This window comes from Trichomycterus rosablanca, chromosome 13 (genome assembly GCF_030014385.1).
Source record: "Trichomycterus rosablanca isolate fTriRos1 chromosome 13, fTriRos1.hap1, whole genome shotgun sequence".
NCBI lineage: Eukaryota > Metazoa > Chordata > Actinopteri > Siluriformes > Trichomycteridae > Trichomycterus > Trichomycterus rosablanca.
Window position 1 is genome coordinate 24,761,827 of NC_086000.1, and position 126,503 is coordinate 24,888,329.

Here is a 126,503-nt window from a genome sequence, read left to right on the forward strand (position 1 = left end):
ATTGGATGATGGGTGGTAATAACAGCTTTAAGATTAAAAATGTAATTAAGTTTTTACAGCATTGTGGTTCAATTTTTTTTCAGGTCAGAAGATTGACTGGGCCATACAAGCAACTTTACCTTCTTTTGAGGAAGCTAGTTTTTTTCTTAATGTTAAGAGTCAAATGTATTTATTTATTTTTTTGACTGGATGGACTAAACTACCCTGTAGAACGCTCCATTTATGTCTACATCCCCCAATACCTGTTAGCTGAGAAACTTCTCTGAAATCCACTAGAGGAATAGTGTTTTTGAAATTAATCTAGGGTCAGTTTTATCAAACCATTGTTTTAATTTGTCCGTATGCCTGTGTGGAGATGATTGTCATTTTTTATTGTTTACTGTTGGTTCTGCTGTTTTTAGATCCAAATGAAACTGGAAACTAGAGTTGGACTTTTATTACAAAACAAAAGTGGATAAAACTAGTTTTTTCTACTGTCTGAATATTTAAAAAGTATTATGTTACTATTTTTATTTATTATAAAACATTCAGCCATTAATATTTAAAAGTATGCTGCGTAACTCTGAGTAAAGCATGTGTATGTTAAGTCTTTAGATGCTTTCTCTGATTTCTCATGACTGATTTCTCAGCTATAATATAAGCGTATGTGGCCTGTGTTTCCTGTTTACAATGCACTTCAGCAGTAAAGAGTTCATGGATAATGGAATGTTGTACACACAGGCTGGAACTCTTCAGACTGTTTGACCTTCCAAACCTGCTCTTCTTTTTTTAGGAATTCAACCAATATAATTATTTTACCGCTGATACTGGTACCAGTAATAGATACAACATAGGCCGATAATAATAATTAAGCAAACATTAAGTTGTTTTGGATGAAGAGGGTCAGCGGAACTTATATTATTGATGTTATTGCCAGTGTGAACAGCAAAAACACAAAAGTTTTATTTTTAATGCAGTTATATAATGAACTATAACTGGGAAACACTGGGCGCAAGGCAGGAATACTCTGGATAGGACGCCAATCCATTGCAGAGCTTTGGTCACCCTCCCCTCAGACATAGCCAACCATGTGATTTTCAGGCTCTGTAAAATCTATTTAAACTGTGTGAGGAGGGCTTTTATTTACCTCTTGCATTGTTAGGTATTAAAGTCGTGGATGTTGGTTTTAACTTTGAAGACTTAATTCTGCCTGATATACATTAACTGTTAACATTCATTCATTGTCTGTTTTACCACCGCTTTATCTTGGTCACAGTCTGAAAGATGTTTTATTTTGAAAAAAACAGATTCTCCTTTAATAACATCTGTCTGTTCCTCTTGACGAATTTGACACGTACCTATTTCAGTCACGTCGTATAATTTTACTTTAAATCCTCCCACCCCCGTCGGTGAAATTATAACTTACATGAAACCGGTCCTTGGTGCAAAAAAGGTTTGGGGACTGCTGCTCTAGTGTTTAGACTGGTTGACAGACACATGTTGGCATTGTTGGACATTTCATTAAAACATTTTGTTAAAACATACTTTTAAAAAAGGTTTGCTAAGTAGCTGTACATAGCTTGTTTCATTTGGCCTGCTCCCAACAACAGGCAACCGTAAAGCTAGCCCTAGAACAGAACTGTAAAAGAGATATTTGGAACCCAAAGAGTTAAAGACATCTGCCAACATCTGCAGTTGCATGGCTAGCTTGTAATTGTGAGGCCCAGAAAGTAAGCAGCTTGTTGGAGGGGGAGCTGGCAGGCAGCATAATTCAGCCAAGTGTTCACAGAGGTGCTTTCCGGCTTACCATGTGGAGTAAATGATGGCATCCAGGGTGTGCTGCGTTCCTATGAAATATTAAATCTTCTCATGGCCTTCAAGCACAGGACAGACCACCTCCATGTAAGCGTGGCAGGCAGCGAGCATGAGATCAGATGTCCCATCGCACACCCAGGCACCCCCACATGTGCACATATATACATAATCCCAAAGCTATATGAAATATACACGCTGACCTGGTTACGAGACATCACTGACATTACACATAAATGGGCGCTATATTAGATTTACATAAGTTCACATTATCCAACCAGTGCCTTATGGAATCAGGACACATAGGATTTGCTATGGTTTTGAATCTGAACTGAAGCTTTAGATGTGTGCCATAAATCAATCAGTACAGATTTTCTTGTTTAGAAGGATTATGAGATATTTCAGTGTGACTGCAGTTGATTAAGTTGATCCATTGTTTTACCCCATAATCACTGTAAGTTGCTCCACTGTTATTGTATTGATGATGGATGGGTATAAATACTCCGGTGGTCTGATTCTACATGTGGAGAGAGGTTGCGGGCTGGACGCACAGCCTCTTCAGCCCACCCCGAGCCTTTAGATCATGTAAACATTCTAACCACACACATCCGTTTGTTTCTTTGCTTGCAAGCCACAAAAATCCGTGACAAACTAGGATGCATAAGCCTGTGTGTGCCTGCATGCACCTCAAATCGAGTACAATAGATGCTCAAAGATAGTGTAAAAACATCAAAATCTGTTCTCATTGTTACTGATCCCCAGACGAAACATTTTGTACTTTCTGTTAATCATAGTCAGGAGGACTGTGTGTGTTTGTAAATGACATTCTGGCACATCTGTGGTCGACATGTTGTGCCCGGAGGTGTGCCTGTTTATGCTGTGGCCTACAGCAAGGAGACCATATCTCATACAACAACCCTCAACTCAACAGTCTAGAAAATGCGCTGCCCAAAAAAAAGAGCTTTCTGAGACGTACATGCATTGGGAAATTCCAAATGAAACTATTTTTAGAAGAGGTGAATGTAAATGGGTCATTATGACACACCCAGCTGTGTCCAGTTCAATTATCGTTCATTAAAATGATGTAAAACATGCATGACATGTATGATTGTTCTACTGTAATCCTTTATGTAAACACATTTCAACTCATCAGAATGTAATTGTTCTGATCTAAACATTGGTACAGAAATGTTGGGACATGGTGTAAAATGTAATTAGGGGTAAAAGAATTAGTAAAATAATTTTTTTTATCCTTTATTTAAATAAAAAAGTTAAAAAAAAAAATACTTTCAATGTTTTGGTTGACCAACAGGTGCGGGTTTAATAATGGGGTATAAAAAGATCCACTGAAGAGTAAGGTTTTGCAACCAAATCGTATCGTGTATCGTGACTCACCACTTTGTGCCGAACTTCATGAGATAACGGTCAATCAGTTCAATGGTCAAGAACATTTCTAATTTTAATTTTATATTATTTATGCATTTTCTCCCCCTTTTACTACCTTTTAGCGCGTCCAATTGCCCGATTGCGTCATTCATCCCTCTCCACCAATGCCGATCCCTGCTCTGATGGAGGAGAACGAAGCTAACCCATGCCCCCTCCGACACGTGGGCAGCATGCCGTATGCATCTTATCACCTACACTTTGATGAGTGCAGTGCAGCTCAACACTGTGTACAGAGAGACACACCCTGAGAGCACTCTTTTCTTATCTCTGTGCATCACAATTGTAATTGCATTAGTTATGAGAGAGAGACCCCATCCGGCTTAATCACGCCCATATCTGAACAACAGGCCAATCGTTGTTCAAGTGGCCACTCAGCCTAGCCGGCAGGCAGAGCTGGGATTCGATACGATGTATTTAAGATCCCAGTTCTGGTTCCAGCGTGTGTTTTCACCGCTGCGCCACCTGAGCGGCAGTCAAGAACATTTCTAAATGCAAGATTTCAAATAAGGTTAACCTTTCACAATCTATTGTACATAATACTGTGAAAAGATTTAGGGAATCTGGAGGAACCTTAGTTGGTGAAAGGCAAGACTGGAAACAACTCTTGAATGTGCGTGATGATCAAGTTCTCAAAAAGTATTGCATAAAAACAACCACGCTACTGTAGTAAATATAGCCACATGGGCCCTGGAGTACCTAAAAAAGTAACCTAACACATTCCCCAGCAGTTTCAAGAAATGCAATCTAAAATTTTATAACGCAAACAGAAAGCCAGGAGTTCTCTGTGCCAAAAATGAAAAGGACCATCCAGAGTGTTATCAGATGCCAACATCTCTTATGACCTACAGCATGGATCTGTACATGTGTGTGACCATCACTATTGGCATATACGTAGATTGATATTAGGATTTTAGCAAGACAAATGCTGCCATCAGTGCAACAATACCAGGCCTCATTCTGCAGGCACTACAACAGTGTGGCTCCTTTGGCGCATTTACAGAGGAAAATCAGACAACAGTGAGCATGTTGGGTTTACCATTAAAACATTGTAAATCTTTTTTTGTTATAAAAAGTTATAAAAAGTTTGAGGAGAAATAACAAATTCTTATTTCTTTTGCATTTAATTAAATGTCCCAACTTTTCTGGAAATAAGGCTTGTACAGAAAGTCAGGTGCGACTTTATGTTTTTATGTCAGTGTCATTTTGTTTGTAATAAACTGGGTGGGAAGCTAGTATGTTTATAATATACTAGCCCACCAATGCTGAGATCTGGGTTTAAATCTATGTGGTGCTATCAGCACTGTTACGTTTTAAATTGTGGGCTGGCAATTTCATTCTATAGAAAACTGTATGTGACATTTGTGGTGCAGTGGCAAGATCAGTAGCTCAGGAATGCTGTGCCTTAAATATTCTCCAAATAGTCAATACATCCTTATTTTGCCCAGTCTTAACCTTTTTGGAGTGTGTTGCAGGCTTTACATTTTAATGTGTTTATATTTACAAAACAATGTTGTATCAGTTAAATAAAGACTTAAGAGAATTAACTAATCACAGATTTTTCATTTTACTGCACTACAAAACATTCAAACTTTTCTGTTTGTATAAACTGCCATTTATGACTCATGGTTTGGTTGACTTTTACCTTAATGTGTGATGTGTATAAAATATAACATTGTTTACAGTGTCTTATGCAATGTAGCAGTTATGTGTTTGTATCATATAGGGGTGGTAAAACTGACTATTTATTTTAGACTTTTAGAATAGTTTTAGAGAATTTTAGAAGTTTTGAGGATAGATAATTATTAATACAGAGCAAAGATATATAACTTCTTCTGCTTAGTATAATATATCATTGGTACATACCGCATATCTCATTTGTTCATAATTTCCATCTATACTGTATACATCTGTTTACTATGTTTTATATATACATTCCTCTATTATGTTCATAGCACCTTAATCTGTATCACTTTAATCTGCATAGCACCTTAATCTTAATCTGCACCTTAATCTGTATATTATGTCTTTAGCTATATATCTTGTTTATTGTACATTCAATAATATATTCACCTATATATCTTGTTCATACCACTGCCCATATCCTGTATATAATGTACAGTATATCGTAGATACCGTTTATCCTGCACTTACTGCTTATTGCACTTCTGGTTAGATGCTAAACTGCATTTTGTTGCCTTGTACTTGTACATGTGTAATGACAATAAAGTTGAATCTAATCTAATCTAAAAGGTGCTTGCAGATCAAAACATTTACAGTATTATGTACCTTTTTTTTAACAATGCCATTAATACATGCCATTAATAAATACAGTTTCGAAACCCCTAATGAAATAGAAAAAGGAAACAGAAGAATGAAATTATTGATGCCACAAAAACAGAACTCATGTCTGGCCCAGGTTTAAGACCAAATGCATTGAGCTGCAATGCTTCGCCCGACTGCGAGCTTGTTATTAAAACAAGTCAACACCGCCACCATGTGGCCAAATAAAGTGTAACTACATGAATATGGCACAGCAGGTAGTGATGGTGCTGCACAGATCAGGGACACTGGTTGCTGCTAGATTCTTTTTGTGGAGTGTGGAGTGTGAAATGTGGGTTTTATTTGGAATCTTGGGTTTTTTCTGACCCCTAAGAACATGCAAGTAAGTGAGCTGACTATTCCCTAACTTGATTACTAAGTGTCAGTGAGTGTCAGGCCCTGCTCAAGATGTAATCCAGGCCTTTGCTCAATGTTTGCAGGGTAGTCTCTTGGTCCACTTTGAACAGTGTGAAGCAGATGCAAAGATGGATAAAATTGATTGAGAGAGGCATCAGGTTTTGGGGGGTGCCATACAGCAACAGTGGACTGGAGACCTGAGTTTAAACTTGTCTGTAAGGAGTTTATTATGTTCTCTTCATTTAAATTTGGGTATTATTTGGGTACTCCGGTTTCCTTCCTCCATTGAACATGCAGAAGGTGGACAAAACATGACTGACACATTCTGACTAATATGACTCCAGGATTTACATCAATGAGCCAAAACATTATAACCACCAGTCTACTAAGCTATTAAACACCTCTGAGCCAACAAGACAAGGACTTTACAAGACCTCTCAATGTATCCTGTGTTATTTGGTACCAGAAAATTACCCGCACATCCTTTAAATCATGTTCAGTGCAAAGTAGGTGATTCTTCAGTGCATCCTGGTGTTATTGTTTCCCACGGTAAATAATGCACACGTGCCAGGGTATCTACATGATCTAGGAGAAAACAGGATTTGATCCTCTTCCATTGCTCAAATGTTTAGTTCTGATGCTCGTGTGCCTATTTTAAGTGCTTTCAACAGTGGACATGGAATAACATGGGTGACTATGCAGCCCCATACAAAAAGGCTTTGATGCACTGTGTTGTGACACATTGCCACCATCACCAGTATTTAAAACATTTGTTAATATTTAATGTCTGTGACCATAAGATGTCTGGTTACCTTGCACATTATAATGAAAGGTCATATTTTTTTGGCTTATAAATGCAACAGTTCTATGGTAGGAATTTTATTGCCCAATAACCAATCAACCCATTTCTATGGTGACATTCAAAATGTTCATAAATACCTGTTGGTGGACATTTTTAATTTATTAATTCGGTTTAATGTATTACCACTGCTTTATCCTGGTCAGGGTTGTGTTGGCTTCGGTTTCCCTGGAATCACTGAGTGAAATGCAATAACACACCCTGGACAAGATGCCGATCCTTTGCAGGGCCTCAGCCAACCCCCCTAAAACATAGCCAATCGTATCTATATGTAGAAACCTAACCGGCCAATGGCATCACTGCGTATTTGAACCTTGCATTCCAGTGGTAGTGGACTAATGCAATTTTAAATATAACTATGTGCAAGTAATGTATCCTCGGTTACACAGTCACAGTTCTAACAGTCTACAGTGTAGTATTGTATGGCAGCGCTGTTCAGGAATTCTGACTATGCCAGTCTGCTTGGCATGCTGATAGAGCTCTCTAATATTATACTTCATCATCTTTGGCTCTCGGAGGAAGCCCACGCCGTTCTGTAGATCAGTCTGAAATGTGAAACACCTCGTCTCACACACACACACACACACACACACACACACAAACACTCATTTAGACAATTTTAAACCAGACAAAAAAAAAAAATTGCTTTGGGAACACAGATGTGCATGTGTGGATATGAAATGTTGGTGTTGCTTTTTTGCAAATGGTACTAGGACAATACATGTCATTTAAGGAAACATATAAATTGATAAACCAAGAATAAGATTGAATGAGCAAGATTTTTTTTTTCATTGGTTTCTAAAAAAAGTGTCCATCAGTTGGTCCTTTGTGACTTTGGGAAATCGAAGGCAGTTTGAGAAATGGGCCATTATATAACCACAAGTCTGCAAAAAGCTGATCATTTCAGGCACCTATGGTTAATAATTATCTGCTTTTTGCAATATTGTGGTCAAATTTTGACATGGTTAAAGGGTTTCTCCAATAGAGTTGCAATATTACAATCCTTTATAATAATTTTTTACTGCAGTTTAAGCTTGAAGAAGACCAGTCAGGGGTTATATCTATTATATTATATCAATTATATTGATTGTATATTTATTCATTTTGTCATTGATTTGTTTGGCCAATAAGACGTTATACTTCATACTAGAAAATTCTACTTGTACTGTTAAACTAGCCCTTTTTGTAAGAACAAAGTAATAATTCCATTTGCTGTATGTACGTCTATATTTTTCCAGTATTTTATTCAGGCAAACACACAGTTGCCGGAATCTTTTAATCTTTTAAATTTTAAAACTACTATGACATACGTGCCTATTAAAAGTGTATAATTTTTAATTGTATATATTGAATGATAGCCATACTATACAATACTGTCAGTACTGTATGCTGGTATGCTGTGTATGTCTGTCATAATTAAATAAAGTCTAGCTTTGATTAATCTACAGGGCTGTTTTTTTTTTTTGCAAGAAACACTAAATCTCTATTAAAAATACATATTTACAAAATTGTTTTCAGATATATTGTGTAAAACAGCTGTTGTTGAAAAAAAGACGTATAATGTTTTTTCTTTACTTATCTTTAAGGTGTAGCCACATAGTCATAAAGCCTTAAAAAGACCAGTTTTGCTGCATTCTGAAACAATTACAGTTCAGCTGTTTGTTTGTTTATTAGGATTTTAACATCATATTTTACACTTTTGGTTACATTCATGACAGGAACACAAGGTTTATCAGTTCACAAGGTCATATCGAACACAGTCATGGACAATTTAGTGTCTCCAGTTCACCTCACTTGCATGTCTTTGGACTGTGGGAGGAAACCGGAGCACCCGGAGGAAACCCACGCAGACACAGGGAGAACATGCAAACTCCACACAGAAAGGACCCACACCGCCCCACCTGGGGATCGAACCCAGGACCTCCCTGCTGTGAGGCAACAGTGCTACCCACTTAGCCACTGTGCCGCCCTTTTTACATCAGCTAATGTAGATTTAGGTTAGATTTGTTAAAACAAATTAAAGTTAAAAATGCTACAAATGCTACTAGTCTCCAGGACTAGGGATTGTATACGTCTTTTTTAAACATTGCACATTGCTTAATTAGTATTATTTTAACATTTGTTTGTTAAAAATGCTACAAATGCTACTAGTCTCCAGGACTAGGGATTGTATACGTCTTTTTTAAACATTGCACATTGCTTAATTAGTATTATTTTAACATTTGTTTGTTAAAAATGCTACAAATGCTACTAGTCTCCAGGACTAGGGATTGTATACATCTTTTTTAAACATTGCTTAATTAGTATTATTTTAACATTTGTTTGTATACAGTTTAATGAAACACAGACTGTCTACAATGCTGACAGTGGGTGGCACGATGGCTCAGTGGGTAGCACTATCGCCTCACAGCACGAAGGTCCTGGGTTTCGATCCCTAGGTGGGGCGGTCCAGGTTCTGTGTGGAGTTTGCATGTTCTCCCCGTGTCTGCGTGGGTTTCCTCCGGGAGCTCCGGTTTCCTCCGACAGTCCAAAAACATGCAATCAGGTTAATCACCCTATAGGTGAATGGGTGTGTGTGTGTGTGTATGTATGTATGTGTGTCTGCCCTGCGATGGACTGGTGCCCTATTCAGGGTGTTACTGTGTGCCTTGCGCCCATTGAAAAGCTGGAATAGGCTCCAGTACCCTGCAACCCTAACTGGATAAGCGGTTAAGAAAGTGAGCGAGTGTGTTTGACATTAAACTTGTGAACTGATGAATCTTGTGTAACGAGTAACCACCGTTTCTGTCATGAATGTAACCAAAGTGTAAAACATGACATTAAAAACATGACATTAAAATCCTAATAAATAAATAATGCGTACAGTTACAACATTTCTGTCACATATTTATTCATTGAACTATTTATTCCAACGTTGTTTACTATTAACCATTTACACATTTACTGGTGCATCTTTTTATCTGTATATTATACAGATATATTTGTTTTATTTATTTATTTATTTTAATTTAGTCGTGTTTACCGTTTGTTATTTACAACCCGGGCTGGGAGAGCGTGCGCGGCCTTGTTGCTCATTCTTTGTCTCTGCGTAACTTCGTCACCAGCCGTGCGCGCTCACGCAACTCTCAGCTTGCGCGTGCTGTATACGTAGGAGTGTGAATTACGCAGTTGTCATCACGCCGCGCGCCGCTGCTGAGTTGTTTAGAAACGAACGAACGAATTAGCTTGTGTGGATTTTAGCCGAGTGTGAGAACAGTGAATTTACCTCAGCGAAGGTTAAACAGAGCCTGGATCTGAGGGAAGTCGGGAAAGTTCGATGACAGCGGGTAATGGAGACGGTTGTGGTGTTGGAACGGTAGTTGGAGGTGGTGGCTGGGGTAGAGAGTGAATGACGGCAGGATTTTTAGAGCCACAATGCGGCGGTTTTTCGGTCAGGTCGAAGATTTAGCCTGCTAGCATGGCAAGTTTATGTTGACATTGAACGTTCTGGACTGTAGACGTGTTTATTATGTAGTGCATGTTGTTGAGGTGTGCTAGTCAGTGCTTATGTGGACTTACTTGATCATTTCCAGTATAAGACTGGCTGTGTAAAATGAGCTTTACAAATAAGACAGCGTTTATTAGTCCAACCAGTCCTGAAAATGGAGCCTCCGCTATAGACAGCGCTCATTGGGACCTGAATACCGACGTGTTTCCGTGCTGCTACGATGGATCCCTGTCAGAGAGACACCTGGCGCTTCTCCACAGCCAGCAAGAGGCTATGGAGCTGCGCCTGGATCAGCCCTACCTCGATAGAGGGCAGTTGGATTACAGTGAGAACGACGGCAACGTGAGTCCACTTGAGAGCAGAAGAAAACTCCGTTCAGCTGTTCCCCGAACACGTTTTGAGATCGTCTCAGAACTGGGCCCAGAGGAAGTACGTTGGTTTTATAAAGAGGACAAGAAGACGTGGAAACCCTTCGTGGGGCATGATTCACTTCGAATCGAGCTCATGTACCGCCAGCTGTGCGAGCTGAACCCCAACTCGAGCTCTGCGGTACCGGACGGAGGGGAAACATGTGACCATGCTCCAGCTGTGTCATCAGAAGTAACATCCGAACCGGCCGAGCAGGTAGACCTGGACATCAACGCCAGCATCGAGGCTGTGTGTGTCCGAGGAGGACTTTATGAGGTGGACGTCAGAGACAGAGAGTGCTACCCTGTGTACTGGAACCGTGAGTCTTGCTGATCCTTGATTTCTCTTTGTTTGTTTAAATGATTAATAAGGCTTGTATAAGTAAGAAGATGGGTATTCACTGCCTGTAGATCCTAGCTTGCTCTGGTAAGATGCACATCTGCCAGATGTTCTAGACAGGGGGCCAAACTCAAGTTCAGAAGGACAGACTAGTATAATTTGACTTTCCTGGGCAAGCCGTAGCCTAGTGGTTAAGGCACAGGACTAGTAATCCAAAGGTTGCTGGTTCAAGCCCCACCGCTGCTAGGTTGCTGCTGTTGGGCCCTTGAGCAAGGCCCTTAACCCTCAGTTGCTCAGACTGTATACTGTAACAGTACTGTAAGTCGCTTTGGATAAAGGCTGAAATAAGACAGCAATAATGCTGAAAATGTAAATGTAATGCTCAAACATTTTATAATTACTTTAGATGAGTTAATAAAGAACCAAAAGTCACATACAGTACTCTGCTGGGTGTTGTCCTTGTTGTGAACCTCTGTTTTAAGCTTTTATAATCTCTGGGTTTAAAAACTGACCCCAACTGATTTACTGACCATTATGATTAGTTGGCAGTCCCAGAATTTGGTTTGAAAATCATTCTCATTCCTGTTGTTCATAAATACTGTTTAATCAGAAGGTATCTTGTGTTATAACTTCATGATACAAATTAAATCTCTAAAATATTCCCAACTTTTCCTTTATTAAAGCATTTTCAATATTATTGTTTTTCCTAACATGGCTTCCCAATGTTGTTGGTGCTTTAAAAGCAAAATGTAATACTTTAACATCATGCATATTATGACCGTTGTTGCTCTATTCTTGGTCTACCAAAATGATTAATGAGCTGAGTATATGTAGTGTGAACATGTGCTTTATCTGTATTCGGGTAAAAAAATATAGCAGATGTCATTCTGGCAAGATGTTTTTCTGCCAGATGTTTCACAGCCTCTGTAATCACTGGATTTAAAAGCTCGGCTTCACTGACATACTGATTGGTAAGATTAATGGATACTCAGAGGACTGAGTTTAAAAGCTCATATATTCATTGATTGCATTCATATAGGGGATGTTAATGGATAATACTTAAGATTAACCATTTTTACTTCTACTGTGATATACAGTATAATCACATGTAATGCATATTAATTTGTATATATTTTCCCGTTCTGAAAATTTACCTGGAAACCTGGTTACACAAAACGTGCATAAAAGTTGATATTCTAGGACAAAATAGCCAGAAGTGATATATTTTCAGTACCCTGCAATCTTTTGGCAACAGGATGATAAATAACCAAAGGCAATGCAAAGTCTAACACAAACTACTAATACAACCCCTGGCAAAAATTATGTAATCACCACTCTTGGAAGATGTTCTGTCAATTGTTTAATTTTGTAGAAAAAAAATAAATCATCATTTTTCAAAATGTCAACCTTCTGGCATTAAGAAACAATAAAAAAAAGAAACAAATATAATAGTTGTGGTCAGTCACAATTGCTTTTTTTAGATCAAGTAGAGGAAAAAAATATGGAATCACTCAAATCTGAGGAAAAAATTATGGAATCACTCTGTAATTTGCAGTTTAATAACAAAACATCTGCAGCAGATTAGATTTGCTAATTATTCTTCAGTTTAAAAAGAGTGCTCACACCTCGGAGAGCTGTTGCACAAAGCAGATTGTCATGAATCATGGTTCCAACACAAGATATGTCAGTTGAAACAAATGAGAGGATTATAAAACTCCTTCAAGAAGATAAATCATTGTGGAATGTCGCAAAAGATGTTGGTTGTTCCCAGTAAGCTGTGTTTAAAATCTGGACCAAGTACAAACAAAATGGGAAGGTTGTAAAAGGGAAGCATACTGGTAGACCAAGTAAGACATCAAAGCATCAAGATAGAAAACAAAGCAATATGTCTTGAAAACAGAAAATGCACAACAAAACAAATGAGAAACAAGTGGCCGGAAAGTGGAGTCAATGTCTGTGACTGAACTGTAAGAAATCACCTAAAAGAAATGGGATTTACATACAGAAAAGCCAAACAAAAGCCATCATTAACACCTAAAAAGAAAATAACAAGGTTAAAGTAGGCTAAAGAAAAGCAATCGTGGACTGTGGGTGACTGGATAAAAGTGATCTTCAGTGATGAATCGCGAATCTGCATTGGGCAAGGTGATGATGCTGGAACTTTTGTTTGGTGTCTGTCCAATGAAATTTATAAAGATAACTGCCTAAAGAAAACATGTTAATTTCCACAGTTGTTGATGATATGGGCCTGCATGTCGGGTAAAGGCACAGGGGAGATGGTCTTCAATCCATTTGAAAATCTCTGGTGGAAATTGAAGAAAATGGTCAATGACAAGGTTCCAACCTGCAAAGCTGATCTGGCAACAGCAAGAGACAGTTGAAGGCAGATTGATGAAGAATACTGTTTGTCATTAGTTAACTCCATGCCTCATAGAGTTTAAACCATTATAAAAGCCAGAGGTGGTGCAACAAAGTAATAATGGTGCAGTGTTTTCTAATGATTCCATAATTTTTTCCTCAGATTTGAGTGATTCCATATTTTTTTCCTCTACTTGATCTAAAAAAAAGCAATTGTGACTGACCACAACTATTATATTTGTTTCTTTTTTTATTGTTTCTTAATGCCAGAGGGTTGACAGTTTGAGAAATGATAGTTTTGTGGCATGTCTGTGATTTCTTTTTTTTCTACAAAATTAAACAATTGACAGAACATCTTCCAAGAGTGGTGATTCCATAATTTTTGCCAGGGGTTGTATAAACACACACTGAACAGTGCACCAATCTATTGCAGAGTTCCAAACACTTTTTCTCACTTACTGCCAAAGGGCAATGAAGAGCATCCAATTAATCTTCTGTATGGTTTTGGGACCACATTACTTGATGCTGTACCCCCTGTCCCTTAACAGTTATTCATAACTGTTAGTTAATCATAATTAGATATAAAATGAAATGGCATTAACTGATTTGAGCTCAGCATGCTGGGATTATTAAATTTCCACTAACTCTATTTGTGCACTCTACCAAAAAGTTGTTTATGGTTGAGGCTGAGGACAAGCATGACTGATGTGATTTACTACACCAAATACACTGGGAATGCACAGTAAAATGAGTGCCTAAAAATGGTCTTTAAAATGGCATGAATCCTGGTTTGGTTTTATTAGTACAATAAAACTTAATACTATATCCTGGCAGCATCTTAAATATGCATCTTGCAAATTAAAAACAGCCTTCATTGGTTTGAACACCTAATTTTATTGTTGTGCAGCTAATAATTTATATCATAGGTCAAATGGGGTGCACCTGTGTACATTTAAGGTGCCTCAGTATTTTAATATACATAAACCTTGTTCTGAAAGGCACCCATAAATTGGTAGGGATCATTCTTAAACAAAGAACATCTTGAAAACCAAGGACCTGTAGAAACAGGTCATTGCGTATCAGTCAGGGTTTACCTTAAAAATAGCTTAAACATCACTGTTGATAAATAATTAAAAATGAATAAAATACAGCACAAATGCAGCTTAGGCTAAAACAGGCAGTAGGGCATTAGTCAGAGAAAAGCAAACAAGGGGTAAAAGGTAATTCTGAAGGAGCTGAAGAAATCAAGATGACCTTTGCCTGGACATTCCACAAAACCAAGCCTAAAAGAAAACCTGTCAGGCTTGAGCTGTTGCTGCAAGGTTGGAAGCATGGTATTTCCTCTCTGTAATTGACTTATTACACCTGTTAGCAATTGTTGGTGTCTGAAGCACATGAATTGAAAAAAAATGAAGGGGTGTCCTAATACTTTTGTCCATATAATGGAACCTGCCATACATTTAATGTAGTTAACACTGAGCTACACAGGTCTGCCACAGTATTCTGAGCCAGTGATGAATTATCAATAGATTCTCAGACCTTCTTTTTGTGTTATCCGTCCTTAAAGGTCAATGAGACGTCTTTGCTAGTGATGGGAGAATAAAACCACTGTTTCCAAAAGGTCACGTCAGGCTTAGAAACTTTTTAGCATGCTGTCGAACAAAACAGTTTAAACATAACTTGAGGTGTTTTAAAAACATTTAATGAATTTCCAAGATTTTTGTGTTGACAATCATAACTAAATAAAGCTGCTTTGATCTCCTTGTCCTTACAGAGCAGGACCGCATCCCGGTGATGAGGGGACAGTGGTTTATAGATGGTACCTGGATGCCCATGGAGGAGGACGAGGGAGACCTAATAGAAAAAGAACACCTGACCTGCTTCCGGGGCCAACAGATGCAGGACACTTTTGAAAGCGATGTAGTAGCCAAGACGGTGGATAGCAAAGATGGTAAGCATTTGCTTTAGCCTCCTGTAAGATATAGAGAAAACAACAGCATTTAATTTTGTGTGTATGTTAACTGGAAGAATTTTATCTCCTCAGCTCTCACATAGCTCAGCCTCCTACTTGATTATATTCATAGCTAGATAATAATAATATGCAAGCAAATGGTGCTTGGTGCTATTTGAATGATAAGATAACATTTAAATGCAGTCATTAGTTTCTTAATCAGACTTATCTTCATGACAAAAGAAGGAGTGTCCAAAGCTATTTTTGTTTGCTGTGGATTTGTGAGAAATACTTACCTCTCAGTCGGTTTTATTAGGCCTGTGTATCTTATATTATGGCAGAGCTCAAACAGTTAATGAGTGAGCTTATTTTCTGTTATAGGCCTCTTTAAGTGGGGGCAGAATTGCTCACTATGAAGACACTTGATTCATTTAGATGGTGTATTTGAGCTCAAGTGTCAAATTTAAAGCTGCAGCTCATAATGCCATTCAGATACAGGGGTTGGACAAAATAACTGAAACACCTGTAATTTTAGTGTGGGAGGTTTCATGGCTAAATTGGACCAGTCTGGTGGCCAATCTTCATTAATTGCACATTCACCAGTAAGAGCAGAGTGTGAAGGTTCAATTAGCAGGGTAAGAGCACAGTTTTGCTCAAAATATTGCAATGCGCACAACATTATGGGTGACATACCAGAGTTCAAAAGAGGACAAATTGTTGGTGCACGTCTTGCTGGCGCATCTGTGACCAAGACAGCAAGTCTTTGTGATGTATCAAGAGCCACGGTATCCAGGGTAATGTCAGCATACCACCAAGAAGGACAAACCACATCCAACAGGATTAACTGTGGACGCAAGAGGAAGCTGTCTGAAAGGGATGTTCGGGTGCTAACCCGGATTGTATCCAAAAAACATAAAACCACGGCTGCCCAAATCACGGCAGAATTAAATGTGCACCTCAACTCTCCTGTTTCCACCAGAACTGTCCGTCGGGAGCTCCACAGGGTCAATATACACGGCCGGGCTGCTATAGCCAAACCTTTGGTCACTCGTGCCAATGCCAAACGTCGGTTTAAATGGTGCAAGGAGCGCAAATCTTGTGCTGTGGACAATGTGAAACATGTATTGTTCTCTGATGAGTCCACCTTTACTGTTTTCCCCACATCCGGGAGAGTTACGGTGTGGAGAAGCCCCAAAGAAGCGTACCACCCAGACTGTTGCATGCCCAGAGTGAAGCATGGGGGTGGATCAGTGATGGTTTGGGCTGCCATATCATGGCATTCCCTTGGCCCAATACTTGTGCTAGATGGGCGCGTCACTGCCAAGGACTACCGAACCATTCTGGAGGACCATGTGCATCCAATGGCGGTGCCGTGTATCAGGATGACAATGCACCAATACACACAGCAAGACTGGTGAAAGATTGGTTTGATGAACATGAAAGTGAAGTTGAACATCTCCCATGGCCTGCACAGTCACCAGATCTAAATATTATTGAGCCACTTTGGGGTGTTTTGGAAAAGCGAGTCAGGAAACGTTTTCCTCCACCAGCATCACGTAGTGACCTGGCCACTATCCTGCAAGAAGAATGGCTTAAAATCCCTCTGACCACTGTGCAGGACTTGTATATGTCATTTCCAAGACGAATTGACGCTGTATTGCCCGCAAAAGGAGGCCCTACACCATACTAATAAATTATTGTGGTCTAAAACCAGGTGTTTCAGTTATTTTGTCCAACCCCTGTACATCTAACAGAATGACAATTTTAGGCAGCTAATTAAATAGGTACATTATTGTGTAACAAATTTTTTGGAGTTTGGGCACTTTTTTTCTTCTTTTTTGTCTGTTGACTCAAGATCTGATTGGATTTATTTTTCCATTTGATCCACTGATACACTATATGTCAAAAACACAGGGGGTTGCCTTTCACTGGTTATACACCTGAGCTTAATGATTAGGAGTGGTTGTACATTTACATTTTCAGCATTTAGCAGACGCTTTTATCCAAAGCGACTTACACAATGAGCTGAACACGATGAGCAATTGAGGGTTTAGGGCCTTGCTCAGGGACCCAACAGTGGCAACTTGGTGGTGGCGGGGCTTGAACCGGCAACCTTCTGTTTACTAGTCCAGTACCTTAACCACTGAGCCATCACTGCAATGTTGTACATTAACTGCTTGACAGATTGTTCATGTTTAAACGCAGCAAACTGTCTTAAAATGCACCACTTATCACATCTTTTATGTTTTGCTCTTTTTGTTGCAAGTCAGCTTGGTAACTAGGATGTAAGTGTTGTATTGGCGTGGTTATTGGTTACTCCTGAAAATACAAAGTTAGACTGAAAATTAGTTGCATTGGGGAGGTGTGGTGATTTTGTAATCTGTGGTGTGACATAAGGAACCACTCTTAGTTTTTTTTGTCCACTAGACTGCAGTGTACCACAACTAGGGAGGTCAATAAATAATTGGTTAACCTATAACTTAAATATGCTCCAGTTTCTTTCAATGTGTGCTGCCGCTCTAAACTGAGCAGAAAAACGTTTTTATGCACTTATCATTGAAATCATAAACAACAGTGCTATTACGCACTAAAATCACAAATTATGTCATTTTGTGTCATTATTGAGTCAGACTGCATGTTTTTTACATAAATAATTTGGAGATTTGCATCATGTCCCTGTATAAAAGTAAAACTCTGGTTTCCATCTTATAGTACACTACACTCCACTCTTATACTACACTAATGTTGTCAGGAAGAGCTTTAATGTACCGACTGTGTCTTTATTAATTGATTAGCATATTTAATAAGCACCCTTAATGCTACTGACTGTAAAAAGAAAAATACCAGGTATGATACTGAACTGGTTCTGCTCACAGTGTTTTTGATCATCTTACTAATGTACATTACTGTCACCCTCACAATACTCTGGTTTTCATTAAATGAAGTTTGAAGACTTGTCGATATAAAACTTTATGATGTGTTTTATACTTTAAGCCGAGGCTATAAGCTTGTTGGTTATCAGTTAAAAGAAATGGGCAAAATTTGCATCCCTGACAACTGTGGGCAATGGCTGGTCTTGCAGGTTGCACAAGTACATTATTGTATAGTAACAATAGATTAATAGTGCAGATGTGTAGGCAACACTTACATGTGCTGCTGGTTCCAGGTTAAGAATCCTTGGTTTAGCATAGTGTAATGGCAAATTCTAGGTGTTTGAACCTATGTTGAAACGGTTTATGTGTTGTGGATTCTCATAAAACAACTAGTATGCATTGTCAGGCCTCTGCAGTACAAGGTCATTCCTATTTTTCTGCAGCTGTAGTGTGCTTAAAATGAGGCAGTGTGTGCGAAAAGTGTATGTGTCCCAGAGTGAGATTGCAGGGAATGTTTATGACTCTGTTCATGTTTATGTTCCTTTTCTAGTCATGTCACTGGTGAGGGTATTTTTGTGTCGCTGCTATTATTGTAGGCATAAATGCATACATAATTTATTTCCAAACTTTGATTTACTTTTACTCAAAAGGGTTTAGCCCCTTAAAGAATTCCTCCTCATTGGTGAACAGGCCACAGGTGTCTTTTTGCTGATGTATCACTGCTAAAGGACAGACAGTAGAACCAGTTTGGTGAGCCACCCCTCTGCCCTAGATATTTTACAGTTGGCTATGCAAAGGCAAGATGTAGGAGCAGGGTTAAATCACTGGAACTAGACAAACGTGGCTCCATTTATGGTTAATCCACAGTGTCATGAAAGTCATATATTTAATTAATGTGTAAAGGTATCAGGGGATCTTTTCTGGTAATTCTTGTTCACCTAATTTGATGGCAGTAATTGCTTCTGATGTCAGTAATCTTAATCACATGGAAGAATCTGTCAAGGGTTCTTTGTCTCTCTCAGGGAATTGTATCTGTTTGTCAGATTGCTCTAGCATTGGTGCAGAGCTGTAACTTGAGATCATTACGTTAGAGATAAATGCAAACTATGTACAGTGTATCACAAAAGTGAGTACACTCCTCACATTTCTGCAAATATTTCATTATATCTTTTCATGGGACAACACTATAGACATGAAACTTGGATATAACTTAGAGTAGTCAGTGTACAACTTGTATAGCAGTGTAGATTTACTGTCTTCTGAAAATAACTCAACACACAGCCATTAATGTCTAAATAGCTGGCAACATAAGTGAGTACACCCCACAGTGAACATGTCCAAATTGTGCCCAAATGTGTCGTTGTCCCTCCCTGGTGTCATGTGTCAAGGTCCCAGGTGTAAATGGGGAGCAGGGCTGTTAAATTTGGTGTTTTGGGTACAATTCTCTCATACTGGCCACTGGATATTCAACATGGCACCTCATGGCAAAGAACTCTCTGAGGATGTGAGAAATAGAATTGTTGCTCTCCACAAAGATGGCCTGGGCTATAAGAAGATTGCTAACACCCTGAAACTGAGCTACAGCATGGTGGCCAAGGTCATACAGCGGTTTTCCAGGACAGGTTCCACTCGGAACAGGCTTCGCCAGGGTCGACCAAAGAAGTTGAGTCCACGTGTTCGGCGTCATATCCAGAGGTTGGCTTTAAAAAAATAGACACATGAGTGCTGCCAGCATTGCTGCAGAGGTTGAAGACGTGGGAGGTCAGCCTGTCAGTGCTCAGACCATACGCCGCACACTGCATCAACTCGGTCTGCATGGTCGTCATCCCAGAAGGAAGCTGACGCACAAGAAAGCCCGCAAACAGTTTGCTGAAGACAAGCAGTCCAAGAACATGGATTACTGGAATGCCCTGTGGTCTGACGAGACCAAGATAAACTTGTTTGGCTCAGATGGTGTCCAGCATGTGTGGCGGCGCCCTGGTGAGAAGTACCAAGACAACTGTATCTTGCCTACAGTCAAGCATGGTGGTGGTAGCATCATGGTCTTGGGCTGCATGAGTGTTGCTGGCACTGGGGAGCTGCAGTTCATTGAGGGAAACATGAATTCCAACATGTACTGTGACATTCTGAAACAGAGCATGATCCCCTCCCTTCGAAAACTGGGCCTCATGGCAGTTTTCCAACAGGATAACGACCCCAAACACAACCTCCAAGATGACAACTGCCTTGCTGAGGAAGCTGAAGGTAAAGGTGATGGACTAAACCCAATTGAGCACCTGTGGCGCATCCTCAAGTGGAAGGTGGAGGAGTTCAAGGTGTCTAACATCCACCAGCTCCGTGATGTCATCATGGAGGAGTGGAAGAGAATTCCAGTAGCAACCTGTGCAGCGCTGGTGAATTCCATGCCCAGGAGGGTTAAGGCAGTGCTGGATAATAATGGTGGTCACACAAAATATTGACACTTTGGGCACAATTTGGACATGTTCACTGTGGGGTGTACTCACTTATGTTGCCAGCCATTTAGACATTAATGGCTGTGTGTTGAGTTATTTTCAGAAGACAGTAAATCTACACTGCTATACAAGCTGTACACTGACTACTCTAAGTTATATCCAAGTTTTATTTCTATAGTGTTGTCCCATGAAAAGATATAATAAAATATTTGCAGAAATGTGAGGGGTGTACTCACTTTTGTGATACACTGTAAGTGTCAAGCAGTCAGCAGGTTTACTTTAAATCATTTGGTTGTTCATTGTGACTATGTAGAATGCAAACCTATCCTCAGGTTAACAAACGAGATATTTTTATCTATTTTTTTTATTCATTTACTGATTTGAAGTTCAGAATAACAGTGTGGCAATCAGTTATTTAATTCTGTCCTCTGTAACTCAGATTTATTTTCCTCTAAAACTCTAACTGACCAAAGGCATGTGGACACCTTCTTGATCTGGACACCCATTACCAATATACAGCCATACCTATGGGCAGACAGTTTCAGTAAAATAGGCTGTTCAGTGAAAAAAAGCTGAGTAATTGTCAATGTGGCACTGTCACAGAATTACAAGTCAGCTTAGCTGTAAAAAGGAAGGAAGTACAAGCTGTCTGGTGAATTGTGTAATAGCACTCAATACCAAGTTCCAAGTTGTACGTCAGCATTTTGTTTATTTGATGCTCTATGGCTTAGGTTTCCATAGCAAGCAGATTCACAGAAGTGTCAAGTGTTGTCTCAAGGGGTATAAAGAACACCATCATGGGACTAAAACTGCATTCTGCAAAGTGATGATAAATTTGAGTTGCTCTTATATGGATCTGGTGTTATTACACTTAGAATTTAATGTCTCACATTACAGGGCAATCGATGTATTTATTGTGTTCTATCTAGGACAATTAAATTATTTACTTTTGATCTTGCAAGTTGCATTTCTTTACAAGAGTCACATTGAGATATCTCAGGCCTGTGATGGTGCAATCAGTAGTTACTTATTTATTCTGTAGTATGTAGATTATTACACACTCCCTCTAACAAGCACAGTCACTGACCACTTCTTTTCACTTTTCCATCAAGTTCCCATCATGACAATGGCATAGCCAAGAGCTCAAGAAATCAGGGCTAGCACATTAGACCACTGGAGCACCCAAAACAGTACCTAATATGTAAGATTTATTATACAAGGGTTAATATATACAAGATTAGACCTAAAAAAAATACTTTAATTGATGATTTTGATTACAGGAATTATTCGGTACTCACAATACAAAGCAATGTCTGAAAGTGCTCATACAAACGATGAACTAATAATTTAGACAGATAGTCACACATTTGAAATGTTTCTGCATTTGTATTGGCACTGTAACAAAGTGACCATTTTGGAATAATGCCACTACTACATCATAGCCTATCAGTCTGTGGCACAACCAAATACTGAACAGTATAATAACTGATATTACCATATTCTTTTTTTTATCAAACTAAAAATGCAAAACATATTTCCAACAAATCAGGAATGTCCTTACACTGACAACCGACATTGGGTCTGTGTGGTCATTATTTGCATATCGAAAAACCAAATCCATTATTATCTAATGTTGGTTTGTGTTTTGAATTCCATATATCAAACTGTCAGTGGTCTACACTGTGGAGCAAGTTTTATTTAAGCCCTGTTTGGACATGAATATTTAAAATGTGCCCTCTTTTGTTTTAGTTCTATTTAAGGCATTTTAAATCCTTTATTATTTAGTATGGTAAATGTTATATGCTTAATTATTTTGTAAAACATACACTGTATGGCCATGACCATGAGTTTGTTGGATATTCTACTTCAAGACCTAAGGCAATTCATTGGCTCTCTTAGGAAGCTATAGCAGTCTCCACTAATTCTGGGAATGTTTTCACCCCGGTTCTGGAGTGGATCTGTGGGATTATATGAGCACAGTTTAAAGACCATTTGTGATGTTAGACAGTGATAATTTGTGTATAAAGTGTTCAGTGAGGTTAAAGTCAGGAGTTTCTCAACACCAAATTTGGTTTGTGCACAGGGGCACAGTCATGCTGGAAAAGGAAAGGGCCTTTGTTAGGCTCAGTACTAGAGATGCAAATTTTACCAGTTTCTTTTAATCCATAACTGATCGTCATTAGGCGTTGACTGTTAACTGACAGGTTTCTGCATTTTGTTAACACATCACTAAGCTTCATTTAACAGGGCTTTATACTTTATTTAATGAAAAACAGTGTAATGTAGCTAAAGTGGCTGTAGTGTAGGACAGCAGGGTAAACTGTTTGTTAGTGACTGGTCTATATTTTTTGTTTATGTTTATTACAAGCTCTAACTATACATGCTAGCCAAAGAATAAATATGTAGTCTGTATATTCAAGTTCTTTCTGACAACAGTAGTGTAATGATTATAAGATGGTAAGTCGAATTTTGCCTTTATACTGGGACATGATGCAATATACGCACATCATTTATATAAACATGAATTAATAAATAACTGTACACACAGATCCACGTATGTAGAATTTAACATGTAGTCAGACCCTATACTGACACAAACTGGCTTCGTTGTTGGTGATTTTAATGCACAATAGTTATGTCGTTTATGATTTTAATAATATAAATGCATTGAAAAAGCTTTTGTTTTCATGTTACAACTGTAAAGCTTTATTTGTTTTTGTAATCAAAAGTAGGACATATTCAGTGATTGTGTGTGAAGGTGAGTCTCTCTCATCTACGCTTTCATGCTGCCTCTGTGGGTACATTTGGCAAGGCAGAACAACATGATTTCCATATGCGAACCCCCCAGCTGATCTCCACGGTCGCTGGCCCTATTACAACATTTGATTGAAATGTGTCCTTTGTTTTAAATAGACAAGCTACCAAAACTAAATTGCAGAATTTTAGGGAATAAAACGAGTGTCGCTATTATGATTACTTAATGTTTTTGATTTGTTAGTTCTTCCCCACGTCCCTCCTTTCAACCCCCTCTTTCTGTTCAAATGGAGTGGATATGAGACGAGTGCTAAAAGCCACAAGCGAAAGCGTTGCCAAGGTATTGTATTTTCAGCATTTTTGTGTTCCTTTGATTTGGATCAAATCTTTGGACTTTCTCCTTTTCCCTAGGTGAGCCCTAGCTTTAGAACAAGGCCTAGATCATTTTATATATCCAAAAGTTCTACTGCTTTTTATATTTATTAAAAAATATCAAATCTTTAATTTAAGTAAGGAATCAATTTTTATGTAGTACTGCACTCAGTTTCAATTCTTTTTAAACATCAGGTTTCACTTCTTAGTAAAATTCCGAATGTACTGATTGCTTTTTATAAATCTGGCCTTGTTCTTACTCGTTTGGCCTAGTTGTAGAGCCAAGACCAAGAATTTTGTTCCAATAGATTTAGTAGCTCCTTCTGATTAGTTTGATAGTACGCTTGGTTTCTTTTGTCTTGGGTTTATGAGGAAGCAATGATGCTTTGCTCAAATCATTTTTGGAGTTGCTCTTTTGCGATGGCACCATGTTAAATTGACTTTTTTTCTGTCTCATAGCATGGTCAATTTGACTAATAAATCCCAGCACCACATTTTACAATGTGCTTCTCTGCACTGTAATACCACTGTCATACTTATAGCCTAGATGGTTCAACAACATTTTCTGTTGCATACACATTAATTGGTGTCAATGCACTTGGCCTTTATCTAACAATAATTATTTCAGTATTCATTAGGAACAAAGCTTTATTGATCATTCTGTCCTTTTTGGGAAACTCTTGCTAAACCTCTGGTTTGCTTTGATCTTCTAGTCTACATTGACTTTTCTCACTGGCACCTTACAAGAGTCAAACATGATGTCAGGAATACAGCAGAACAATTTATCTATATATAATTATATATTTGATAAACCAGATAATTCTTTGTATTCTGAAGACCATTTCAGATTGACAGTCACATGTTTGACCTTGGTGTGCCCCTTTGTGCTGTAAAATAGGATTTGTTCTGCCCTCATAATTCTGGTGTTTATACAGAAGCAAATAATAAGTAATAAGCAATTTGGTGCCAGTATTTGGTAGAACATCCTGTTTTACAGTGTATTTGTGTGGGTGATGAGGTGTTTGGGGCCCTCATAATTCTCTTGTTTCTTAAGTTTGCTTTGAAATACATGGAATTTATTTAAGAATGTATAGAGACTTATTTGTTTGTTGTCTTTTAACTGATTCTAAGGTGACAAACGTGCTTAATCATGAAATTGTATCTTCTCTAAACACCTATGGATTTATGAAATTATGATGTTTGTACTATGAATCCATAATGATATATCTACAAACCTGGTGTTATTTACACCCATTCAGGTGTAACTTCAGGTGTACATTCATTAATTATTTAAGAAACTAGACCTACCATACAGATGGAGTTTTTACCCCCAGTACCCCGTTTTTAAATCATAATGGCCCCCATAAGACCCCCACTGACCGGATGTTATTTGGGTAATTAACTGTTTTCAGCACTGCAGTGAAAGCAAGATGATAATGACACAGTAGAGTGTGTTGTACTTGTATAAGTGTAGCAGGAGCAGCAGTGTTGTACTAAATGCTCCAGTCAAAAATATAAAGCCTTCTGTAATTAGGTACAGGGGGTGACAAATTGTACAGAGCAAAATATGGGATACAGTCAGTAATTGTATACCCTCAAAGATCATCTGTACAGTTGGTGTAACTTACAAAATAATTAATGAATTGTACCTAATAAACATGCTCTGAAAGTATGTCTATTTTAATGTCAATTTTGATTTAAAGCCAACAAGTTAGTGGGATATACACCGACAAGGCATAACATTATGACCACCTTCCTAATATTGTGTTAGTCCCCCTTTTGCTGCCAAAACAGCCCTGCAACTGCAATGCACTGTGTATTCTGACACCTTTCTATCAGAACCAGCATTAACTTCTTCAGCAATTTGAGCTACAGTAGCTCGACTGTTGGATCGGACCACACGGGCCAGTCTTTGCTCCCTACGTGCATCAATGAGTTTTGGCCGCCCATCACCCTGTCGCCGGTTTACCACTGTTTTTTCCTTTTGATAGATAATGATCACTGCAGACCGGGAACACCACACAAGAGCTGCAGTTTTGGAGATGCTCTGACCCAATCATCTAGCCATCACAATTTGGCCCTTGTCAAACTCGCTCAAATCCTCACGCTTGCTCATTTTTCCTGCTTCTAACACATTACCTTTGAGAATAAAATGTTCACTTGCTGCCTATTATATCCCACCCATTAACAGGTGCCGTGATGAAGAGATAATCAGTGTTATTCACTTCACATTTTAAATATATTTTCATGTTTGGAAGGTTCAGCCCATCACAGCATTATCCGCATCCGAGTCCTGTTTAAATAATTCCCAAGATTTTTTTTTCAGTTTGTGAATTGCTTAACAATTTTTATGAAGTAAAATTGGTTCTTTAATGGATGATACTGCTTTGCTTGCATTCAATAGAGGGGTTTGTTTATTAAGTAGGTGAAATTGGCATGTAAAATATGATTTATTTTGAGATAAGGATTTAACATGGCCTTTTCAAATAATGTGGTTATTTAAGGTAAAACTATTGTATCGATTTTCACATTGTATTTCAAAAAGCATACAACTGTTGCTTTATTGTGCAGAAGCAGCACACAGATGCCCACTATCCACTAACCATGTGATTTCCCCATGATGCACAGCATTCTTAGTCTCACATGCTATTAGTTTAATCTGCAGCCCTCATTCTTCCTGCTCCTGACCTTCACTTAACAGTCCTTATAGCTAATTCCTAAATCAAGAACAGCAGAGTCCCTGGCATTGTGATGACTTGATTTATTTCCTTCTATCCTTAGATCAACAAAGAGAACAGCTAAGATTTAACTCTTTAACTAACACACCGGATTTTTTGAGCACAGTTGGAACTAATTCCCCTATGAATGCTGATGTGCAAAATCATCATGATACAGAAATAGTGTTGCTTGCTCTGTTATCTGTAGCTCAGTGCAGCTGCAGTATTTTTATTTCATTATGCTAAATGCAATAGGCTCTTACACGGTGTAACAGTAAAACAGTTCGACATCACTTCGGTCTAGGTCCTTTCTGTGTGGAGTTTGCATGTTCTCCCTGTTTCTGTGTGGGTTTCCTCCAGGAGTTCCGGTTCCTCCCACAGTCCAAAGACATGCAAGTGAGGTAAATTGGAGATACAAAATTGTCCATGACTGTGTTTGTTATTAAACCTGTGAACTGATGAATCTTGGGTAACGAGTAACTACCTGTCCTGTCATGAATTTAACCAAAATGTGTAAAACATGACGTTAAAATCTTAATAAATAAATAACGGGGCGCCCAGGTGGCGTGTACAGCGACGTGCTCTCCTTGGATGCAATCTGGTATCTCTGGTAGCAGCGGAAGACAAAATTGAGTGCGCTAAATCGGGAGAAAAATGGGGAGAAAATGCATTAAAATAAATAAATAACTATCCATCACTCTGTTAGTTTACTGAAAATGGATGTTTAGAAGTCCAAGACTGCATACCTGGCCCTGACATTTCCCTCGTCATCACTGTCAAGGTAACACAAGTATTCCATGAGCACATTTGCATAGTTAGAAGCTATGAAAGCTCTGCTCAAAGCATGTTCAATTGGTCTGTGTAGTAAGCAGCAGTTTACAGACAAATAAGCCAATAAAACTAGCATTAAATGCTGATTCCGTGAATGTCATAAATGTGATAGCATGGTATTATAAAAACAAACAGACACATTAGGTGGCTTTACAGGTCAAAGACACGCCAGAGTAATGTCTTCGTCCCAAGATCTAGTGATCTTGTTTAATTCCAGTTAACAGACTCAGCCTGACTGATGACTGCACTTTCTGATTGTTGTAAGCTGATAACCAAGAGTTAGTATAACACCTCTCCAAAGCCTCACTAATTCAGTTATTTATTATTCATGCATTTGTGTTTTCTAAGAAAGATTAGAACACTCCTTTTGAGGTCCCCCACGTGTAATATTTCACTTATTCCACTAAGAATGAAATTGGATCTGCCGTTGAATCAGCATGTCATATTAATTGATGTTGGGTTTTTTTTTAATCAAAGCTATATAAGAAGTCATCCATTAAAAATTATTCAGCATTTATTTTAGATTCATGAATTGCATGTTAGTCCATGAAATAAACCATTTGATGTCAAAGCACATAGCCTTAAACAAAGCCACTGAATTACATTAGGTTTGGTTAATTGGGTTAATAATATATTTAAAAAAGGACAGACTCTTCCTGTAACATCCTATCTTAAAAAATGTAGTAGAATACACAGGGCTGCAGGGCGGCTCACTGGGTAGCACTATCACCTCCTATTGAGAAGGTTGTTGATTGGTCCAGGTCCCCATGTCTGCGAGGGTTTTTTTCGTGAGCTCCATGTTCCTCCCACAGTCCACCCTGCAAAAAAACTAATTTAAGAGAGGTAGCATTACGACCCCAGCCCTGAATAAAAAATGTGGTTAAATATTCGGACAATACTAGGTAAGAATTGAGTCAATGACTTGCAATAACAACTGTTGCTGTGCTTTGTCCTGTTCTTTATTCACTATTTAGTAAGTTCTGTGACCATTTGTCACCTTCTATTTGCCTTTTCTCCCTTATCTTTTTCAACATATTTCCTTGCAGCTATCCACAGCTTGAAGCTAAGTCGCACTCATGTTGACTGGCACAGTGTTGATGAAGTGTACCTTTACAGCGATGCCACAACCTCCAAGATTGCCCGCACTGTCACGCAGAAGCTCGGCTTCTCGAAAGGTCAGTATTTACACATCAGCTCAGATTTAATACAAACTTAAGGGCACAAAAACTCTCTTATCCGCCTGATAAACTATACACCTCTTTCAACTGGATAATAAAATAACATTGTCAGAGTGAATTGCTTATTTTATCACCCAAAAAAAGCCATTTTAGATTAACTAAAAACTGCTTTGTTAGTGTTTTAGTCCCTTTTATGATGACTTTAATTCTTATATAAAACTTTGGCACATTTAAGTATGTTGAGGAGTAAGAGTAAAGAGTAATTTCAAATTAATTGTGTTGTGGATTTCACTTTGAAGGAATGTTATTGCCATTTTTTCATTAATCTGCACTTAAACGTCCATAATAAAGAAGTGAAAACAGTTTTAGAGTTTTTATAAAAGATAATCAGAAGTGGAAAACTGGAGTGCACAGTTGGCCTTGCAGTGTAATGTTCTAGCCCATTGGTGCAGACGTCTCAGCCGTATTGTCAGCCAGTGGTCATCCATACAAGACATGGTTGGCTGTGTTTTAGGGAGTAAATAGTCAAACTGGGACAGGATACAAAATATCCTTATTATTTTTTTTTACATGTTTGTAATATAAACTTGTATTTGATTAGCGTCAGTAATTTCTGTTGCATGATATTGTTGCTCATTCATCTGCTGTCTCTCCTTTACCTGCTTTTGTGCTCATAATCGTACAGTTTACATCATGTAACCTAGTTTTTGTCATCATCAGTGATTACAGACTAACGCACACCATGCCTTTTATTCTTCCCTGAGTAATCAGACTGTTCAGATGGACCATGGAATGGAATGACCAAAATAAATAAATAAATAAAACAACAAACTGTATGAGTTAAACTTGGACATATAAGATTTAGGACATATACGACTTACAGGGGTTGGACAATGAAACTGAAACACCTGTCATTTTAGTGTGGGAGGTTTCATGGCTAAATTGGACCAGTCTGGTGGCCAATCTTCATTAATTGCACATTGCACCAGTAAGAGCAGAGTGTGAAGGTTCAATTAGCAGGGTAAGAGCACAGTTTTGCTCAAAATATTGCAATGCACACAACATTATGGGTGACATACCAGAGTTTAAAAGAGGACAAATTGTTGGTGCACGTCTTGCTGGCGCATCTGTGACCAAGACAGCAAGTCTTTGTGATGTATCAAGAGCCACGGTATCCAGGGTAATGTCAGCATACCACCAAGAAGGACAAACCACATCCAACAGGATTAACTGTGGACGCAAGAGGAAGCTGTCTGAAAGGGATGTTCGGGTGCTAACCCGGATTGTATCCAAAAAACATAAAATCACGGCAGAATTAAATGTGCACCTCAACTCTCCTGTTTCCACCAGAACTGTCCGTCGGGAGCTCCACAGGGTCAATATACACGGCCGGGCTGCTATAGCCAAACCTTTGGTCACTCGTGCCAATGCCAAACGTCGGTTTCAATGGTGCAAGGAGCGCAAATCTTGGGCTGTGGACAATGTGAAACATGTATTGTTCTCTGATGAGTCCACCTTTACTGTTTTCCCCACATCCGGGAGAGTTACGGTGTGGAGAAGCCCCAAAGAAGCGTACCACCCAGACTGTTGCATGCCCAGAGTGAAGCATGGGGGTGGATCAGTGATGGTTTGGGCTGCCATATCATGGCATTCCCTTGGCCCAATACTTGTGCTAGATGGGCGCGTCACTGCCAAAGACTACCGAACCATTCTGGAGGACCATGTGCATCCAATGGTTCAAACATTGTATCCTGAAGGCGGTGCCGTGTATCAGGATGACAATGCACCAATACACACAGCAAGACTGGTGAAAGATTGGTTTGATGAACATGAAAGTGAAGTTGAACATCTCCCATGGCCTGCACAGTCACCAGATCTAAATATTATTGAGCCACTTTGGGGTGTTTTGGAGAAGCGAGTCAGGAAACGTTTTCCTCCACCAGCATCACGTAGTGACCTGGCCACTATCCTGCAAGAAGAATGGCTTAAAATCCCTCTGACCACTGTGCAGGACTTGTATATGTCATTTCCAAGACGAATTGACGCTGTATTGGCCGCAAAAGGAGGCCCTACACCATACTAATAAATTATTGTGGTCTAAAACCAGGTGTTTCAGTTTGATTGTCCAACCCCTGTACACATACACTCTAACCATAAACCTCATATTTATGGAATGCCCCACACACGACAATACAAGAACAAAATCCTTTACAGCAGCAACCATGGCAGAATTTTTAATTACAAGGCACCAGGAAAAGTCCTGAAATTTTCAAAACAAATAGGACAGAAAGCACAAATAAAACATGTACTACCCAGGAAATATGCAAGTACACAGTCAAATGAGCTGACCTGGCTGTAAAACAAACAAACACAAATCAGGCTGTTCCTAGAACTGTATTAGAGTTGCTGCTTAACTTCAAATGTTGCAAAAACTAAATATATTAATGCAAAACACGATTAGCAAGTTTATTGATAGACTTTTTGTGTTATTCTAGAAACTACTCACTACACTCTAGTTTGTAACATTGACCCAGATATTCCTGTGGTATTTTTGTAAGATTCAAGCCCATTGGTTGCAAAGTGCAGATAAAACAAACAGACATCACAACAGACAAATTACACTCAATTTTAAACATGCTGAAAAGCATCAGGGGTTTAATTGCAAGTAATGATTGCTGATTTAAAAATGAAACTTGATGAGCCACACTATATGAACAGTTATGGTAAGCACATGCCAGACGTTTGGACACTTTTGCAGTGAGTGGAATATCAGAATGTTTTTTTAAATCAGTTAATACAGACTGGACATCTAGTGCATTTAATGTAATTCATGTGTACAGTAGTTTAGAAACGTAACTAGGTTTTTCCTGCTACCTCATCACCTTCATTTTAATGCTTTTTAATCTCACTGTTGATTATAGCCTCCAGCAGTGGCACCAGGCTTCATCGGGGCTACGTAGAGGAGGCCTCTGTGGAAGATAAGCCTCCTCAGACAACCCACATTGTTTTTGTGGTGCATGGCATTGGACAGAAAATGGACAAAGATCGTATTATCAAGAACACAGGGATGTAAGTAAGCTAGACTCACATGATGTCAGATTTATGCCACTCATGAAAGTGTATATATTTATATGTAAACAGTACTGTTTCATTTTTAAGCCAGAAGAGTTAAATTTAGATTGCTCCAAGGACAAAAGGTGTCTTCTCGACTTCAGATCTCACCTGTGCTATTTACCCTTTATATACATATTTAGTTTGGTCTGGAAGAACTCCGGTGCTCTGTTTGCAACCTCATTAAATTCTTTGGAAAAACTGTGTCATTTAAATGTGCACCACTGAGAATACACTGTTTATATATTATATTATTACTCTAGTGGTTAAATAGGAAAAGGTCGCCGCTCAGGTGGCGCAGCGGTAAAGTACACTAGCGCACCAGAGTTGGGTTTCTAGATACATCGTATCGAAACTCAGCTCTACCTTTCCGACTGGGTTGGGTGGCAGTATGAACAAAGTTTGGCTGTTGTTCAGGGGTCAGAGTCGGAGCATAGGTCCTCATAACTGGTACAACTGCGGCCCCTGCTGGTTGACTGACGGCGCCTGCACAGGGCTGAGGAATAACATTGAGGGGGTGTGACCCTCCATGCCCGCAGTGTCTCTCGGTGTATGAACTCGGCTCGTGCAGGTGAAAAATGCAGGCTGTACTGATTGCGTGCAGTTGAGTGGCGTCCTCAGTCAGCGGCAAAAGGGTAGAATCAGTATAGAGGACACAATCAGGGTAATTGGACACGTTTAGAATGGGGATAGAAGTTGGGGGAAAAAGTGGGAAAAAATAGATAATTAAAAAAGTTCTATGATGCAGTTAGAGAATGAAGGACATACAGTAAGCACCTGTTGGAAATGACATGCTAAAATCAAATGTCATTACATGTACATAATTAAAAGTACTTCTCCCTGTAAGAATCATTGGGCCAAAAAATGCACTTTCATACATGTTTATTTAGTGAGTAGAATATAGTAGAACTAAGAATATTCAAGATTTTAAAATGTACTTAAATAATATTTAAACATTGACATTTCTGACTGACATGATGAGAATTAATCCAAAGTTTTAGATAAATCCTTGGTAGAGTGATAATCTGAGCATGATCTGTTTAGATTAGTGTTGGATACAAAGCACATTAAAATGCTAATTTCTATAACCAGAAAACAAAAAGATTTGACCAGAAAATTGTGCCCTGATTTCTGTGTTTGCATTGCAGAAGATGATAATGCAAAATATGGTGGATTTGTGTGTTTTTTTTGTTTGCTTCCACTAGTTGTTAGGAAAAGGGCAGCACGGTGGCTCAGTGGCTAGCACTGTAGCCTCATAGCAAGAAGATCATGGGTTCAATTCCCAAATGGGGCAGTCCGAGTCCTCTCTATGTGAAGTTTGCTTGTTCTCACTGTGTCGGCTTGGGTTTCCTTCTGGAGCTCTGGTTTCCTCCCACAGTCCAATGACATGCAAGTAAGATGAATTGGAGATACAAAATTGACCGTGACTGTGTTTGACGTCAAAGACTTGGAAGTGATGAATATTGGGTAACCAGTAATTACCTGTCCTGTCATGAATGTACTCAAAACATGACGTTAAAATCCTAATAAATAAATAAAATAAATTGTCAGAAAAAGTTCTTTGCTGTTGGACAGTAGACACTCATATGCACTGATTTCAATCATTCTGTTGTTGAAACCAAATCAGTAACAGCAAGGCACCCTTCACCTTGTGGTGCGTATACAAATCCTGGCTGTTTATGCAAAGGATTTGTCAAACCACACAGCAAGCAGATTTTCAGGCAGCTTAGTAGTTTTTGTTACTCATTTTTGTTACTAATTTCTAGCTATGTACTTTGTAACCAAACTTTATTCAATACTTACACTGGCCTTTATCTAAGGCTGCTGCTTGTTTAGTCATTCTGAACATTTCTCTTCTGTGTGCACTTTGTTCTATCCCCCTGTAGCTCTGCTTTGTGTCTTTAGTTCTTTTGTTTTAATGTGTTTTTTTTTTTTTTTTTTTTTTTTCAAAACTGACCTTTGATTTGAAACGTTTGAGTTAGGGATAATTGGCATGTTTGCCAGGATGAGTCCAGATGGTTCTAATCAGCCTATAATAACAGACCTCTTCTCTAAGACTGCTTTACTATAGTCTTTGAACAAGTGATAACGCTATGTTGGCTGCATTTAACCATTACTTTACATTTACAATAATAACATTGAAACATATCATAATAAATGTCACCCAAAAGTTTTATTGTAAAAAGTGTAAGTGTACAGATGGGACTTTTGGTTTAATAGTTTGGTGCACAACTTTGCAAACCTTTCTCTGCTTCCTCAAATTGATTTTTTTAAGCAAAGTGGTTTATTTCTAGCTGAGGCTAACAGTTTGTAGTATCCAAAACCAAATTCAGTTGCATAAACCATGGTTACAGTTGATGCATGCGAATGAGTGTGTGTGCTTGCAGCTTTGTGTTGAGAAGCACTTGCATGTGCACCTCCATTACACACATAAGATAAAAATAAAACATTCACTACATGTGTTTTCAACAGTGAATGATGTGTCAATTTAGTACTACCAGTGATCCATTGGTACTTCACTCATTTGAAGTTTGACATGCTCTCCAAGCAAATAACATACCAAACAGACAACTAGGTGGAATAGCTATCTTAAATTGCAGCTAAATTTAAATAAGTAGGATGACAATGTTTTTAGCTGTTCTCCCAGTGTCTGCGTGGGTTTCCTCCGGGAGCTCAGGTTTCCTCCCACAGTCCAAAAACATGCAAGTGAGGTGAATTGGAGATACAAAATGGTCTATTACTGTGTTTGACATTAAACTTGTGAACTGATGAACCTTGTGTAACGAGTAACTACCTGTCCTGTCATGAATGTAACCAAAGTGTGTAAAACATGACGTTAAAATCCATAAATAAATTATTTTAAATTTATTAACCAATTGCTATTCTCTAGTTCTCAGGTGAACAATATATTTTCTTGTCCGTTGCTTTTGGTTTAAGTACACAAATGTGTATGCAAGATGGCTGTTTTGAGTTTCCTGATTTAATTTGCAACGTGCTTGTGCGGATCCTCAGAAATAAATGCAACTGGTGCATGTGCTGCAGAACTTGCATTTATAATAGCAGTGGTATGTCAGCCGCAGCCTTAAAAAACTACTGCATCATCTAACAACTGCAAGGCCACACACACATTTGTATTTAGCAGTAAAACAACATTCCTCCAGGAGCAGGGTGCAACACAGAGCACAAGAGCAAACAATACAATATACACAGTGCAGTTAAAAGCAGTACAATAAATACAAAAAACTACAGTAATAGGCACATTTTCGAACCTAAAAAAAAGTGAAGGTGACTGGATCAAAAAGACAAGTGTGTTGTTGGTAATAGTTGATAATACAGTATACACTGTTTAATGTAAACCATGAGAATTTATGTAGCAGTATAAAAGCTAAAGCTATGCGGTAAACTCTTAGAAAGCATGGTGGTGCTTATTTTAAATTCAATTAGCAGTGTTGCGTTAGAAGGGAAATAAGGCCAGAGGAAACAAAGCTTCATATATACAACCCCCACTGTGAACAGTGGCTTTATTCATTTTTAAATATTTCTAAACATGACCAGCCCATTAGAAAATTGTGTACTGTTTATTATTCAACAGTGGTGCTGTGTATTGCTATGCAGACTGCTATGTGGATCTCCCGTTCCCTTAGATTAGCTGGCTAGGCCATGATGTTTGCTAGAGTGTTTTAGCATCTGCTCTCTACCTGAAGCTTAGTGTGTTAAGAAGCTAAAGCGATTCAATCCAGGCACTAAGCCGTTTGTCTGTTGGAAGAACTTTGTAAGAGCTGGATCACACTCATTTTCTTTTCTTTCTCACTGATTTCTTTTTTTTTGTTTCACCCTTTGCCCCTCTGATTTGCTTCTTCACTTCTTTTTCTGTAATGGTTTTCTCTCTGTGTCAAGTGACTGATATGTGGCTGTTAAATGTACTGCAGGAGATTACCAAAAACCTCTCATTGTGGCATGATTTTTATAGATGTGACTCAGAATTTATTCTTGTAACCTTTAACTTGTGTAGAGTGAAAACATATTATTCTAATAAGTCAATCGACTTATAAGGCAGGTTATTAGAACGCACCACTTAGACAGCGATTTCATCATTTTTTGCTTACTAAACTAACACAGTTAGCCTCATGCCATTCAAACCAATTGAATGGGGTGGCACAATGCGACACTTTTTTGCAAGTTTATACAAATCAATAATAACTTATTTTTATTTTTCTGTGAGAAAAGTTGTGCCGCACTGAATGCTGGGATTGCCTTCACCGTTAGGGCAGCATCGGATGCTCCCTCGTTATTCTGTCAAAGTAGCGTTCAGATTTAAGGTGCCTTACTAGACAGCATTTTAAGGCATCTAGGAATTCGAACAGCCTCCTTCTCAGGAGCGCACGTAGGATGACGTGAAATGCTGTCTATGTAGAGAGCTCCCTAGGTTTTTGAACACACCCATTATTTGAGATTTTGAATCATATAATCGCATTCCAATTTGCTATTACATGAACAGAACCAATCAGCTTAGAGCTTTAAGATTTTCATTTCATTCTCATGTTTTACCACCACTTTATCCTGGTCATGGTTGTGGTAGATCCGGTTTCCCCAGCATCACCAGGGACACAGACACCCCCCAGTCATAGGCAGTCATGTGTGTATGTAGAAGCCTGAGTGACTGATAGCACTGTTGGGGATTCAAAACCTGGATCCTTGTGGTAGTAGACTGGTTCAGGATTTTTCAAGTGACCCACATTTTGTCCATGAATTTTTACCAGGCAACACAAACAATGCATCAAATCAAAACAATTCATGAAATGGTGGCAATCTGGTCCCACTGTGGTTTACAAGATGTAGCATTAAGCCTCCGCAAGGGGGCATTTGTGTACAGGTTGATTTCATGTTTGTGCTTGTTAAAATTAGTTTATTTAATCGTTAATATTTTTCTCTGCGACCCATTTTTTTTGGCCGTGTCACCGAAGCCTGTTGACATTATAATGTGATTGTTGTAGGCAGTTCTGACACCAGCCAGGGTTACAGTACACTGTAGTCTTAGAAGAGCAGGGCCCCTCTTACAGCCACATTCCTCATCATGTATAAGTGTTTGTATTTACGTAGGACCACAGAGCATTAAAATCCTTTTTAAATGAAGGATCTCTTATCATTTACTCTGATATCTGTAGAGCTAACAAGTCCAAGCAGAGAGCATGCTGAGTAGCTGGATCAGATATTGGTATTGATTGTTCAAAAATGCTCTGCAGCAAGTATGTCTGTGTCTACTGCTTCTGTGTCTAAACTGATTGCTTAATTTGCATAGAGGACTTATTAAATGATCCAATTATCCAATAGACTTATTTCCAAGTATTATATGAATGAACAAATTAATTGTTGGAGCATTTAAATGCATAAATTAAAATGCAGCAAATGATGGATTATAAATATGGGGTAAAAACAACCAGCCCTGTACAGTACTGTTTATGTACCACATCCCTTATGGTGAATTGACACCCATTGTGTTTTTAGGAGCCCATAATTGGAATGAGGCGGTTACTAGATAATTGATTGTATAAATGAGCTTAAAGCACAGAGTCAAAATGTATACTGTGTGTGTGTGTGTGTGTGTGTGTGTGTGTGTGTGTGTGTGTGTACTCATATGGTCCTGTTTAGGCTCCGAGAGGCTGCCAGGAAGATGGAGGAAAAACACTTTGCTGAGCACACTGAAGAACACGTGGAGTTCCTGCCAGTGGAATGGCGCTCTAAGCTGGCCCTCGATGGAGGTACTAACCCTTATACTGCACAAACATGCTGTCCTCACTGCTTTCATAGCACTTTCACAGCAGCTGAACCCACCTGTCTAACACTGACGCCTGAGTACACACACAGAAGCAAACACACGAATGTTCTCATTTGTAATCAGCTGCTCTTCGTCTGCGGTGATACATTAGTTTAAAATGGAACAGGAAGTATTTCCATTGCATGCTCAACGCTTACTCGGCTGTTTCTGTAGACACAGTCGACTCCATCACGCCTGATAAGGTGCGAGGGCTGAGAGACCTACTTAACAGCAGTGCCATGGACATCATGTACTACACTAGTCCTCTTTACAGAGATGAGGTAATTCAAATACATTATTCTATACAAAAATATAAATACAGTTAGATTTTATTCAAATAAATGAGTAACCCAAATTTAAGGTCCTGACCAATAAACATTAATTGGCCACTTTATAGAAACACCATTGGGTAGAAACATGCCAATTCCATAAGGTTTTTGAAACATACCTTAAGTATGCTTCTGGTCCATGTTGACATGATTGCATCATATAATTGCTTTAGGTTTGTCACTTGCACATTCATCAGGTATCCTTTTCTTAAATTGTGTCCAGATCTAGCAGCATTACTCGGCATTGGTATCATTAGTGAAAAAAAATTTGCGTTTTCCCCTCAATTTACTCCCAACGTAGTCGTGTCCAATTACCCGATTGCATTACGCTTCCTCTTTACTGATGCTGACTTCCACTCCTGACTGAGAAGAGCTGTGACTAACACACGCCCCCTCTGACACGTGTGCAGTTGCCGACTGCATCTTTTTATTGCATGAGGCGAGTTCACGTGTGGATCAGAGGTCAGAATTGCATCAGTTATGAGGAATCCCCTCTGGCACCCTTCCTACAAATAAGCCAATCATTGTTCGTGTTAGGCACCCAGCCTGCCGGTAGCAGAGCTGAGAGTCTGCGTGGGTTTACTCCGGGTTCTCCGGTTTCCTCCCACAGTCCAAAGACATGCAAGTCTGGTAAATTGGAGACACAAAATTGTCCATGACTTTGTTTGACATTAAAACTTGTGAACTGATTTATCTTGTGTAACGAATAATTGCCGTTTCTGTCATGAACGTAACCAAAGTATAAAACATGACATTAAAATCCTAATAAACAAACAAACACCACAACCACCACACCAAGCAGGTTGGGACTATGGATTCATGCTTTATGCCAGATTCCTTAAAATCCCTGTAATCATCAGACCAATCTTCAACTGACTGTTTTCCTTATGACTATGCCTACTGCAGCCTCAGATTCGTGTTAACTGCCGACAGGCATGCAACCTATTGTTTACTTTATCTGTTGTAGCCCATGTTTTGTGCTACTGTTGTAACAAGTGGTCGTTTGCGTTACTGCTGCCTACCTGTGCTTATACCTCTGCTTGTTCTCTGTAGATCACTAAAGGGCTTACCCAGGAACTCAACCGCCTCTACACTCTGTTCTGCACTCGGAACCCAGAGTTTGAGCAAAATGGGGGGAAAGTCTCCATCATTTCCCACTCTTTGGGCTGCGTAATTGCATATGACATCATGATTGGCTGGGACCCCATGCGCTTCCGCCTACAGGATCTGCAGGTCCTCGATGAGTATGAGTCACGCTGGATGAGCCAAGAGGAAAGCCATCTGCTGGAGCAAGTGCAGCTCACCCGACACAGGTGCCTGTCAGATTTTCTTTTTAATTGTCCAGCTTGTCTGTAATGTTTGGGAAGTCTTATTGTGTTCCCGGTGGTCCCCCATAGGTACTCTGGTTTCTTTCCACGTACTGAAAGCTTTTAATCACTCCTAGGTGTCAGTAGGGCTGTTAAAATCAAAATGAGATTTTCTGGGGTAAATAAAATAAGAAACATGTCAATTCAAACGGCTGCAATCTAAACCCTAGCTGGCGGTGATAACCGTATTTACACTTCCCCTTCTTTTATGCTTGACTTTTCAAAACATGGCTGGTCAACGAGAAGTAAACTAAGCAATCTAACAATTTAAAGTGTTGTGAAGTGCTTTTTGGGGATTTAAAGCCCCAAAAGGAAAAAGAAAAGAAAAATAACAGCAATAAGAATAAAAGAAATAAAGTAACAAATGAAAGGCACAAGAACATTTGGCTTCCCAGGAAAAGATACAAAGAGCATTTTCACCAGCACAACGAAGCATGCTGATGTCTTTTGCAGGGCATCACACACTTATTAATCCACTGACTCCCATCTTAGGTGCAGACAGTCCACCTTCAGCATGTTTTGGAGGCGAAAGAAAACCAAACTAACCATATATAGAGAGTAGGTCAGTTGTAGCCTAGTGGTTAAGGTACTGTACTAGTTCAAGCCCCACCACTGCCAGGTTGCCTCTGTTGTCTGAAAGTCACTTTGGCCATAAATGTAACCAGAGGAAAACGTTGATTGTATTTGCTGTCTTTGACAGGTTGAGAGAACTGGAGGATCGACTTTACAGCCTGGAAGCCACTAAACCTCTAGCTCCTGCTGCATTAAAGTTTAAGGTAGGCTAGAAAACTTACTTACACAGGCATTTTTTCTAAGAGGAAATGTTAATTTTACTAAAAGAACATGGACTTTATGTATTTAGGGGATGTACAGTATCACTAGTTGGATACATAATAATGGATACATGATTTTGTTGGATGCACAAGTATTATAGAATAAGAATGGTTGTAAACTTGTTACAGCCCTTAACTGCTGATAATCACATTGTATGGGATATTGAGAACTAGGAACTATCATAGGTGTACAGTCCCTGACTGCTCTTTTTCTCAAAATGTTAGTGTGTAGAAAACACAAATGTGTATATTACTGAATAAAATAGGCCTGTTGTCTAGCTCTTCTGTTGGCCCCCTTGTGGACAAGAATAAGAATACATGTAGCTGAGGACGCTCAGGAGTCTCATACACTAGCCCACCACTGTAGCCCACCTGTGTCATTAGTTTATCATTTGGCCAGTGGCACTGTTCTGGCTGTTCTGCCACTGTTCAAACCTTCTGTCTGAGGAGTGGAATGCTGAATGGGGAATTACCTTGTCGCTGCTGGAACAGTGACTCCGCCTGTCTGTTCAAGCTACTTTGTAATCAAGCCCTATGTCAAAATCAGCTGCTTTCCAGTGTAAAGATGTGACCGGCACATTCACACAGATGAGGCAGTGGATAATAGACACAGTTGTTATACAGCTAAATACGTTACAGACACATCCATGTCCTACAGCCGCCTGGTCTAGTGCAAACAGGCATAGGCAATGTGAAAATACCATAGTCTGTAAAGAACTGTAAGCGAAATTTATTGATATTTAGTGATCATACCAGCAACAAACCTGTCATGAACGACTCATGAGTAGATGTATTCTAAAACACAATAAAAACAGTAAGTACAAGCAATCATATTAAACTTGTAACTAGGGCTAAATGACATACATAAGCGTACATAAATGTTAAGGTGTTACTTGACCTTCATCCTACAGGTTGAGAATTACTTTTGCATGGGCTCTCCTCTGGCTGTGTTCTTGGCCTTAAGAGGCATTCGACCAGGTAACACAGGATACCAGGATCACATCATGCCCAAATCCATCTGCCAGCGCCTGTTTAACATCTTCCACCCCACAGACCCAGTGGTAAGAGAATATGGAAAATCTGAAATCACTGCTGTTCTTTAACACATACTATTTGTTGCAGCTGTGTTGCAGCATTTATAAATATGCTTATTTTTTTGGCAGGCTTATAGACTAGAACCTCTTGTCTTAAAGCACTACAGCAATGTTGCGCCTGTCCAGATACACTGGTGAGTGCTGTCAGTCTGCTTAAAATGATCATAAATCAAAGCTTTTGTCGTTGTATATCAGTTTGAGAGCCAGATTTGACTAATTAGAGCTTTCTATTAGGGTTCCTTTTTTGTGTTACTCTGTTGCAGCTGATGCTGCTTTGTACTCTGTACATTTATGTATATATTTCCATTTATTGTGCACCCGGAAAATTAGAGTCTGTTGACAGGTCACTTTGCATGCATGATTCCATATAAAAACAGTATGTTGCTCGGTCATTTCCTGCTCTCCATGGATGGTCTCTAGTAACTTTTTAGTGAGCTTTTAGATCTGCAAGATAAACTTGATTTCTGTTTTTATATTTTCTGTTTTATATATTTTTATATTATGTTTTGTGACATGCAAATAAGGATGTACAATGTATGCATTCGTCATTGCTGTGCAATTAAAGCAATAACAGAAATTAATGTATTTAAGTAATGGTTATTACATATTTAAAGTGAAGCGATACGTATAGTAAAAGGTCCCTGTGCTGTTATACTGTATATCAGCGCTCCTTGGGGCTCACAGATGGTGACATAATTTGCCATGTCATAGGGGGAAGGAGGGTTATGGCCAAAGCCCCAGGATGCTTTTGCTGCCTGTCCTGGGTGTACTCCTGCCTTGCTACGTGAATGCCACTTGTTCAGTCAGATTACTTAGTCAGACCTAATGTTTTTGTAAATACATATAAAGAAGTTAATTGTATGTTTGGGACCTTTTTAATCTAATTTGAAATTATAATTTAAATGTTTTTTACTGTATTTGTAGGTGTAACACGGTTAACCCTACTCCATATGATGAAATGAAACCTACGTTTATAAACCCAGTCAAGGATCCAACTTCAGACACCGAGAGTCTACCCAGCCCCAGCACCTCACCTGTAATGGCACGCAGACACTACGGAGAGTCCATCACCAATTTGGGCAAAGCCAGCATACTAGGTACCACATGCCTGAACCACTTCCAGTTCAATGACCCTTTCTGAGAACAAGACCCAGCACATAAAAACAGATACTGACAGACGTTCTACTGGTCAGATAATTATAAAGCCACTGTTACTACAGCCATTTGTAGACAATCCACATTGTCGTTTTAGTTCGTCTAGCGTTCCCATTAGCTTTGCTGCCATTGTTTGGTGAATATTGGACCGACCATTCTCTTTTAGCTCTCATTGTTTTCATTTCCATTCAATGATATAAAGTGACGTTGTACTGTATGAGAAAATAAGAAGACTGCCATCTAGTGGTTAATAGTAAGCATTGCGTAGGAACCGTGGAATGACAGGTGGCTTTAATTATATTATGTGGCAAGCATGGTACATGCATTAGTTGATTTTTTTAGTTACTGTATCATCGTGGTCACAGTAGGTCTGTAGCCCCCTACATGCACACACAATAGTTGGGCACAGGGTGCAAAATATTTTAATAATTTATGTGGATTGTGTATAACAATTAGTGCTCTGTGTTGTGTTCAGGTGCAGCCAGCATTGGAAAAGGCATAGGAGGAATGTTGTTCTCTCGTTTCTCACGCTCTAGTAGTCAGCCATCAGGAGTGGATTCTGCAGCGTTGGAGAATGAAGAGAAGAGCCAGTCAGTAGATGGCCTGTCTACCCTGTCCCAATCTACCTCCACCATCATTGACACTGCAGGTGTGTAGACGTCATTTAGTTGTGGTATTTAGGTCATGATACAGAATCGATCTTCACATCATACAGTTGTGGTCCTTTATTGTTTAGTAAAAAAATGCCCATGTCTAAAGAACTGAGTGGATATGTAATTTGTGTCTTGGGAGTATTTTAATAGCATGTACAGATTTATTCAACATACATACATGAAGTCATTTAAAAGAAAAATAAAGATATAAGAAAAATATTATTTATATACAATAAAAAGGTTGTATATGACAACCTTTAAAAAATAAATAAATATGTCTAATGTAATGTTGTTGGGCAGAAGCCAGAACTGCTCCTTTAAATATCAGCTTGCTGAGGTTTATATTCCTGTGGAATAATGCCAAGGGATTCTGTTTTCGCAGATGAGATGGAGCACCGCATTGATTTTGAGCTGCGAGAGGGCTTGGTTGAGAGTCGCTACTGGTCAGCGGTCACTTCTCACACATCCTACTGGACCTCTCACGATGTGGCCCTGTTTCTGCTGACATTCATTTATAAATCCCAAAACTCATCAGAGACCTGCCAAGACAGTCCTGACCCTGAATAACTACAAGATAAAAGAAAAGGAGAAGAAAAACAAACATCTCACAGTGATACAAATGCACTAAAGCACACCTCCCCCTCATACTTTGCCTTTCGAATGCTTTCAGAGCAAACGCTTCTTTGTCATACGAAGACTGACTGCCGTTTTTGTTTTGCTTGTGTAGTAAATTTTCCCATCAAGCCAGTAAGTAGTGACTTTTACTTGAGAATCACTAAAATCATAGAGTATTCCCTTATCACTCGTAACATTCATTTGGTGGCTTTGGTGCTGTTAAGTCCACTACAATTAGTCCAGTTCCATGATATGTTTAGTATCAGGAACACCAGTCTCTGAAGGCCAGTTTTTTTTGTTTTTTTGCTAGTGTGTCCAATTCTTTGACCAGTTCACACATCTTATGTAGCAACACTGGTAAGCTTTACCCAAAGCTCTCATACCTACCAAACTAACCTGGACCAATTTATCCAGTCAATGTTTATTCATTGTTTCTGTTTCATTTTATTTGCACAAGCATAAGAATCTTAAGATTCTGGCTACAGAGGAGAGAGTTCATTTATTAACATAGAGATTTACTTAGCAGATGTTCAATGCAACGTTTGGATTGGGTCACAGATGGGTTTATTTATTGATATAGTAATATATCTCCTTCAAAAGACTTTGCATACTTGCCTATTTAATTTTTTTAAATATTTAATGAATAAGAAGTTGATTTTGTCTTGATTATTCCCGATGAATACTTCTAATACTACTACTTAACCTCTTTAATTACTAACTCTGAGACATGTATGGCTTCTCAAACTGGAGAACCAGCAAAAAAGCAATTTCTTATTAATTACATGGAGATGAATAATAATGAGCTTTTACCATTATCCATTGATTTTACAACCACATGGTGCTGTCATGTAATGAATCAGTTAAACTTTTTTTCTTTAGTCAGAATAGGTGTAAGCAGACATGCCTATTTTTGCTTTGCATGAAGATTGAGGAAAAATTGCTGCTGTGCTTGTACTGTGGTCAAACCTAAACTTTTACCTTTCTGCCTACAGTAGGCTGAGTGATGAGTCAGGCCATGTGTTGTTGAAAAACGTGTGTATGTGCTAATTATTTGGAGTGTTAGAGCTACTGTGTAGCTTTGATTAGTGTCCCCTTTATCACTGAAAATGACCCTTTTAACCCATGCAGAGATGCAGTATAGTAGGTTAAAAGACATTTAAGGCAGGATCATATATATATACATATATACTGGGTCAAAATTATGTTAACACTTGAATGGCGGAAACCATTTATTCACAAAACGTACTTCATATGTGCAAGATGATTTACAGGACAGTCTCAACCTGTTCACCATCATGTTCAACACACAAAAACCAGCGAGCAACAGTACCATTTAAAGCCCGGACACACATTTTGTGGGGAATAGATCCTTTAGTGTTAATATAATTTTGACTCATTCGGTGTGTGTGTATATGTATGTATATATATATATATATATATATATATACAGTGTATCACAAAAGTGAGTACACCCCTCACATTTCTGCAAATATTTCATTATATCTTTTCATGGGACAACACTATAGACATGAAACTTGGATATAACTTAGAGTAGTCAGTGTACAACTTGTATAGCAGTGTAGATTTACTGTCTTCTGAAAATAACTCAACACACAGCCATTAATGTCTAAATGGCTGGCAACATAAGTGAGTACACCTCACAGTGAACATGTCCAAATTGTGCCCAAAGTGTCAATATTTTGTGTGACCACCATTATTATCCAGCACTGCCTTAACCCTCCTGGGCATGGAATTCACCAGAGCTGCACAGGTTGCTACTGGAATCCTCTTCCACTCCTCCATGATGACATCACGGAGCTGGTGGATGTTAGACACCTTGAACTCCTCCACCTTCCACTTGAGGATGTGCCACAGGTGCTCAATTGGGTTTAGTCCATCACCTTTACCTTCAGCTTCCTCAGCAAGGCAGTTGTCATCTTGGAGGTTGTGTTTGGGGTCGTTATCCTGTTTGAAAACTGCCATGAGGCCCAGTTTTCGAAGGGAGGGGATCATGCTCTGTTTCAGAATGTCACAGTACATGTTGGAATTCATGTTTCCCTCAATGAACTGCAGCTCCCCAGTGCCAGCAACACTCATGCAGCCCAAGACCATGATGCTACCACCACCATGCTTGACTGTAGGCAAGATACAGTTGTCTTGGTACTTCTCACCAGGGCACCGCCACACATGCTGGACACCATCTGAGCCAAACAAGTTTATCTTGGTCTCGTCAGACCACAGGGCATTCCAGTAATCCATGTTCTTGGACTGCTTGTCTTCAGCAAACTGTTTGCGGGCTTTCTTGTGCATCAGCTTCCTTCTGGGATGACGACCATGCAGACCGAGTTGATGCAGTGTGCGGCGTATGGTCTGAGCACTGACAGGCTGACCTCCCACGTCTTCAACCTCTGCAGCAATGCTGGCAGCACTCATGTGTCTATTTTTTAAAGCCAACCTCTGGATATGATGCCGAACACGTGGACTCAACTTCTTTGGTCGACCCTGGCGAAGCCTGTTCCGAGTGGAACCTGTCCTGGAAAACCGCTGTATGACCTTGGCCACCATGCTGTAGCTCAGTTTCAGGGTGTTAGCAATCTTCTTATAGCCCAGGCCATCTTTGTGGAGAGCAACAATTCTATTTCTCACATCCTCAGAGAGTTCTTTGCCATGAGGTGCCATGTTGAATATCCAGTGGCCAGTATGAGAGAATTGTACCCAAAACACCCAATTTAACAGCCCTGCTCCCCATTTACACCTGGGACCTTGACACATGACACCAGGGAGGGACAACGACACATTTGGGCACAATTTGGACATATTCACTGTGGGGTGTACTCACTTATGTTGCCAGCTATTTAGACATTAATGGCTGTGTGTTGAGTTATTTTCAGAAGACAGTAAATCTACACTGCTATACAAGTTGTACACTGACTACTCTAAGTTATATCCAAGTTTCATGTCTATAGTGTTGTCCCGTGAAAAGATATAATGAAATATTTGCAGAAATGTGAGGGGTGTACTCACTTTTGTTATACACTGTGTATATATATATATATATATATATATATATATATAGATAGAGAGATAGAGAGAGAGAGAGAGAGAGAGAGAGACTATACTAAAACTGTGTTTTGGGGGTTTATTTTATATTTTATTTATTTACACATCATGCAGTACAGGTTTGATACAATTCAAAACTGAATACAACCCCAGTTTCTGGCAAACAGTTTGTCAAATGATGTGATTTGTTAATTCTCTTGAACCATTATGTAACTGAAAAAAGTACAGAGATTTTTTAATGTTTTCACTGACCAACCTTATTGGATTTTATAACTATAAACAAATTTGGAATTTAATGCCTGACACACACTCAAAAAACTAGCACAGAGGCATATTTATCACTGTTTCATCACATTTCCTTTTAATGACACTTATTATTTGTAACTAAGGACACTCCCTAACTAAGGACACTTAATTGTGGTATTTTTTCCTGTATACAAGATTTTAGCTGCTCAGCAGTCAGATTAAACTTTTTACTCTTTTTTTGCCCTGTGTCAACTTTTTTGAGTGTTTTGCAGGCATCACACTTACATTTTGTATTCACAAAATACATACACTCAGCCAAAACATGAAAAGTCATTTCTTTGTACAGTACTTTTATCAGAGAATGAACAAATCACAGATTTTTGTTTTTAACGTTTTACAAAATGTCCCAACTTCTCTGCAGATACGGTTTGTAGACAAACATTATCCCCTAACATAAAAAAGTGTAAAACCTACCTATGTAATGTTTTTAAAAATAACAGTGTCTCCATATGAAATAGCTGAAATAGTTGCAGTATGGAAATAGGTTCTCAAAGACTCCCAACAAACTACAGAGTATCAACTCTCAACATCATTATACTGTGCTGTACAAAAACTAATGTTTTTAAAAAGCTTTTAGCTCTTAGTGCTAAAATTGGATAGATCTTGTACTGAGGACAAACAATTCAATATGATGTGTACATACAATATACTTACTGTATGTAGTAATCAAATAAGCCATTTAATTTACTCTGAGGCTGTTTGGAAAAGTATGTGTATGGTTACACCCCTAATAGAGAGAAATATATTTTATAAATACCAGAATAGTTCATTCTCTAAAGCCCTTAATTGACACTTAATTGAGATTTTATGTGTATTTACACAATATGTCAAATGTTAAAACTTCTAACATACAAAATGTGTAAGCTCTATATATATATATATATATATATATATATATATATATATATATATATATATATATATATATATATATATATATATATATATATATATATATATATATATGACCTACCCACTCCAACCCATGTATTCTAACACGCTACTGTTTTAATCTGTTTCAGTCTACAGTTGTAGGCTTGGGGTCATCCTTTTAAAAGGTAAACCTTGCTCCAGTTTAAAGTTCGGCCCCAGTTCTGTTGCAGACCAGAACATATTTTATTTAGAATTAACCTGTTTTGGTTCCATCCATCCTGTCTTTAACCATGAGCAATTTTCCAGTGCCTGCTGATGATAAACAACACCACAACTGCTTCATTTTGGCAAATGTGTTTTCAGGATAATAAGTAGAATTAGATCTATGCCTAACTTAGCACTTTGTAGAAAGGCCCTAAAGTTTAATTTTGCTCTTATCAGACCAGAGAATAATTTGCTAAGTCTCAAACAAACTCCAGAATTATTTTTCCAATAATTACTTTGATCTTACTATTTTTCCTTAAGGTCCTGTAAGCAGCTTCTCTTATCAGAGCTGTGAATTTCTCCAGCTCATTTATAGGTACTTTAAGCGTAATAATTGCTTCTCTGACTAATTCCCGTCCTATTCAGCTTTTGTGGACAGCCTCCTCTAAGCAGATTCATGGTTGTGCCATATACTTTGGGGTTTTTTTAATACTGGACTAAATGGTGGCTTGTTTGATGTTCAAAGTTTCAAAAATTCTTTACAACCAAATATTGATTAATACTTTTTAGGACTTTATTTGACACTCATTGGTCTTCATTGTGTTTAAGTATGTTCTTTAACAAATTCTGTGAGCAGTTATACTTATAGAGAATCTTACACTTGATTAAATTTGTGAACTTTATACTGGTTGCACCAGCACTAAGAAGGTTTGTTTTTTTACAGCAATAGGGCTAAACACTTGACATAATCACAACTTGTACATTTTGATTCCCCAGCACACAGTTTTTGGCCTATTTTTGTGTAGATTCATGACTTTCCAGTTTATTTCAATTCCATTAAAGCACTGCAAGAAGTTGGAAGGTAAAAATACTTTTGCAATACATTGTATCTTTTTAGTTAATTGTGAGATTTGACTGAGAGAACCCTTTGTCATAGTGATGTTCCACTAGAAGACTGAACTGTCTTAACCTGCTTCTATAAAAGTAGTAGTATTTCTTTTTAAGCTTTTGGTTTTGCGTCTTGACGGCACTTTTTCTGATGTTGCAATTAGATATGGCTAAGATTGGAAATGACTGTGGTGATAGAACTTCAAACAGAATAGAGCGTCTCTGTTTAATGTCTGCATTGATGGAAATTCCAGAAAGCAAAGAAATTAGCTCTCCTCACGGCTGTTACAGTTTTAGCAGTACATTAACACTGAAATGCAAGGTCTGTCTGCATTACATTGATTACCATAACGTCCATTTTGCTTTAATTACTGTGTGCATGAGCATGTGCAGTTAGCGTGAGTAAGCATTTTAAGATAATTCAGAATCACCAGGCTGCCATTAAGGATCATAGATCCACTCCTATATTGCGAGTCCGACGTGGCTTTTTCCTCCCACTGAAGGAGGAACCGGAGCTTTTCATGACTCACTTGTGGTTGTTGGTAATATGAGGCAGAAAATAATGAAGAAGCAGACCTTGTGCATTACACATGGCTATACATCGTACAGAAGTGAATAACAGACCCCCGGACATTTGTTTCTGATTTTGCTAGAGCATATATTGCATTATAGAGGAGAATGAACTTTTCCTTAGATGCTCGTATTTAAATTACATTATCTGCTGAAACCATGGCTCGCTAACGTCAGAGGTTCCTACTCCGTCATGGAGAGACATATTTTTGTAATTATCCAGCAGGCCATGCCTCAGAATCACTGCATGCTTCAGGCTAAAGGAATCGTTAAAAACTATTTAGTTCTGAGCAAACCAAGCAGTACACTTTCTGTACGGGATAGAAATGCCTACTTCTTCCAGCTTCCAGTGATAAACAGTTCAGATTAAGACCTCATGAAATATCCAAACACTTATTATTGTCACAGAAAGTGTGTTTGGGCATTATAATACGGTTAACAAGCTGCAGATTATGGATCAACATGAGCACTTGCTCAAATGCATGCTTATCAATCTTGAATGCCATGGGATTTTAGCTATGGACTTTTTTTAATTTAATTTTTATTCATTATTTACTTTTAAGTTAAGATTTAGACATTTTGTTACTTACGTATGTTGTTTCAGGCATGCTAGAATAATGAATATTCTGTTCTCCACACTGTGCTGTAATATTTAGTTAAATGCCAGCTCACATTGTCTACTACAGGTTATCGATGAACCAGAAATATGAAAATTGTTCCACACGACTGTTATTGTAAATGTAATTAAGGCATTGTGCTTGGAAAAGAGATCTGTGCAATAACCGTATGCCAGTAATGGATCCAACTGCCATCTAAATACCATTGTATTTATTTCAGTTTATTAAAGCATCATTTTTGCATACAACACTTTCTCTTTCTGTATACAGTTACAGTTATGCATCTACTTTATTTTAGTGGTGATTATCTACTAAATATAGTTGTTTAAACAGTGTGGCTCTGATGAAGTGCAGATATGGGTGTTGGCTGGAACAGAATTCCATGTGAGAGCTACTTAGAACACGGTGTATTTAGAAAACGGTCTAAATGAGTTGCCTGCACATTGATGCTGCCTGTTCCAATTTTTTTGTTAAAATCACATGATCATATTTGTTATAATACTGCTAAAGCTTCTAACAGAACCTATGGAATGCTTATTGTTTAAGGTTTGATGTGTGAACCTGAAGTACAGACAACGTTCATCTAGGTGCCATTGAGATCAGCACTTATCATATTTAAAATACATTTGCAAAAGTTATAAAAGTAAAAAACATTTTTTTAGATTTGTTTAACAGTGCAGTCAAAGTCAAAGTTTCTTTATTGTCAAAACTGCAATATGTACAGGACATACAGAGGATTTAAATTGCATTACTCTCTGACCCATGGTGCAACAATAAACATTAATTAACAATAAACCTAGAATAAAAGAAGAATATAAAAATAGAATAAACACACTAAAGTGCAAATATATATACACTGACACATGAAAATATAGAAGTAAAATGACCATTTGAAAATTATAAAATTAGAGGTCCGATTATTAAAATCTTAGGCATTTAAAGTGGCAATGCAGATTTTGAAGTCTTTGTTAAAACCAGTGTAATTCCAACGGCAGTGCAAAATTATCTGAATCAAAATCGATTATCTATAGCTAGAATAAAGTGATGTGTGCGTTGAAAAGATAATGGGGATGTAAGTTTACAAAGTGCAAGAATTTATTAACTTATCCGTGCGTTACAAATTAAATGTATTATTATTATTATTATTATTATCCGTTGCTATATCATAGTTATGGTTGTGGTTGGTCCTGTGCCACCTGTAGACACTAAGCCCAAGACAGAAATGTTTTTCTCCTAATTTAGTCATATCCAATTACCTGATAGTATTTCGCCTCCTCTGCTGCTGCAGACCTCCACTCCTGACCGAGGGCTGTGTTTAGTATCCCGCCACTTCTTTTTACCTGCATAAGGCTGGTTCATATAACCAAGCATATCTGTGAAGTTGAGGCTTTCTTGACATTTACATTTTCTGCATTTAGCAGACGCTCTTATCCAGAGTGATGTACAAAAGTGCTTCCATAGTCAACATTACCTTACTGTAGGGCCGCTCAGGTGGCGCAGCGGTAAAAACACACGCTGGAACCAGAGCTGGGATCTTGAATACATCGTATCGAATCTCAGCTCTGTCTACCGGCTAAGGCTGAGCGGCCACATGAACAACGATTGGCCTGTTGTTCGGATATGGGCGGGACTAAGCCGGATGGGGTTTCTCTCCCATGACTGGTGCAATTACATCCTCTGCTGGCTGATTGATAGTGCGTGCACAGAGATGAGAAAAGAGTGCTCTCAGGGTGTGTCTCTCCGTACACAACGCTGAGCTGCACTGCACTCGTCAAAGTGTAGGTGAGAAAATGCATACGGCTGCTGCCCACGTGTCGGAGGGGGCGTGGGTTAGCTTCGTTTTCCTCAATCAGAGCAGGGATCGGCATTGGTGGAGAGGAAGCATGATGCAATCGGGCAATTGGACGTACTGAAAGGGAGAAAAAGGAGAGAAAATGCATAAAGAAAATATAAATTAAAAAAAAAACATTACCTTACTGTAGTTTAAGTAGACAACAGTCCAAGAATACAAATCTGCTGAAACCCTTTTAGAACCAAAGGTTAGAGTGTTAGTAAGTACATGTCAGCTTAAGTTGACCAATATCAGTGCCCAGCCACACAACTGCTTACTTGGCTGAATGGGCACAAATTACCACAGACATACTTCAACGTCTTGTGATTAGCGTTCTCAGAAAAATTACTGATCACATAGAGGTCACTTTATTTGAATACAATTTGTTTTTTAAGTGGGATATCCAACAAGCTCATGGTAAGGTGTTCAAGTACTTTTGGTTGTATAGTGTATTTATTGTAGAAATTATTGCATTTAGATATTTTTTCTCCAACATCCAATAGAATCATTGTCCCATTTCATTGTGCATGCGCCATCGATCAGCCAGCAGAGGTCGTAATTCCAGCAGTTGTGAGGAATCTTCTTAGGCATTCCCACCCTCAGACGAGCCAGTTGTGGAGTTTCTTTAAATGTATGTATTTTTAATAACTGTTTAATCCTGTATAACATCATGGTAAGTATGGTGCCATTGGACATAGAATAAAACACACCCTAGATTGGGCATCAATCCACCTCTTGGCGACACCCATGTACACATTCTCATTCACTTGTACTGTTTTCGATGAGGTTAAAAAAAAAAACGAGAAAATGTATGCTGTAGCAGAGAGAACATGCAAACCTTCTCAAGACAGTAAACACAATATGCGGCACCTACTCTACCAGCTTGAAATACTCACTCCATAGGCATTCCAGTGTAACTAACTATAACCATACTTTTTAGTTGGCATAAATGTTAAATAAATGCAGTTAGTGATTTGGCCACCAGATGGCAGTGCACTCCATAGCTCTGTCTGGTTTCATTACAGATAATAAGTCTTACAGTTTTTCTCAGTCGATTTGGTACATTTCTCACATCATGATTTACATTGGCATCACAACAAGTGCATTTCTCAAAACAGTTAGTACAAACAGCAAAACTCAATGAAATACCTGCAAAAGCACGTACCTCACTCAGAATTCTTTGTTTTTGCCTCAAAAGCAAATTTTTATGTCAATCAACTTGTCAGTGCCATCAGAATGTCTAGTCTGTGTGTCATTGCCTATGAACAAGGCAGTAAAAATACTTAGTCATGTTGTCAGTGCAACAGTGTACACTGTAAGTATATTCTGATGGAAACTAACTTAGCTTTTGATTACAAGAACGCTGCACATTTTGTGGCTTATCAATTGAAACGGTACGTGTTACACACAAAATACAAACTTACACAGAAAACAAAGTTACACATGACTGTATGTGGGAGACTGACAGCAAGAAATTGGACTGGAATCAAATTTATACAGTAATATTCTTTTACTGTATTGTTCGCACTGCAGTTTGTTGACAAAAAAAATCAGATAGAAATTCAGGAAAGACAGACAACTGTTTGGCAGCACTCTATAACACAAAGGAAAAACTACAAAATTAGAAACTTACTCTAAACATTCAAAACAACCTGAGACAACAACTTAAGGAATTATAGTGCTTTCTTTTTTATAAATCCTGATGCTCCTCTCTTTTGGGCCACATGTTTTCATCCACGTCACACTGGATATCTTCCCTTGCAATGCAGCGTGGAAAGAATCTCCTGGAGTGCCTAATCCAGCCTCTGCAGGCATCTGCTGTGATATCCTCACAAGCTGCATCCATGGCAGTCAGCAGGTTCATCTGGGTGTGCGGCTGGTGATTGTACACCTTTTATCTCCAGGCTGAGAAGAACTCCTCAATTGGGTTCAGGAATGGGGAGTAGGGTGGGAGGAATTCCACCAGCATTCTATGATAAATGGCAAACCATTGCCTGATGGTGTTAGAGTGGCATGGACTCTCCTACCTCTTCCTCTGTTTTGTCCCCTCAGTCTTCCACCACACAGCCTTACCCCTCTTCTTGGCTGTTCACCCTGTACACAGCCTTGTCTTTCTATTGTGAGACTTTGTGACACTGCAATGTTTTGTGTCTCTATATGTTTGTCAATTGAAGGTTCATGAGATGCACCTCTGACCTATGGTCGAGAGCTGTTTGACCATTGGTTGATCTAAACCTTCACAAATTCCCCCTCTTAACTGAAAGCCAAGATTCACCTGAGAACAATTTTATCAATTTAGGATAAATTACCAAAATTTACCAAAAAACTTTCATAGAAATGTAAAAATTATGCCTGAGAGATTATGACTTCATGTTCAGCACTTTTGCATGTAATGACCTAGGCAATGACCCGAAGCCTAAATGTTTTGGAGGGTGAGACAATTCAACAGACAATCAGTAGAACACATTTTGATAAACATGACATAAGCAATTGATAATGCAAAAAACAGCAGACAATCGTACATGACCATTTGCATGAATGTACAGAAGCATTTGCAAAATGAGAAACACAATGAGAAATGCTATTATGATGTGCATAAGTGACAAGGAGATGTGGATATTGAACAAACAGTTTTGAGAATTTCAATTCTGATCTGAGAAATGAACCAAAGCGACTGAGAAAAACTGTAACATTAACTCAGACCTAAATCCACACAGGTGAAGTTCTCTGTAATGCTGAAACACTACAACCTTATTTAGCCTCAAAGGCTTGTGTGTGTGTTTCATCACTTTTCAGTTCCACAGTACAGTTTATGACTTCACCGGTCCTCTATGTGGCGGTCTCTCTGTGCCAGTGTGACTCCTACTGCAATCCTCTCCCCGTCCACCCATTTTACTTTCCTGCATGCTGTCTCACTCTCTGTTTACACCATAATTAAAACACAGCCTATAAAAGGCAATGGCTGTGTTGCCAGACGCCGTGGTGGGGGTCAGAGCAGAAGGGATAGAAGGGTAATAAATTGCTTTGATGCTGTCCAACACTACAGCCCACATTCTTGAACTGAAGCGGCCCTGCACTGGAGCAGTCAGGAGCCCTTAATCCACCCTGCACTGTTCCAGCTGAGAGAATGTCAAACAAAAGTGACAGACACTCATGAGAAAGTGTCCAGTGTGTTACTAAAATTCATACAGATTTAAGTATGTGTGATTTAATGTATTTATTGTAATGGATTTGTTTTGCCCCTCAAAATACAAATAATATAATAATTGACTGAATTATTGAAGCATTTTTACCTTTATTATTATTGAATTTTATACTATAATAATGGGTTAATATTTAATCTTTCCTGAAAGATGAGCCACTCCAGGATATTCCAGTACTGATTTTGTAACCAAGCTTTGCTTGACTTGGAGATGTGCTTGGGATCACATCATCCAATCATCACCAAGGTTGAGTCTCAACACAGGAGGCATAAAAATACCTTGGTATCTCTGTGAATACATGATGCCAGTGGATAATGATGCCTCAGAGGTTAAGGTACAAGATTAATAATCAGAAGGTTGCAGGTTTGAGTCCCACATCTGCCAGGTTGCCATTGTTGGGTCGTTGAGCAAGGCTCTTAACCCTTATTTGTTTGCAACGAATATGGTCACAATGGTAAGTCACTTTGGATAAATGGCGTAAATGTAAATGATGTTGATCACATGGTCAAAAGAGACATCAGAAAAGCATCCCTACATCATTACTGGCCAACCTCCATGTTTCATCGTGGAGAAAGTATTCTTCTGATTCCTTCTGATTTGTCTTTGTCGGGTCGCTGTACAGTTCACACTACACGACTGAATCTTTTGCACTTGGGAGTCTTTCAGTCGGTGTATATTTCACACTACACGACTGATCGGCGATAGGGGGTTTCACACTACACGATCCATCACCAACTGGAATCACAGGCGAGCTTCTCTGGTCTCCCAAACTACGCTTTGTCACGAAAACAAACGCGAGAAGTGACGAGGGGTTTAATGATACCACGTCCAAAAATGCACGTCAACAAGTAGCGAGTGATCAAAGTGTTTCTGCGCTGATGTGCAGCGTAAATGAATCTGAGTGGATTTGGCAACACAAACAGTATAGATTCTTCTATAGTAAGTTGGAGGTTAATAAATATTTTTGCAATGCAACGTTGGTGTTTTGTAGAGAACGATCAAGTCAGAAATACTGTAAAATGTGTGTGTGTGCCGGTGTATTCTGATATAAACTATATTATCCCCCTCTCCCACCTGTTTACACTCTTCTCTTGCGTTTCCACTCACACTGTATCTTGCGTTCTCATTGGCTGTTCGACACAGCACTCATTGCCAGACGTGCAACTAAGATCAGATATCTGACATGTTAGAAATCTCGATCTGGTCGCCAAGCGCTCGGCGAGCCGGTCGGATGGAGTTGTTGGATAGTTCACACATAGCGACTGAGTGCCGAGTTTTGATCGCTGAGCGAATGCCGAGTTGCTCCCGAGCCGGCAAATCTAGCGCCGACCAGTCGCCGAGCGAAATCTGGCCAAAAATCGTGTAGTGTGAACCAGGCATAAAGTGAACTGGAGATACAAAATTGCCTGTGACTGTGTTTGACATTTAACTCGAACTGATGAATCATCTGTAACCTGTAACTAACAATCATGTCATTAATGTTAAACATGACATTAAAATCCTACTAAACAAACAATATTAAGATAAGATAAGATTCCTTTATTGATCCCCATGGGGTATATTCGAGTATTACAGCAGCTCCAGTACAGAGTAAGTACAGTAAATAGAGTATATAGAACTAGAGTACTGTAGAATAAAATATAAATAAATAATAAATAAAATAATAATAAAAATTATTCTGATCAGAGGCCTCACCTTTTTTGTGCCAAACAAACCGCTGATCCACATGGAAGATCCAGTTCCAGTTTTGATTTGTCACTCCATAGAACTGTCCTTGAACTACCAAGTCTATCTAAATTACTTCTGGTGTATTCCAGTAGATCATTCCTGTGCCTCTTGGTCAAGACTGGGGCACGTTTTGGAATCTAGCACTAAAGGTTTCCACTAATACATCTGTCCCAACCTTCATCATGTCTGAAGTAAATTAAGGGTGATTATTGAGTTCCTTATGGTTTAATCATGTTGTAAGTCAACTTTAGGTTATAAAGACCTAGAAGTAAATTTGCGTGTTCTCCCCGTGTCTGTGTGGGTTTACTCCGGGTGCTCCGGTTTCCTCCCACAGTCCAAATACATGCAAGTGAGGTAAATTGGAGATACAAAATTGTCCATGACTGTGTTTGATATAACCTTGTGAACTGATGAATCTTGTGTAATGAGTAACTATCATTCCTGTCATGAATGTAACCAAAGTGTAAAACATGGCGTTAAAATCCTAATGAAGAAACAAACAAACAAAGTTGTGACATAGCTGTATCAACAAAATATCCTGCTACTCTTTACTTTGTTCATTTGCTGCATCTTTCAATTGATAAATAATTTTAAAGCAAATCTAGCTCTGCAGTTTAGAGTTATAAGTCCTTATTTTCTTTTAATTGTTGAATAGCAGCTATACAGTCAGTAAGCAAGTAAACATTTACTGTTTTATTACATTAAAAGTATGAAAATCTAGTGCTTGCTTTTGAAAAGGATGTTGGCCAAGGATAGTTGGAGTACCACATGGGGGAGCTTCATGTACCACCAGTGCTACTTCTGCCACAGTTTAGAAACCGTTTATATTAACAATGGACGATATAGAAACTGCATCCCCGTGGAAAATGCGTTGCACAGTTTGGACAAGGGTTCTGTCCAAATCCGCAATCACATGGCTGAATAGTGCTAACATTAGGTTAAAACGTTACCCCGATAACAGGGGACTAATGATGTAGGACGGATGCGTAGTGAGGAGGGGGCTAGGGAAAGTGAGCGTGCTGTGATAATGAACAATCCCGCTGGAGAGGAAAAAGCGGGATTGGAGCAGTGAGTGACGTTTACTGGTGGGTGGAAGGAAGGAAGGAGGGAGAGAGAGACGGAGCCTCACTTACTCTCTCACACAGCTACCAGCACTGTTGCTGCTGCTGCTGCTGCTGCTGCTAGACTCCATTAGCTTCAGCCCTCAGGACGCGCTTCCCTGGGACTAAAGTTGGACCAAATTTGGTTGTAAATGTTCTCCATGAGAGAATTAAAAACGCATTTCGGAAAGGAAAGTGGTTTAACCGGAGCTCTCGCTCAGCTGGAAGTTTAAAGCGACACTTTGGGATTCGAGTGAACGTTAAAGCGAACTCGCCAAGGTGAGTGCACTTCATTGTAATGTTGTCTCTCTCACAGGACTTTCACTTTATAGCTGTCTGGGTGATAAATGAACAGATTAGCGTTGGTCAGTTTGAAACAGTGTGCTTATATGTAGTGTTAAAGTGTATTTTATTTAACATAAACGCGCTTTACCGAGTTCAGCAGAGTTTTCATTAGACTGCTTACGTAAGCAGCCATACTCCCAGAATTAGCGTTACCGTTACACATAACCTAAGTTCACAGTGTTCCGCACAGCTCAAATTTATCGTCGAGTTTTGTTATAAATATATCACATAAAGGTCAGTGAAACAACACATTAAAATTGTCATTACTTTAGCTTGTCTGTAAAAGTAATGTTTAAAACAACCGATTTTACTAATTTGGCCATACACGCCTGGATGAAACTGGGCTATTCAGTTCATCATACTTCATTTCTAATCACGATTTTTGGATCCATGTATGTATAAACCCAAACTCACTTGTGGTCAGACACAACCATCTAATTAAAATAATGTTTAAAAATCGTTAAATTGCATTGATCTGATGGAATATAAAGTTTTCTACATGACATGACCAGACTTTTAAGGGCTAAAATCATCATTGAAACTCTCAATGAGTCTCTCATCATGTGGATAAACAGTAAAAACACATTTAGTAGCTTATTTAATTATTTTTTATTAAATGTTAAGAAATAAATTGTCAGCACTATGTCAACTTTTAAAATACATTTTTTTCAATTTATTTATTTTTACTATATGCTTCATTCTGGGCAGAGTTAAGGTGGGTCTGAACATATTGGGTGGAATACACCCGGGACATAGAAGTAATTTACTAAAGGGTGACAGACTCACTTATCCACCCAGGAGCAATTTAGAGTAGCCAATCCATTTTCTGCATGGGTTGACCAGAGTACTTGGAGAAAACCCCAGTAGACATGGCATGAACCAGTGGGTGTCCACTTAACCTGCTGCACTGTATCCAGATAAAAGACCCTTTAATTAATATTAACACATTTTCCTTAAAATGTCTGAATTCATCAGATATATTGAGCATTTAATCACCACCTTTCCATTGAAGTTTTAGCCATTTAAAGTTAAATAAATTGAAGGATGATTCGTATTGGTTTGGAAAATCAAAGATTTTTATTTAAAGCCAATAACTGTTGATTGGATGGATTTTTTGCTGAGAATAATTTTTTTACTCATATAATTATTCAGATTAATTAATGACAGACCCCTGATGGAAGGTCTCCAGGTTACATGTAGATTTGAATATATGTCTGATTTTGTTTTGTGACTAGGAGTCAGTTGTATGTTGATAAATATATCAATATACACCGACCAGGCATAACATTATGACCACTGACAGGTGAAGTGAATAACACTGATTATCTCTTCATCACGGCACATGTTAGTGGGTGGGATGTATTAGGACGCAAGTGAACATTTTATCCTTAAAGCTGATGTGTTAGAAGCAGAAAAATGAGGATTTGAGTGAGTTTGACAAGGGCCAAATCGTGATGGCAAGACGACTGGGTCGGAGCATCTCCAAAACTGCAGCTCTTGTGGGGTGTTCCCGGTCTGCAGTGATCATTATCTATCAAAAGTGGTCCAAAGAAGGAACAGTGGTAAACTGGCGACAGGGTCATGGGCAGCCAAGGCTCATTGATGCACATAGGGAGTGAAGGCTGGCATGTGTGGCATCCAACAGACGAGCTACTGTAGCTCAAATTGCTGAAGAAGTTAATGCTGGTTCTGATTGAAAGGTGTCAGAATACACAGTGCATCACAGTTTGTTGTGTATGGGGCAGCAAAAGGGGGACCAACACAGTATTAGGAAGGTGGCTATAATGTTATGCTTGATCGGTGTAAATGTGCAATAATGTCTTGATCAGAGGCGAAATAAGTGCTGTATTTTGTTGCTAAATTGACCCAAGGATTGCTCACTTTCACCTATTGACAATAGCAGCCCATCCAACTTCTGTGTGTTTTTTAAGACATGAAAAGTTGTTACCTGGAGGAAACAAATCATGGGTAGCATGTGCCCCACTGGTACACCACTGGGTGGTAAAGTCAGTCTAACAAACAAGTTTTCAGTCTGTGGACCAGTTGTGGACTGTGGCACGTGTACGTGCATCACATAGGCCCAGTATTTCTATAGATTTTAACTGATAACTGTTTCTAATTAATAGTAAACTGTCAAGCTTAATTATTCATTATACTCAGTGCCGTCAAGACGATTCTGACTCCTGGCGACCACGAGGATAGCATTTCTCCAGAATATCATGTCTTCTGTTTGGGTCTTCAGGCTTCTAGCATGAGTAACAGATTAGCAGTCTTAACTCTGTGCGTTCATGTTTGTGGAGAGATTTGCAGCTTTGCTCTAAATTCAGTTCAAGCATCAGCTGTTGGAAAGGAATTTAAATGGAATTTTGACTAAGCAATGACTTATTTGTTGGTTTTTGTTATTTCGGTTTCGGTTATTTATTAACATTGCTAGTTGTAACACAGCTGATCAAAATGTTAAGTATTACAGACACTTCTCATTATTGCTAAAGCCTTTCTTTGTTGTTCATTAATCAAAGTTTACCTAACTGATTGTACTCTCTGAGAAGCTCTGACAAGTCAATTTGACATTGTGACATTGTTCAGATTTATTTATCAATTTTTACAACTTAGAAATGTACACAGTCAAACAGTCATGTGATAAATTGTTTACCCCACTAAACGAAAAATCCATATTGCAGTAATGATAAACATACTGGAATGTTCTAATACATGATACAATGTATGACTACCTGCATTTCCCAGGTTCCTTTTTGCTGACGTTGTGTGTAGTTTATGCTACCACATAATGTTTGGGAGATTCAAATGATGATTTCATTTAATACAATTTAAATCTATTAGGCAATTATTTTTTACTAGCTTTGGTTCTTATGCCATAATAGTAGCTTACATAGTAGCCTGCATATTTTGTGTACTTTCTTAGGCTTCTCTACCTCTAGAGCCTTTAACATCACATGAACTAAGCGACTTGACAATAGCTTTAATTATTTTTTAAGGATATGGCCCTGGACGGTATACGGATGCCTGACGGCTGCTATGCCGATGGCACATGGGAACTGAAGATGCATGTGACCGATCTAAACAAGGACGTCTCTCTGAGAGTCACTGGAGAAATCCACATTGGTGGAGTCATGCTGAAGCTTGTAGAGAAACTTGGTAAGTACGCAGAGTTACTGGTATAGGCCACCACAGGGCTGGTCATATGGCTTTATGAATGCTATGCTATGGAGTGCTATGACTTCAGCACTGTATTACTCATATGTGTATTTGTGTATTACATATGATATTTTGCTGATTAATGACATTGGAATGTTACAGTTGGCATCCGACACAAATGTGTTAAACATGGCGTTAAAATCCAAACAAACAAACGAATAGTTGGCATCCTATGGGACCAGAAAACAAATTTAAGGATTTCTATTGGTAATGTGTTTGTTCTGTCACAACTGAATACAGTTTTTGACTGTGGTGTGTTTGTGCCAATTCGTGGCGGATGATTTGCCAACCAACAACCTGGCAGTGTTTGTATCAGTAAGGTCAGGATGGAAGCTTTGTCAATTATTAATCCTTCAGAGGAAGAATTTGTAGAGAGAACATTTGTGTGGAACTGACTTTTCTTCTCTGTTTTATACCTCATGGTTTTTAACTTTAAATTCAGAAGAGGGTTATCATATTGACCACTGCTGTTCTGTACTTTTATATTAGCTTTATATTAGTTTTGAGCCAACACAACTAATGGCTGTGGGTAAACTAATGGTTGTCAACTTTGACAAAACCTTTGAGAGCAGAATATCTTTTTGATTTAACTGTATTTACATGAACCTAAGCAAATCAAGTGTTTGGATCCATCAAGTAAGACTGAACTATATAATTGCATATCTAAATTGTGCTAAATATTGTTAAACTTTTAAATATGTTACCATGCTTTACCAATACTTTTTTTTTTTATTTACAGTGTTTTTTTTTTTTTTTTTATATATTTTATTTGGATAGAGAAAAACAATATAAGACCAAGGAACCCGGTAAAATAGAACTAATGACATACAGCTGTTTTATTCTTTGAGTTGGTGCTTGGACAATGTTCGAGGCAGCTGAATGTGTTTAAATGTGGGCACTAACTGGGCACTTTTGTAAAGATACGCTCATAGACACTCATGACTAGTGTTGCTTTGACTAATAGTGACATTAACTCCTTCCAGCCAGACAGCAGAGCTAGTTTTGCTCTCTTGGTATTGGGGCAACATTTGAATACAGATTTTTTTTATAGGGAGCACCAAACTGAAGGATGGTGGCCTGGTGGTAAAGTTTTGCTGGCACTTTGCTAGCAAAACTAAATATGATATTTATTGCATATTCTGTAACACACTTGGCTTTTAAGCTTTGTGATGTGATGTTTGTAGCATATTGTTAATTAAGTTAATTAGATTATTACTTGGTGCATGGCAACTTAATTGAAATCTGTGTAATATGTTGGAGCAAGTTAGAATAGGAAGTTTTTCATCCACCAGTACATTACATAGTGATTTGTTGCACACTCTAGTGGCGCAGTGGTACAATATGCAACCTGCAACTGCCGAGATCCAGTGTTCGAATTGCAGTGGTTCTGTGGGTTGGTTGAGCAGAAGGGGTCTAAAGGGGTGGACTGTCCAACAGCCCTGCAATGGGAGGTTTATCTGTCAGTGTGCTCTCCCCAAACCCGGGTAAAAATAAGAAGAGTTGCGGCGTCTGGTGTAAAACTACGCCAAATCACATATGCACACCAGAATGCTTCTCTCTGGCCACCCAGTAAGTAAGAAGGATATTTAATACTTAATTGTAAGATTTGAGAAAATCTCCCAGTAAAAGAACCATGGTCATGTGTAAGAGGGTCAATGACTTAATGAGGTTCTCGATGAGTAGAAGTGCTGGTAAGTAATGGGAAGTCCTTTTTTGTTCCCCCATCTTCCAGTTTATTACTTTCTTTTAATCTTTCCCTCTTCTAACGTTGCAGTCTTGTGCCCTTGTGATGTTCCTTTGATAGCTTTGTCCACTCAGTCAGGCTCTGACACACACAGCATGTCTAATCTCTGTCTGTGGTATTGTGTTCTGTCCCATTGATACTTTCAACATGTGCGTAAGGTTATAAAGAATTGTAATGAAACGTTGCTGATCTAGCTGTATGTTGTTTTTGGTTTATACTGTTTTTTTGCTTCATGCTTTTAAGAGACCATGTGTGAACATGGTAAATCTATTCACGTAACATCTTTGATCTTCCCTTCCCCCACTATATTTCTCAGCAATGCTACAGAAGGTCTTAATGGATTAAAATGCCAGGAAAGTGCTTTATTGATTATACTGGTCATTTCCGCCAGTTCTTTTTAGAGGAGCGTTATTTAAGATTTAATGATGAGCAAGAAGCACCTGCAGTGCAGTCAAAACATTTCCATCAAGAACATCACCATATATTATTTTCTGGTAATATTCTGATCTTGTCATGATACAGCTATAAATTTTGCTAGCCTGGTGTCATACATACAGATGTGAAATTTTTTTTAAATCTTATGCCGGTTTTAGAATGTAATTGTAATGAAAGTCTTATTTTTACCCAGGCATGTAGATCGATCATTATAAATAAAATTAACAGATATACAATCTCAAATCGAAAAGTATGTGGAAAGTAGAAAAATGTCAATAAAACGGACTATTCTGACCAGACAAGATATATAATCTTTCAACTATGGATGCAAATTGATTCTTTTGTTAGTCTTCATTAATCCATGGTTACCAGGTCCTGGGTTCGATCCCCAGGTGGAGCGGTCCGGGTCCTTTCTGTGTGGAGTTTGCATGGTTTCTCTGTGTCTGCCTGGGTTTACTTCGGGTACTCTGGTTTCCTCCCACAGTCCAAAGACATGCAAGTGAGGTAAATTGGAGATACTAAATTGTCCATGACTGTGTTCGATATGACCTTGTGTGAAGTGATGAACCTTGTGTAACAAGTAACTACTGTTCCTGTCATGAATGTAACCAAAAGTGTAAAACATGATGTTAAAATCCTAATAAACAAATAATCCATGGTTACCTTCTAACCAACTAGCTTAGTGTTCCATCAAAATATAGTTTTCTTATCAACAAGCCTTTAGTTGTGTAGAACAGTAGTATGAACATTTGTGTAGTTGTAATATAAATGAGTTCTACCTTTATACCTCATCTAAAATAATTTTAACATTGACTTTTTTGTCAATTATCAGTTGATCATTAACAAGTCAACTTTATTCTTATTTTTTTATATACGCTTTAACAATCTGATAACACTGAACCCCTGAACTTATGGTAGACTGGTCTACACTGCAGACAGGCCAGTCTAGCATCCAGTCTTTTACTATCTCTCTTGTCTCTTACTCATCTCTTGTCTGCCAAGCTTGCTCTTTACAGTGACATGGAAACTGTGTCTTGCAGGTTTGCCTATGATTTACAATAAACGTGATCTGGCCAGATCAGTACTTGAAAACATCTTCTGTTCTAGCCTTTCTAACTTGACATGATGTGCTTACGTTTTCTTTTCTTTTTTTTGAAGCTCTGTCATCTCCTACTTACAGAGTGTAATAAATAGAAACCTGATGATTTTTGATGACTGATTTGAGACATCATTAAATGAAGCAGGCTTATATTTATTGATTGATTTTAACAACTAATAGTAACTGACTAAACAGTTCCCACCCCCTCATCCTCCCTTCTATTCTTTTTTCATTCAAAGATGTTGCCAAACTCAGTAACCAGAAGGAAAACATTCGGATCGTTTTCTGGAGTTGATATTGAGTCTGCATCAGATAGTTCTGATTATTTGCCAAGTATTGTTTTGGGCAAAGTTATGTGTTAGCTCTCTGTTTCCGTTGAACTTCTATACAAAGAGCTATAAGGAAACAGCCTTGAGAGGAGGAGCTGATGTGTTGGGCCCCCAGCATGTGACGTGAGAAGAATTCCAGAACTCCATAAAAGTTTTCTGTTGAACAGGAAGTGACTTTCAGAGTTTGGCATGTTCCCTAGATAATGCTGTCATTACAGTATTTTCTGCTGCCTGCCTCACTCACTCTCTCTTTTTTGGCATCTGGTGAATTATTCCTTTTTTAGACCTGAATTCTATTTTTCCAGATGTTGCATAACAGTTGCCTTAAAGGGCCTGAACAGAAGTATAATCTAGTGTTATGAGTGAACATGGCTACCTAAAGATCCCTAGCACGAAAAAAAAAATGAAATAGCTAAAAAAAAATAGCGAATAGTTTTGATTACTTTTTTACTATCTGTAATTGAACAGCTTGCTTTTTTGGCTCTGTAAAAGCAGGGGAAGATTGCCCACTGTTGACAATGGAGCAGGAGTTTTCAAGGAAACCAATGCTATTGTACACAGGAAACTGCAGTTCCTGTTTAATTTTTTGTCCAGGCTTTGCATTGGGGTGTTTTTGAGCCTGTAAGCTTTTACAGAATTTCTGAGTTTAGAGTAACTGTATACATGTCCAGAAGACGATGATGAAAACCGAAGGTGTGCTATGTGTTTTTCTTTTGATGTAGAGAAGCAATGTGTGTTGAATGTGACATGGGGTATTATCTTTATTATTTTTACTGCCATGCATAAATCCTATAAAGCTTCCCTGAATCATTTAAATTTATAATAATTGTATTGGTATAGTTGACCAGCATTTTAGTTTATAATAACTTTATTTTTGATGTGGTCAATAAATAACAATAATAAAATGCTGTGGTCACGTTCGTACAGCAGAATAATGTGGTTGTCACACCCGTTTGAAGTGCTAAAACCAGATTTGTCCATATGCAGATTGCTTATACAAAGAGTGACAACTGTTCCTCAGCTTTTGGCATTTAGCTGGTCACTCACAAAGTTGAGATGTGAGTGCTTGATATTGCTGTGCGTACAAGAACCACAGTGTACTACTAACTATTTGATAACGTCACTGTACACACAACATACGCTTCTGCTGTACTGCTGTAAGTCCTGACACTTTAGTCAACTTTATGAAAGTTGGTAATTTGTCAGGATGATGCATTGATCTCTTGTTTATTCTCACTTTCAATGTAGTCACGGTCATGCCAGTGGAGTTATTAACAGTTTGTTTTTTGTGTATTAGGATTTTAACGTCATGTTTTACACTTTTTGGTTACATTCATGACAGGACAGGTAGTTACTCATTACACAAGGTTCATCAGTTCACAAACTTAATATCAAACACAGTCATGGACAATTTAGTGTCTCCAGTTCACCTCACTTGCATGTCTTTGGACTGTGAGAGGAAACCGGAGCACCCGGAGTAAACCCACGCAGAGGGTTAATAACAGTAGTTTTGTTGTCTGGATGTGTTTTAAATGCTGTGCTCTTCACTAAACACTTCATGAAAAAATCTAAACTACCAACGGGGGCTACTGTTTGTGTTGTTTGCTTATTAAACTCATGCTTTTATTTGTGTGTCGTATTTTATAATGTATTTTTAAGGCTCCATAACATTACACAGTGAACTGATTTTGGTTACATGCTCATGCAGATAGATCTTGTTTCACTCACAGGTTACTTGTAAACAGCTGTACAGTCACCTGATGGCACGGTGGCGCAGTGGGTAGCACTGGTCACCTCACAGCAAGAAGGTTGCTGGTCTGGGTCTCTGGTCCTGCCAGGGTCCTTTCTGTGTGGAGTTGGCGTGTTATTTTTGTATTCTCTCTGTCTTCTCCCTGTGTCTGTGTGGGTTTCCTCCGACTCCTCCAGGTTTCCTTCCTCAAGTCCAAAGGCATGCAGTCAGGCTAATTGGAGCTACTAAAAGTGTGTGTGTGTGTGTGTGTCTCTGGAGAACAGTCTAAGTGACTTTGACCATGTCATGGTTGTTGGTACCTGAAAGACTGGATTAAATGTAATAAATATGATACATGACAGGCATAAAATCCATAAATTCATGGACCCAACCTGTCTTGTTTCAAAAGATTAGGCTGGTGATTGTGTTTGTGTGGTACAGTGGTAAAACATGCTAGTGAAACCACTTTTGAGCTCTCGAATTTGAATCTCAGTTCTACTAGCCAGGCGCCTACACAGACATGATTGGCTATGTCTGAGGGAGGGCGGGACAAAGGGATTCCTCTTTGTTGCTGGTCAATGGCGCCGGCACACAATACTGATCCTTATGTGAACTCACCTCAGGCAGGTGGAGGAAAAAAGCAATTGACTACTGCACACATTGTCGAAGGGGGCATGCGTTGTTACGACACTCCTTAGTCAGAATAGGGGTCTGTAGCAGTAGAGATACAAATGGGTAATTAGAAATGACTAGCTAAGGCGATAAGGGGAAAAATGCATGAATAAAATAATAAAGAAAAAGTCCAGGTGGGTGGTAATGGTGTGGGGAATGTTTTCCTGGCACACATTAGGCCTCCTAATACTAATCAAGAATTGTTTGAATGCCACAGCTTATGTCATTATTGTTGCTGGCCATATGCGGCCCTGTACCAATTTTCGCTTCATGAATTTGCTGCTAACAAATCCTAAACTGATGAAATCTTGCGAACATAGAATCCAAACCATATGGAACAAAGATGTTCTGAAGCAAAAGTGGTCTAACCCAGGAATTGCACAAGTTTACCAAATATTTAGTTCATAATGCTATAAAAATAAAAGTCTGTGATATTCTTACTATTTTAGTGTCTATTTACTTGTGACTGAACCTTGTTAAGCACTTGCCGAGACATCTGTAAAATCACTCCACAACAGGAAGACATCGCGAAAAACTTAAAAGCATCCATATGCACATATAAAGAGGATTTTGATATTAAGTGTTTAATTTCTATAAGAAGCTGCGTGTTAAAGAAAATATCATTAATTGTGACCATTGTCATGGTTTATGCTGAGTCTTGTCTTGTTTGTTTTTTTGTTCTGTAATCACTTATGAATCCATGTACTGGACTGCATTTTTGGTGGGCAGTTACTGGTCCTAAAATGTTATGGATATGGCAGTGTGCTATTGCTGTGCTTCAGGACTCTCTAATCTATTCTACAGGAAGTAGTTAGGCTAAGTAGGGGCCCTTCCCAGTGCAGATCTTTCCTGTTGCACTGATTAAATCCGGCTGTGATTTAGCATTTTCCTGCAGCTCTGTGGCTCCAGAGTTAAGACTGAACCAAGCTGCATGTAAAAATGACAATAGGAGCTTTACATTTCTTATAGGTTTTAGACTTCTTAGACTAAACCTTCATTCTTCTACCAAATGTGTAGACATTTTGTGCATCTCAGTATTTGCAAAGATAATGCTGTCTATAAAACAGTGTAGTGAGTCCCAGTATTTTACTCTGATGTTTGAAGTTAAGACTTGACCTATTTATGGCTCATAGTTTTCAAATAACTGACTGAAGCAAATTACAGCTTCTGTCTGGACAACCGCTATATTTCACAGAAGTCTTCAACCAGAGTAGAACATGGTTGGATGAGACTGGTTGGATGAGACTGGTGTGGAGACACTTCGATAGCTGTCTGTGTAAGACATTTCGTGTTAGAACTGGGTAATATGGTTAAGAGAAAACGGTGGCCTCAACACCTTATCAGACATTAATCTACACAACATGGCCAAAAGTATGTAGACACCTGACCATGAATTTGTTGGATATCCCATTCTGAAACCATGGCCACAACAGCCTGTACTGTTTTAAGATGTATTTTAAGTGTGTCTAGTGTGATTGGTGCCCGTTTAAAGAGCTTTTAGAATGTCAGTCACAAATGTTGGATGACAAGGCCTGCCATGCAATCAGTGTTTCAATTCATCCTGAATGTGTTTAATGGGGTTGAGATAAGTACTCTGTGAAAGCTATCATAGTGTCTCCACAACAGTCTCGTCCAACCACGTCTTTACGGACTTTATTTGTGCATTGTGGCACAGCCATGCTGAAACGGTAAACGGCCTTGATCATACTATTGTCAAAGTTAAAACATTTAAGACTCATTTTAGCCTTTTTTTGTTTTGGGACATGTTTTTGGATTTCTTGGTTTTTGAACAGTATGCTCAGTATTCTGCTGACATGTTAGCTGCTTATTTCCATGTACAAAAATGACAAATTATCCAGTTGAAAATGAATCAGTAATGTATAGTAGGTCTGCGTAATCAATGATACTTTGGATTTTAATTATTTCTGCAGCTAACATTTTTCTTTACGTTTATTGTGGGTTTTCTTTTTGGCCCCTGAGCAAAGCCCTTAAGCCTCAATTGCTTGCATCTTATTCAATCCTAATTGTAAGATGTTTTGGATTAAAAAAAAGAGTTGACTAAATGGCATACAGTTAAGGGATTTAGGTTTAATACCATGTTGCTTGTTGTTCTTGGCTTGTTCATCTTATGTCTGTGTGGGGTTTGTTAGGTTTCTTTTTTTATTTACCAAATACATGCAAAGATGAATTGACTGATCCAGATTAGGTTTAAGCAAGTGGAATATGTGTGATCAGGAGAAGCAGCTGGAAAGCCAGGGCTACTCATCTGGTTTTGGGATGTAAATCCTTTGTATCCAAAAGGCTCGGCAGCTAATCCGCAGGCAGCAGCACTTTCATGCAGGACCTGTGGTGAGTTTTCCTCAGTGCCTTTAGCTTGCTATACCGAAGGCAGTGTTCTTCTAACTGCTTTGTGATCTGAGATTATTTTACATTTATCAAGTTAGGGGAAATATGGCTTGTGTCCTCTGGGAGGTTTAAGTGTCTCAAAACAAGATCAGAGGGACCGATATTGATTAAGACTGCTCTTTAAATGGCCATGAACCCCCTGCTGGACCTTCATGTGTCCTTGAAGATGAGCTGTAGAAAAACACGTTTGTTTAATTAAAATATTTATTATTTGAGTATTATACATTTAAAATAAAAGTGTTTAATAGGCTTTGTAGTGCAGCATTTGAGAGAGTGACTTGGAGTTTTGCTGTATCATAATAATTCATAATGGTTTTTAAATCAACTGGCTTTTTATTGGTGAGCTGACTAGACAGAAAGGAAATATCATTTCCATAAGTTGTACTGTAATTAAACTCAGCATAGGCAGAACTTGTGTTTAGGGCTAAACATATGGTGGTTGGATGATGTAGGTGTTTGATGTGGGAAGAAAAGAAACTTGATCTCTAAAGTGTCTGCTGATGTTTTGACCTGAGGAATTGAAGTCTCTTGTAAAAGCTTCATTCTTTTGTAGTTTTATGTAGCTGGGGGAACTAAAATTTGACTTGTGACTGGAATGTTTTCCTAAGTAACAGGTAATTCTTGTTAGGTCATCCATGTCTGCTTCTGGATTTTATACTCCTAACCATATAAAAATGTCAGCTATGATGTTGGTTGATGCTTTTGCGTTTTAAATGCATCATAGTTCTGTTGAAGTCACTTCGATTAAACCCAGAGGCGAGTAAAGTTGCCTGTCGCATGTCATTTGTATAACTGATATGGAAATGAAACCTTGTGTCTAGTCTAGCAGCATGAGAGATTTGGGTTTGTGTTTTTTCAACCAATTGTATTTGGTAGGAAAACAGATTTTGCTGATTTCAACTTTTACCCCCCACTGCATGCATGTATGCGCACACGTACTTGTGTGTGCGCCTGTGTGTGTGCGCGCATTCATTTCTGACTAATGCACATGACCAAGTAAAATAAATCCATTAGGCTTGACATTATTATAAAAAAAGTAATGATTAATAGAATGGAGAATGGCACATGATCCAATCATGGATATGCAATGTCAATGGTGCCTGTCCCCTGTGTATTTCATCCTAATCCATCAGTGCTCCATGCTCACATTTGCCTGGTATTATAAAAAGCAACACATCATGCATTCTAAAAGGCATCAGAAGTGCAACAATGGTGCTTTCAATTGATTACTCTGTGGTTAATCGATACATGCAGGTGTCTTTTTAAAGATATTAGCCTTTTTGTAATATCGAACACTTTTCTGTACTTCTATACTGCTGGTGTGGGCTTTAAAGCAAATGGTGTCAAAGGTCTAAGGAGAATAATTTATAGCTCGGCACTAAGGTTTAAGTATATAAGTTATTGCTCTTTTTACAGCCCTGCTTTTTTAAGCAAACCTGTTTTCCAGAGGATGAAACAGGATCAATAGCAGAACAGTGGTAGACTGTGCTCATCGCAAAGATTAAACAGGTTTTTTCAGTAAGACGCCTGACTCCTCACTGATAAACGTCTTTGTTTGTGATTTTTAATGTGTGATTTTGATGAGTACATAATATAGTTTTCTGCATTCTCTGAAAGAAACTGCCACATGCACGCTAAAGGTAAGCCCAAAACTAGCTGTCTCTGTAGAGATCTGTTGGTCTGCTGTCAGTACACATCAGGTACTGGTTATTGGTTAAGTGATTAATCCTTGACACACATTTTGAATAAAATTTTAAATGACCTACAAATCATACATATATAGCCTACCCAAAACCAAGCATGTCATGTTTTAACTAGTATGTTAACTATTTTATTTGTCAAATGTTCTACATGTAATCTGCTTTTATTAGTGTGTTAAGTTTCTATTTTTAGCCAAGCACTTTGTGATGGCTTATGCGATATTGACTTCTCAATGTCATATTTTCAGCCATTCTAATCAGGTTGCAAGTCAAAAGCATTAAAGTGTAAGTTAAGTGTGCTTTGTTTGGATCATTAGCACTTGTAGATTAAATTGACTGGTCATTGCTTAAACAGCAGATCTGATGAATGGCAGTGCATTTTTCTACCTATGAACCATGCTGCCCATGCTCTTCAGAGAGCCCCTGCTCTGCATTCTGCGCACCCAATTACTTAGCCTTGCTTTCATTTAGCTACAACATTACATCATCCCCTGGCAGACTATATTTTTAGCTCGCAGAAACCATTGGCCAGGAGCAGATCGAATTACCAGCCTTTATACAGGCAGTGTGATGGATGACTGTTGGACCACCCCCTCCATGCACTCCTAATACTGTCAGAGCTCAGACTTGGAGTGTAGACCAGTGAAGAATGGGCCACAGGCCAGAGGCTGAATGCATACTTTGTGTGTCCATTTTGTACTCTTGTTCAAGCACTAGACATTTTAAAGGGTGCTGCCAAGAACCCCTAACAGTGTTTTTTTAAGCTGAAGGCATGTCTCTCTTATGAGCCCTGCTAGGTTTAAGGTTTTGTGGCAAAAAAGAGGTTGCTAGATCACTGTCTGGTGCATTTGAGGCTATGCAGAGATGAGCCAGCTACACCCACACTAGTGGTATCCATGTTTTTAGCTCTTGTATTTATATTCTGATCTGTTTTGTGTTTTTAGGTCATCAGTAAAGTTCAGTGCTGTCGTTGTTTGTGCACTGTGTAAGTTGGGTCTGCTTTATTCTTTGTCTGGTGATTTTTCAGAAGTCCTTCCAAAACAATCAAAACAGGTGGCATTAAGTTGTTCATCAGGCAAGGTTAGGTAGTTTACAAGCAGTAAGTCAAAACCTGTTGTTCTGTCTTTAAACATAACATTCTACAAAAGTAAAGAAAAAACATATCAATGTAACCCCAAAAACACCAGAATTCCATTTAACTGCTAAGCATAAAACCCTACACACTCACATTCCAAGTTTATAGTTTATTCATGTTCAAGTCTGCTGCTGCTTTTTCTCTTGACTGCTCCCATCAGGGGTCACCACAGCAGATCATTCATCTCCATTTTGCCCTGTCCTGACCATCCTCCTCTTTCACACAAACCACCTGCATGTCCTCCCTTATCACACTCATAAAGCTCCTCTTTGGCCTTCTTATCCTCCTCCTGCCTGGCAGATCCATCCTCAGCACCCTTCTCCCTATATACCGCTCGTCCCTCCTCTGCACATGCCCAAACAATCTCTCCTCCCTAACTTTGTCTCCAAAACATCCTATCTGCACTGTTCTTCTCGTAAACTAGTTCTTATCATCCAGCTCACACCCATTTTTTGTTAGTGCCACTACCTCCAAGCCATATTCAATATATATGGATATCTACTTGTTATACAATTGACTGTCTACCACAAATTTTGACTTTACACATTGAATTCATCTGATCATTTTATTTTCCACTTTGCTTCATAGGCTATTTTGAATGACACATTCATTGATTCCTCCTACAAAGTTAAAAGAATTGATTGGCTTGCTTGGCGACACGGTGGCTCGATAGGTAGCACTGTCTCCTCACAGCAAGAAGGTCCTGGTTTCGATCCCCAGGTGGAGCAGTCCAGGCCCTTTCTGTGTGGAATTTATGTTCTCCCCGTGTCTGTGTGGGTTTCCTCTGGGAGCTCCGGTTTCCTCCCACAGTACAAAGACGTGCAAGTGAAGTGAATCGGACGCACGAAATTGTCCATGACTGCTTGACATTAAAAACTTAAACTGATGAACCTTGTGTGACCAGTAACTACAGGGGTTGGACAATGAAACTGAAACACCTGTCATTTTAGTGTGGGAGGTTTCATGGCTAAATTGGACCAGTCTGGTGGCCAATCTTCATTAATTGCACATTGCACATTGCACCAGTAAGAGCAGAGTGTGAAGGTTCAATTAGCAGGGTAAGAGCACAGTTTTGCTCAAAATATTGCAATGCGCACAACATTATGGGTGACATACCAGAGTTCAAAAGAGGACAAATTGTTGGTGCACGTCTTGCTGGCGCATCTGTGACCAAGACAGCAAGTCTTTGTGATGTATCAAGAGCCACGGTATCCAGGGTAATGTCAGCATACCACCAAGAAGGACAAACCACATCCAACAGGATTAACTGTGGACGCAAGAGGAAGCTGTCTGAAAGGGATGTTCGGGTGCTAACCCGGATTGTATCCAAAAAACATAAAACCACGGCTGCCCAAATCACGGCAGAATTAAATGTGCACCTCAACTCTCCTGTTTCCACCAGAACTGTCCGTCGGGAGCTCCACAGGGTCAATATACACGGCCGGGCTGCTATAGCCAAACCTTTGGTCACTCGTGCCAATGCCAAACGTCGGTTTCAATGGTGCAAGGAGCGCAAATCTTGGGCTGTGGACAATGTGAAACATGTATTGTTCTCTGATGAGTCCACCTTTACTGTTTTCCCCACATCCGGGAGAGTTACGGTGTGGAGAAGCCCCAAAGAAGCGTACCACCCAGACTGTTGCATGCCCAGAGTGAAGCATGGGGGTGGATCAGTGATGGTTTGGGCTGCCATATCATGGCATTCCCTTGGCCCAATACTTGTGCTAGATGGGCGCGTCACTGCCAAGGACTACCGAACCATTCTGGAGGACCATGTGCATCCAATGGTTCAAACATTGTATCCTGAAGGCGGTGCCGTGTATCAGGATGACAATGCACCAATACACACAGCAAGACTGGTGAAAGATTGGTTTGATGAACATGAAAGTGAAGTTAAACATCTCCCATGGCCTGCACAGTCACCAGATCTAAATATTATTGAGCCACTTTGGGGTGTTTTGGAGAAGCGAGTCAGGAAACGTTTTCCTCCACCAGCATCACGTAGTGACCTGGCCACTATCCTGCAAGAAGAATGGCTTAAAATCCCTCTGACCACTGTGCAGGACTTGTGTATGTCATTTCCAAGACGAATTGACGCTGTATTGGCCGCAAAAGGAGGCCCTACACCATACTAATAAATTATTGTGGTCTAAAACCAGGTGTTTCAGTTTCATTGTCCAACCCCTGTACCTGTCCTGGCATCAATGTAACCAAAGTGTGTAAAACATGACAATAAATTCTAATAAATAAATACATTTTACAAGCTACACCTGCCATGCAAAAGTTGGTCCACCACCCAAACAACATCTGGGCTGTGGGATTCTTTTGGCGCTCTCTTTTTATAAATGGGATCCAGGGGCTGGGAAAGTGTACAGAGCCACAGAACAGTAATTGTATACCCATAAATGTATGGTATGTGTAGCTTAGAAAGTAAACAAAAATTGTACAGACAAGATAGATGCACCTAATGTATATGTGCTGTTTTCCGTAGCAGTTCGCAAAAACACGCAAGCAGTTTCTGCCACCACAAATTGCCTAGAGAGAAGGGCCCTGTACTTTAATTGGAAACAGTGTGGTTTGGGGAGCCCCAACTTGGAATGGAGAAACTCCAGTGGAGTGGAAGAGAAATTCTGAGTCAGTGCATTTGAGTCAGTAGCTAGTATAGTTCAGAGCAGTGGAACCAGGAAATAAAGAGGGAGGAGAGGCGATGAGAAGAAGCGGCGAGGAAACTAGACACTGCTAAGGGAAATGCAAGTCCCTGTGCTTGGCTGGAAGCATGCCTGAGTACTGACATCACCACTGGAGCAGGAACATCCGCACTTTCCCGCTCCATTCAGTTATCACAGACCAGTGTCACATTTACTGGCCCACAGACACATTTAAACTCATTGTCTAGTTTTTTCAAAGTTTACTGCACTGGTTGCTATAAGTAAACACATTTATTTTTGTTGGTATAAAGTTACTATATTAATGCGAATGACTCAAGTGCTTGTAAAAATCTCACTATCCACCCACAATCTACCCATGACTCAAGTCTTTCAGCTGGGAGAAAAGAGGGGGGATTTGTCAGACGGGAAGCCCCAGAGCTTAACTCGGGGACCAGTAACTCTTTATAGCAGATGTCTCTGGGTTGGGAAGGATGATGTGACAAGATCAGTTTTGTTATTCTGGATGACTTTTTCTTAATCCGTTATATATGCAGGTAGCAGGTAGTGTTGGTGTACAGGTCTTGGGTTTGATCCATGTCTCTGGATAGTGTGTGAGGAGTTTGGCATGCTTTATTCTTATTCACATAGGTTCCCTTCAGCCCTTCAGTCACTGCAGTGCTGTACACACAAAGCCTTGCTTCTCTATTGTTAGTCCACAGCTGCGGGTCAAACAGGTTTCAGGTAGTTACTGACGTTACAGTCGGCCTTTAGAACAAAGGGGACAGCTTGAATCTGATCTACTCGCGGTGTCACGTGAGCAACAGTTTATTTATCCTCAAACAAAGCTCAACTCGGGTCTGCCCAGCCCCCCCCCCTGACATAATTGCCTGTCTCTTCAATTATTGGCAAACTGTTTTTGGGCAGTTGTCTACCATAAATACAGTTCTCTGCTGCAGTATTGCTTCCATGTCATTAAAATGATACATTTGTGTGCTATCACAATGATCCATTAAACCATGAATCACACTGATTGTTAGGCTTGTTGGCTTTTCTTTCATCATGCTGTTGCTTATAGATTTCTTTATATCTCACAAAGCTAAACAAAGTATGATACAATGATAACATCAATTAATTTTGTTTTTTTGAATTTACAATTGTGTATCATAACTATTCAACCGTTTATGGAACAAATGGCCGAACATGTTTGCTTCCTTTTAAATTAGACAACAGGCTTTTTTCACAGTGTACATTATAAACTCATATAATCCTTGTTCAGCAAAACACCTGAGCATTAAAATGTATTATTTATATATTATTTTTGTATTAATCAATTGGATTGTCAGTTTAAAATACTGCTTTACATTTACATTTTCAGCATTTAGCAGACGCTCTTATCCAGAGCGACTTACAGAAGTGCTTCTATAGTAAACATTTCATTTCTCAAGTTTAGGAAAACAACAGTCGAAGAACACAAATCTGCTAAAACCTGTTAGAACCAAAGTGGCTTTTTTTTTTTTTTTTTTATAAATGGAAAAGATTGTTAGTAAATAAGTACAAGTCAGCCTAAGTGTTTAGTAAAAAGGTGGGTTTTTAATCGTTTTTTAAAGACAGTGAGTTCTGTAAAATTGTAGGTTTTCTCTATTCTGATTAGTTAATAGTTGAGGGTTAATTTCTTTTACGTTAGTGCTCTTGAATTTTTAAATATGATTGGTCCATCATTACCAAGTATGACTGACTACAGGGCAAATGTTCTTTTTGGTCAGTTGCATCTAATTAACATAGCCTTCTAATGAATAGATTAAAATGTGTTCATATTGATTAGAAGTAATGCTCTTCATTGGCATTCACTGAAAGAAAAAAATATGTTAAAGTATCTCTTAACTGATAACTGACAAGTCTATAGATTTGTCATTGATTATTTAAATAATATAAATGCATAATATACTTATCCTTTTGCATTTAGAATCCCCAAATGTGTCTGTAAGCAGAACTGCTGTATATTCACTGATGGTGGGTGAGGGTGTGTTTCAAATCAGCATTTTGAACTCTGTAGAGATCTGCAGCTTTGCTCTCAATTCAAACCAAGCATCAGCTTTTGGAAATGAATTGAAATAATATTTTATAACTGACAGCATTAATCGTACAATGACTTCTTTGTCGGTTAATTGAGTAATCATTAATATCGCTAACATGAAACCACCTGATGGACATCTCACAACATTAAATATAAAAATAATAGAGGGCCAAGACATTCTATAAGAGTAAGAGAATTGTCTGCAGTTTGTGGGCCTCAATGGTCACACCACCGCATTGTTAATTATTTTCCTTTAGCAGCACATTTGTTGTGCTTTGTTTCTTTAGTTATTGAATTGGGAAATGCAAATGATTTCTAGCTTCTAAAATTTCTTACTGGATTTTTTGTGTATGTTTGCAGATGTAAAAAAGGACTGGTCAGATCACGCACTGTGGTGGGAGAAGAAGAAGACATGGCTGCTGAAAACCCACTGGACGTTGGATAAGTATGGGATCCAGGCCGATGCCAGGCTACTCTTCACGCCCCAGCACAAGCTGCTGCGCCTGCAGCTGCCCAACATGAAACACATGAAGGTCAAGGTGAACTTCTCTGATCGTGTCTTTAAGGCTGTGTCAGACATCTGCAAAACATTCAGTAAGTACAGCTCCAGGTGACTTTTTTTTTTTTTTTAATGCAATGGTAGGAACTAATGTAGAGAATTTGAATCAACTGCACATGTTGAACTTTTCCATTATTACCTGCTCATTGCACTTGTATTTATTTTGGAGGGCTTTTGTTTTGAAAGTGCTCCAAGTTCTATTTAGTGAAGAATGTTTGCTTATCAATACAGCACGCTATTGATATCTAGAGCTGTGTTTATATTTAGCTCATGTGACCCTGACTAGTGGTTAGAGGGTGAGTGCAGTTTATGTCAATATCTGGCTGCGTCAGTTCTCTGGTCTCACTAAGCTTGGGTTAGAACAGACCTGGGCATTGTACGACCCGCATGAGGTCAGTGGCGATTAAAAATCAGACGTAAATAAATGTACGTCACACATGCGATTGACGGGACCGCTATTTCTTTACATTTACTTAATTTTCAGTTTATGTGTGTGCAATATATCTAGCTTCACCGTAATGTGTTGGCGAACAGAGCTGGGTGCGATTGATGGATATGATAGAGTTTTTAACACGACATGGACTTCTAAGTATTTACTAACTTAATGATCACAATTTAAATTAGGGTTTAAATCGATGTAGTAGTACTTAACACAAAGAAATCTGAAGCTTCATTAGCTAAACTGCAAAAGCAGCATGGACTTTTCATTAAGTTCTACACATTCAGGACTGGAGCAGTCAAGACCAGCTTTGTGAATTCCAAAAACGAATATCCAACAAGAACAAAGGACTGAGAAACAGACTCCAAACAAAATAGCATTAACATTTTGTGCAAAGTTAATTTAAAAACCTGCACATTTTGTTCACAATTGTTTTCAAGGAATTTGCTTAAATAATAAAATAAAATAATGATATACTGTTGATGTTTTTATTCTGCCTGCTTCTCATTTTCATTGCCTGATTGTAACATCTATTCTTAACAATTACAGCTTATCAAAACTGTACAATTTACAATTTATTATTATTGAGCAGAATTAAGTTCCCCCAATAGTGTGGGAGTGCCCTCCACAACAGTCCCAGTTTCTCATGTGGCCCCCTGGAAAATGTAATTGCCCACCCCTGGGTTAGAAGTTACTACAAATTACTGATTGATATCTTTTAAATCCCCTGCAGTTTTCAATTTGCCTCTAGTTCCAGCAGTAGAAGCTACAGTTTCTGATTTAACATTCTTTTTGATTGGTTTGGAAATGCTTTTGGGGGTGGGACTATAAAGGTATTGGAACGATTGTTACTTTCTGTATGTCTTGGCAGTGCAGAGTATGAAAGATAGATAAGATAATGTTTGTGTTTCATCAGCTGTGTAGGATATCTGTGCAGATTTTTGCAATAAGAGACGATCTTGGCTGATAAATGCTGGTGCTGGTGTTGTGTATGCAGTACTACTCATAGACCACAAAAATATCTTTGTTCTTTTCCAAGTTTGGCATGCCTCTGTCTCTGCCATAATAAATCTATTTTAGCCTCAGCATGACTTAAGGCAAATTGCTCTTGGCTGATTTTACGCATGGCTGAGTGACATGTAGTAACTTACGGAGGCTGTAGAGGTTCATTTTGTGCATCTGGGTTAGGCAGCTGGCAGGTGTTATGCATTTTAAATAAATCAAAACTTGAAGAATAATTTCTTAGCCCAAACTAAAACCGCACTGAAAAAGGGAAGTTGTAGTTGGGTCATTCATTCATTGTCTGTTTTAACACTGCTTTATCCTGGTCAGGGTCACGTGTGTATGATTAAATTGGGCAAAATGCAGGAAACATCCTGGACAGGTCAATAGTCCATCACAGGATACACACACACATTCATATCTGGGCAAATTTTAGTAGCTCCAATTGGCCTGACTGCATGTCTTGAGGGGTGAACCCGGAGGACCTGAAGGAAGCCCACACAGACACATGGAAAACATGCAAACTCCACACAGAAAGGACTCTGGATGCCTGGCCATAGAACCAAACCAAGGCTCTTCTTGCTGTAAGGCAACAGCTCTACCCACAGCACCATTGTGTCGCCCCAGTCAGTGGTTAATGTTTTAGACTGGTAATCATAAGATTGCCAGTTCAAGTCCCTTCACCAGTAAGTTTCCACTGTTAAGTCCCTGACCCCTTTACCTTCAGTTGCTCTACTTGAATTTACTTTGAATAAAATGAACTTCTAAATGCCATAAATGTAAATGAAGCGTGTGCTCTAGATATTGATGGAAGTCTTTTTCCATGAGTCATGTGACTCAGTTTGACCGTTTCCTGTCCTTATGGCTCTTGCTTGCTGTGCTATGCAGCTTTATGAATAGGATAGGGACAGACAGGAAGTTTACAGCCATCCAACTGGCTGCAGTTCCAGACAGTCAGTCAGAGCTCTTGGATGCTTCCTACAGCTGTGAAAGACACAGACAGGGATCATTCAGATCTCAATTTTGATACAGGAATCTGGCCTTCTGTGCCTTGCATCTAGTGCTTGACTTTCCTCCAAAATCTCTATTCCTTTAATCAGTTTGTCATGCAGTAGCAGTTTCCCACAGCTGATGGAGTCCAAGGGTTCAGTTTACTGCTGCGTTGGCTAATCGAGTGCTTGTAAGTGTCTTGCACCCTTGGAACGCAACCAATTTAAAAAGTAACAGTTTAATGGTGCTTGCTAATATTTGCCATGAGTTCACTACATGTATTTTAATGTCCATTTAAAGCAGAAGAGGTGAGCTCCTATTAACATTTAGGCTTGTCATGACAAGTTCAGTTTTTGGAATACCCCGAGTTTGGCTCTAGCTATTACCCCCTGAGACATAGACAATTATGTTGGTGTAGACAACCGACCAGCCGATAACGCCACGAGAGTGGTGTAATTGGATAAAAGACCTTCTTCTTGATATTCTCCTTCAGTTCTCATTGGTCTGTAAATTTGCTATATCTTTAAAAAAAATCCACCTTTTATGTTTTGTGTGTTTTTAAAAATGTCATTCTTATCATAACTGTATTTGAGTTCTAAGGTGGAATGTAGTGTTTAGTTGCTATACTTTTCTCCAAATGTGTGTCCATTTGAATCTAGTACGTCTCTGTGCTCAGTAACAGGTGCTCTGGGCTGGGATTTGAGACAGGCTCTATTACATTCTGCATTCTTCTCATTACTGTTGCTTTCTTTTTTTCCTTTCATGTGATGGATGAAAAGAATATCTGTCTGTGTATTATTGACCCCCTCCTACGCTCTTCCAGGAGGGTGTGGAGAAAACTACTCCTATCAAACTTCTGCCCAAACAGATGCCTTTGCTTTCTAGCACCTTCATGCACCACAGTTTTATTACAAAGTAGTCATCCAGTTTACCTTAATTAATTTTTTATGATGGCATCTTATCTTCGTTTTGGTAAAGTTAAGCAGCGACTGTATTTATATACAGTTTATTACAGTTTTAGATTTTGAATAAGTACAATGAATCCTGGTGAAATTGACCATTTACATAACTGGGAGGTCTAGGTCCACTGTTGTGTACATAAAAGGAATGGCATTGAATGTTATTTTTATAACTACAAGGAGCCGCAGTCCTAACAGAGTATAACAATAACTTACTAATTCTAGCCAAGCATGTGTCACCTTTTTTGTGTCAGTCTTATTTCTTTTGGTTTTGCAAATATTCTTGGTAATTATCAGCTCATAAATTGCTCCCATTCACCCTATCACCCTATTTTAAAATTATTTAAAGATTTATATCTGCTAGAAAGATGTACTGGCTAAAATTTATACCCATCTGTTAGCAAAAAGTTATTGTGAAGAACTTAAATTGGGCTGTGGTCTATTTCTCAATTCGGATTAATCACATATTCCTGTCTGTGGATGGAAGGTAAACAGGACCGTTCAGACTGTTCAGACTGTCATCGGTCATGAGATGGGGGTTTGTCAGTGCCCACGGCATGAGTAACCTGCATATGTGTAAAGGTGCCAGTAACGTGGGGGCGTATGTTTTGATTTTAGAGACACATGCTGCCCTCAAGGCGATGTCTTTTCCTTCGAAATTCGTGGTTATTTCGGCAAAGCAATGTCAGTCCTTATTCCGCACACAGTTATTTTTTATGAACGGAATTAATAGGAAAGGCATTATAACACAGTGGTAAATGTACTTCTGTACCAACTTATTTGAATGTGTTGCAGGTAGGGCTGGGCGATTTTCACGATTAATTCAGTTAATTCGCATGAACGTTTTCACCCGATGTTAGAATGTGATTGTTTACATACTTTATATTTTAATTAAAATACCAACATGTCATGAAGCAGAAACTGACCAGACGCTCGCGGAATATAAATCAGGGAAAGTTTAATGTAAAAAGGATGAAAACAGTGTACAAAATCAGGTAGAGTCCAAAACCAGCGAAAACCAAAACAGTAAACGGAAGACAACAAGGATTATACACGGTAACGGTTAGATTCAGTAATAAGGAGCGCAAACACGATCGGCAAAACGAGACACAAACAGAAGAGTTTAATTAAGATTCACTGAATCAAACACAGCTGAACTGAATCAAAATACGGAGCCGATGAGCGCGATCAGGATTGCCTGGAAAGTAACGAATTACATTTACTCGCGCTACTGTAATTGAGTCGTTTTTTTTGTGTACTTGTACTTTTTAAAGTAGATTTTACAGCCTGTAATTTTACTTTTACTTAAGTAAGTTTTGTACTAAGAATTGTAATTCGCTACATTTTAAATCACATCCGTTACTGAGTAAAAAAAATCGCGTCTGGGAAACTGCTGCAGTGAATTCTGCGATAGGGAGTCGGATCTTTTTTCTCGGTTCCTTTTAAAGAGCCGTATGTATGTAACGACTCCCAAATGCACGAATCGGTTCCTTTATTTTGGCTTAAAGGGCCGTTCAATAGAATCGAATCATTCTACGACACATAATAGTGGTTAATACAGTTTGAAAGTTTTATGGGACTAAAATGACACATTACACATCCTTAAATGTTTAAAATGTTGTATCCACCCCCCAAATCACAAGAGGACAAAATCAAAGCTGAGCTGAGTGATCACTTGATGCCCCCCCATGTAGATACTGATACAGACTCACTCAGTGATGGAAACAGCACAGTACAGGCTCGTGTTCCTTTTAAGAAACCTGTAAAGAACTTTTTGTAGTTTTTTTCCTAATGTAAGGAGGTTCTGCTGAACATTATTTAAAATAAAAGTTGTTTGTGAGCTATTCTTAGATATAGATAGATAAGGATATAGATAATTTAGATCTGTTTTGTTTTAATTATTGTTAATTATTGGGATATCGTTATTGTTATAAAGTTTGAGTCCGTTACAAGGATAATTATAGGTGGTGCTGTTACTATTTTTGCACTTCTGCAGCCTTTAATTACAATGCAAAAAAAGACATTTGAGTCTTATTTTAATTGCATTATACAAGAACAAAAAAAAAAATAGAAATCGTAATCGACAATCGGGTGTAATTTTAAAATAATCGAGATTTTTTTTTTTTTTTTTGCAAAATCGCCCAGCCCTAGTTGCAGGCATCAAATACTATATTTGTTTAAATATAGTACCAACAGTATATATTGTTGGTCGGTGAAAAGATTGAAAATCTTTTTTACTTGTGTATAATTTATTGGTTTAATACAGGTTCAAGAGATTTTACAAATCACAGATTTTTGTTTTATTGCAAGTTTCAAAATGTCCCAACTTTTCTGGAAATGGGGTTTGTAAATGTTCCACACTGCAGCTTTAATATACTTTTGTTTTCTGTGCCCAACATGCGCTGTGATACATAGGCATTCTTCAAACCATATTTCAATTGTAAAAAAGTGAAATAAAGTCTACATCAATTATCTTCTGAACCATTTAATAATGTTACAGATTTTTATTAAGATATGACTTAATCATGATCTATTGTATTGGGATTTCTCAACTGACATTACAAGGCCCCACTCAGAGCTCTGACCACATTTCTTACACTTAGCCTGTCACAGCACTCATCTGCTCCTGGTTGCTCACATATGGCTGTATAAGGCCAGAGTCAGTACTCAGCGGAGTGAGAGAGGGAACATTACCATCTGGTAGTTCTTAAAACCTCTGGAATGCTTTTGCTTTAGTAACACAAACTAAACAAGCATTTCTCACCAAGCCAAGAAGTCTCTCTCCTCCCCTGACACATACTCATTCCCCTCCCTGGCTGTCTGAATGTGGAAATGTGGGGGAAGTTCAGGCTGACTTGCAACAAGACTTTTAATACCATCTAATGAAGAACCAGAGGGTTTAAAGCATGACCGTGACTTTCATTCAGTACAGTTACTCCTGAAGTGGTCAGATAATTTATTCAAAGATTAACTAGATCATCAGATAGTTAAGATGTATTACTTGTTTCCTAAAAAGCATTTTCATCTTAAAGCATTCGGTTGTTCTATAATTGGTTGTTGATATTAAATGTAAGATCACACTGGTAACAGGTGATGGAATCATGATTCTAATATTAAATATCAAAAGGATCCACCAAAGGCTCAGGCTTTGCAAGCGATGATGGGTCGTGGCTCACAACTGTGTGTCAGATTCTATAAGAGAATTGTATTTTGTACAATATAAATTTACTTCAATTAAATTTCTCTCATTTTTCCTTATTTTTTTCTATTTGAGGTGATTTTCTTATAATTTAAAACTTTCTTTTATCCTTCTCTACCAGGGGTGGCAATAATTGTTTAGTGAAGGATATTTACAAAACTCAGTTATATTGGTCAGTGAAAACATAGCAAATCTTTTCTTTCTACTTTTCAGTTAAATAAAGGTTTAGGAGAATTGACGTCATAGATTCTTTTTATTGCATTTTACAAAATGTCATGACTTTGATCAGGATGAAGCGCTTAGTAAAATCGATTAATCAATATTTGATGATGTTTATTGTTCTGAATATTTTGGTAAAGTATTTATTTTAATGCTCTCAATGTGCGCATAATATTGCTGCAGTTCTAAGCGTACAGCTGGCCGACTTTATATGTCAGACTGTAGGACTTCGATGACAATAACGCCTATTGTCTTGCAGATATTCGCCACCCGGAGGAGCTTTCTCTGCTGCGCAAACCTCGTGACCCCAAAAAGAAGAAGAAAAAACTAGAGGAGAGTGAGGAGGAGGCTCTGGAGCTGGAAGGCCCTCTGCTCACCCCTGGATCAGGTAATTCTGACAGCCATAGATAACTATACGATTAGTGAGTCATGGTGAAATAGAGGCTGTTGTACTGATCAGTGTTTGCATGTTTGTCCTGAGATCATACGAAATTCTAGCGTTCAAATGACTCCATCAGAGAGCTAGTGTGTTATTCAGATGAAAGAAGCATCACGAGAAGAGCGCTCGTAAAATAGGATCACATGCTGTATACTTGCCACTTATTACAATTTGCTCATTTGTACCCTGCACAATTATTTTTATTCATTTATTTTTTGCTTTTTCCACTAAGTGGGCTGCTGCTCAAGAAATGTCAGCATTCAACTTTCTGACTCCCTATTAAAAAGCATGTGTGTGAAGCTTTGCAGAGATGCCAAATAGTGTAGGTAGTGCTATTTTGGATCATCAGCAATACCGCTGAAAGTCATGATGGACAAAGGGAGCTATTCATTAGTGAATAATGAACGACTTCTCACTGTTCTCCTACCAAACATTTAAATCTGATTTATGCAGCTATCTTGGCCCTTTTAAAAGTCTTACGGATTACTTGATGGTTGCTTCAGATTGTGGGAAAACATTCACTTCTGAAGTGGTTGGCCAGTGCAAATGGGTGTGGCTGGCACTTTCACGTACCTGCTCTAAGATTAGTAAATAAATAGTGTATTTGGAGCATATTCAGTGCCCAATCTGCACGCCACCATGCTAAATACTGTGCCAAAATAGTACACCACAAATAGTGTTGCAACTATTTAAAAATTGTTTGGGATGGAGATGAGACTGTTTGATGCAGTGTTTTACAACAGTGAAGCTTTGTATTAAAGTAATTAAATTAAAGTATTCAGTATTAAAGTAATTGTCAGTTTGTTGATTTTTTTTAATAACTCATATACGATTAAAACATGGTACATATACAGCACATGATACAAGACAAATAAAACTAGCATAAAACACTAATTCCTGCTGTCAATATCATAAATGTGACAACATGGTGTTATGAAAACAAACAAACATTTCTATTGGCTAAAGTACAGTCAACTCCAGAATTATTGGCATCCCTGGTGAAGATGAGTAAAAAAAGAATTAGCTTAATATAACACTAAAAAGCTAAAACAGTCTCATCTTGACACACTCATCAAAGTAAAGGTATTTTAAACAATTAATTATTTTAAACAAATGTATTGCCCAGGTGGCACAGCGGGATAATCCACTAGCACACCAGCACCGAGATTCTGAACTCCCCGGTTCGAAACTCGGTGTTGCCACCGGTTGGCTGGGTGCCATCTGGCGGGCATAATTGAAAGAAAAAAAAACAATAAACAAAAAAACTAATGTATTGTTATTACATAGTTCTTGGTCTTTTTTCTAACAGTATGCAAACTATATGTGAACTCAGAACACTCAAATTCATATTCAGTGCTACGTTGTCATGCACTGGGCATTTCCCATGCTCCTGAATGGGTTTCCTCATTTCCCACTGCCGTTCACTAGGAAATGAGTCTTTTGAAATTTACACAACACTACAGTTCCATGTACTGAAAGCAATGGGTCAGCAGACCCACAGGCTACATTTATGGTCTGGTTTAACCATCTTTGTCTAGCCCCGTTGCCCAAGATTCTCCCTTTGGTAACCCGTTTCAGTGTGTGGTTAAACACTAAAACAAAAGCCATTGTGTTATTTTGAGAAGGATCTGAAATAAAACATGTGGTTTTGGAAAGGGCATATGATTTCAAAATTTAAAGCGATAATGCTTGCTCTTTGCTTTTTAGTACCCAATGCTTAAGATTCCACACATACTTGGTCACAGTGCCATTTTGAAACCGACTGGGCATCCATCATGCTGTGCCTCACAGTGATGAAGTGAACCCGCTTTAAGAGGCAACATGGAAAGTCACTATCTCTAGACACTGTGCTGCCAAAGATCCATGAATGGTGCTTATTGTCCCACCCATGCTTCACCCTGGGGCCTCAGAACAGGCATCATACATGCAGATACAACCCACAAGACTAGAACCCAAAGCAGAGGGGCCTCCACTGTCAATCGTGCTCTTGTTCCTTATTTATTAGCATTTAACCCAAGACTGCCCCTTATTAGAATAGATCAGGGGTCTTGCATGGTGTGCAGAAGATATAAGAGCTCACCATGTTTGACTTAACAAAAGCTCTTTATATAGATGGAGTAGATGTAATTGGAGCTTTTCATATACAAGCTGCTGTGGGCCATTGCTCCTCAACAGGAAGCACGTTCACTACTGTTTACTCCAACTGGGGAAGGACTTGAATAGATAAGGATCCATGCAATACAGTCAAGGGAAAAGATTTCTGCTCTGGTTGCTATATCTTACCCATACATCCTTCAGATGTTTGTGTAATCTTTTTCCTTGCAAATTTTTTACTTTTATATGGCCACAGCAATATTTACATGTCACTAATATTTAAAGACATTTCACTTACATTTACATTTTCGGCTTTTAGCAGACGCTTTTATCCAAAGCGACTTACAGTTATGACTGAACACAATTTTGAGCAGTTGAGGGTTAAGGGCCTTGCTCAGGGGCCCAACAGTGGCAGTGGTGGGGCTTGAACCGGCAACCTTCTGATTACTAGTCCAGTACCCTAACCACTGAGCTATTACTTCTCATTTATGTAAATTGCTTTCTGTGTATTGTAAGCTGACTACACTGAGGATTGTACGTAATGCACTATACGTCTAATTAAGAACCATTTGAGATACTGCCCAAAAATGTTATATACTGATATACACTAGAGCCAATAGTTGTTGTTTTTTGTATTGTATTCTGTCATCTATTATAAATATTGGCTTACTAAACACTTTACATAAAACATGTTATGATGTGTAATTTATAGAGATGTAACGATTCACCACAATACAGTTAATAACCGATTCAAAAATTCCACGATTCAAATTAATTTGACATGTAAAATTAATCGATATTCACTTTAAACAGCATAGGGAATTGGCGCTATACACCTCGCCTTGTTGACGTCACTGGCGCTATACGCCTGGTTGCCAAATTCGGGGTTTTTCAGATAAATTGGCCTTAATTCTAAATTGTTTTGCATAGTTTGTACTTACCTCAAAAAATAAAAGGGCATTCATTATTTAGGTAAATAAAAGATAATCACAAATACAGTATTTTAATATCTTTTTTTAAGAGAAATAATAAAAGGAAACTTCATCATAATTTGCTTCAATTTCAGTTTAAAAAAATTAGGAAAAAATTGTATCATGAACCCAGAATCGTGAATCGCATCGTGGGTAGAGTGTATCATTATATCCCTAGTATTTAAAACAGCATGAAATTCAAGGAAATTGTCCCAGATTCTGGTCCTGGATTGGCTTATAAATGTTAAAATGAATTTAGTCAGCCGGTAAAACACACGCTGTTCACCAGAGCTGAGATCTCGAATACATCGTATCGAATCTCGGCTCTGCCTTGCCGGCTGAGGCTGAGTGGCTACACGAACAACGATTGACCTGTTGTTCAGATAAGGGGTGGGACTAAAGCCGGATGGGGACTCTCTCTCAGACTAGTGCGATTACGACCTTTGCTGGCTTGTTGGTGGTGCCTGCACGGAGATGGGGAGGGAGTGCGGTAGGGGGTTTGGCCCTCCGTGCACAGCGCTGTACCGCACTGCGCTCGTCAAGTGTAGGTGATAAGATGTTCGATTGCTGTGCACGTTTCGGAAGGGGCGTGGAGCAGCCTCGTTCTCCCCGATCAGGAGCAGGGGAGCATTAGTGAGAGGATGATTGATGGTAGAACTTGGACGCGCTAAAGTGGGAGAACAAAAAGGAATTTCGTCCCATTATAATGTTACTTAGTTCCAAACTGCTTTCATCTTAAAAACTCTCACGTTTCTTGGAGAAAGGGGTTTCCACTTCCACAATCTCTGGTTTTTCAGTTTCACAGCCAATGTTACACGACGAGCAGTGGTAGCTCATCGGTTAAGGACTGGCCTAGTAATCAGAAGGTTGCCATTTCAAGCCCCACAACCATCAAGTTGCTGCTGTTGGGCTCCAGTGTAAGACCTTTAACCCTAAATCGCTTGAATTGTATTCAGTCATAATTCTAAGTCGCTTTGGATAATAGCATCTGCAAAATGACTGACAACACAGTAACACTGTAACCCTACCTTGGTGTACCGTGTTTCATTGTGGAGATGCAGTATGATTTTACAGCAGTCTTATCTATGTTGGTAGAAGAAACCTGGGAGTTGAGCACTACCACATTGCTAAGTGTGCAGGGCACGATGACTAGAATGCCCAGCTACTCTGATGTACTCATCAGGGTGAATCATGAACTTTTTAGAGGCTAGCCTAACTATGTGTTTATACCACATCCTGGCCATGTCTGTACACACAGGCAAGGGCAAACTGAGTCACACTCCGACATTTGAGACTGGTTTTAATCAGTGGGATTTCCAATTTTCTTTCTCTATGTTCTTTAACTTTTCCTTGTTCTCTTGCCTGTTAACCTCTTTAATCTGTCCATTTCTGTTTCTTTTCTTCTGCGTTTCCTCCTTTCTGTCTCCTCCAGCCTCTGAGGTAATATACATCGGACCTGTGAAAGGTAAGGCTTTCTGTTTCTGCTTCTTTCATGTCCCTTCACTGTTTCACTGCAGCACTTGCCTGCCGGCTAGCGAACAAAGAAATGCCTGCCTGGTTGTGTATGATCTCAGCTGATCAATATCATGTGGTAGATCATGACCATGCAAGGAAATGGGAATGTCGCACAAAGTCCTTTAATTTCCCCTAAAAAAATCCAATAAAGTTTAAGAGGGAGTTTCAAGAAATCATGGGAGGTCCTGAATTAGCTTAAATATTAGGTTATTTCTCAGTTCTTCCTTAGTTTGAAAGGGACTTTTCTACACAAGTACTCATATTTAACACAGTGTTTAGTTTATAATTAGTTTGCAGTGTAAATAAAACGAAAACAAAGTTTATCAAACAAAATGATAAGATAATTAACAAATACTGTTTTTATTAGATTGCTTTTTTTTGTGCAAATATCAATATAATCTTTGTTTGAGTTTGTGTATGCTTATTCAGGGTTTTTTTTTTTTTGGTCCGGTTGTAGGATGTGAACATTCCTACTGCACGTGTTTGTAGACTATCTCCAAACAGTAAACTGGGTAGAATAAACATGCTGACCTCCTGCTCTGTCCAGCAGGCCTGCAGTGCTTATCAGCTTTCTTTGCGAGTTTAACATTCCTTTAGGGAGAGGAAAACCTCCTCTGACCTTCCCTTAAGTTTATGAGAACCTCCACAAGCTCTCCCCAAAGGCCTAAAGATGCACTTCTCCTCTTGGTCTACCTCTTTTCTCATGACCTCTACCCCTCCACAAGCCATTTCCTGTGCTGCTCAATTACTGTGGCTTCACACTGCTATGCTGGTGTGCCTGCTATTCAGTTGTGGCCTACAATGGGCCTGCTGGTTCAAGCATTGAACAACATTAAAAAGCAGAATTGTCATTTGTAATGCTATTTATAGCTATCTAGTTTAAAGATTTGGATTGATTTTGATGAAATGAAAATTGTGTCGTGTATTAGCTTGGTGCTTTTATATTTCTGGCTTTGAAAATCATTTGGTTTCAGGCATTTTAGTTGTAGGTATATTGGTAATTTTTTAAAGTTCTGTTTGGGGCATTTTCTCACCGTCACACAATCAGAAAGTCTTTAAGTTTGTTTACATGTAGACTACTGCATGAAATCAGAATCTGAGTACCGGTTATTGGGTTTACATGAACTTTAGCTGTCAGTTTCCCTGAGATGATCTGTAATCTAGTAAATCCATAAGTACATAAACAAATGAAACCAGAAACAAGACAGCCACTCTGTAGGCTAGAAATAAAAGTAAATAAATAAAATAGTATTGTGTATGTAATTATGGTGTCAATTTAGTTTCCATCCTTCCTTTATTGATCTATAGTTTAACCAGAAGGTGAGCTTTAATAGAATGACACATTGCTCTTGAACCTGGGATCCTTTTTCCCATCACTTTTAACTGAAACCTGTGTCTGCTGTATGCTTGTTTAAAATAGAGACTGGTGGGCGAGAGATATTACATGGGGAGAATTTAAGCATAGGCCAGAGAGCATTCATGAAGCTCTGAACTCTAATGAAGGATCTCGTAAATCTGTCATTAACTGCACATTTATGCTAATGCATGGTCTATTATGTTGTATGGATGTACTGACTGCATGTACTCCAGCAACATTTGAATGCAAACACTGTCCCATCAACATGCAGTGTATGTGGCTGTGTTGACTTCCTCACCTTATATAGTGTTCACTGTTTTTGGGGATCCATCTCTCCAGCCGCACATGTGCAAACGCAAGAATCATAGCCGATAGAAATCCAGGTAGTGCAATCTAATGACTCATAATCCAAATAAAGCCTTAATTGAATTACACAACTATCTGAATCATCAGATTACAGCCAAAACCTGATTTGTATCATTTATTATGTTTTATCCACCGTTCACAGTGGCCTGTTTCTTGGGGCTGTAAAATGTATAACCGGTTCAAACAGCTTTCACAACTGTCCAAACATTAAACCCATGCTCTGAACAGACTCTGTTCCAGAGTGAAAGCATAAGTGTGAAATTGTGTTAAAACAAGACCAATTACACACCGGCTTGGAATAAAGAAAATAGGAGTAACAACACTTAAGTAGAAATGGGCATGAAAATTGGGTTTATTCATTAACCTAAATAGACACAAAAATCAATTTATGTTAAGCAAAAAAATTGACTTCAGTCAGTTTGTTAAAGCCATATTTGTTTTTTAATTGCTTTTAATGGAGCCAAGACAATGTATCCACATTCTGAAATATTATAGGCTCTAAATTGCTCTCAGCCACTTAGTAGTGGGAGAGGGTTGTGTAGTATCATTTAATTTGAAGCATGAATCCTAGTTGTTGCTCTGATTTGGGACTATTACAGCCACATGGATGTTTAGGCAAAATTGATTTGTATTTAAATAAGCCTTATATCTATAAGCACGCCTTGCTGTGTCTATGAAACTTCTAGCTAGTCGTATAGTATTACGATTTGTCTCAAAAATCAAAATCACCTAGGTCTTTATGCTCATATGCTGCTACATTCTGCTGTGTACTAGGAGTAACTACCATCAGCAAGACATTTAATGTGTTCTTGACTGTGACACACAATAATTAGGTAAATATGGTCGCCTTTCTCTAATTAAGCTTATCCATGCTTATAATTTATGTTTAAGAAGGATGGGAAGTCGTGTATAATTTCTATTTGCTCTTTTGGGTAATGTTTCTGTAGGGTAATGTGGTTGAGTAAAATTACATTTGAAAGAAGTTACATAGACTTTTCTTTAAAAAATTGTAATGCCTGTGGAAAAATAGCTTTACCACTGTCCAGCAGGCTGATGATTTAGCTTTTGATGTGAAGATATTCCTCTTTACTTTGTTGTAAGCTATACTGACTGTCATGGTGCTACAGCCTGAGCTCAAGAACCTCTTATGCTTTTGGTTTTGCTGTTTGCAGTGTGCACACTTGATATTTAAAATGCACTAATGTGTAACTGCATGTTGCATCAGATAGAGTATTACTGCTTAGTTATCACATTTGATGCTGATTATGTAAGTGATTTTTTTTTTTTTTTTTGTTCAAAGGCCTGCATTGTAGTGTTTTTGCTTTCCTCTGTGTCATGATATTTATTCATGCTAATTGCAAAGTAAATAGAACCTTGAGCTTTTTCAGCATTCATATAATATATTTTATATTATTTTACGTGGATATGTTTTATTATAAGCACCAAAAGTTTTAAATACCTTTGAAATTTGAAGTAGAATGCTAATGTGCATGTTTAATTTCAGGGAGCATCTACTCCAGTCCCGGCCTCTACAGTAAGACCATGACTCCCACATATGACTCTCGTGATGGCAGTCCACTTTCCCCCACCTCCGCCTGGTTTGGAGACAGCCCGTTGTCTGAGGGCAATCCTGGCATCCTTGCTGTCAGTCAGCCCATCTCCTCACCTGACATACTGGTCAAACTCTACAAACCTCCATCTCTCCTAGATAAGGCCAAAATCAATCAGGGGTAAGTCCAGGGCACAGTTTTACAGTTTGGTTGCAATATCCTGCTTTCTAATAATATGGCTGTAACACAATAATTATTCAAATAAATAAACTACACACTTTTATTACCCCATAACTATAATTGTTGTGACAAGAATTGTACAGCTAAGCATATATAATTAATTTCTTTATTTGAAACTTACTTTTGCCATTATAAGTAGCCTAACTAATAAATAAAAAATAGTCATTTAGGTTTTATTTGAGCAACACCTTGGAGTGTGCACAGCCTCAGTAATTTAACAAATAACAGCTATCTACTCTGCATTTGGAACAAGTCAGCTAAGTTCCACAGGCCTTGTTACCAAACATCACCAGAAAAAAAGTGAAAATAAAATAGTGGAGTAAAGTTAATTGTCAGTAGCATAAATATTACAAACATTATTATACAAAAATGATTACATGCCTTTATAATAAATTGGCTTAAAATGGGGTGCCTGAGTGGCTTAGCAGTAACTTACGATAGACGATAATGACTGTATGTAGACAGTCATTGACAGTGGGCTGTGTTTGTGGGCTGGGTGCATTGCACCCATTAATTTGGGAAAAACCAGACCCACCGTAACCCTGATCAGGACAAAGCGGTGATTAAAATATTTTTATAAATGTTTTCACAATTACTTCACTGATTTCTAATTTTCTTAATTTATTTTATTTTTATTTTTTAAGTACATAATTAATATGTGGGTTATATTAGTAACACTAGTTATAATGCTAATAATAATTGCCGTTACTAATTCAGACAATAATTATTATTAATTCAACAATAATAATAGCCACCGCTGTTGAAATAATTACTATTTATTTAACAGTAGTAGTAGTAGTAAAATGTAGTTTTATGGATACTATTGCATTTTTTTTATTAAATTTTAATTATTTAATACATTTCATTTTTAGGTCACCCATGAGCTAAAAAAATTAATGTTGAAGTAATATAGCTTCATTTTTAAAGATCTCCTTAACCTTCTTCCCAGAAATGCTGTATTTGCTTTCATTATGTTGCAGATCAAATATTGAATTAAGCAACCGCCATTTAGTTTAATCCGCTAGTCAACTAGCCTAGCCTCTTTCTAAAATGGTTCAAATGTTAGAGATGAATTTAAGGCGTAGACCTTGGCTTAATCTATTTATCTAATGTGTGTTGTCAAGGTGGCTGGACTCCTCAAGGTCTCTGATGGAACAGGACGTAAAGGAGAATGAGGTTCTTCTCTTGCGGTTTAAATACCATAGCTTTTTCGACCTTAACCCAAAGGTTTGAATCTCTTTTTTGTTGTAATTGTGTTATCAGTTTTGTCTGTAGGGCTGTGAGAAATGTTTAAATTGTAGTTAATTGTATTGAATTGCCTCTCAGAACATGGTAAAAGCTGTAAGACAATTTTGACACCTTAGCTTTTGCTATTTATCTACACTAAGCCTAGCGGTCAGGTAGTTGTTGCAGCTGGCACAGCAGGTGTGAAATGAAGGAAGTGGCTTTCAAACATGTCCTGTTTGCTCAGCTGGAATAAACAGGCCTTGGTGTTTCTTGCCCCCTGCAGTATGATGCCATCAGAGTAAACCAGCTGTACGAGCAGGCCAAATGGGCCATCCTGCTGGAGGAAATCGAGTGCACTGAGGAAGAGATGATGATGTTCGCGGCCCTTCAGGTAAAGAGTGAATGCTCTTGGTGTAGTTCTGTGTGTATTTATTTGTCTGCACAAAGGTGTTTACCTTTTTAGACAGATGTCCCCCTGCTAATAAATGGCATGTTCATTTTGTCCAACTACAGTCAGCAATCACACTATTGTAATCTGCAGTTTTTGACATATCGATGCCGTTTCAACTCTAAATCGTCCGTCCTGTTGATGACACTGCCTGTTTATATACAGCTTTTAAATATGCGCACCCGTTCTGACACCACCAAACGCAAGACCAAAATTATTTGGACGCCTACCATTGCTGAGCTGCAATCACACTTACAGGGGTTGGACAATAAAACTGAAACACCTGTCATTTTAGTGTGGGAGGTTTCATGGCTAAATTGGACCAGTCTGGTGGCCAATCTTCATTAATTGCACATTGCACCAGTAAGAGCAGAGTGTGAAGGTTCAATTAGCAGGGTAAGAGCACAGTTTTGCTCAAAATATTGCAATGCACACAACATTATGGGTGACATACCAGAGTTCAAAAGAGGACAAATTGTTGGTGCACGTCTTGCTGGCGCATCTGTGACCAAGACAGCAAGTCTTTGTGATGTATCAAGAGCCACGGTATCCAGGGTAATGTCAGCATACCACCAAGAAGGACAAACCACATCCAACAGGATTAACTGTGGACGCAAGAGGAAGCTGTCTGAAAGGGATGTTCGGGTGCTAACCCGGATTGTATCCAAAAAACATAAAACCACGGCTGCCCAAATCACGGCAGAATGAAATGTGCACCTCAACTCTCCTGTTTCCACCAGAACTGTCCGTCGGGAGCTCCACAGGGTCAATATACACGGCTGGGCTGCTATAGCCAAACCTTTGGTCACTCGTGCCAATGCCAAACGTCGGTTTCAATGGTGCAAGGAGCGCAAATCTTGGGCTGTGGACAATGTGAAACATGTATTGTTCTCTGATGAGTCCACCTTTACTGTTTTCCCCACATCCGGGAGAGTTACGGTGTGGAGAAGCCCCAAAGAAGCGTACCACCCAGACTGTTGCATGCCCAGAGTGAAGCATGGGGGTGGATCAGTGATGGTTTGGGCTGCCATATCATGGCATTCCCTTGGCCCAATACTTGTGCTAGATGGGCGCGTCACTGCCAAGGACTACCGAACCATTCTGGAGGACCATGTGCATCCAATGGCGGTGCTGTGTATCAGGATGACAATGCACCAATACACACAGCAAGACTGGTGAAAGATTGGTTTGATGAACATGAAAGTGAAGTTGAACATCTCCCATGGCCTGCACAGTGACCAGATCTAAATATTATTGAGCCACTTTGGGGTGTTTTGGAGAAGCGAGTCAGGAAACGTTTTCCTCCACCAGCATCACGTAGTGACCTGGCCACTATCCTGCAAGAAGAATGGCTTAAAATCCCTCTGACCACTGTGCAGAACTTGTATATGTCATTTCCAAGACGAATTGACGCTGTATTGGCCGCAAAAGGAGGCCCTACACCATACTAATAAATTATTGTGGTCTAAAACCAGGTGTTTCAGTTATTTTGTCCAACCCCTGTACATTTTCTTCAGGAAATGCACCTCTCTAGTTCCATATTATTATTTATGAGCTCTCATGGTGCCGAACAGCCTAGCTATTGCGAGGTGCACTTGTCAGGGAGCTCTCACTGCTGATCCCAAGCCCAGGGTTGTGTCAGGAAGGGCAGTAAGTCACTGTGATGATCCCAAAACAGGAGCAGCTGAAGGAAATAAAAATCTGCCATTAGTTATGTCAGCATCTTCTGATTAGCATTTTTAATTCTTAACTGCTGAACTCTAACCTGTCACCTTAAATGGTTCTCTAAAATTAAAAAAAATCATTAATTTCTTACTGGTTTAGCTAGAGTAATACTATACTAATCTTAATAGAGATACCAATATAGAGATAGAGATAATAATAATAATAATAATAATAATAGAGATGCAAGTCAGTAATCCAAGCATGTGTGTGGATGTGTGTGCGTCATTTAGGATGCCAGAGGGTGGGAGGTGCATATCCAAAGCCATATTAGGAAGTTGGAATTGCTTAGTAAGACACTGATGAGCGAGAGTATGTTTGCAGTGTTTATGCTGGGCTCCCTGCCCTGCTGCACTGTTAGTGGATTATAAAGGCTTGTAGTGTCTGTAGTTTAGCTTAAAACACGGTTGAACTTTGATGTCCACAACGTGTTGCTACAGTCTCTCTTTTATACAAGACATGCTGTATTACAGAATGTGTTAACAGTTTTTGAGTGGTTTTAGTTGATAGTGTTTTATTTTTTTTTGTTATTAACTTTTTATTAAGACACATGTCACATAATACACACATGCACATTTACTAATACAATTTCTTCCAAATGAAAGGAACGGAGAGAGAAGGGTCCCAAAAAGCAGGTATAAGAAAAAAAATTCAGTCATGAAATATCACAAATAACAAAAAATGCACAATAAACATACACACACACACACATACAGGGGTTGGACAAAATAACTGAAACACCTGGTTTTAGACCACAATAATTTATTAGTATGGTGTAGGGCCTCCTTTTGCGGCCAATACAGCGTCAGTTCGTCTTGGAAATGACATATACAAGTCCTGCACAGTGGTCAGAGGGATTTTAAGCCATTCTTCTTGCAGGATAGTGGCCAGGTCACTACGTGATGCTGGTGGAGGAAAACGTTTCCTGACTCGCTTCTCCAAAACACCCCAAAGTGGCTCAATAATATTTAGATCTGGTGACTGTGCAGGCCATGGGAGATGTTCAACTTCACTTTCATGTTCATCAAACCAATCTTTCACCAGTCTTGCTGTGTGTATTGGTGCATTGTCATCCTGATACACGGCACCGCCATTGGATGCAAATGGTCCTCCAGAATGGTTCGGTAGTCCTTGGCAGTGACGCGCCCATCTAGCACAAGTATTGGGCCAAGGGAATGCCATGATATGGCAGCCCAAACCATCACTGATCCACCCCCATGCTTCACTCTGGGCATGCAACAGTCTGGGTGGTACGCTTCTTTGGGGCTTCTCCACACCGTAACTCTCCCGGATGTGGGGAAAACAGTAAAGGTGGACTCATCAGAGAACAATACATGTTTCACATTGTCCACAGCCCAAGATTTGCGCTCCTTGCACCATTGAAACCGACGTTTGGCATTGGCACGAGTGACCAAAGGTTTGGCTATAGCAGCCCGGCCGTGTATATTGACCCTGTGGAGCTCCCGACGGACAGTTCTGGTGGAAACAGGAGAGTTGAGGTGCACATTTAATTCTGCCGTGATTTGGGCAGCCGTGGTTTTATGTTTTTTGGATACAATCCGGGTTAGCACCCGAACATCCCTTTCAGACAGCTTCCTCTTGCGTCCACAGTTAATCCTGTTGGATGTGGTTTGTCCTTCTTGGTGGTATGCTGACATTACCCTGGATACCGTGGCTCTTGATACATCACAAAGACTTGCTGTCTTGGTCACAGATGCGCCAGCAAGACGTGCACCAACAATTTGTCCTCTTTTGAACTCTGCTATGTCACCCATAATGTTGTGTGCATTGCAATATTTTGAGCAAAACTGTGCTCTTACCCTGCTAATTGAACCTTCACACTCTGCTCTTACTGGTGCAATGTGCAAATAATGAAGATTGGCCACCAGACTGGTCCAATTTAGCCATGAAACCTACCACACTAAAATGACAGGTGTTTTAGTTATTTTGTCCAACCCCTGTACATTATATATATATATATATATATATATATATATATATATATATATATACAGTGTATCACAAAAGTGAGTACACCCCTCACATTTCTGCAAATATTTCATTATATCTTTTCATGGGACAACACTATAGACATGAAACTTGGATATAACTTAGAGTAGTCAGTGTACAACTTGTATAGCAGTGTAGATTTACTGTCTTCTGAAAATAACTCAACACACAGCCATTAATGTCTAAATAGCTGGCAACATAAGTGAGTACACCCCACAGTGAACATGTCCAAATTGTGCCCAAAGTGTCAATATTTTGTGTGACCACCATTATTATCCAGCACTGCCTTAACCCTCCTGGGCATGGAATTCACCAGAGCTGCACAGGTTGCTACTGGAATCCTCTTCCACTCCTCCATGATGACATCACGGAGCTGGTGGATGTTAGACACCTTGAACTCCTCCACCTTCCACTTGAGGATGCGCCACAGGTGCTCAATTGGGTTTAGTCCATCACCTTTACCTTCAGCTTCCTCAGCAAGGCAGTTGTCATCTTGGAGGTTGTGTTTGGGGTCGTTATCCTGTTGGAAAACTGCCATGAGGCCCAGTTTTCGAAGGGAGGGGATCATGCTCTGTTTCAGAATGTCACAGTACATGTTGGAATTCATGTTTCCCTCAATGAACTGCAGCTCCCCAGTGCCAGCAACACTCATGCAGCCCAAGACCATGATGCTACCACCACCATGCTTGACTGTAGGCAAGATACAGTTGTCTTGGTACTTCTCACCAGGGCGCCACCACACATGCTGGACACCATCTGAGCCAAACAAGTTTATCTTGGTCTCGTCAGACCACAGGGCATTCCAGTAATCCATGTTCTTGGACTGCTTGTCTTCAGCAAACTGTTTGCTGGCTTTCTTGTGCGTCAGCTTCCTTCTGGGATGACGACCATGCAGACCGAGTTGATGCAGTGTGCAGCGTATGGTCTGAGCACTGACAGGCTGACCTCCCACGTCTTCAACCTCTGCAGCAATGCTGGCAGCACTCATGTGTCTATTTTTTAAAGCCAACCTCTGGATATGACGCCGAACACGTGGACTCAACTTCTTTGGTCGACCCTGGCGAAGCCTGTTCCGAGTGGAACCTGTCCTGGAAAACCGCTGTATGACCTTGGCCACCATGCTGTAGCTCAGTTTCAGGGTGTTAGCAATCTTCTTATAGCCCAGGCCATCTTTGTGGAGAGCAACAATTCTATTTCTCACATCCTCAGAGAGTTCTTTGCCATGAGGTGCCATGTTGAATATCCAGTGGCCAGTATGACAGAATTGTACCCAAAACACCAAATTTAACAGCCCTGCTCCCCATTTACACCTGGGACCTTGACACATGACACCAGGGAGGGACAACGACACATTTGGGCACAATTTGGACATGTTCACTGTGGGGTGTACTCACTTATGTTGCCAGCTATTTAGACATTAATGGCTGTGTGTTGAGTTATTTTCAGAAGACAGTAAATCTACACTGCTATACAAGTTGTACACTGACTACTCTAAGTTATATCCAAGTTTCATGTCTATAGTGTTGTCCCATGAAAAGATATAATGAAATATTTGCAGAAATGTTAGGGGTGTACTCACTTTTGTGATACACTGTATATACACACACACATACTGTATATACATACAGTAGTGTTAAAAAAAATAGCAGTGATTTTAAAAAAGAGAATAAAGCACAAAATCATTATAATAACTTTTATTTCCATAAATGCAAATGCACTGAAAATACTACACTTTCAATTCTAAATCAAAACATTAACAAAATTTAGCCAGTTTGTGTTAATCCTTTACAGAAAGTTAAGAAAAATGAATATTAGGCTGTTCAAAATAATAGCAGTGCCAGCATTTTTCTTTAAAAACTCAAAAAATGTATCTATAACATGAAAATGTTTGAGGTTTCACTTTACTTTAAATTACTGAACTAATATTTAGTGGCATAACAATTGTTTCCGAGATCTGTGTTGCATGCAGTCGACCAACTTCTGGCACCTCTGAACAGGTATTCCAGTCCAGGATGATTAGACTACATTCCACAGTTCTTCTGCAATTTTGGGTTTTGCCTCAAAAGAACGCATTTCAGATATCAGAACACAAGTTCTCTCTGGGATTGAAGTCAGGGGATTGGGCTGGTCACTCTATTACCTCAATCTTGTTTGTCTGTAATCAAGATGTTTTGGGTCATTGTCATGTTGAAACACCCATTTTAAGGACATTTCTTTTTTGACATAGGGCAACATGATCTCCTCAAGTATTCTGATATATTTAAACTGATCCATGATCCCTCGTATGTGATAAATAGGCGTAACACCCCCCACATCCCCATATCATCTTTTTGTACCACCATGCTTTACTGACTTCACAGTGAACTTTGGCTTGAATTCAGTGCTCGGGGGTCGTCTGACATACTGTCTACGGCCACTAGACCGAAATAGAACAATTTTGCTTTCACCAGTGCACAAAATGTTGAGCCATTTCTCTTGAGCAAATTTGAACCCATTCAGGATGTCTTTTTCTTAACAACGGGACTTTGCAGGAGTTCTTGCTGGTAAATTGGCTTCATTTAATCATCTTCTGTACTCACTGGTAACTTCAGATGTTCCTTGATCTTTCTGGTGGTGATCATTGGCTGAGTATTTGCCATTTTGGCTATTCTTCGATCCTTTCGAACAGTAGTTCCACGCTTCCTTCCGTATCTTTCAGGTTTTGGTTGTCACTTCAAGGCATTTGAGATAATTTTAGCTGAGCAGGCTATAATTTGCTGCACTTCTCTGTATGTTTTTTCCCTCTACAATCAACTTTTTAATCAAAGTACGCTGTTCATCAGAACAATGTCTGGAACAACCCATTTTACCCAGTATTTCAAAAGGAAATGCGCTATGACCAACCTGTGCAACATTTGCCACCCTCCTACCTTAAATAAGGGACAAAATTTACACCCGTTCTTCTGCAGCATAAATGACTTTACCAACTGAACTCCTCACTGCTATTATTTTGAACAACCCCCTTTCAATCAATGCTTCGATTACTCAGAATGAGCGGCATGCATGTCCTAATTGTTGGGTTTGTTTTGTTTTCATTACTCTACTACACTTTCAAGTAAATTATTTGCTATGTAGAAATATCACTTCTACTAAAAACAGTGATTCATCAGGTTAATGGTGTTGGACTGCTATTTTTTGAACACCACTGTATAAACATATAAAGGAAAAACAAGAAAGGACAAGGACCCCCCCCCCCCCAAAAAAAAAGTTTTCCGATGCAAATCAAAGGTTAGTTTCTCAAGAGGGAGAAAAGATGCTATCTGAGACAGCAATAAATTTTCTGATGGGATCTGAGGGGTAGACCAAATCAGTAAAGTAAATTTTTTTGCAATGAAGACTAATAGGGTTGATAGTGTTTTAAATCGTGTTTCTTAAGATTTGCTTGTCCAAGTTTAGAAGGAATGGCATGTTTGACATTGTTAAACAATAAAACAAAAACATTTGATTTGAGAATATTTATTAATGTTGCTGTATATTTGCAACAGTTTAATTCAAACAGAAAGTTGAAATATAATGAATCATTAAGCCTGCAGATAAATACAAAAGCTGTGAAAGAACTAATCCTGTATATCAGAGTTGTATAAGACGTTTCTTCCAGAAGGTGTAAAGAGGCCTTAAGGTTTTAGGTGTGACATGAACCCCCAACACCCCCTTAGGAAGTGTCCTTGGTCTTGGAGGGGCCTGCTATTTTAGACCATCATATAAGCTGAGTGACCTGGGGACGCCACACTGTCTTTACCCCATGTATATATAGAGTAGGTTTCCGATGAATGGGTTGTGGGACCACCCAGCCAAACGCTCATCTATCTCCAGCAGTCGTGCTGAAGAGGTGTTAGTTTTTCAGCATGGGATTTATCATGTTGTATCCAGAGTGTAATATTTCTTGCCTCCCATTTGATGGCTGTATAAAGTTTAAATTAGACCTGCCTGTCTCTACACATCAGTGCTCACTGAGTTTTGGCTAGATGAGTGATTAAGGTTGGGGTAGGGTTACAGACTGTCTGGAGGAATCTCTGGGTAGATTAAGGCTCTGAGTGTCTTCATCTGAAGTCATAACACTGACCTAGCTTAGTGGAATCTTGTCATCTCACACAGAAGAGTGAAAGGTGTATGAAAAGTAGTAGGTGATTAAAAGTAGATGTGGAAGAAATGCAAACATGCAGTTCAGTGTATAATTAAATTAGCCAGATGTTTTGGAGAATGCTGTGAGCTGAGCAGACCTAATAAGAGTAATGATTTTTATTTTAAGTTTTAATGTGTAATGTGTAATTATACAAATGTAACCAAAACACATGGCTGTAAATATGTTCCAGATGGATTTGAGATCATTTAAAATTGTTAGAGCCTTACTGCTGTAACAAAACACTGGCCCTGTGAGACATTGTGAGAACCAGTGTTTGAAAATACAGGTTTTGTAAGATTATCTCTCTGCTTACATGCAATATAAACATTGGCTGTTTCATTTTAGAAATACCTTTTTTTAACGAGTTGTATTTAGGATTTTTTTTCCCTATACCAGAAAGCTTTTGACTCATCGGCAAGATGAACGCATTGTGGAAAATAATGGAGGTGGAAATTTTGATCAGTTATTATTGAAGCACTATCTATTAGGAAAAAAGATAGAAACAAATATAAGATTTTTAAATATTAGATGTAAAAAAACAAAGGGTTTTATTAGATTTGTCTACAAAGTTGATGTGTTTAGATTTAGATTATTAGAAAATGACATGGAAGTCAAAAATGTTGGATTTAGCTTTGTATTAACGGCTAGTTATCTACCTGCCTGTTGACTAGGTGCTGATGGTTCCTACATTAACCTGTAGTTATTATGATTTTATTATTTTTTTTAAGGGGTTGCTATTGTTAAATAAATTGGTGAGTATAACATGATATATGTATATATATATAAATATATATTTTTCTATTTTCTATAGTTTTTATATTGCACAAAACTGCACCTTCTTAAACCCACAATGTGAATTGCACATGCTGATGTTTACAATGTTTTGGTATGAATGTGTGTGTTAGAGAGAGTAAGCTGTGTGAATAAGATTGTCTGTATTGTATTTTTCGTGCACTGCAAGCCAGTGGTGGCTGCTGGTCTTTCAAAGAGGGGAAGCTCATTGTCGGCTTACATCATAAAATTTATACATAAATTCTGCCCTCCGTTCCTTTTCAAGAAAATGGCCTGAAATGGGTGGCAGTTCTTTCGACTTCACTCGCAAAATCCGCGATGGGACTGAAGCTCCCAGTGATTAAGTGACGTGTAGATCTCAAAATAGCTGTCAATCAAAACGGGATTCAGCCTTTCGACTGATCCTCCAAACATCTTGCAGAAGCTCCGCGTCCAGACCCGCCCACAGCTCCGTTCACCCCCAGAGACGCTCAGCGTCCGGGGCGGGACAAAATCGTGGCATTTATCCAATGACCGGTGAGTTTCGAAGCAGTGAAAAAAACCGTTCCATGCAGTCCCGTTGAAGTGAATAGACGCTCAGCTTCTGCGGGCAAATGCATTGACACTACGGGAATGTATGAGAAGTTCGATTTTCTGTGACAAGTGTGATTTAGTATAATGCTTTTGGCTATGATTTAAGGCATAAACCAATAGCATACTATGTACTAAGTCATAATACACACCCTATTTCCATAAAAGCTGGGACATGTTGTAAATGCAAATAAAAGGTTTTTATTTTTTTCACTGACCAATTTAATTGCATTTTGTTCATACAAATACATTTGGAATTGAATGCCTTAGAATGCCTGCAACACACTAAAAAGTGTGAATATGAATGTCTTTTTAGTCTCTTATTAATTACACTTTAATTATTTAAGAGCTGAGCTTACTAATTGTTGCATTTTTGCCAGTTCATGCTTGATAGAAGACCTCAGCTGCTAAACAGTCTGTGGTCACTGTTATGCGATACATTTTCAATTGGAGACAGTTCTGGACTGCATCCAGGTCAGTTAAGCACACTCTCTCTGTGTGTCCAAGAAGCCACTCTGTTGTAATGCATGCCGAATGAGGCCTGGCATTGACTCGCTGAAATTACCCTGGACCCTCTGGGAAAAGACTTTAGTTTTATGGCAGCATATGTTTTTTTTTTTAAATACTAATATACTCAGCATCAATGGGTACCTTCACACACATGTAAGTCACCCATTCACCCTATACCATGAAAGATGCTGGCTTTTTCACCTTTTGCTGATCAGGGTTCAGATTCCTTTTTGTCTTTGACACTGAGAACTCAGCTTCTGTTTTTGACAGTAACAAACTGAAACATGGACACATCTGACCACTGCACACGTATCAACAGTCTTTTAGTCCTGAGATGAGTACCGTCCCAGAGAAGATTACATTACTTTGTAGAAATGGCGAATGCCTTTTCACAAACTCCACATTGACTCACATGATTTTAAAATGGGATGTCCAACAAGCTTATCGATGGGTGTCTAGTTTAGGCCATATGGTGTATGATCAGTTAGCTAGCCAGCTTGCTGTTATATATTGGCGTGGGAACCTGGGGTGTTATAATTTGGGTGTTTGTGGCACTTTTGTTAGATTTTGTTAATAAGAATAAAAATGTTGATACATTTTCTAGGCTGTTAGTTTCTTAAAAATACTAGTAATATTATGTATTATTTGACATACAGTAGATTAATACTTTAAACCATTTTGGGACAAATTCAGTTTTTCTTTATAATGTGATCGCACACTGATTTTGCTCACTTAGTATTACTCTTTATTTGCAGTATCATATCAACAAGCTGTCCATCATGTCTTCAGACAATCATATGAATAACAGTGAAAAGGAGGTGGATGAGGTGGATGCTGCACTGTCAGATCTGGAAATCACCCTGGAGGGAGGAAAGACCTCCAACACACTGGTAACTTTCACACGTTTACTGACTAAGATGTTTGCATTCACATCAGTAGTCTGGTTATCTGATTGATTCCAGTTTGCTATTCATAAAAGCACTTCATTAGAGTATCAGTGTTTTCAGCCATTGTGTAGGACACTGGTGTCCCTGTGCTGTTACTTATTATTACGCTGGTCAGTGTCATAGTGGGTCCAGGTTCCCCAGAATCACATTGTGCAATGCAGGAACACCCTGTAGGTGCCAAAATGCCCCTAGATAATTTAATCATTTAAGTTTTTATGTTTGTTATATCCTTATGTGGGTATGTTTGCATTTAAATAGTCCACATTTGGTAATATTAAGCTTTAACATGTTAATTGATAACTGTCACTTTAAGAATGGCTGGTGGATTTTGCTATACTCAGTGCGAGTGTGCACGTTAGTGAGATTTAAAATGATTCAGGATGGAGCCTGACTGTATTCTGACTGTGTCTCTTAGGATACACATATCCATCCCCCACTGGACATATGTATATACTGGCCAATTGCACTGCTGGGAATTTAAACTCTGTATCCCTGTGTTGGTGGGCTAGCATAAGTTAGATTTGCTAATATCTACTGGAAAGCTTCATTACAGATTGCTGTACAAAGACCAGCTAACTAGTGTAAACTCTGATAAACTTATTAGATCAATAAACTCATTCCTGGAATGTCTATCTTTATTTACAGGGTGACATTACATCCATCCCTGAACTGGCTGACTTTGTGAGAGTTTTCAAGTAAGTTTAATAGCAGTTATTGTCTACTTTTTGTTTGTTTTTTTATTATTTATGAGCCTGAATATTTTTAAACACTTTGTGTGTATAGTAAACTCTTTAAAGAGCAGAAGTTCAATAGTCTTAAGGAGCAAATAAATAAAAGAAAAAAAAGAAAGAAAAATATGCTTGCGCCCTTGTAGTCTGTTGCATTTTACATTTGTTTTTCCTGGAGGCAATACTTTGGACTATTTATGTTTCATGCTGTGCTAGAAACGTTTTTCTGGTGTAGATCATCTATGGCATTCTTTTCAGGCCCAAGAAACTAACACTAAAAGGACCCAAGCAATACTGGTGCACATTTAAGGACATCACAATCTCCTGTTACAAGAGTCGTGAGGAGGCCCATGGCATACCAGCCCATCAAATGAACCTGAGAGGTGAGGGCAAAAATATCACAGAACAACATTTTTACAATATTTGATTGTAGAATTTACCCTGGACCTTTATATGAAGACTGCTGTGGAAAATAAAATAACAGAGTTAAAAACATATCAGTTTCTGATTAAAGTTCACTCTTTTACTTTTTTAGGCTGTGAGGTGACCCCAGATGTCAACATTTCTGGTCAGAAATTCAATATCAAGTTGCTCATTCCAGTGGCAGACGGCATGAATGAGATCTGGCTTCGATGTGAAACTGTGAGCAAGACCCTGTTTCTCCACACATGCTATTAACAGCCATACTAATGAACTTGATGAGTGTGTGTGTGTGTGTCTTTATAGTTTAAACGAACAGGACTTTACTTTCTCCTGTGTTTCTCATGTTTAGGAAAAGCAGTATGCCCAGTGGATGGCTGCTTGCCGTCTGGCCTCTAAAGGAAAGACAATGGCGGATAGCTCCTATAACCTGGAGGTCCAGAACATCCTGTCTTTCTTAAAGATGCAACACATGAATCCAGACCCACAAATCATTGAGCCAATCACAACCGATATCAACCCAGAGTGTCTGGTCTCACCACGGTACCTGAAGAAGTACAAGAGCAAACAGGTAAGTGAGAGAAGATATGAGGCTACAGTATTACTGTAGAAAATGCTTATTGTGGGGTGCAGCTGTCTAATGCGCTAGCAAACCACTGTGAACCACTTGGCAAACTCACCAAGGCATTCAATTCTTCTTTTTTTTTTTATATGCATTTTCTCCCAATTTTCCTCCTGATTTATTGCACTCAATTTGTCTTCCGCTGCTGAGGGATACCCGATTGCCTCCCAGGAAAGCAGGTCCCTCCTCTTCTCGCCCCTGCATTCTGCACAGGCGTCTCTTCCGCCAATCAGGGTCCTTGTGTATGAAGAACACACTTTCCACACTTTCCAATTCGACTGGTGGCAATACTGAGTTTCGAACTGAGGAGTTCAGATTCTCGGTGCTGGTGTGCTAGCGAAATATCCCGCTGGCATTCAATTCTAAATGTATGTGTATTAACAAAATACAATTAGCGTAGCTCTCTGAATGCAATTAAGGGCTTTGAAGGAACCCAAAGCTGGTAGATGATGAGAAGCAGCCACAGAATCGACATGTCAGAGAGGCCATGTGTTGATCCGTCTGTCCTTGATCAGATCAGGGGTTGTGCAAGCGGCAGCAGATTCACAAAGGTGAATTGGAAGAGACTAGATTGAGGGAAAGTGGAAAAAATCCATTAAAAGTTTTTATAGTGTGTTAATTGAGGCTGTAGATCATTAAATGTAAAGTCTGATTTCCTAAGTGGAGAGATTTAAGATTAAAGTGTCATGAAACTAATTCTTTTTGTTGACTAAACAATACTGTTTTATAAATCAGAGAAAATATGTAAAATGTACAATCAACACATTTAAAAGACTTCTTTATCATCATAAATTTGTCTAAATAAAAAAAAAAAAGCTGAGAATCTACTTCGAATAGCTGTCTGGTATCAGACTGCCCTTTAGAGGAATGCAGTTACACCATAACTCTCAGCCGCATTTTTTTTAAACCAACTGTCCTGCTGCTAAATCAGCAAAGACATATTTGGGTAAAAACTACAGTGATGACAGGAATTAATGCTGTGGGTCATTAGGGTGTCCTGTACATGTAATACACGCACTTCTGCAGTTGTTGTGGTCACTCAATATTCCAGTGACTGACAATATAGAGAATTTGGAACTCTGTACTGTTTAGTTTGGACTGCACTACTAGTATTTCATGCACTGACCATGACCGTGAGTTCGTTCACATGCACAGTAATAACACTGAACAGATTTCTACGTTTGGTTCTGCTACCTCGGTGTTAAAAACAGAAGAATTAAACAACTGATTTACAGTATACAGACACCCTACTGAAAAATGGCTGAGTGAATCATGCATAGTTGGGTTTTATTGCCTGCTTCCAGTTGTTGAAGATACATCTCTACCAGTTGTATAAACAGAACCTGGCTCGGCATGAATCGCTTGGTCATTTTTCAGTAAGATCTCAAAAGCTGTTTAATTGTGCTACTTGGATGCTAAACATACCTGGAAAGCTGCGTGGCAAGATGAGCTGTTCCTTTAATCCAAAATAGTTCTGATTATACTAATCTGCAGCACAATTAAGGTCTCTAAATACAAAATAGTTGCCGCTGTTTACAGCTGTGGCTTTGGGGTCTACTGTAGCACAGTCTACTGATCTCAAATGTTATCAGATTATGTTGTGCATTATTTGAAGTAGGGCTGTGCGATATGACTAAAAAAGTCATATCTTGATATGCTTTTGAGAAGTGGCGATATACGATACGATATAAAGCAAACTTATAGTACAGTGGCAGACCACTGCTCGTATTTTAGCTTATTTGGTTTACAAGTTATCTTAAAAACACAAAACATTGTAGTTCTGATCAATTCTGACAGAATTACAGTGTTTATATTTTGTATTATTACAAGGCTATATTTGTATTCATATTGACAATATTTATATCAAACAATCCAGCAGAATCTCACATCTATGCTGTCCAGTTTACTTCAAATAAATAATAATAATAAACTTCGGTAAAAAGAAACGCGCTGCAACCAGGGCTGGATTCTAAGAGCGTGGTATCGAATCCAGCCTTGCTTTACCGGTTCGAAGCTGAGTGGCTATATGAGCAACGATTGGCCGGTTGCTCATGTGGGGGGTGGGACAAAGAACCGGATGTGGGTCTCTCTCTGTCAGAATGCGATTGCGTTCTCTGCCGGCTGATTGGAGGCGCTTACACAGAGATGGGAGGGGGTGCCCTTAGGGTGTGTCTCTCCGCATGCAACGCTAGGTGGCGCCAAACTCGTCGATGTGTGGGTGGCAAAGATGCATCTGGCTGCTGCTCGTGTTTCGGAGGGGATACGGGTTAGCTTCAATCACCTCCGTCAGGGCAGGGTTCGGCATAGACAGAGAGGAAGCACGATGCTAATTGAACAATTGGATGCGCTAAAAGGGGAGAAAAAGGGGGTAAAAAAAAAATAATTAAAAAAAAAAGTTCAAGATTTGATAATGCTTTGCTATCATTGCAAAATGAAAGCACACGTTGAACAGCACCGTGACCCAGATCAACCACACAGCAGCATAAAATCATAACCGCTGCATACCTGCGTGTTCCATTAGATATATAATCACCTTGTTTTTCTTCTTGAAGGCCACCTTATATGTTTCCAGAATATTTCCAGAATATATAAATCTATTTCCAACTGTGTTTATCCTTCTACAAGGAAAAAAGCTGAAACTGGTAATTCGTTCACTATACTGTCACTTATGCCTTTACAGCCAATCAAAAGAGAGATTGAAATTCCACCCAAAATCTGAATTCAGAAGCTCTGATTGGTTTATACAGCTGTTTTTTAAGCCATAAACCACAAATGAATCTCTTGTGTGAGCAAAACAATTGAATCTTTACCATAGATAAGAGCACAGCTCCCTGATTCGATTCCAATGAATAATTCGTTTGAAAAGAGTCATTTCTGACTCTTTACTCAGTGATTCAGTTTACATGTGTGTGCATGCACGCGCCCACCTGCACATGCGCAAGAGAAAGCATTATGTGCAGCGCTTGTACTCTGTATTAAATGTTCTCAAAAGGTAACCTGTGTATCCTAGACATACTCGATATATCGAATATGGCCATTTTTAACATAGTGTAAAATGTAATATAGAAGATGCACCCAGCTTTGCTCAGGGAAAATACCAGCAATAGTGACAGCATGTACTGTTATAGACACCAACCAATCAATTGAAAACCATCCATTCTGCTTCTAAGATGCTCTCTGTTCTGTTCAAGAACTATTCATAGTTTGAATTAAGTTATCTTAGAGAATTTTTAGGGCATAAAATTTATTTTACCTTTGCTGTATAAAGGACCAAACATTTAAAATGAAGAAACTGTAACGTGCAACACAGAAGAAAAATTTAACAGGATTTTTTCATAACCTGCACATTTTTTTCTTTCTTTTGACTGTTCCCATGTTAGGGGTGGCCAAAGTGGATCATTTCTGGTCTGCATACCTCACAAAACTGACAGTCCTTACACCGGATGCCAACATACTAAAACAATGCTTGACTAGGGCTTTAGACTGATATATAAATTACCTACCCTTTCCTGCTGTGAAAATAACCATTGTTTAAACACATGTAAAACATCTAAATAAATAAATAAATACGCCGGATGCCCTTCCTGACTTGCCTTGTGACTGACACTGAGAGCGCACTGGTAAGAGCACCTCCAAATGGCTTGGCTGTTCACCCACACTACATATTTCCTCAGATAAATAAACAGTTTAATCAAACAACCAGCCAATCAGACAAGGGAGCAAATGTTGCTGAATTGAACAATAGTGTGATGCATCTTACAATCTTTTGCTTTTAATGCTTTTTGTCTTTTAATGCCTATTTCAGTTGTCTCTCGGGGTAGTAGAAAATAAAATATAAACAAATATTTATGTGAATTCTACGACAGTGTCTGTATAAGTTGGATAGTACAGAATTATGAGTGCTGCATGTGTGAGTGATTAAACTGTACAACAGTACATAGGGGATTTTTTTGTTTAATGTTGTGCTGCTGCTGGAATGCACCCAATGTGTAAATGATTAGCTGGCAGAGGTGAGCAAGTTTAGAGGTGTTGCTGCTTTGAATGATGAGTCTAAGGGGGTGCAGGGTGTGAGCAATCCAGGCCTAATGTTGTGTGCTCATTAAGCTCCCAGTGTCACTGCAGACTGTTGAAAAGGCTATAAATGAGCAGCACAGGAAATACCTTATAAAGAGGAAAAACTGGAATCACTGTACTTAGATGAGAATACAGAACGTCCAGAGCTCTGGAAACTATGAATGGAACAGTTGTAAGTGAATAATGTTATTGTTTATACTAGCACACCATGTTTTTGAGCTCCAGCTTAAAAACAGGAAGATGGTGGAAGCATGTCAAGGGTGGATGGTGAAGCCATTTGGGTGTGCTGTGGGGGGGGGGGGTGTGGTATGTGGTGTCAGTGAGGGGGCAGTGGCCCTGGCTGAAGTCCAGAGCTTACAGTGTTTGGAGGGGCAGTGGCTTGTGAAGTGCCCCTTCCTCCTCAGCTACTCTCCACCCTGTCGTCACTACGTCAAGGCTGTCTGCCATCTGATCTTTCAAGACTGTGCATGGCACAAAGCGGGTGGGGGTGGACAAATCGGGCGGGAAAGTGGCAGTACACGTCTGTGAATGAACATTAGGATTAACAGAGCGCCATGCAGCTGTACCAAGGATGCTGGATTTAATTCTGTCAACACATTCCTTTTTTCTTTTGCCCAACACCCCCCTCCCAAACATTTCATCTGTAGCACCCACTGGAGGAAATGCACAATTTGTATTTTTTTTAATCACTTTTTAATGTCATAAGGGTCATTTATGTGTATTTAAGTGTTACTGTTCTACCAGTCTAGTGTTTTCAGTTATTATGTTTCATTCAAGTTGTTTTAAATAAAAAGTAAAAATACGTTTCACAGTAAATATACACCGATCCGCCATAACATTTAAAACCACCTCCTTGTTTTTACACTCCCTGTCTATTTTATCAGCTCCTTTTACCATATAGAAGCACTTTGTAGTTCTACAATTACTGACTGTAGTACATGTGTTTCTCTGCGTGCTTTGTTAGCCCCCTTTCATGCTGTTCTTCAATGGTCAGGACTCCCACAGGACCACTGAGTGTGTATTATTTGGGTGGTGGATCATTCTCAGCACTGCAGTGACACTGACATGATGGGGATGTGTTAGTGTGTGTTGTGCTGGTATGAGTGGATCAGACACAGCAGCACTGCTGGAGTTTTTAAATTCTGTGTCCACTCAATGTCCACTCCATTAGACACTCTTACCTAGTTGGTCCACCTTGTAGATGTAAGGTCAGAGACGATCGCTCATCTATTGCTGCTGTTTGAGTTGGTCATCTTCTAGACCTTCATCAGTGGTCACAGGACGCTGCCCACGGGGTGCTGTTGGTTAGCTATATTTTTGGTTGGTGGACAATTCTCAATCCAGCTGTGACAGTGAGGTGTTTAAAAACTCCAGCAGCGCTGCTGTGTCTGATCCCCTCATACCAGCACAACACACACTAACACACCACCACCATGTCAGTGTCACTGCAGTGCTGAGAATGATCCACTACCCAAATAATACCTGCTCTGTAGTGGTCCTGGGAGAGTCCTGACCATTGAAGAACAGCATGAAAGGGGGCTAACAAAGTATGCAGAGAAACACATGGACTACAGTCAGTAATTGTAGAACTACAAAGTGCTTCTATATGGTAAGTGGAGCTGATAAAATAGACAGTGAGTGTAGAAACAAGAAGGTGGTTTTAATGTTATGGTTGATCTGTGTACATATACAGTATAATATAAGAGGGTCCAATTATTTTTCCAAGTACATATTTCGTGTGTATGTGAAACAATCAAGTTCTATGACCAGCAATAATCCATTTTGGTTTGTGGTCATTCTAACCCCGAGATCATGTTTAAATCCATGCTTGGAATCCAATACTCTTACGTTATTGGCCACATGGATTCTTGACATCAGCATGAGGTGAAGTTCTAAATGATATATCCTGCATACAAAAATGATAAATTCAATTCCACAATTCCATTTTACACACCTGGATCTGGTATCATACTGATTTTCTAATTAGTTTTGCAGTCTTACAGAAAAACAGATGCTTTACTGGGTATGGAACAGTACTACTTGTCTCTGGAATTACTCTAATTAATTCTACCAGTTGTACAGCACCCCCCAGTGGTAGAAATGTACACTGTCGTAGGCTGCATTTATAAAATGTATTAACACCTCATGTTTGGCATTTTATTTATTAATCTGTTGGGGATATATTTGTCAGTGTTAATTTGTGGTGTAAATATCCTACATTTACATATATGTTTATCGGCCCATGTATCAATTAACACTGAGAGATTAAACCACCCTGGTTCTTTAAGACTCAAGATTCAAGAGTTTTATTGTCATGTGCACAGAAGAACCGGCAGTTACACTGTACAATGAAATTCTTACTTTGTTCGTCCTCCAAACATCACAAAGTATTATACATAAAAACAAAATTAAACTAACAGAATAAAAACACTTAGTATAAAAAACTTTTTAAAGGATACATACATTTAAACTATAAAAAAAAATAACGTTTTATATACAGAGGAATAAAAAAAATAGAAATAAACTAAGGCAGTAAAAAAAGAAGGCATATAGCAGCAGTCACATAAGGTGCAGAAATTATTGCAGTATTATACAGCATAAATACATACAATACAGCAGCAGTTATTTTAAGGTGCAAATTGTGAAAAAAAAACTTTAGGCAAGTTTATATCACCTCTGTGAGAGATTCTGTGATACACTTTTAATTTATTGCAATGCACATAATTGTATTGTGAAAGCATCTTCACTGTTACAATATAATTGTTTTTTTCTTTTAAAAAATGTGTATTGCTTATGATAACCTCAGTCCCTATTTTTAAAATGCCATTTCTTTTTGATTGATGTTTTATTTTCCAATGTTTCTAAATCTTAGTCCTTTGCTCTGCTTTTTACAATAATTGCCTTTTTGTTCATTCAGCTGAAGACTGTTGCATGAGCTTTGCTTGCTACATGCTAATATTTTGTTTTGCATTGTTTGAGCCTCTAATTAATGTCTGAATTTTGAACTTGCTTGTTTGCTTCTTTTGTAATTGCTTTACTTTTTATCTTTTATATATCTTTCCCCTACTTTTGCCCTTCTTCTGCCCTGCCTTTCTCAGCCAGGCTATATCAGAGACCTGGTAAGTGGAAATGTGTGTTGGGTTGTTGTGTTGATGTCTGTATTAATCGAGTAACTCATTTAGTTGTTGGATATTCTTTCACTAACTTATATGTTTATGTCTTGGTGCTTTGTCTACTTCTTTAGATGGAGCACTAAAACTAATCCTGTCTTTTTAGCACTAATCCTTTGTAAACTCATCTAGTGACTAAATGGTGGTGGTGGTGGTGGTGGTGATAGTGTCATTGCTGTGAATAATAAAGCCCTGGCAAGTACTGTTCGTTCCAGTCAGACTGATGCAGCATCTCTCCGCCCTTCTGTATTTTCTGCAGTGGCTCATTCGTCATGGATCTGAATTAGCTTGTTAGTACGGTTCAGAGTAAATCAACCCCACCACAGTTGTCAAAAGGGGAGGAGAGCCTCTCTGCTTCATTATTTCCTGCTTGGTGACAGTTGTTTAATAGCATGAAGATTTGTTATGAATGTTATTGGGTGTGGGTGTGCTTGGTGTTAATGTAGATTAAAGTGCTAATTGAACAGCAGTGTTAAAAGTGTTTTTTGTATGTTTACATTTTTAGATCTCAGCTCGTATCCTGGAGGCCCATCAAAACGTGGCCCAGATGAGTCTGATTGAGGCCAAGATGCGCTTCATACAGGCGTGGCAGTCACTACCAGAGTTTGGAATCACTCACTTCCTGGCCAAGTGAGTGAATTTTTATTATAAAGTCTTTATAAGGTTTTATCAGTCTCTGGACTCTTGTATTTCTTCAGTTAGTTTGTGCATCAGGAAAACAAACACACCCTGTTAATTACCCATAATACTTTCCATTCTGCTTAATGTGACACTCTGGGCAGAATACAAATTTTACTATTAATACATTTGTTGTAAACAAACCTCCACACCCTGTACAGCTTTTCTGTACAGAGATTTTCAAGTAAAAATGACTGGAACTACTGGGGAAGAGTCATTTTTGAGAACATTTGCCAGAAAAGGTGCTATGGAAACTATGTAGTCACAACATTTGAAGTTGTTATCTAACAGTAATGTAGCAAGTAAAATCAGACTAATGTTGCAGATTGTGGGCATGAAATGTCATGAATATGAATGTCTTATTAAATACTTTAAACTGCATTGTATAAAAAACATTACAGTATGTTCAAGCAACAGTAATACAAAATAGTTGCATCATAATACAATTTCAAACAACAACTGCACTTTTGCAGATTGTAGAGGTATTGTAAAATTACTAGGGCTGTCAAACGATTAAACATTTGAATCGCGATTAATCTCAGAATTTCATATAGTTAATCGCGATTAATCGCATTTTTAAAAAAAAGAAGAAAACAAGGATTTTTAAGTGAAATGTTACAATTAAAATGGTGAACACATTTTATGCTAAATGTACTTATGTTAAAAACTGCTGGGACAAGAGAAAACTGTAAGGGAGTTTTATTCACTCACATACTAGGCAGTAATACTATCCAGCAGAGACCCTTGACTTCGTATATATGTCAGATTGTAGGTTAAAATTTCTCCATCAGCAAACATTGTAGATCAGCGGTGCTTTAGGTGGGATAAGGCGTAGTTATTGTAACAGACTTTTCTGTGCTTGTATTGTGACAATGGTTTGATGGACGTTTCTACACGAAGTGAGTGTGTTTTGACCCTTTGGGGCTTCCATAGTTCATGGAACAGCATGCTTGGCTAGCGTGCTTGACTCTAGCTGTCCGCTATTCGGTACCGTAACAGAAGAAGTTAATAAAGTGTTCTGCTCCCGACAATTTGTAAATATAGCGTGTATTTATTTCTTTATTAAGCAAGTGCATCACTACGACGCTCGGTTACATTATGTTAACAAACCGCAAATGAAACACGGTGGCAAGCCAAATAGAATTTGCGTTAACGGCACTATTTTTTTTTTTTATCGCATTAAATTGAGATCGCGTTAATGCGTTATTATCGCGTTAACTTCGACAGCCCTAAAAATTACACAATAGAAACTTGCCAATAGTTGCACATTTTCCCTTAGTTTACTCCCAAATTAATTGTTCTTATTAGGTTGCATTTAATATGACAGTAAATATCCCTGTAAATTAGTTACTGTGATAAGGTTAAATAATTTTTGCTAATTCTTGCTTAATACAACACTTCAGCTGTTAAACAGTCAGTGCTCACCATTGTGTGATTCTCCTCATCATACATCGTCTTGTTAAAATAACCATCGACTTTTCAGACAAGGATATTGCCTCTACTGTATGTCAGCATGTGTCTCTGTAAAATCAATCAGTATATGCCTCTGTCATTGATAACTTGACACATATTCAGACACCCATGTTACGTGCACCAATGCACTCCCATTGTGCTTTTTATTAAAAACAGTCTAAATAGTCCTTTTTGTCTTTGGCACAGAGAATTATACGTCCATTTCTCTCGCAAACGAGCTAAAAACTTGGACTAATCTGACCACAGCATGTTTGCATTGTTTTTCAGTTTATCTGAGATGAGCTCAGGCCCAGAGAACTGGCTGGCGTTATTGCATAGGAATGGTGTATGCATTTCTCTTTGCATAGTTTTAGATTGACGTTTTAGATGATTTTCCTAAAAGCTGCAGTGAACTGTGTTAAGTAACAGTGATTTAATGAATAACTCCCAGCTTATGTGGCTCTATTGATGTGCAATGCCATCAAAGGTCATGTGCATTTAACACTGGTGTCCAGCTTTGTCCTAAATGGACTGAGATTATTTGTGATCTTGCATTAAGACACATTCTTTTCAAAATCATTGACAATTCTCTCTTTAAGTTTGACGCAAAGTGGTGAGCCAGAATTTTAGCTGGATTCTCTGTTTATACTCAATCACGATTCCCTCACATGTTACCAGTTTACCTGCTTATTGTGGAATGTAGCTTGTGGAATTTTTTTCTCTGTTCCAACTTTTTGGAGTACTTTCCAGGCAGCAAATTCAAATTTTGTTCATATTTACAAAATATAATCCAGTTGGTGAACCAAAACATCAATTGACTTATTTGTGTTTTGGCAGCAACTTTTCTGGAAAATAGGCTTGTAAAATGATGTATGTATAAAATTATTAAAAAGAGCAATATTGTATTTGTAGGCAAAAATGCACACTTATTAATCTTTAGAAACTGGACTTTAAATATGTATGTCCAATCACTATCATCTGAAGTATGCCCAATAAATCTGATTGTTAAAGAGGTTCCATTGTCATGATTGATTTGTCTTCCTCAGGTTCCAAGGTAGTAAGAGAGAGGAGCTGATTGGCATCACCTACAACAGATTGATCCGTATAGACGCCAACACCAGAGATGCCATTAAAACCTGGCGCTTCAGTAACATGAAGCAGTGGAACGTCAACTGGGAGATCAAGATGGTGCGGTGCTGTTTTGCAGACTCTGCTTTATATAGTTTTGTCTTTCTTAGTTATATTCTTAATGAACTGTGGTATTTTCATCTCCAGGTAACAGTGGAGTTTGCTGATGAGCCCAGTTTGTCATTCATCTGTGCCGAGGTGGACTGTAAGGTGGTGCACGAGTTCATTGGCGGCTACATTTTCCTGTCCACGAGGGCCAAGGACCAGAACGAATCTCTGGATGAGGAGATGTTCTACAAGCTCACCAGTGGCTGGGTCTGAGAAAAAGCTGGGGTTGTGTTGGGGACTGGGTTTTTTTTTTAATTCAATTCTTTTTTTCTTGTTTTTTTTTAACCATGCCAAGAGTCTGTTCACACAGATTGCTTGAGAGCTGCCACTTTTTGTTGTCGTAATGCTTACAAATGCATTTATATCACTAATGATCTTGACAATAAGAACAGTGAGAATGTTCTCCCTTTGTCAGGGGCTTTAGGTTTCGTTAAGAAATATTTAAAGAGTGTATGAAGTGAGCAGCTACTTTTACAGAGACTGTGGCTTCTTGTTGTTTAGAGTGCTCGGTGTGTGTAGTCACTGCAGTGATGGTCTGCATCATATAACCAGTTACTGTGGATGATGCAGGCACTGTAACTTCAATTCCATAAAACCAATGATTATGAAACATTTTTCACTAACAATTTAATAGCTGTCTGTGTGATGGTTTTATAGACTTTTTAATAACCATTTTTTTATCATGCAGCCCAGTAAAAGCTTCTTTAGTACAAGGAGGAATATGGTGATATGGACAGCTTTTTGTTTTGAAGTGAAGCAATCCCATTTCTTTTGACTATTAGAGAAGAGTGTTTAAGCACGCTCAATTGGCACAGCAGTCTGACCTGCTAGCTCATCACCATTTGAGCTCTCGAGTTTGATTCTTGGCCGACCAGTGCCTACACAGATGTGATTGGCTAGTCTTGGTGATGGGAGGCCGAAGGGGTTCCTCATTGCTGCTGAAATTGCTTCCTCTGCTGGCTGACTCTTCATACATGTTACTGAACCTTGTGTGAACCTGCTCTCTACAGGTGAAAAGAGGCAGTTGGCTACTGCACACTGTCAGGTATAGCCTCCTTGGTCAGAGTACAGGTTGGCAGCAATGAGGAGTAATATAAATGGGTAATTGGATACAAAAAGGAAACCAAATATTTTACAAATACCAAATCTGTTATGCTTCCTTATAGATCATTTGCAAGAAAAGCAGGAGAGAACCAGTAACATCACTGTGTCGGTAACATCCAAGGATCTGTGTAGTAATATAAGAAGCCCTAATTTATGAATTATAAGGCAGTGCAGGTAATCTAGGTGAGTCCATAACTTACTTGATACAGAACTGTGGTGTCATTGGTTCTCATTTCTTTGTTTTTTTTGGCATTGATGTTTCACGGACAAATAATGCAAATTTGTTTGGTGTAGGTCTTTAAGCTGCCTTTTCCAATGTTAAAAAAATATGCAAATGTTAAAGTTTGCCTGTAAAACCATCCACGGTCGCTATTGTGAAGCCTTTTTTAAAACTGTTGCATGCACACACACTCGCACACATACAGACACATGGTTGGACATAATTTTTCTTTGCTGTTGTAATACATCATGTCCAGCAAAGTTCAAGCCTTGCCTTTGGTGACTGTCTTTGAAGAGTTTGGCACATTCTTCTCGCTCTTCCCTGATCTCTCCCCGCTCTCTACTCTGGTTACCTCGTAACACCTTAAAACTTGCCTTTAATTTGGACTTTGTGAGTAAATTGGTACTTTGTCCAGGGTGTTTTGCCCACCAATATGCTAATTACAGATAAATAAGAGAACCAAAGTTTGCTTTGATCAAGTAAACAATTTGAGTATTAGTCAATATGTAAGTTAGATCATAGTTCAGGTGGAAGAAAATAAAAGTACAGCATCTTGGCCATCAAAATAAAGATAAATGAGTTTTTAAAAAAGGGTCATAAGGGAAATGTTCCCACATTATCTTTGCTGGTCCAGTGACTGCAAAAATGATATTCATGGCAGTTTTTACAGCATTAATTTTAAGCTTGTTTAACGTATAATGCCACCTTTTTGTCATTTACTTGTTATGTATAGTTTTCTGAATTGTTTTTGGTAATTTTGTCTTTCATTAGTTCCAATTTTGAGCAGTGCCAACTTTTTACCTAATGTGTTACATAAACATCAGTTGCCATTCTTTTTCCCTTTTGTGAACACTACCATTGATGAAGGAATTTATTTAATGAAGGAAATCAAGGCACCAAGCGTTACTCAGCAAAAGTGACTGGATGCCAACTCACATTGAAAAAAAAACTTAACACTAAATGTGATTTCTAAACTCATCGTTTGTTGTATTTTAGTATGATCTGTTGATATGAAGATAACAAGCACTTCTCCAGTGAAGCAAAGATTTTAACACACATAAGCTGTAGTTATTTAATAGACTTTTTTCTGACCTCCTGTTCTGGGTCCTGTAAGGATGCTCAGCATGAAATAACGTAGCCATGCTCAACACTAATCAGTATGAATTACCTCTTGGCTTTTCCCAAACAGTTTGAATGCTCCTAAACATTATCATAAAGGCAACATAATGAAGGAATAATTCCAGCTATATGCTCATTTTCTTAGTGTGTTATGCTCTACAAACGATGTCTTGAAGACAACACTAATCAAAAGCAGGTCTGGCATGCAGATTAGTGCCTGTTTATGCTCAGCTGAGCATGCAGCCTGTAAACGTTCCTTTTGCCTTTTAGTGGGGTTGTAGGATGTAAGGATGTCCATAAATGTTCTCGCAGGGCTGCTGTCTCTAAGCAAAATGAAGCACCTGACTGCATTTGTTAGATTTTTCTGTGCAGCTTGTTTTTATCTTTCACACTTTGTTACACCATATGATATTATTGAAAACCTTTATAGTATGCACCAGCAATAGGTCACTGTGTTTAAGGCAGCACATGCATTGTCTTTTTTTCTGAATATGAAGGAATGCTAAATGAAGTGTTAGTTTTTGTAACTAATGTAAAGACCCAGTTTTATAGAATTGTACAGGTATTGTCTTGTTATTGCTGCTTTCTTCTGTCATTTTTTGGAAGTGCATTTTTTTCCAGAAAAGAAGGAAAAAGCCATCTTTAAGCATTGTGTGGTATGATGTGTGCCAGCCGATGTTAAGGTCTTACTGAGTTTTTAAAAGTAAAGTATATATAAATCTATATATGATGTGATGAAGTTTGTCTCAAGCTCCAGGTCTGAAGGATCAGATGTAGATCTAGCTGCTGCCTGTTTCATCACTACAATATTAAATTGTTGTAATTTCCATTTTCTTTTTAGCCTTAAATTAAATACAGTTTGTTCAGATTTGGAGATTTTTGTTGCTTTTATGGTTTTATTAATTAGCACACAAATGAAGTATGTTAGCAGCTGACACTTTTTGAGCCTTTTATAGAAAAGCTTATCATGTGGTCCCATATGAATGGGGTTTTAAGTAAGAAGAACATTTATTATTGCCTGGAGGTTGAGACAGCTTGGCATAAAATGAAGTAAAATAAAGGCTCCCTTTATCATACATTTTATCCCGTATTGTTTGTTTTTTTCTTTCTTTGCCTCAGATATTAGAAGCAGCAGTGCATGGCCTGCTGTTTTTGACTGTATAAATGCATTTATTTTAAAAAATAAAAAAGGATTTTTATTTAAATAGTCTGCAGTTAATGTCCCTGTTTTATTTTCCAAGACATGATTTATTGAAGGTCTTGTTTTGTTTTGTTCTCTATTTCCCAGCAGAGGCTGCTGTTTATCTGCATTAAAATACGTATAATTAAAGCCCCATTATGGTCGCTTCTACACCGCGATAAAACAAGTTAGTGGACACCCAGACTTCATCTAGAAACATGCTTAGTCACATCTGCAGCATTAAGCAGATACTTTTATTTAAATACAGAACAAGCAATTAAGTATTTTTCATGGGCTCCAACATTGGCAACTACCATATAGAGAGCTGCAATCCTTTACTGCTAGTTCATTTGTATAGGAATGCTTTCTGTTTAATTCTGGGACATGATGTGTAATCAGGCCTGAATTAGTTTTAGTAGTTTAGTTAGTGATTGTTTTAGTTTGTTCAAAGACTGTTGCTTTAAGGTAAGGTAAGGCTGTTTACAGGCACGTTCTTTTACATGTAACCAGTCAAACTGTTAAAATAAACTGTGTGCTGGGATGTTTTAATAGCAGCCTAGACAGATTTAAAACAACCTCAGGTCACCAAACATTACACTGAGCACGATGCGCAGGTCATCATAAAATAATACAACCTGCTAACAGAATGACACATGATCGAGTGTTAAACAATATGTGACTTTTTAATCCAGTGATGGTGGGGTTTACACCACTGCATTCCATGTTTGAATCTTCACATTCTGATCTTTGGGTTTTGTGTGGTTATTCAGCCAGTTTTACTTTCATAAAAATGCTGTGAGCGTCCACATACATCTACAAGCAATATAAGTGGAAACAGACACAGCTGAAATAACTGACTCCACTAGCTACAGTATATGTACTGCCATCACACTTCTGCTGTCAGTCTGTTGTGTCTGTGTTAATGTTATGGAAGTCATAATAGTCATTACAGCTGGACAGTAGTTCGTTCTCAGTGGTGTGCACTCTTGTCTGCTTGTGTATCTCCTGCAGAGCTGATATGAAGTGTCCATAGGTAGGAAAACCTTTTCTTGGCCACCTCACACACACACAGCCTAGAATATACAGGCAGGATTTGTTGCAGTAATATCCTGTATGAGACAAGTAAGCAAAAAATACTTTAAGATAATTTGTCATGTGGAAAAAATGTGTGTATTGTATAAAGATAAATTAGATAATTTATAGATGTACCGATTCTATCACACATGTCCAGCCTTTCTCTAATCTTTAGTGGTTTAGTGGGAATTTTTAAAGAATATTCAATACAGTTTTTTTTTTTACAGTTCTTTTGATATTTATGTTTTAGCAGGGAGGAATTAATATTATAATATTAAGGGAAAAGAGTGTTTTATGTAGTATATCAATGTTTTTAAACTACTACTATCCACTGTTTAACATAACTAGCAAATGTACTTTTTTTTAATTACTTTTTAATATACCTTAAACTTACTGTTCTTTCTAATTAATATAATAATAATTGTTATTTTAAAAATCCTTTGTTTTCAAAATTATGCAGCATCAAACAGAAAAAAAGGTGATCAAATAAAGCAAAAGACGAAGTAAGATAAAAATGATGATTATTAATAGGCTTAGTTCATGCTTAAAAAAAGGTTTATTTTATTTTACAATTGTTCAGTAAAATTTTTTAAAACTATTATCTAGTCAAATAACAGCCGACAGAAAAACTCTTAAATAGCACTTATTAGGACATCTAAATTTTTAACTAAGAAAACAGTTGATTCCTGCAACATAGTTTGGTTTTCAGTAACTTAAGAACTTTTGAGAGTAGACAGTTTTGTTTCACTGGATGATGTAATGACATGTCAACTGTAGACGAAGGGAAAAGTTGTGAAAGGAGAAGTTATTTTGTAAGAGGTAAGTGTGAGTGGAACGTAAAAATGAAAATGAAATGCTACTGGAAATGAATCACCTTATAACCCCACACTTACACCACCTTTCTCTTTTGTCACTGTTTCTAATAAATCCAGCATAAATACCGTGATGGAGCTGCATTCATTTAAGCCTCAGCTTTGGATCTAAAGTCTTACTTGGCTGCCATTACCAGTTTAAATCATTACAGAGATAAAATGTCAACGTTTATAGTCTTACCCTTTATTCACCCTGTGTCTGACTGTCAGGTCTTTCCTTTGCTAACATTCTATTCTACACTGATAATAAAGTCCCAGTTTGCTGACCTTGAACTGTTCTCAGATACCGATTGTGTCATACAAATGGGATGCAGGTTTTGTGCTGATGAGGTCATGACGTGTTTTAAAAAATGATCCATCTCTCTCCTCAATCTCTTCTATTGGATACACAAATTATAGTCTGCTTAAAGTAAAGCTTCACAAATGTTTTTTATTCATACATTTTTAATTGCTGTTTATTTTTACTTGTAGCTTTACTAATGTATTACTAATGTACAGCTTACAGAAAACAAAATATGGCCTTCATAAAAAAGAACATGGTCCCTATGGTCAAACATAACAAAGGTTCACAGATGTTTTGAGGTTGCTTTGCTGTTTCTGGCACTGGATGCCGTAAGTCTGTGTATGGCGTCATGAAATCTGAAGGCTACCAAAGGATTTTGGAGTACAATGTATAGGGCAAAGTGTCAGAAAGCAGGGTCACCATTGTATGTCATGGATCTTCCATCAAAAAAAAGACCCAAAGCATACTTCAAAGAGCACCCAGAAATGGATTAAGATAAAGTGCTGGAGGATTCTTAAGTGGCCAGCTATGAGTCCAGATCTAAATCCCATCAAGTACCTGTGGAGAGGTCTTAATATAGCAGTAGGGAGAAGGCATCTTTCATATCTGAGAGACCTGGAGAGTGCTCAGTCCAGTAGAGAGGTGTAAGAAACTCATTAAATGTTATAGGAAGAGGTATTGATTTCAGTTTTCAAAGGGTGTGTGCCACCAAATATTAAATTAAGGGTACCAATTATTTTAGTCATTTATATTTTTGGTCAGTGTAGAATTTTTCTTAGCTGCTGATGTACACAAAAGAAATAAACATGTGAATACCAAATTATTTGTAATTGCAACAGTTAGAGTGAAGTCTGAATGTACTGCAGGGTCAAATATTTTTGCCATTCAGAAAATACATCTATTACTTTAATATTTTCCAGAGAGGCATGCACCAAAAATCTTTTATTTGATATCCCCCTCTACTGACCATTTTTATATATTAAATTTTATCAGATATTTTTATATTAAATTTTCTCCCTGTAAAGGAGGTTGGGGCTAGCACACCTTTCTCTGAGACACATGAAGTCAGCCACTGTGTGTTTTACTACCTGTGGCACATGGAACATTACTGGACAGGTCAACAGGCTTGGAGGAGGACCCTCATCCAGACTACCACCACCTAGACTTTTTCTCTGTATTTTTATTGGATGTAATGAAGCTCCAGCTGGTAGAGTGATTCCTACACAGCCACATGAGTACTAGATGTAATTCTTATCTCTCATCTCCACCCTCCAAAAATTCTATTTGCTCAATATTGTAGCTGTGAATAAGTGTCCAAAGTGTGTGCTGTCCTGTGAAGGATTGATGCCCTGATAAGGATGCTTTACTAAGCATTTCCAGTTGGTTGTGACCCCCTGAGACCCTGACCAGGATAAGCAGAAAGTAAAAATAATTCGCATATCTCATCACTGTTCATTTATTTATTTATACATTTATTTAGGATTTTACCATCATGTTTTAAACACTTTGGTTACATTCATGACAGAAACGGTAGTTACTCATTACACAAGATTCATCAGTTCACAAGTTTAATGTCAAACACAGTCATGGGCAATTTTGTATCTCCAATTCATCTCACTTCCACGTCTTTGGGCTGTGGGAGGAAACCGGAGCTCCCGGAGGAAACCCACGCAGACATGGGGAGAACATGCAAACTTCACACAGAAAGAACCCGGACCGCTCCACCTGGGGATTAAACCCAGGACCTTCTTGCTGTGAGGCGACAGTGCTAACCACTGAGCCACCATGCCACCCCCATAACTAAGCTTGTAAATTTCTTTTTTATTGTATCGTTGCCAAGATTTACTGCACATTATTGTTTTGCAATGAAATGAAGCATTATTTCTTATATTATATTTATTTCTTATATATTTTGATTCCGATGCTCATTTATTTAAAGCAAAATGGGCAGTATAAATGTGACTTTTATGATTTTAACATAATTGGCTACTAATAAACAAATTGACAAGAATATAGTAATAAAAGTAGTGAATCTGATACTTCGCATTTGCTGTTTTACTAGCAGTTAGCAAGCTAACATGCTATCTTTGATGTAATCAACAAGCAGCAAGTCCAGAGAAATCTTGGGATGAACTAGACAACACTATTAAAAACTGGCATGCTTTTGTAATGAATATAGCCGTATGGGCTTGGAAATACTGTAACAACTGTCAATAAACACTGCTCATTGTTGCATTCACAAATTTGAATTAAAACATCTATAAAATGAACTGATGCACAGTGGAAAAGTGTGTATTAAGGACCGTGTGTATATAAAAATACTACTGTAGATGTCGTGTTTTCTGAGATAAAAAAAAAACAACCTTTGGTTAGTAAGGTAATGTTCACTATGTAAGTCGCTCTGGATAAGAGCGCCTGCTAAATGCCAATGTAAATGTAAATGTAAAATTGAAAGCTGTTACCAGCTTTAAAATGCCAGGGTATGTGTTATTTTGAATTGCATTAGTGCCATAGACAGAGTACAGACAATGCTTAAAGTCAGCTACACATTGTAAAGAAACATATGCTTCCTTCTGTACTATATGGCTCTATTGATTTATACTGATG

The 126,503-nt window shown here is 38.6% G+C and overlaps 2 protein-coding genes across 6 annotated transcripts; both read left to right on the plus strand.

Moving 5' to 3' along the window:
- The first annotated feature begins 10,001 nt into the window (after positions 1–10,001).
- ddhd1a (DDHD domain containing 1a) lies at positions 10,002–43,601 on the plus strand. Its single transcript, XM_063006898.1, has 13 exons — positions 10,002–10,986; positions 15,139–15,315; positions 28,362–28,490; positions 31,415–31,562; positions 37,254–37,363; positions 37,594–37,700; positions 38,802–39,061; positions 39,816–39,891; positions 40,860–41,009; positions 41,112–41,176; positions 41,967–42,139; positions 42,673–42,846; positions 43,233–43,601. Exons 1-13 carry the CDS (start codon positions 10,365–10,367, stop codon positions 43,415–43,417), a joined length of 2,376 nt encoding a protein of 791 aa, XP_062862968.1. The 5' UTR covers positions 10,002–10,364; the 3' UTR covers positions 43,418–43,601.
- Positions 43,602–57,937: 14,336 nt separating this feature from the next.
- fermt2 (FERM domain containing kindlin 2) lies at positions 57,938–121,694 on the plus strand. 5 transcript variants are annotated; one of them, XM_063007001.1, is made up of 17 exons: positions 57,938–58,124; positions 61,187–61,346; positions 77,738–77,971; positions 85,004–85,132; positions 89,681–89,713; positions 92,991–93,216; positions 94,401–94,503; positions 94,787–94,894; positions 105,473–105,607; positions 106,310–106,359; positions 106,651–106,775; positions 106,928–107,034; positions 107,165–107,383; positions 114,607–114,627; positions 115,184–115,308; positions 117,855–117,996; positions 118,084–121,694. In XM_063007001.1, the coding sequence occupies exons 2-17, from the start codon at positions 61,190–61,192 to the stop codon at positions 118,255–118,257; spliced, it is 2,088 nt and encodes a 695-aa protein (XP_062863071.1). In that variant the 5' UTR covers positions 57,938–58,124; positions 61,187–61,189; the 3' UTR covers positions 118,258–121,694. The 5 variants fall into 5 exon arrangements, with proteins under 5 accessions (XP_062863071.1, XP_062863072.1, XP_062863073.1 ...); XM_063007002.1 differs by lacking the exon at positions 114,607–114,627; XM_063007003.1 differs by lacking the exon at positions 89,681–89,713.
- Positions 121,695–126,503: the final 4,809 nt, after the last annotated feature.

Coding starts and splice junctions, on each gene's coding strand:
- ddhd1a (XM_063006898.1), top strand. CDS start 10,365: ATGAGCTTTACAAATAAGACAGCGTTTATTAGTCCAACCAGTCCTGAA. Junction 31,563..37,253: donor ATTATCAAGAACACAGGGAT/GTAAGTAAGCTA, acceptor GGTCCTGTTTAG/GCTCCGAGAGGCTGCCAGGA. Junction 37,701..38,801: donor GTCCTCTTTACAGAGATGAG/GTAATTCAAATA, acceptor TGTTCTCTGTAG/ATCACTAAAGGGCTTACCCA.
- fermt2 (XM_063007001.1), top strand. CDS start 61,190: ATGGCCCTGGACGGTATACGGATGCCTGACGGCTGCTATGCCGATGGC. Junction 105,608..106,309: donor GAAAGACCTCCAACACACTG/GTAACTTTCACA, acceptor CTTTATTTACAG/GGTGACATTACATCCATCCC. Junction 115,309..117,854: donor ATCACTCACTTCCTGGCCAA/GTGAGTGAATTT, acceptor TGTCTTCCTCAG/GTTCCAAGGTAGTAAGAGAG.